Raw genomic sequence first — 143,506 nt, 5'->3', positions numbered from 1 at the left:
TCGTGGCTGCAATCCGAGCAGGGGTTCCTTGCTGTCGCACCAGGGAAAAGGAGGAAGGGGCGAGCAGGGGAGGGAGCTGAGTTGAGCTTCCTGCTGCTGCGCGTGGAAGAAAACAGGGAGCGCCCATGAAGGAGCAGGACGCCGGGCTGGGGGCAGCACGCCATGGGATCAGCTGTTGGCGTCCATGGAGGCTAGGAAAAAAAATAGGGGAACAGGGGCGCTGCGCAGAGGAGGGCGCAAGGATTGGCGGCCGTGGACAGGGAGGTTCGCAGGAACACCATGGACCACGGCGAAGAGGAGGTCGCTGGGGAATGGGAGCTGCTGTGTAAGGGAGAACGAGCAGGGGAGAAGAAGGGAGAGGGGCGCGACCTCCATGGAGGTCGTCCATGGGCGACGGCGGGCCACTGCTCGAGTTCGGACCCGGAGAAACTGCTCTGCGCGGTGGAGCCATGGGGGGATCGCTGTGCAGGGCCGGACGGCCATGGGGATCGCAGAGAGGGATGAGGCGGGGTGGGAGATGGAGGCACTTGTTGGAGGAGCACGGCGTCACGCCATGGGAGAGAGGGCGACGTCCATGGAAGAGGAGGAGCCGAGCTCCTTGCTGCAGTCGTGGGAAGAAGGGCTGCTGCCGTGAGGGAGGAGGCAGGGAAGAAGAAAGGTGGCGGCTAGGGGAAAATAGAGGGGTGGGAATGGAAAATTTCCAACTGAGCACCCCTATTTATAGAAGCGGCCCTAGGGTTAGGGTTTCCTTAGCGAGCTGGGCTGGGCTAGAATGGGCTTGGCCCAAAATACCCAAACGGGCTGCGCTAATTTATTTTCTGGAATAAAAATGCTCCCGCGGAAATTCGTCTCTACGGAGAACAGAGCGAAAAAGATTTCGGAAGATCGGGCGATTAACTCGACCGAGAGTCTACTTTGATTTCGCTCGAAAATAATTACCTACTCGTGATTCGAAAATAAATCGTCCTGAGATTTGATCGGTTTTGGATTTTTAGTCGGAGAAGGTGAATCGTGATATTTAAAAAGCACTGTCGAAGCGGGTTTTGAGTTTGGTTCGGACACAGAGATATTTGGCCAAGTCGGATAATAATTAACTAGATATCGACACATTGAGTATTTCGTTTGCGAGTATGGATCCGGATAAAATAGTCGGACATCGATCGAGGTTCGAGGAATCAGACTCGGGCTCAGATCAAATAGCAGCCGTCGAGAGTTTGATTAAATGAGCTTCATATGAGATTTATAATTCGAGAATGAATTTTGAGTTCGCATTTGTGCCGAGGATAAAAGTTTTAACAGGCTCCAAAATTGGCCTTCTGTGAGACTGAGTAACTCCAAATTCGGTGAAACGTGAATGAATAATCTGAATAATTAGGGACATAGGCGAGCGAGAAATAGAAAATTTTTTACTGAGCATCCGAGATTAGGACAAATCTCGCGACGTAACACGAAACTGACACCTGGGGTGTCACAATGGAATGATGAATTCTTGAAACCGTTTGATAATTGCTAGTTGAAGCATTAGGAGGAACCGAATGTCTTGAAGTAACTTGATCATGAGTATCCATAGTTTCATCATGTTGTTGGCTTTGGTGATCTTCCTCATTTTGAGTTGAGGATGAAGGAATGACAACCACACTATTTTCATCATCATCTTCCTTTGGTTTTATTTCATCAATGGCCATTGTTTTCATTGCATTTGTCAATTGAGTTCCCCCAACATCATCGAGATTATCACTCTCATCTTGAGACCCATTTGTTTCATCGAATTCAACATCATATGCTTCTTCAATAATACCATGAGATTTATTGAAGACTCTATAAGCTTTACTATTTGATGAATATCCAAGAAGAAAACCCTCATCACATTTCTTCTCAAATTTAGAAAGTCGGCTTCCCTTTCTTAAAATATAACATTTGCAACCGAATACCCTAAAATATGAGATATTTGGCTTTCTACCAATGAGCAATTCATATGGAGTTTTCTTCAAAAGTTTGTGACAATATAGTCTATTTGATGAATGACAAGCGGTATTTATTGCCTCGACCCAATAAGAATCCGATATATTATATTCCGCTAACATAGACCTAGCCATATCAATGAGAGTTCTATTCTTTCTTTCAACAATACCGTTTTGTTCCGGGGTATATTTGGAAGAGAATTCATGTTTAATACCCTTGTCATCACAATATTCATCAATTCTCGCATTTTTGAATTTCGACCCATTATCACTTCTAACCTTTTTGATGTCGAAATCAAATTGATTTTGAGCCAACATAGCAAATGACTTGAATGTTTCAAACACATTAGATTTGTCTCGAAGAAAATAAACCCAAGTAAATCTTGAATAATCATCCACAATCACAAGACAATAAGAATTACCACCAATACTTACAAAAGATGTGGGCCCAAATAAATCCATGTGAAGTAATTCCAAAGGTCGATGAGTGGACATTTGACTTTTATTTGGATGAGTGTTTGCCACTTGCTTACCGGCTTGACAAGATCTACATAATTTGTTCTTCTCAAACTTCACATCTTTTAAGTCACGAACTAAGTCATGCTTGGTTAACCGATTGAGTTGCTTCATTCCAACATGACCAAGTCTTATATGCCATAACCAACCTAGTGAAGCTTTTGAGAATAGGCAAGTTGTGAGCTTTGCCTCATTAGATGAGAAATCAACAAGATAAAGATTTTCATGTCTAAAACCTTTAAACTTAAGATTGCTACCATCAACACTAGAGATAATAACATCTTCAACCGTGAAATTGCAACAAAATCCTAAATCACATAATTGAGCTACGGAAAGTAAATTAAAATTCAAAGACTCAACCAAGAGCACATTTGATATAGAATGATCATTTGAAATAGCAATTTTACCCAAACCTTTAACCTTTCCTTTGCGATTATCTCCAAATGTGATACTATCATAATTTGAGCAATCTTCCTCACTCATTTGGGTAAACATTTTCATATCTCCGGTCATGTGTTGAGTGCATCCACTATCTAACACCCAATGATTCCCTCCCGCCTTGTAGTTTACCTACAAAAGGAAATCAATCTCTTTTAGGTACCCAAACTTGCTTGGGTCCTTGGATGTTAGTGACCAAGGTCTTTGGCACCCAAATAGCTTTCTTTTTGTTTCCAACAATTGAAGTACCAACAAATTTAGCATGAACACCTTTTGCATTATGAGAAAGAACATAACAATGCTCAAAACAAGTGGAGGATACATTTTTGAACTTGGGACAATTTTTCTTAACATGTCCCTTTTTGTGACACTTGTGACACACTTTGTCACATTCTTTCACAAACAATGTCTTTTGCTTTACAAAAGCATTCTTTCCTTTCTTGGGAACATATCCAAGACCTTCACGGTTAAGAGAGCACCGTTGACTTCCCAATATGAAATCCAATTTAGCCTTACCACCATATGCCTTTTCTAGGTCATGAGTTAGAGTGTTTACTCTATCTACTAATACTTCATTCTCAACAATAATTTTTGATTCATCAAGAGCAATGTTATCATTGAGAGAAATTTTGCATTTATCACAAATAGAGTTAGTAGGTAGTGGTTCACTTGTAAGACTATCAAGTAAGTCACAAGTGACTCCAACATCCTTACTGACCACCTTAACTTCATGCACAATAGATGATTTTTGAGCATCCGCAAGCTTCTCACAATTTTCTTTTAGGTCATTGTGAGAGGTCTTGAGCTCCTCAAAAGACACTTGGAGGTTTTTATAAAATTCCTTCAAGGTCTTAAATTTTTCTTTTTCTTTGTGCATGTAGTCATCGACCTCACCTAACATTCTAACAAGATCATCATATGAATAGCCATCATCAACATCATCGATATCATCATCATCTTCTATATCATTTAAATCGGTGATGATTTTTACCTTAGCATCTCCTTTTGCCATGAGACAATGGGGAGATGAGAAGACTGAGGGAGCTTCCTTGATGGCGATTCCGGCATTAAGCTTGGATGAGGTGTCATCATCATCATCATCCGAGCTATCATCCGAGTCCCATTCAACTAAGTAGGCTTTGCCATCTTTCTTCTTGTTATAGTATTTCTTTTTCTTCTTGTCACTTTCATCTTTGCCCTTCTTCTTCTTGCTTGGGCAATTCATGGCAATGTGACCGGGTTCCCCACACTCAAAACACTTTCTATCATTGAAAGCATTTCTTCTAGATGTTTGACCTCTTCTAGGTTGACCTCTCTTCATCTTCATGAATTTATTGAATTTCCTTACAAATAGAGCCATGTAACTATCACTCTCACTTTCATTTTCTTCATCATTACTATCTTCCTTTTCAATTGCCTTTGAGGCCTTAGCTTTGAGAGCAATTGATTCATTTTTCACCTTCTTTGCCAAACTTAAAGCATCGGCTTGTGACTTCTTAAATATATCTTGAGTGAGAATTTCTCCCAATACTTCGGTTGGAGAAGTTGTAGATAGATCACTCCTTACTAACATTGTCACAATGGTCTCATATTTCTCCGGAAGTGATCTAAGGAACTTGTGAGTGAAATCCACATCCGGTACATTGAAACCAAGTCCCTTGAGTTCATTTACTATCTCATTTAACCGATTGAACATATCGGATACACTCTCATCTTCTTTCATAATAAATTGCTCAAACTTCCCTTTGCACACATATAGTTTGGCACTCTTCACAATTGTAGTTCCTTCATGAATTTCCATTAGCTTAATCCAAATCTCATGAGCGGTTGTGAGATTCTTGATACGATTGAACTCATTTATATCAAGAGCATCATAAAAGACATTCATGGCTTGATCATTTGTGAGGATATTCTCATTATCACTAACTGATGGTTCATCTTCTTTCAACACAACAAATCCATCCCTGACAATTGGCCAAATTTTTCCACCCATTGCTCTAAGATGCATTGACATTCTTATTTTCCGATAGTCATAATTATTCCCATCAAAATGCGGTGGCTTCCAAATGTGCACATTGTTGTTACTAGCCATTTTGTCCCACTCCGGGATGATTAGATCCACAACCAATGGAGTCCTCGGCTCCGATACCACTTGTAGGATCTAGGACACCGGCTAGAGGGGGGGTGAATAGGCGGTTTCGACTAAAATCAAAAAAACACTAGGTAAATTTAATCAATATAACAAGAGGAATAAATTCTCTAGTGACAATAAGTAAACAATGTATGAGAAACAACTACGGTGATTGAATACTTGAGGAACAATATGCAAAACACTAATCACTTGCAAGGCAATAAGTAATGCAAGAAGGTAGAGACACCGAAATTTATCCCGTGGTATCGGTGATTTGCCGATCACCCCTAATCCACGTTGAGGTGGACTTCAAGCTCTCACTTGCTCCTCTATCAAGACACGGCTTGATCTTTGAGCCAAGTGGACAAGAAATCACTCAATACCTTGATTCCACTAATGTCACCTTTGCCGCTCCAGCGAGGTAGGCGCGAACCCCTCACAATCAATACCGCGGCTTCTCCACAATCTTCTTGGAGAGCTCGACGGAGACAATCACCCGAGCCATCTAGGAGGCGGCAACCTCCAAGAGTAACAAGCCAATGACGCTTGCTCGGTGTACCACCTAGTGCCTCAAGAATCACCAAATGATGCAAATGCACTAGGAACCCTCAATCTCTCACTAGAATGCAATCTCAAGCAAAGAGTGTGAGAGAGTGAGTTGGAGGATCACAAATAAGCTCAATGTGTGCAAGGAATGGCCAAGGGAGCACTCTCACACGAGCTACCCTTCTATTTATAGCCCCCCATCAAAATCCAACCGTTATGTGCAAAAAGCACATGTTCTGCGCATACGCGGACGGTCCGCGCCCTAGGGCCGGACGGTCCGCCGTACATATAACGGCTATAAATTTCGTTTGAAATCTGTCAGAGGTGTCAGAAAAGGTAGGTCCGGACAGTCCGCCCACCATGGCCGGACCGTCCGCGACCTGGCAACTTGAAGCACCTGGACCTCGGACCAAAAACAGTTAACACAGGCGGACCGTCCGCCTACAAAGCCGGACGGTCCGAGACCTGGATACAGTACTGTCCGGACTTGCCCCCCGGACAGTTCGTAGTACAAAACCAAGAAATCACACAGTCCCTGACCAAAAACATTTTTGACACCTGCGGACTGTCCCCCCTTCACGGCCGGACGGTCCGCACTATAATTCAGGGACTGACCCGAAACCAGCCTTCTCTGGTCAGGACTGCGGACGGTCCAGCCCTAAGGCCCGGACGGTCCGCAGTGCAAAGTAACAAGGTGGCCCCCGAAGTGGTCAGTCTTCGGACCCCTCTGGTGGATCGCGGACGGTCCGCCCTCAAGGCCCGGACGGTCCGCGCATCCAAGACTTTGCAATTTTTCAAACTTACTTTTGAAAGAACTTTTAACTCACGAGTTTTGAAGCACTGTTAGTCCTCATGCAAATGCAACTACTTGATGCTCTATGAGGCACTAAGTTTCACACAGATCAAAGTCATTGACCCCTCTTAATAGTACGGCTATCTAGCCTACTAATCCGGTCAGGTATCTTCTCTAAACTCCTCAAGACCGGCAAAAAACGAAACATATATTATACCTTTGCCTTCATCTGATCCACAACCAATGTTTATGATTCTCCAACATTTCCTGTTCTATGTGGTCCAACCCTGCATTCTTATTTCTCGAAGAATCGTTAGTCCACAAGCAGTTGTCATTAATTACCAAAACATCACCAAAAGGGGCCTAGATGATTCACACTCAGGCCTAGTTCGTAGGCCATAAGTGCGCCACAGGCTGAGGGGTGTGCGAGCCATTAATGTGCGGCGGTCCAAAAGTCTGTAGATCATGAGTGCTATGCGACCCGAGGGGTCTATAGGTCATGAGTGGGAAGCGGACCGGCGCCCACGCAGTGGCTCGGTGCCAGTCGTGGTTAATGCGGTCAGTCATTTATGGTGGGTCAGTTTGGAACCATGTGCGGGATCCACTCGATGGTTCCATTTCGACACACCTGTCCTCCCTTGTTAGGCTCTGCCACGCCCGACCTCGGGCTAGGTGCCGCGGGGTTAGACCGGGGGCGGGTCCTTCCAGGGTTGGTAGACCTGCCTCTTCCGACTGACTAACGGGCCCCAACAATTGACCGGTGGGTCCAGGGACCGGGGATAATTTCCTAGACAAGAGCAACCAAAAAAGGTGGTCAATGGATTTTGTCTAATTACAAAAACAACTAGTACTATCACCTTTCCATTTTCTCTTTGACATATTCTGTTTAGATAGGAGCACCCCATTTTCAAGAAACAACACAAACATTTTAATCTTGGGAGGAATTTTTGCTCTCCAAATGTGTTTCATACCAAGGCCCTAGATTTGGTTTGTCAAACGAAGGTGTGGGAAACCTTGTGTAACACCCCGTCCACTCCCAGACCGGCGGTACTTACTCCTGTAAGCCCTCTCGAACCATAGACCATCCCCACAGACCAACACGAATCTTTTGTACGCACTTTGTCCTCACTCATGCGCACCTAAGAAAACTTTCTGGTCAGTCACCCATCCCAAATTGTTTCAAGCCAAGAACGCTTAACTTGGAGGTTCTTTCAAGACAGACTTCCAAAAAAGAAGATACACCTTGTTGGTATGAGTACAATATTAATTCTATTAAGCCTTGGGCTAGGATATCACCGTCCACCAGGGCCAGGATATCACACCCTAGCCCTAACTAGGGTTGGGAGTTGAATTTATAAACACAGGTTGTTGGGCCTGGCCCATTACATAGGGGTATAATCGTAATTACAAGGGGCTAACCCCAAAACCCTAAATGGGTACTCTAACACCTCCCGCAGCCTCTACTCTATCCTATACAGATGTTGAGACTGGATTGAAATCGGTGAATACACTTGATGGTAACCCCTTGGTGAAGATGTCGGCGAACTACAGCATGGTGGGGACGCTAAGAACTCAAACGTCATCGGCAGCGACATGTTCACATATAAAATGCAGGTCGATCTCCACGTGCTTCGGGCGCCGATATTGTACGAGATTGTTAGAGAGGTAGACCGCGCTAACGTTGTCGCAGTAGACGAGGATGGCACGCTGAAGGGGGTTGTGGAGCTCCAGGAGAAGCTAGCGCAGCCAGGAGGCCTATGCCACGTCGTTGGACACAGCACGGTACTCGACCTCTATGCTGGAGCGGGAGACGACGGGCTGTCGTTTAGTGGCCCAAGAGACGAGGTTGGCATCCAAGAACGCGACATAACCTGAGGTGATCCCTCCGGTAGGGTTGGCAGCTAGGCGAGGCCGTTATTTTACAATCCCTGGACCAGGACCACTCCATGTGACCGATTAGGCCCAAAGTGTCTCCCGTCCACCGTCGCCAGCCCTCCTAATAGTGCATCCCTACGGCGTGCCTCCGATGCCCCCTACGACGTGCCACCGACAACTCTAGCTCCACCCTAGGTCCCGCTGGCTGGAGGATGGGACTCTGCCTCCCTCGTTGTCGCCTTCAGCACCACGGCGATGACCTCACCCCCTCCGAATGGGTGGTCAACTCTGGTGCCTCCTACCGCACCACTCCCACAACAAGCATGCTCTCTCGCTCCCATCCCTCCTCGATCCTCATTAGAAATGGTTCCACTCTGTCGGTCACCTAAGTAGGTACCTCGGTTCTACCTGGGTCGTTCTATCTCAACAACGTTCTCGTAGCCCCTCATATCACTCATAATCTTCTTTATGTTCGTCGGTTCACTACCGATAACTCTTGTTCCATTGAGTTTGACCCATCTGGTTTTTCTTCGAAGGATCTAGCCATGAGGACCCCTCTCACCCGCTGTCACAGTTCGGGGCTCCTCTACACGCTTCGGTCTTCCTCCACTAGCGCATCTCCACCACCTCCTCCACCACTTGGCATTGTCGTCTCGGCCACTCAGGACCCGACGTCATGACCAACCTTACCAATAGTTTAGATCTTTCATGTAGTAGGAGATATTTTGAGGGTCTCTGTCATGCTTGTCAGCTAGGCCGACATGCTCGTCTCTCATTTGCTACTCCTTCTCGGGTTGAGCGGGCTTTTGATCTGGTTCGTTGTGATATCTAGACCTCCCCTATACTCAGTCTATCTAGATATAAATATTATATGGTGATTTTGGATGATTTTCCCATTTTTGGACTTTTCCTCTTTGGCTAAAGTTCGACACGTTCACCACCCTCACACACTTCTTCGCCTGGCATCCACCTAGTTTCATCATCTGGTTCGTGCGCTGCAGTGTGATAATGGTCGCGAGTTCGACAAACGCGCCTCCTGCTCTTTCTTCCTCATGGCGTCCAGTTGCATCTCTCGTGTCCCTACACCTCTCTCTAGAACGACCGGACCAAACGCATAATTCACACCACCACCAATATGATCTGATGCCTTCTCTTCCAGGCGTCTTTCTGTGCCAGCTACTGGATAGAGGCCCTACACACCGCCACACGCCTCCTCAACTGCCTTCCCTCGAAGGTGGTGAACCACCCCATTCCCCACTTCTCCATGTACGACACAACCCCCTCTTCTGATCACTTTCGCGTGTTCGGCTGTGCTTTGTAGCATCCCAAAAATTTCAAATCTTGATTTTTTTTCAAACTCGCTCTAAATTCAAAATGAATTTCAAATTTTGTTTCAAAATGTTTTTTTGCGAGTTGATATCAACAAATAAATTATAGTGGTCTATATTCTCTCCAAAATCCTCCTCAATATCCTACAAATATTTCCCCAGAGATCCCCTCTGATTCTTTCCAGAAATACTGTCCAAATATTCCACCGATAATTCTCCAAATACTTTCCTCTTGAGAAATACCTTCAAAATCATTTTTCAAGTCCCTACAAATATTTTCTCCATAACTTTCCTCATGCTCATACGTATATGTATGCCTCCGGTGTCATACGGTGAGCTCTACAAGCTAATTACACTTATACATGTCAAATACATGCTAATCTCCCACTAATCCTCTCATCCTCCCACTAATCCTCTCATCCTCTCCCCTAATCCCCCATCATGGCTATAAATAGAGGGGCAAGGGCCTCCTCTCAAGCCACCCCGAGCCATTTCATGGCAACTCTCTTCCCCCCCCCCCCCCCCCCACACACACGCCCACTCCAAGTTCCACACAAGCACACACTAGCACAAGGATCATTCGGTCGTTCTTCGATCGTTTATCCACTTGTTCTTAGTTTGTTCGTTCGTTCGTTCAATCGTTCGATCGTTCGTCCGATCGTTCATGGTTCGTTCGTCCATTCATCCGTTCGTTCGTCCAAATAATCTTTGTTCAGCCGTTATGCTGCCGAAATTCTGATCGTTCGTTCGTTCGATCATTCGATCGTTCATCGTTCGTTCATAGTTCCTATTCATCGTTCATTCATAGTCCCTATTCATCGTCCGTCCAGATAATCTTTGTCCTGCCATTATGCTGCCGAAATTCCGATCGTTCGTTCGTCCGATCATTCGATCGTTCGTCCGTTCGTTCGTCCAAATAATCTTTGTTCAGTCGTTACGCTGCCGAAATTCCGATCGTTCGTTCGTTCGATCATTCGATCGTTCATCGTTCGTTCATAGTTCCTATTCATCGTTCATCGTTCGTTCATAGTCCTTATTCATCGTTCGTCCAGATAATCTTTGTCCTGCCGTTATGCTGCCGAAATTCCGATCTTTCGTTTGTCTGATCATTCGATCATTCGTCCGTTTGTTCATAGTTCCTATTCATCGTTCATCGTTCGATCATCGTCACTATTCATCGTTCATCGTTCGTTCATACGAACTATTCACCATCACTATTCACCATTACTGTTCATCGATCATCCGATCACCCCAAATTTCAACTACTCGTCTGTCATGCTGTCCAGTCCACCTAAGACCAGCCAGACCCATATTCCAGTCATACGAACTCTTGTGACTATGATTTTCCTTCCAGTGGGAACCTCCCATCTGGTCGCCCATCCCAGGTTTCTCCAAGTTGAGCACGCTTAACTTTGAGATTCCTTCGAACCAGGCTTCCAAACTCCGATTCCAATAATTCTTGTTTCTAAATTCTTATCAAACTATTCCTTATCCAACCATGTCATCCCATAAGCATGGTTCATGTTCCAGAAAACTCCCAAAATACTCTTGTCCCATATTTTGCCTATAACTCTCATGTTCATACTAAGTCAGACGATTCATTCATCACTATTCTCACCAACAGTGAACTTCATTGTGCTACACCACATACACCCAGCTACCCTCTCCCTCTCCACACACACTCAACACACTCAGCCAAAGCAAACACCCCACCCACTCAGTTACTCCGCTCTGCCGGCTACACGCAGTGTCGCTTCGCCTCCAGTCCACCCTCCTGGTAAGCACCTCCGCTCCACCACTAGTAGTATCTCAACACCACATGACACAGATTCTACTCAAGACTCTACCCATCCATATTCTTACCGCTATACTAAATATCTGTTGATATACTTGCTGGTTTATATGTTTGCTTATTCATGTTGCTTAGTTATCGGAGCGTTCGTGCCGTCTCGTGGAGGCCAGATCTGCAAGTCTACGCAAGGCAGTGGAGCTAGAAGCCAGTTCTGCGAGCTCCCCTTCCCCCTTCACCGGATAAGCACGACAAGCTCACTGGATCCCTTTGATGCATAAATTACCTATGATTTTTCAACCACAACCCTCAGCCTATTATTTTATGCATGATATGATTTTGAGACAAGTTATTATGGCCACCCAGCCGCTTGCCGCAATCAATCCTTGACATATTTATTACAAATGATTTGAGAAAAGGTGTGAGTTTTCAAAAGAAAATGCTTTTCAAAATGGGTATGATGAAGGGTTTTCACCCTTATCACCTTTTGAGTAGGTATGATCAGGGACTCCCTGGTTTAGGGGAGGGCCTCAAGTGTTGGCTCAGCCGGGTTAGGTGTGAGCAGAAGGATTGTCCCCTCATATAAGGACCGGTTTGTCATACTTCACTACCTGTACTCATAACAAGTACAACCACTTTAGACTATATGGGCAGTCTCTCAATTTGAACTCGTACGGTCCAAACCCCAGGGTTATGATGGCTGGGGAGCACTGGGAGGATAAGGAGGGGGAATGTTTTGTCCGGTTTGGACATGGCGGTGGCCTGACTCCTTCCGGTATAACCGTTAAGGTAAGGACGTGTGAGGAAAGAAAGAGATTCGGATTCGGGTCTCATTGGCCATGAGATCGCAGAGCCGGATTAGTGGGTAAAGTGTACCCCTCTGCGTAGAGTTCAAACCTATTCGAATAGTCCGCGTCCACGGATATGGATGAGTCTGGTGTGGTATGACAATTAGTGTTTTGTTTTCAAAAAAAGTGCTTTTGAAAAGTGGTTTTAAAAGGTCTGGTGGTTGAGCCGTGAGCTATGGTGGACGGGAAGTCCAGTAGCTGTTTTTGAAAATGAAAACTAGTGGGAAACTGCTGAGATACCTAGATGGTTTAGTCCAGGGGATTTTGTTCTATATTGAAAAACTTCCTGCTCCTTGGGAGAGGGTGCGCTTTGAAAAATACAATATGTTTTACAAAATAACCCTGCATCAAATATTGTTATTTCTGCAAAATATCCTGAGCTCCACATATTCCATGCATTATATCTGATTTCCACATTCCATGGGTGAAGGTGGGTTGTTGAGTACGTAAGTACTCACCCTTGCTTATTTGTTGTTTTTCATAAAAGGAGATCGTTGATCGGGTAAGAGTTACGCCTGTTCCCAACCTTGCATGTGGCTGTTGGACCGCTGATTTGATTCGCTGCGTATATCGGGCTGCTTCAGCCCCACTCTAATGATATGCCCCAAGTTGTGGACCAACTCTTAAAGTTGATCGCCACCTTTATAGGTTTGTCTCGTTTAAGCAGATCTAAAACAATCTTATGTATAAATGTGTTTACTAGCCTCCTGGGACTAGTAATTGTATCACAATTGAGTCCTAGAGGATTGGGGCGCTTCATGCTTGCTACCCAACACCTCTGCCACCTCTCCCTATAAGCTATCTCCTCGCTCCACTCGCTACCTCTTACCCCCAACACCTCCACCACCGCTCCCTATAAGTTATCTTCTTGCTCCAGTCGCTGCCTCTTCCTTGGCTACTCCCTGATAACAAGGGGTATCGTTGTATTGACCTCGTCTCCCACCGCATCCTCATCTCTCGTCATATTGTTTTCGATGAAGATGTGTTTCCCCTGTTGGCTCCTCCCCACAACTGATCTCGACTCTCTTCTCGAGTCTGATCTGATTCCACCTCCACCCCAGTCGTCCGCCTTGCGCCATTGCCCGCGCAACGCGTGACCCCGTCGCCTCCGCTCGCACCCTTAACCGCGCCACGCTTGGCCTCGACGCCTCTGCTCGTACCTCTTCCCGCGTGTCACACCCGGTTTTAGAAGGCAAACCGAATGCGAACCATGTACGTGCCAGGATCAACAATTCACGTACACAGCAGTTACATAACTGGACATCATCACACAGTGCTCAAATAATAACATAAAAGGGTAATAATAGTCGATTGCATCATATGTCTGAGACATCCACATAGTCTTTACAATAATCAAAGTGCAGAAAAGAAATGTAGAAACATGCGGCCTTCACAGGCAGCCGACTGGGAGTTGCAACGAGATTCTTGCATTAATCATAGATAAACGTTAGGCGTTGCACGACGAAACGCACGACGGCTTACGTCAACAGAACTACATTTAAAAACGAATCGTCGCGCGACGAAGCGTGCGACGCAGCACTGTAATAAATATAAATTAAAAGAATCATCGTGCGACGAAGCGCGCGACGCAACACATTAATAAATATGAAACTAGAATGAACCAGCGCGCGGCGAAACGCGCGATGCAGCACATCGACTAAACAACAATTAAAATGGATTAAAACGAGGGTTAAACGCAGCATGACTACGGCCGCACGCGCGAGAGCACGCTGCGCGTGCCGAGGACACGCGAACCGTGCAGGCGCGCGTGGCGCAAAGCTGCCGGGGCATGGGCTCGAGCAGGGGCGCGCGAGGGCACAGCCGAGGGCACGGCCGGGGCACGGCCAAGGCGCAGGGCGCGCGGGGCATGGGGCACGGGGTCGGGAAGGTCTCGCTGGGGCGGTGAGGGCGCGGTGCGGCCGAGCCGCCGCCGGGGCAGGGCGCGCACGGGGAGGGGCTCGCCGGGCGCGGGAGCGCGCGGGGAGGGGCTCGCCGGGCGCGGGACCGGGCGCGGCCGAGCCGCCGCCGGGGCACGGGATAGGAAGGGGAGGGGCGCGCGCGACCGAGCGTGGGGCCGAGCGGCTCGCTGGGGCAGGGACGCGCGGACAGGGCGGGCACGCGAGCATGCCGCAGCGTGCGAGCGGGGGAGGGACGCGCGCGTGGCCAGGGGAAGAAGGAAGAGAGGGGGAGGGAGGGAGAGAGAGAGAAGGGAAGGGGAGGGGAAAAACTCACCTCCGAGGATCCAAACTCCAGCGATCACATCTCCAAACCCTAGGGCACCACGGGGAGAGAGAGAGGTGGAAGAGGGAGAGGGAGGTTACTGCGCAGGAGAAAATCAAATGAGACAAAGGGATTAGGGGGAGGGGGCGCGCGCATGGGGAGGGCAGGGGGCGCCAGGGGCGCGCGGGCCGGATCGGGACGGGCTGGGCCAGACTGTGACACATCGCGGATCGAAACCCATGACACGCACAACCACTAAACGGAATCCGATCGTGAACCAAAAATCTGAAACGGGACGAGACGAACACGCGACATCAGACAAAGAAATGGGCTTCGGCATGATGCAACACCCATGACACTTAGGTTTTGTTTATACATGACACGGACACCTGTCACTATACTGGTTTGAAATTGGGAAGAAGGAGCGAAACGGGAAGAGAAAAGAGAGTAACGCCCGAATTTGGTGAGTGAAAAGAAGAAAAAATTCTACCCCCAAATTCAGGGCGTTACAAACCTATCCCCCTTAAAAGAATCTCGCCCTCGAGATTCAAGGTTGGCTAGCAAAGAGCTCAGGGTATTTAGCCATCAGATCATCTTCACGCTCCCAGGTTGCTTCTTCCTCAGAGTGGTGACACTATCTGGCTTTGCACATTCTGATAGTTTTCCTCCGGGTGACTCTGTCTGTAGTCTCAAGAATCTGCGCTGGCTTCTCTATGTAGGTCAAGTCCTCCTGGACCTCCAGACCTTCCACTGGCAACTGCTCTTCTGGCACACGCAAACACTTCTTCAACTGGAAGACATGAAAGACATCATGCACTGCGGACAAGCCTTCTGGCAAACTGAGTTGATAGACCACTTCTCCACGCCTTGCGAGAATCTAATACGGACCAACATAGCGGGGCACTAGCTTGCCTTTGACTCCGAATCTTCTGACTCCTCTGATCGGTGACACTTTCAGATAGACAAAATCTCCAACTTCAAAACTTAGATCTCTTCTTCTTGTGTCTGCATAGCTTCGCTGCCTTGATTGCGCTATCTTCAGATTCTCCCGAACCATCTTGATGTTCTCTTCAGCTTCAAGAAAAATGTTTGGCCTGAACACTTGCTTAACTTTGCATACAGTTGGTGCTATCGCAATCTCTGCAATACCATCCTCAAATGATCTGCATGCTCTTCTTCGCTTTGAGAATATATCAGAATATCATCAATAAATACCACCACAAACTTATCAAGATAATCCATGAATACACTGTTCATCAGATTCATGAAGAAGGCTAGTGCATTTGTCAGACCAAAGGACATCACAGTGAACTCATACAACCCATACTTGGTAATGAATGTCGTCTTCGGAATGTCTGAAGGTCGAATCCTGAGCTGGTGATAACCTGACCTCATATCTATCTTTGAGAACACGCTGGCTCCTCTCAACTGGTCGAACAGATCTTCTATTCTGGGCAAGGGGTACTTGTTCTTAATCGTGACCTCGTTTAGAGCTCGATAATCTATACACATCCTCCTAGTGCCATCTTTCTTCTCCACGAATAAGACAGGGGCGGCCCAAGGCGAGGTGCTTGGCCGGATGTAACCTTTCTCTGACAGCTCATCAATCTGCTTCTTAAGCTCAACAACTCTGGTCCAGATACTCTGTAAGCTCTCTTTAAGATGGGGGCGGTTCCAGGAAGAAGCTCTATAGGAAACTCAACTTTTCGCTCAGGTGGCATACTTGGTAAGTCCTTTGGAAACACATCTGGGAACTCGGACACAACCTTGATGATCTCTAGTGGGTCTGCTTCACTGCTATCAACAGCCATCTGATAACAACTTCCTTTCTTTGGCTCAGGCGGGACTAACTCGGTCACCACTTCCTCTCCTAGTGGGGACACCAACTTGATTGTCCTCTTATAACAACTGATAACTGCCTGATACTTATCTAGTCAGTTCATCCCTAGGATGACATCTATTCCCTGAGTACCCATTACTATGAGATTAGCGGGAAACGCTATCCCCCTTATTTCCACACTTACATTCAAGCAAATGCTATCGGCTCGAATTCTACCATCGGCTGAGTCAATTTGAATGGGGGTTGACATGGTAGTAATTGGAAGATTATGTGTTTCTGCCCATGATGCAGTAATGAAAGAATGTGTTGCTCCAGTATCAAATAACACTTCTACAATATGGGAGTCGACTGGAAACATACCTACTATCATGTCGGGGGTTTCCTGAACTGCTTCAGCCTCTAAGTGGTTCAGTCTCCCATGATTATAGCGTGGCTGAGAGCGGTTGCCTGCTCCAGGTGAGACACATTCTGCTTTGCTGGGGCATTGGGACCTGACTGCTGCTGGGCTGCCTTCTTCGGACATTGCATCACCCAATGGCCTTGCTCTCTACAGTGGAAACATGTCCTGCTTCCACCCTGAGCTGGTGCTGCTTGACTGCCCTGCTGGGTCGCTGGGGCAGGAAGACGAGGTGCCTGCTGATTCTGCCTCTGGAACTGACCTCCTCCTGACTGATTGCTCTGGCGATTCTGATGCTGATGCTGAGGATACTGCCTTTGAAACTGCTGCTGCTGAGGTGGACGCTGGTTCTGCCTGAACTGCTGAGGTGGATTGCCCGAGAAACGAGAGCGATTGTTGCTTCCAGACTGAGGTCCACTGATCTTGCGCTTGCGATCCTCCATTTCCTTGCGCTTCCTCTCTGTCATGATTGCTCTGTCAATCAGGTGTTGGAACGTCGGAAAGGTATGATTCATCAGCTGATACTGCAGAGGGTCAACCAAGCCTCTCAAGAAACGATACTGTCGCTTGGCGTTAGTGTTAACATCTTCAAGAGCATAGCGAGACAACTGCAGAAACCTGTCCCGATACTCACTGACAGACAATGACCCTTGCTTGAGGGCCAGGAACTCCTCCTTCTTCACTGTCATCAGACCAGCAGGAACATGGTACTGACGGAAGCTACCTCTGAATTCTTCCCAGGTGATGGTGTCGGGGTTGGCATGAGTGGTGAGATAAGACTCCCACCAAGACTAGGTTGCTCCTCTCAACAGACGGGGACCATACAGAACTTTCTCCCTGTCATCACACTGAGCGGTATGCAACTCCCGCTCCACTATGCGCAGCCAGTCTTCAGCATCCATGGGGTCAGAAGAGTGAGCGAACGTTGGGGGATGACCTCTCATGAATTCAGCACGCTTGTCCCTGGGCATCTGAGGCATGTGAGGCTGAGGTGGTGGCTGCTGCTGAATGGCGGCCAGAGTCTGATCGATGGCTTGAACTGTCTGAGTCTGCATCATGAACATCTGCTCGATGGACATCGGGGGCGGGGGTGGCAGCTGCTGCGGCTAGTGTGCCTCATCCTGCTGAGCTGGCCGCTCCGGCTGAGCACGCCTTCCTCCTCTGTGCCTGTTTTCTGACATCTGCAGAATGCAACCACACATCAGAACTGATCTGGCAAATCTTGCAGCATGAGAAAAGAGTATAGAATTCTCCACAACACTGAACAGATGAACATCTTCACTGATCTCCAACACAGACCAACACAGCTTCTCAGATAAAGAGGAAAGTGGAATAAAAGACTTCCCAACTAGATAGCTAACTTCATTAACATAACAAGTAAACCAAAATGCAGGGGATACCCACACTCTGGTGACAGTCATTACAAAGATCCAAATTCAACATAGTTCATCATGACAAACATAAATGCACAGGATAAGCAAACTACCCTGTCTAACTAAGACTAACTAAAAGCAAGACTAACGCTAAGACTATAGCTTCTATGTATATATTTTCGTATTAATTACAAGATCCGACACTGACGATCTATGGTTCTAAATTTATCTTGGTCTTGCAGTCAGGGTTGCCATAAGACTGGTGTCCATGCCGAGGTGAGAGGTACGGGTGCTGAGTCACGACGGGAGCGGGGGAGCCATCATCCAGGTGACGACGCTCCACGCGCTCAGCCCGCAGCTGGGCGATCTCAGCACGAGCCCTACTCAGCTCGTCTAGCGCATGGTCCAGCTCCGTGTTTAGCACGGCGGCTAGGTTGACTGTGCTGCTCAACCTAGGATTATCCTCACCAACAGATGAGACAATCACGCCTCCTGTGCTGCCAGATGGACGGCGTGGGTAATACTTCAGGTTGAGACCGTCGGCTACCCCACCAAGCACTAAGCAGTAGTGCGAAAACGCACGCCGTGCGGCATCTTGCATGGTCGCCTCAGCTGAGTCCCGCTCAGAGATGGAATAGTGCTCTGAGCAGATCTCCGCACCCCAGAGACTGTTCTCCGGACGGCGCACCAAGCAGGTCGCCTCCCAGCGGTCCGGGTAGACCCCGCGACTGTGCTGGAAGACCACACAGCGATACTCGATAGACCAAGTATGTCGGTCAAGTGCCCGACGTAGCAGGGTGTTGAGTGCATCATGGAAGTGACACCCGCGAGTAGCGTCGCGAGTGATGGGTCGAGCAACTCATCCTTCCCGCTCCTGGTCAGCAGAAAAGTCGGTGTCGTGGCTCGAGCTGCTGTCGCCACCTCCGTCATCTGGGTCTCCTCCTGTAGCTACTCCAGGGGCTGGGGCGCTCAGTGGTGGTGCAGGGGGCGCCTCCAGGGGGAGCACAGGGGAGCGGCTCCTCACAGACTCTATCTCCTGCTGGAGCAAGAAAGAAGAGCCCTGCTGCTCCTGCTCCTGTCGTCGATGCTCCTGCTCCTCATGCAGGCGGTGGTGCAGCCTCTCCAAGTGGCTAGATTGACCAGTCACTGGACGGCGAAGGGGACGCTCCGCGAGATGAGAGGGTAAGAAGGGGATGACAGACTTCCGTGCAGTGTGTCTAAGACGAGCCATCTACAGAAGACACCGCAAGCATAAGAGTGAGAACAGAACTAATATGACCAGCAAGTAGACCATAAATAAATGAGGAATTAGAATAAACAAAAAGATTTTTAGCAAGGTATAATATATAGTAGAACATACGTTTGGTCGATATGACCAACTTTTGAAGGGATACCAATGTTAAGGTAAGAATAGGGGTCTATAATCCTTAGAACGACCATTCTACTCTAGGTTAGCGGTCCTACAGTCAGCACGGCTTTGATACCACCTATGTCACACCCAGTTTTAGAAGGCAAACCGAATGTGAACCATGTACGTGCCAGGATCAGCAATTCACGTACACAGCAGTTACATAACTGGACATCATCACACAGTGCTCAAATAATAACATAAAAGGGTAATAATAGTTAATTACATCATATGTCTGAGACATCCACATAGTCTTTACAATAATCAAAGTGCGGAAAAGAAACGTAGAAACACGCGGCCTTCACAGGCAGCCGACTGGGGGTTGCTGCTAACCCACACCTAGAACTCATCATAATCTTGGAACTCCTGGTGGTCTCCTTCCACGACTTCATCTTCTCCTGAGCAGTGGTTGCAATGCTGACAACCTGGGGATGGGGGGGTTTGGTGTGTAGAGCAAGGGTGAGTACACATCAACATACTCAACAAGTGTCATGTTTGGCTGTAGTGGACTAGCTTTATATGGGGGTAAGTCAAGAAGTTGCTTTTAGTTGGTCAGATTATTATTACTAGTAGAGAAAGCCAAGTTTTAGAATTAATCCACGTTATTAACCCAAACGTACTTCTCTCCAAACGGAAAGAGTACCACTTACCATTACCAGAGTCAATACCAAAAACCATCAATCTCATTGCCACCTGTAATCCGAACATCTCTGATCAAGTACCGCTAATCAATGGAGCTCCCTTGGCCGCTCATAACTGTGAGCACGACTGATATATCAGTTTTCAAACACTCTGCAGAGGTTGCGCACTTTACCCACAAGCCGTGATTCCCTTTCTGCCTGGAGATCATGACTCTCCATTGATCACTACCAAGGTGACCCAGCAGGGTATCACTATGTAGCCTTTACAAAGATTCCCCGAGGATGTAGCCGCCCGTTAGGTTTTCTAAATGCACCACACTCCTCCCTAAGGGGCGAACCAAACTTGGCGGAGCTAGCCGCATACACCGAGCCCCATTAACGGCACGACGGCTAAGCGAACTACACCCCGTTTCCTCTAATTATTCAGCTAAGGGCATCCCATTCCACCCTCATGGTTGCACTGTTTTCCCGGGCGGTCATCCAACGAACAGGTCCTTACAGAGAGGCACTCGAGAAACCGCTCGAGCCCCCTTGAATGCCACAAGTATAACATCATAATAAAGAGGGGAAACATCGTATCATTGATAAATCTCATCATGTTCATTGATTAGTGTTGAGCAATAGTATAAAGCTAAAAATAATAATCCAACCCAAATAGGTAAACAAGGACATGGATAACAAAAGCTAGTCAATCCTTAAGTATAACTGTGTAAATGCGGGAAGTGAATTAAGAATGTATAGGACAAAGATAGGTCAAGGGACACTTGCCTCCACCAACCAGCTGCTGTTCATGGGCTTCTCCTGTGAGTTCCTCGGGCTCTTCAACCAGATCGTTCTCTATACGAGTTCACACATACATTCCACACATTTAATACAAAAGAACAGTACACCATACAATAGAATGCAATAAATAAACAGACGTTCAACGCGGGGCTCGCAATTATGGTTAAGAGAGAGAGGAAATGACAGTCGAGTCTACGGTCGAGAAGCGATTACGTTACATAATTATAAATTAAACCACTCGCTTAACAGAAGGGCATTAATTTGGACACTGCGTTTAGCATAAAGTAAAGTCATGTTCCACATTTAATCATTATAAATAGATAAAGATGAATGAAAGGGAGTGGTCGCACGGCGAGACATACGGCACAGCATTTAGATTGAATTAAGAAGTAAACGACTCGCCACGCGACAGAGCGCGCAACGAGATTCTTGCATTAATCATAGATAAACGTTAGGCGTTGCGCGATGAAACGCACGACAGCTTACGTCAAAAGAACTACATTTAAAAACGAATCGTCGCGCGACGAAGCGCGCGACACAGCACTGTAATAAATATAAATTAAAAGAATCATCGCGTGACGAAGCGTGCGACGCAACACATTAATAAATATGAAATTAGAATGAACCGTTGCGCGGCGAAGCGCGCGATGCAGCACATCGACTAAACAACAATTAAAATGGATTAAAACGAGGGTTAAACGCAGCGCGACTACGGTCGCACGCGCGAGAGCACGCTGCGCGTGCCGAGGGCACGTGAACCGTGCTGGCGCGCGTGGCGCGAAGCTGCCGGGGCACGGGCTCGGGCAGGGGGGCGCGAGGGCACAGCCGAGGGCATGGCCGGGGCACGCGACCGAGGGCATGAGGGCGGGGGCCGGGTCATGGGGCGCGCGACCAGGGCGCGAGGCCAGGCGCGGCCACCGGCGAGCAGCCAGGGCGCGGGGTCGGGAAGGGCTCGTCGGGGCAGGGAGGGCACGACGCGGTCGAGCCGCCACCGGGGTAGGGCGCGCACGGGGAGGGGCTCGCCGGGGCCGATGAGGGCGCGGCGCGGCCAGGGAGGGGGCTCGCCGGGCGCGGGACCGGGCGCGGTCGAGCCGTCGCTGGGGCGCGGGACGGGGAGGGGAGGGGCGCGCGCGGCCGAGCGCGGGCCGAGCGGCTCGCCGGGGCAGGGGCGCGCGGCCAGGGCGGGCGCGCGAGCGGGGGAGGGACGCGCGCGTGGCCAGGGGAAGAAGAAAGGGAGGGGGAGGGAGAGAGAGAGAAGGGAAGGGGAGGGGGAAAACTCACCTCCGGGGATCCAAACTCCGGCGATCACGTCTCCAAACCCTAGGGCACCACGGGGAGAGAGAGAGGTGGAAGAGGGAGAGGGAGATTACTGCGCGGGAGAAAATCAAATGAGACAAAGGGATTAGGGGGAGGGGCGTGCATGGGGAGGGCAGGGGCGCGCGGGCCGGACCGGGCCGGGCTGGGCCGGGCTGGGCCAGGCTGTGACACATCGCGAATCGAAACCCACGACACGCACGACCACTAAACGGAATCTGATCGCGAACCAAAAATCCGAAACGGGACAAGACGAAACACCCGACATCAGACAAAGAAATGTGCTTCGGCATGATGCAACACCCATGACACTTAGGTTTTGTTTATACATGACACGGACACCCGTCACTATACTGGTTTGAAATTGGGAAGAAGGAGCGAAACGGGAAGCGAAGATTGAATCGTGTGCTAGATGCCTTGAATTTTGATTACCCTGATTATGAGCAACTGGGCGGAGATGCCGAAGGCCCAAAGAGAAAGAGGATTGCTAGCGCCCTGGACAAAGAAAGCACCAAATTGGCTAAAAAGGAAAAAGAAACTTCTGAAAAACTGATCCCTGAGCCGAAGGTAGCTGCTCCAAGGAAAAGAAAAGCTGCATCTCCAAAACCTGCATCTCCAAAACCAAAGACATCAGCCCGAGAGGAGGAAGCTCCTGCAACACCTTCTGCTGCCGAAGTGGAAGAGATTCTGAAAGTAATGACTGAACCTTTGCTTGTCAAGCTAAGTCCGCTGGCGCCAGAACTGATGAAGTTTTTTCAGAAGGACAAAGAAGCTTCGGCAGCAGAAAGTCCCGCAAAGCCAAAAAAACGAAGAATTATCCAAGTGGCAGATGTCATTCATCAGACACCGCCACCGATATCGGCGTCAAAAATTGTCATTGCTGAAACCACTGGAGTCGAAACCGCCGGAGCCGAAACCACCGAAGCCGAAGCCACCGGAGCCGAAGCTACCGGAGCGACCACTGAAGCTGAAGCCACCGGAGCCGAAACCGGGACTGCCGAAGATCCTAACCTGGAAACCACGCTTGATGATATTGACAATATACTTCTGAGAATGGCTAAAGAAGAAGCTGTTGTGGCTGCGGTGAACACGGCAACTGAAAAAGGAAAAGAGCAGATTGAAGACATTTTGGAAGAAGGAAATTTTAATTTTCAAGATATACTTGGACAAGAGTTAACAGACACTGAAAAAGAAGAGCTAAAGAAATATGCTATATCCTGTGGATACAAACCAGGGTCTCTGCTATTTGGTGGAGTCAATGAAGGGAAGCTAAGGTGCCTTCGGAATCGAACTGAGGCCAAGGTTGTTAGGACCTTCTCCAAAAGTGTTGGCCTGCCGAAGATAGAAGCGGACCTCTGCAGGTATCAACGACAGCATATTGTCGGTAGCTTGCTCTATGCTAATTTCAAGGTACAATCTCGACTTTTTATTTCAAGGTAAAATTAAGATGGTTTCTGACGAAGGTTGTTTTGGCAGAGTATACTTCTAAGTAAAGTGCTAAGAATGCAACAAGATCTTGAAGATGAGAAAAACGAAGCTACCATCAAAGATCTAGACAACAAAGTCAGAAATTACGAAGCTGCTCTGAAGGAAAAAGACACTGTTATTCAAGATCTTGAAATCAAAGTTAAAGATCACAAAGCTGCCTTGGAAAAGAAAGACTTCATCATTCATTCTCTGGAAGGTTCACTGGCTGAAGCCCAAGTCGAAAACAACAAATTAAGCAATGAATTACTTATAAAATCAGAAAAGTCTAAGCAGGAAAAGAAGAGTCTCAAAACAAATCTCAAGACCGAAATCGAGAAGAATTCAAATTTGCAAAAATCATTGAAGGAGCTTCAGGAGAAATGCTTAGATTTCGGGAGTCGATGTGTGCAGCAGTTCAAGGATGTGTTTCACTCAATTGGAGCCAGCTCTGATAAGTTTACACCTTCAGCTGAAAATCTGTCAAGCACCTTGGAATACATTGAGGGTGAAGTTGATGCACTTGACGAAGTTATTGCTGGGCATGCTGATTTCTGCGCCCTGCTAGCTTCTCGAGGCACAGCTACCGCTTTCCTGAAGCCTGGCTGCACGCACGGAAAAATTGTAAATAGGCCAAACTACAGCTTGTCACCGACAGATTTGGTTGACATCCCAAGCCTAGCCCGAAGCATAGGAAACAGATTTATGACCCAGATTTGGATAAACGGCGGGCGAAAAATGGCTGGTGACGAAGCTCGGAGCCACCTTAAGCCGGTGAGAAATTTATACTTGTTACTTTTACCTTCTCCTTGAATTCTGCACCTTTCTCATTCTGTTTTAATATGTACAGGATGATGAAGCTGAAGAATAACGAGCCGAAGCTTAACAGTTGCTACAAAAGACTTTTCTGCAAAAAATTCTGGAGAAATCTTTGTAATATAATTGTAGAAAAACTTATGTAAATTTGTGCATACCTTGTAATATATCTTTTCCCCTTTATTCGTGTACGATCTGCTTTGTTGTGGATGAAATTTCATTTTTGAGCCGAAGGCGAAAAACACCTTCCCTTCTTTTTGTACACAACGAAGCATGAAAATTTCCTCTTTCTCCGAAGTTTTTCCTCATAGCCGAAGCATCTGCCTTTTCTGTATGGTATGATGATAATGATCCTATATATGTCTAAATGAATGTTTATGAATACAAATGTCATGGTGTAATGTATCGTGCAAATGAATATCCGAATGTATATTCTGAACCATAATCATAGCCTTCATTCCCTTGGGAATGACTCGAATCTTTTTGCCGTTTATTTTTCGGCTTCACCGTTTACTTTTCGGTGTATCAGCGCTGACTTTTCGCTATAAGCCTCCCTTAGGAGCTTCTTCGCCTTTTACTTTCGGCGGAATCAGCGTTTATTTTTCGCTGTAAGCCTCCCTTAGGAGCTTCTTCGTCTTTTACTTTCGGCGGAATCAACGTTTATTTTTCGTTGTAAGCTCTGCATTTCCTTAGGAACGACTTTTGAGCTTCTCCATGTTTTCTTTTCTTTTTCCTTTGCACTCGATGGTGCGTTCTCAGCTTTTACATTTACATCTTTGGGGGATATCGCTCTTATAGAATTGAAATAAGGAAAAGAAAAATTACATGTTGTGGCCCCATTAAAAACCTTTCTCCCCTTTTGGAAAGGAAAAGGGTGCCATAAGAAAGAATAGAAAAAATTACATCAAGCTAAACATAATATCGTCGAAGCTCGTCCGCGTTCCATGATCTAGGAATGTCGTTGTCGTCCATATCCTTCAATCTGTAGGAACCGAGTCTTGACGAAGATACTACCAAAAAAGGTCCTTCCCACTTCAGCTGTAATTTGCCTACTGTCTCTGGGTTGGCTACTCTTCGAAGCACCAAATGTCCTGGTTCAATGTTCTTTAGCTTAACCTTTCTATCACGCCATTTTATTGTTTCAGCTTGGTATTTGTTGATGTTTTCCACAGCTTGAAGCCTGATCCCCTCTATAGCATCTTTTTCCACAAAGTAGTCAGCTTCAGCTTCGTCTTCTGCCGAAGCTACTATTCTTATTGATCCTGCTTTGGCTTCTTCCGGAGTTATTGCTTCGTCACCAAACAATAGTTTGAATGATGTGAAGCCTGTTGATCTTGATATTGTTGTGTTGTGGCTCCACACCACTTTGATTAATTCGTCTGGCCACTTTCCCCTGGGCTGATTGAAGATTAACTTCATTATTCCTGTCATTATGATGCCATTAGCTCTTTCAACAAGTCCATTTGACTCCGGATGTCGAACTCATGCGAAATGGATCTTCGTGCCAATTTGATCACAAAATTCTCTGAAGGCTTCGGAATCAAACTGCGTCCCATTATCCACAGTAATAGCCTTCGGCACTCCGAAGAGACAAACAATATTTTGCCAGAAAAACTTTTGAATAGTGACCGAAGTTATTGTGGCTAAAGGCTTTGCCTCAATCCATTTAGAAAAATATTCCACTGCCACTACAACATATCTTAAGTTCCCTTGTGCTGGTGGTAACGGACCTAACAAATCAAGGCCCCACCTTTGCAATGGCCAAGTGGGTTGTATTAACTGAGTTAGAGACGAAGGTTGTTTTTTATCTCTTGCACATTTCTGACAACCTTCGCACTTTTGGACTAATTCCGCTGCATCCGAAGCTGCCTTTGGCCAATAAAATCCTTGACGAAAAACTTTTCCAAGCAAAGGCCTAGATCCAATGTGAGATCCACACAGGCCTGCGTGTATTTCCTTTATCAATTCTATACCTTCGGCTCTGGATAAACACTTGAGTAACGGAGAACAGACCTCACGCTTGTATAGTTCCCCTTCTATTATAACATATGGTCGAGCTCTTGCCTCTATCCTCCTGTTATAAGCTTCGTCATCTGAAAGAAAGTTACCCTGAAGGAAAGAGATGATCTCAGTTCTCCAGTCTTCACTATAGACAGGGGATATGTTGAGGACTGCTCTTTCAAGAAGCTCAACCGAAGGTGCTTTTATTGTTTCGAAAAATACTTCCGAAGGTAAGGGCAGCCCCTGTGCTGCTGACTTGGCTAATAAATCAGCATATTCATTTTCTCCACGAGGAATATTTTTAACAGAAAACCCTTCAAAGGAAGCCTCAATCCTTCAGACCGTGTCTAAATATTTTTCAAGCTTCGGATCTCTTGCTTTATAACTTTTGTCAATATGACCAGAAATAACCTGGGAATCAGTTTTAAGAACCGCCCTTCTGATTCCCATTGCCTTTAACTTCCGAAGACCCAAGAGCAAAGCTTCGTACTCAGCAATGTTATTTGTGCAACTGAAATCAAGTCTTGTTGCATAACAAGTTTTAACTTTGGAAGGTGCGACCAACACAGCAGCTGCTCCTGCTCCGAAGGTTCCCCAAGATCCATCGCAAAATACTGTCCAAACTTCGGCATCTTTACTCGTTTCTCCTTCCTGAGCCCCTGGTGTCCAGTCAGCAATGAAGTCTGCCAACGCTTGGGACTGAATCGAAGATCTATGCACATAATCAATACAAAATTCATTGAGTTCCGCAGCCCATTTTCCAACCCTTCCAGTAGCTTCTCTATTTCTCATAATATCCTTCAACGGTTGTGAAGAAGGAACAACTATATTGTATGCTTGAAAATAGTGTCGAAGCTTCCAGGAGGCCATCAAAACAACATACAGCACCTTCTCCAATTCTGTATAATTTTTCTTTGATAAACTAAGAACTTCGGATACAAAGTATATTGGGGCTTGCTTTTTGACTTGGCCTTCAAGCTTCTCTTGGACAAGTGCTGCACTTACCGCTGAGTGCGAAGCTGCCACATATAACAACAGAGGAGCCACTGGCGTTGGTGGAGTTAGTGTTGTTAAGTCTATCAAATATTGCTTCAGCTCTTCGAAGGCTCTCTGCTGGACTGGTCCCCATTGAAAAACTTCGGCCGACTTCAGCACTTCGAAAAATGGTAAATTTCTCTCTGCTGATCTAGATATGAATCTGTTGAGAGATGCCAGTCTTCCTGTCAATCTTTGAGCCCCCTTCTTTGTACTTGGTGGTTCCATTCGAATGATAGCTTCGATTTTATTTGGATTAGCCTTAATTCCTTTTGTTGAAACTAGGCAACCAAGAAATTTCCCTTTCTTCACTCCGAAGACACATTTCTTTGGATTCAACTTTAAACCAGCCTGTCTAAAATTAGCGAAGGTCTCCTGCAGATCAGCAATGTGATTTTCTTGCTTCGTACTTTTTACAATGATATCATCAACATAAGTTAGCACATTTTTGCCTATCTGAGAATGAAGAACCTTCGCTGTCATTCTGCTGAAGCTTCCTCCAGCATTCTTGAGTCCCTCAGGCATCCGAAGGTAACAATATGTTCCACTGGGGTTATGAAGCTGGTTTTTGGCTCATCCTCCTTCTTCATCCAAATTTGATGATAGCCTGAATAACAATCCAGCAGACTCATAAGCTCTGATGAAGCTGCTGCATCAACTAGGGAATCTATCCTTGGCAATGGAAACTCGTCCTTCAGACAGGCCTTGTTGAGATCAGTAAAATCAATACACATCCTCCATTTGCCATTGGCCTTTTTTACCATAACTGTGTTAGCCAGCCATTCTGGGTATTTTATCTCTCTGATAACTCCGACACTGAGGAGTCTTTTCACTTCATTCCGAGCACCTTCGGCCTTATCATCAGACATCTTCCGAAGCCTCTGTTTTCTGGGTTTGAAGGATGGATCAACATTGAGCGAGTGTTCAATAACATCCCTGTTGACTCCGCAAAGATCATTAGCTGACCATGCAAAAACATCTTTGTTGTTGAACAGAAACCTTATCAAGGTTTTCTCCTGTTCTTCGGACAATTGAGATCCCAATAGCACCTTTTGCTCTGCTATGTCATCGCATAAGAGCATGGGCTTCGGCTGATCGGCCGAAGCAGCTTTCTCCCTTCTGAACTTGTATTGCTCACAAGCTTCAGCTCCATCTATGTTATGGATTGCTTTTGAGTCTGTCCAGTTTCCTTCGGCCCTTCTGGCAGCTTCCTGACTTCCATGAATAGCAATGGGTCCTTGGTCCGAAGGTATCTTCATGCAAAGATATGCTGGATGAAGAATTGCTTTGAAGGCATTGAGAGTACCACGACCAATGATTGCATTGTAAGGGTATTCCATGTCAACAATATCGAACACAACTTGTTCAGTCCTTGTGTTGTTGATAAATCCGAAGGTTACTGACATTGTGATTTTTCCGAGTGCTACAATCTGCCTTCCTCCGAAGCCACAAAGGGGATGTGTGGCATCATGGATCTTGTCTTCGGGCTCTTGCATCTGTCTGAAGGCCTTAGCAAATATGATATCAGCTGCACTGCCTGTATCAACCAAAACATTATGGACCAGAAATCCTTTGATCACACAAGAGATAACCATAGCATCATTGTGTGGGTAATCCTTGAGCTGAAGATCCTCTTGAGAAAAGGTGATTGGGATGTGAGACCATCTTGATTTGATGAAGGGTCCTTGTACCCCTACGTGTTGTACTCTTCTCTGTGCCTCCTTCTTCTGTTTCTTGTTGGCCGGCTCTGAGCATGAACCGCCTGTTATCGGAAGAATCATCTTCGGAGTCGAAGCAGTTCCAGCTTGATTCTTGATCGAAGCCATCAGCTCAAAAAAGTGGAAGTGAGTTCACCGGAGGTGGGCGCCAATGTTGGGGACTTGTTCTCAAATGCTTTGAATCAAGAACAAGGCAACATAAAATGTTAAATATTAATGCTCTTCGTCCGCTGAAGCATTATTTCCCCAAGGGTTGAATGAACTTCGGACGAAGACCATGAACAAAATATCACGAAGGTCATACCTTCGTGATCAAACTTATAAAACAATATGAAATGAAATATAAAACATGGAGTATTAGAGAGAGATATGTCATAGATAGATAATATTATTCACATATTTTATTATATGAATTTAAATACCAAAACATAATGTTTAGGCATATTTATACCTTAGCCTTGGCAGGAAACAATAATTCCAGAGCAATGCGTTTACGATTACATGATAGCGTGAACAGTAAAGGAATATTGTTCACTATTTATAGGCACAGGACACAGCCTGTAAGGAATTACAATCATACCCCTTATAAAAGTTTACAACAATGACTCAGACCCTTATGGACTAAAAGGTCATTCTATCTTTAAGTCGGTTCGATCCTTCATCTTCGGATACGCTATAACGCCGAAGCTTCATGAGTGGTAGCTTCGGCATCACGTATAAGCAGCTTCTTCCTGCAGGACCTTCGGCGACGAAGCATGGTCCCAACAGATGGGTACCTGCGGCTGCTCGAGGTGAGGAGGAAAGGGAAAAAACCTAGCTCTATACCTTGTGTGAAATCCTACCCTAACTAGGGTTAGGAGTTATATTTATATATGACACATTACACAGGGATATAATCGTAATTATAAGAGGCTAACCCCAAAACCCTAAATGGATACTCTAACAGAAGGTATAACGACCTTAATCTCCTTTTCAACGACATCAACTAAAAGAAACATAACAAGCAGTTTGAATTTGAAGACAATCTAGCTATATATTTGTTAGATAGGGGACCACTGTATTCTATTTGATCTTCTGGGGTTCCATGAGAAGTCAACTTATGTTACCACGACTGGCGAGGCTACGGGCAGCACTGCTGATACAGGCTCCCTCATATTGTCCAGTTCTGTTGTTTTTTTCCTCGGCTGTTTCAGCACATATTTTTGAGCTAAAGGAGGCATTCTGAATTTCTGGTATCTCATTTGCCTCCTTACTCCTCACTGATTTCATTGAGCTACAGCCATTTTGGCATGGGATGGGGCATCCGTTTTTCTTTTCTACGCATCTTGCATGACTCTAATTTCGCGTTGGAAACAGAATTAATTGGACATATACCTACTTTCTTGGATAATCAATTCCACGTTATGCTTGTTCTTTGGAGCCACGAGGATCTTGACTATGTACCTGCCCTTAAGTGCCTTAAGCTCTGAACTGTTCTAAGTAGTACTCCCTCCGTGCTTTTTTATTTGTCTTCATTTGTCGCCGTTTAGTTTAAAAATGAACTAGCGGTAAGATGACACGATAGCTTGGTGTATTTGGCTTGGGGCACGTTTCTGTTTGAAGACATTGCCAAAGTCGACATTGACTCTGATCTATGTTTTTCAGGGCTTCAAAGGTGGCGAGGCGATACATGTCTATGAAGTTCAATTGGCTGCTGGGGTTACCTGCCTTGCTCAAGAATGGAGAAAAATAATGCATCAGGTCCTCCATACGCTGACATTTTTAAGCAGATGTTGAACAGTGCCACCTCTGCTGAGCACGCATGGCCCATCTGACGCAACTGGTGGCCTAAGATGTAAAAATTGTGCATTTTTGCTGTGTTATATCATCTCTAATAATTGCGAACTAAAAAAAACAAATTCTGAAATCAGAGGATCGAGTGGTCTGAGCAATACTAACAATACACCCTAGTACCATACAATCCACTTCGCTAACTAAAGCCCGTCACCATGACCACCATCAACACAATCATTTTTGCACTGGAATGATGAAATCCACAGATTCTGACTAACCCTCAAACGATGAAGTTGATTAAGTGCACAGAAACACTTAACTTGCAAGGCATCTGAACATCTTGAAGTTGCAAAGGCATCTGAACATCATCCAGTCACTCGTCCAGAAATGTATGTTTTAAGAACATGGTTTTGCTATGGAAAGCATACCTGTCAACTTCAATAAGGCACACATAAACATTCAATTGGACAACAATATAATGAACTATCTAAGGAATATCAGTCCAAACCCAAACTAATAGGCACAAATGAACTTCACAAAGTGAAACCCAAGTATGAGTCTCTGAAAATTCATTTTAATTTGGCATAGAGCACACCAACATCATTCTACTTGAACTTTTAGTATATGGTAACACTAACACATACTAGCTCCCCAAAAAAGATACTAACTAACCAGACACTCAGCCCAAATTTAACAGCCTAACCATGCTACTCCCAGTCTCATTACAGAATACAGATCACCAATGCAAACCTAGCGACAGGTGATACTAACTCATTCATCTTGTTTTCAGTGGAGCTAACCATGCTACTCCCAGTCTCACTACAGAATACAGACCAGTTCAAACATAGCAACAGGCACATACTAACCCATTCATCTTGTTTCTAGTAGAAAAGATTAACATTATATGGGCGATTACAAAAGCACGAAAGGAACAAGCATTGTAGCACATTAAGCACATATATATTCAATTGACCGAATAACAACACAGAGTAATTAGCAACACTGGATGAAACACAGCACAGTGCTACCAGTTTGTTCCCTCTGATTACTCTTCATCATACAAAGAGGCTTCAGAGGCAATACTCTGGCCGCTCAGTCGGTGGAGCCAGGGCCGGGCGTCTTGGACCCTATTCCGTACTTCTCCTGGAGCCTAGTGATCTCGTCCTCCTTCTTCTTGACATCCGACTTCTTGGACATCTTGGCGGGCTGGTAGTAGAGCACGATGAGATAGCGGTTGGCGACGTTGAAGCCGGAGAGGTGGTCGACGGCGTTCTTGGCGTCGTATATGTCCTCGTAGACGACGTAGGCGGTGCCGCGCGTGTCCTTGGCGTTGCCCAGCCGGATCTGCCGAATCGCGCCGTACTTGCCGAAGATGTCGTACATCTCCTCGCTCGAGATGTTGAACGGCAGATTCCGCACGTACAGCACCCGGTTCACCTCGGGTGGGAGGCGCGCGTTCCCCTTCCGCAGGCCCGCCGCTGCCATCGCCGCCGTGCCGAGTTCGCCTAGGGTTTGGAGATTTTGGGGTATGCTTTGCTAATGCTTGGCCTGGCCGCCTCTTCTGCGGTTCGTTCGAGGACCCAAAACCCTGTCTTTTTTTAAAACTTATCTAGTGCAGAATTTTAGTGCACATGATGCATATATTAAATCATCATCACTCATTTTAGATCTAACGTATATAGTTATTTTGTATATTTACTAAGTACACCCTCCGACGTCGTGGGCTGTAGTGGTGAAAGGTGTTATTTATAAATTACAATGATCAAACAGAGACGTTAGATTTGAGATGGATATTGATGATTTAATATGTGCACAAAGTTTTCATATGCACTACATATATCTTTTTTTACAATTCGGCCTTTTTGTATTTTTTTCATAAATATGCCCTTATGGTTTAAATTCGAAATATGTACTCTTAGCTCGACGCTATTATTATTGGCGTCGGGGTTACACGACTTGGCGTCAAGAATGGTGGCGTTCAGATCTCAACCACGAGAGTCGGACTGGTGTCGGTGCCATAGATCTTGGCATCGACCTCGATGTCATAAATCTTGGTGACAATCCTTTGCATTATGGGCCCGATCTGTTTCCCTTCCACACATGCAGTCATACCACGCTCGCTTCATTTCGATCGTGAACTCGTCGTCATCACAGCTCGCCAACGCCCGCCTAAGCATGCCGCCGACCAAGGTCGCCACCGTCGCAACTCTCGTCATGGGTAGTTTAGGAGGCATTGACGGTCCCTCATTTACTTCTGTGGATTTCATATACTTGTACGGACTTTCTGGACTTGTAATGATATGGACATTATGGATATGAACTTGTATTGATATGGACATTAAGGGTATGGACATTATGGATATGGACTTTATGGACTTGAATGGATATGGATTTTATGGACTTGTATGAACTTGTATTGACTTGTGTGATTATGGACTTGTATGGACATGGACTTTTTGTACTTGTATGTATATTTTTGTTGATATATCATATTCATGTGAAATATTTATGTTGACAGCATAAAAAATAGGGAAAACTCTACCGAAATTTGGTGCAAATCGTGTCTTTTACAGTGTCTTTGTGATTAGGGGTGAAAACGGGTCGGGTATACCTGCCGGGTACCGGATAGTTCAAATACCCGTTTTTCGGATACGGATTCAGGTATTTTTATATTCGGGGCGGATACGGATAGTACCCGGATAGTGCAGCTTCGGATACGGAGCGAGTACTACCCAATAAATACCCGGATATTCGGGTCAGATACGGGTACCCAGAATTCGAGTACTACCCGGTAAATACCCGGAATTCAGTAATAATATAGTTATAAAATCATACCTTTTACATATGAAATCAGATGAAGATAAAGTTTATATGAAAATTGTAGAGCTAGATTTGATCTATAGCTTTGTAATACATCACATTTTTGTTTAAATATCTTTAGGCCAAAATCATTAAAATAATGTCTAAATTTATATTAAAATAATAGACTTTATCATTTTCATGTGGGGACTTAAGATTATCTCCATGTGGGAACTTAAGATTATCTTTTTATAAACTATTTATTAATATTGGTAACTTATTTGCAATTTTCGGTCGACGCTACAATATTTTTATGAATTTAATTGTATTTGATGATTTTCTACAACAAGAAATTAATAATACACAAAATAGCCTAAAAATCATGAATTTTTACGGAGACACAACATATATCCACATATAGTTATCAAAAACATTTGGACTATAAAATCCACAAGATGTTGGTGTTTCTTCCATTCCACTCCCACTTATTGCGTGAGTTACACATGAAATCATTTTATGTATCGAAGTTTCAACATAATCAATATTTCACTTATCATTTTCATGTGGGGACTTGAGGTTATATTTAAATAGAATGTTTATTTGTTTTTGTAAGCTTTTTGCAATTTTGGGTCAAAACTAGTGTATTTTGTAAATTTTAATTATATTTTGATGATTTTTATGTAGAAAAAATTAATAATGTACAAATAACCTCATAAATCCATGAAATTATACGAAGGTACAACATATGGCCACATATAGTCTTCTATTTTATTTCCACTTATTGCGTGAGTTACACGTGAAATCACTCTAAGTATCCAAGTTTCAACATAATCAATACTTCACTTTACCATTTTTTATGTGGGAACTTGAGATTATCTTCTATTAACTGTTTATTAGTATTGATAATTTACTTGCAATTTTGTGGCCGAACAAGAATATTTTATGATAACCAATTAATGCATTATCCGACAAGTATCCGATATTCGATCAAATAATATCCATATCTGTCACTTATCCGCCCGGATAAATATCCGTGAAAGGGAAATAGGCTTACACCTTTTCCTATATGATTTTGGTGGTTGAATTGCCCAACACAAACAATTGGACTAATTAGTTTGTTCTAGATTATAAGTTCTACAGGTGTCAAAGGTTCACAATAAACCAATACAAAGTTCAAAGAAAGAGTTCAAAAAGAAAGGAGCAAAGCAACCGAAGACTGCCCTGGTCTGGCGCACAGGACAGTCCGGTACACCACCAGACAGTGTCCGGTGCACCACCGGACAGTGTCCGGTGCACCAGGGAGCTCAACTCCAAACTTGCCACCTTCGAGAATTCGAGGAGGCCGCTCCGCTATAATTCACCGAACTGTCCGGTGTGCCAAGCGGAGCAACGGCTACAAGCGCCAACGGTCGTCTACAACGCTATAGTGAACAGTGCCGACTGCGCGCGCAGAGTCAGAGCAGGCGTCAGATGGCGCACCGGACAGTGAATAGGACCTGTGCGGTGCACCACCGGACTGTCCGGTGGCCCCGTTGTCAGAAGCTCCAACGGTCGGAACCCAACGGCCTGGTGACGTGGCTGGCGCACCGGACTGTCCGGTGCGCCATACGACAGAAGCCTTCACCAACGGTCATTTTGGTGGTTGGGGCTATAAATACCCCCCAACCACCACACTTCAATGTATCCAAGTTTTCAGCCATCAAACCTCATACAAGAGCTATAGACTTCATTCCAAGACACAAACAAAGAGATCAAATCCTCTCCCAAGTCCGGAATCACACCAAACAAATTAGTGACTAGAGAGAGACTTTTGTGTTCTTTTGAGCTCTTGCGCTTGGATCGCTTTTCTTCTTCCCCATTTCTTGTTCCCAAGATCATTGTAATCAAAGCAAGAGACACCAATTGTGTGGTGGTCCTTGTGGGGACTTAGTGTCCCGTTTGATTGAGAAGAGAAGCTCACTCGGTCTAGGTGACCGTTTGAGAGGGGGAAAGGGTTGAAAGAGACCCGGTCTTTGTGACCACCTCAACGGGGAGTAGGTTTGCAAGAACCGAACCTCGGTAAAACAAATCACTGTGTCATCTTTTCTTATTCGCTCGTGATTTATTTTCGCCCTCTCTTTTGGACTCGATTATATTTCTAACGCTAACCTCGGCTTGTAGTTGAAAGGGAAATGAGCCCTTGGGCCATTTCTAAGTATTTTGGTGATTGATTGCAAACACAAGTGCTTAAATGTGAATCTATGCCCATGGATGAACAAAGTGCAAATCTTGAGTAAAGGTATGTTTCTAAGCCTTAGTACATTGGTTTTGTGTACTAATATACTTGTCTAAGTGTTAGAAACAGAAAGAAGAAGAGTTGGCTGTGTACAGCCAAAAGGCTGTTTCGGTCTGGGGCACCGGTACAGCCAAAAGGCTGTTTCGGTCTGGGGCACCGGACTGTCCGGTGGTGCACCGGACAGTGTCCGGTGCGCCAGGCTGCCTCGGGCGAAGAGGCCGCTCTCGGGAAATTGCCGACGGCGTACGGCTAAAATTCACCGGACTGTCCGGTGTGCACCGGACTGTCCGGTGAGCCAACGGTCGGCCGAGCCAACAGTCGGCCGCGGAATCTGCGCGCGACACGTGGCCTGGCCAACGGTCGGAAGGGGGCACCGGACTGTCCGGTGTGCACCGGACATGTCCGGTGCGCCATTGGCTCCCAGATCTCCAACGGTCGGCTGCGCTGTTTTTGGAAATAAATCGGGCACCGGACAGTGTCCGGTGTGCACCGGACTGTCCGGTGCGCCCGACGACAGAAGGCAAGGATGGCCTTCCAGATTTGTTCTCAACGGCTCCTAGCTGCCTTGGGGCTATAAAAGGGACCCCTAGGCGCATGGAGGAGAATACCAAGCATTCTTACAACATTCCTAAGCACCAAGACATTGATCTCACGCATTCGTTTCATTGTGATAGCATATAGAGCTCTTGTGGAGTTGTGAACTCTTTGAGTTGCGTTGCGAGCTCTTGTCGCTGCTTGTGTGCGTGTTGTTGCTCTGATCTTTTGAAGTCTTGTGTGCGTTGCTCATTCCCTCCCTTACTCCGTATTTCTTTGTGAATCTCAAGTGTAAGGGCGAGAGACTCCAAGTTGTGGAGATTCCTCGCAAACGGGATATTGAAAGGCAAAGCAAAACACCGTGATATTCAAGTTGGTCTTTGGACCGCTTGAGAGGGGTTGATTGCAACCCTCGTCCGTTGGGACGCCACAACGTGGAGTAGGCAAGCGTTGGTCTTGGCCGAACCACGGGATAAACCACTGTGTCATCTCTGTGTTTGATCTCTTGTGGTATTGTGTTTTGTTGAGACTTCTCTCTAGCCACTTGGCAATAATTGTGCTAACACTTAACAAGTTTTTGTGGCTATAAGTTTAAGTTTTACAGGATCACCTATTCACCCCCCCCCCCTCTAGGTGCTCTCAATTGGTATTAGAGTCGTTCTCTTCAAGAAGGGACTAATCGCCCGAAGAGATGGATCCTAAGGGGAAGGGAATCGTGATCAACGACAAGGAGAAGGAGTCCTTCGTCAACGAGCCAAAGGATGACAAGCCTAACGACTCTGGCTCGGGTCATAGACGGAAGGAAGGGAAGAAGAAGAAGACAAGGCGCATCAAGGAGATCGTCTACTACGACGACAGCGACGAATCTTCCTCTTCCCAAAAGGACAACGACGACAACGACTATGACAAACAAAAGACGGTTAACTCAAACTTTTCTTTTGATTATTCGTGCATTCCGCATAGCTCAAATGCTCATTTGCTCCCCATTCCACTTGGCAAGCCTCCTCACTTTGATGGAGAGGACTACGGATTTTGGAGTCACAAAATGCGTACTCACCTATTTTCTCTCCATCCAAGCATTTGGGAGATTGTGGAAAGTGGAATGAAATTTGATAGCTCGGATAGCCCTTCGTTTATTAATGAACAGATCCATAAAAATGCACAAGCTACTACTGTGTTGCTAGCCTCTTTGTGCAGGGACGAGTATCACAAGGTGAGCGGCTTGGACAATGCCAAGCAGATTTGGGACACCCTCAAGATCTCTCATGAAGGGAATGATGTCACCTTACTCACCAAGATGGAGTTGGTGGAAGGCGAGCTCGGATGATTCGCGATGATAAGGGGAGAGGAGCCGACACAAACATACAACCGGCTCAAGATCCTCATCAACAAAATAAGGAGCTACGGAAGCACGCGATGGACGGATCACAACGTTGTCCGCCTAATGCTAAGGTCATTTACAGTTCTTGATCCTCACTTGGTGAACAATATTCGTGAAAATCCTAGGTACATCAAGATGTCGCCCGAAGAAATTCTTGGAAAATTTGTAAGCGGGCGAATGATGATCAAGGAGGCGAGGTACGTGGACGACGCGTTGAATGGCCCAATCCATGAGCCTCAACCCATTGCTCTCAAGGCAACAAGGAGCAAGGAGACGCTACCCAGCAAGGTTGCGCAAATTGAGGCGGCCGGTCTTAATGATGAAGAGATGGCCCTCATCATCAAAAGATTCAAGACGGCACTAAAGGGTCGCAAGGGACAGCCAAGCAAGACTAAGACCAAGGGAAAGCGATCATGCTTCAAATGCGGTAAGCTTGGTCATTTTATTGCTAACTGTCCCGACAATGATAGTGACCAGGAACACGGGAGCAAGAGGGAAAAGAAGAAGCATTACAAGAAGGCCAAGGGCGAGGCACATATTGGAAAGGAGTGGAATTCGGATTGCTCCTCCTCCGACTCTGACAATGAAGGACTCGCCGCCACTGCCTTCAACAAGTCATCCCTCTTCCCCAACGAGCGTCACACATGCCTTATGGCAAGGGAGAAGAAGGTATGTAATCAAAACAATATCACTTATGATTCTTCCAGTGATGATGAGTCTAGTGATGATGAAATAGATTACTCTAGTTTGTTCAAGGGATTGGATAGAACTAAAGTAGATAAAATTAATGAATTGATTGATGCCTTGAATGAAAAAGATAGACTCTTAGAAAAACAAGAGGACCTTTTGTATGAAGAGCATGACAAATTTGTAGAGGCACAAAAATCTTATGCTTTAGAAGTTAAAAGAAATGAAGTGCTTTCTAGTGAACTATCTTCTTGTCATGAAACCATTGCTACTTTAAAGAGTGTTAATGATGACTTAAATGCTAAACTAGAAGTAGCTAGTAAATCTAATTCTTGTGTAGAACATGTTGAGATTTGCACTAGGTGTAAAGATTTCAATGTTAATGCTTGTAGTGATCATTTAGTTTCAATTTCTAAATTAACTGAGGAATTGGCTAGTCTTAATGCCCAACTTAAGACTAGCAAGAATGAATTTGATAAACTAAAATTTGCAAGGGATGCCTACACGATCGGTAGACACCCCTCAATTAAGGATGGACTTGACTTCAAGAGGGAAGCCAAGAACTTAACAAGCCATAAGGCTCCCATTCCCGCTAAGGAAAAAGGGAAGGCCCCTATGGCTACTAATGCTAAAAAGAACCATGCCTTTTTGTATCATGATAGGAGACAAACTAGAAATGCTTATAGGAGTTATAATGCGTATGATGATTTTTCTCATGCTATGTTTGCTTCTAGTTCTTCATATGTGCATGATAGAAATGTTGGTAGAAGGGATGTTGTTCATAATATGCCTAGGAGAAATGTTGTTAATATTCCTAGGAAAGTTAATGAGCCCTCTACAATATATCATGCTTTGAATGCTTCCTTTGCAATTTGTAGAAAGGATAGAAAGGTAATTGCTAGGAAGTTAGGGGCAAGATGCAAGGGAGACAAAACTTGCATTTGGGTCCCTAAGAATATTTGTGCTAACCTTGTAGGACCCAACATGAGTTGGGTACCTAAAACCCAAGCCTAAATTTGCCTTGCAGGTTTATGCATCCGGGGGTTCAAGCTGGATTATTGACAGCGGATGCACAAACCATATGACGGGGGAGAAGAAGATGTTCACCTCCTACGTCAAGAATAAGAACTCCCAAGATTCAATCATATTCGGTGATGGGAATCAAGGCAAGGTAAAAGGGTTAGGTAAAATTGCAATCTCAAATGAGCACTCAATTTCTAATGTGTTTTTAGTTGAGTCTCTGGGATATAATTTACTATCTGTTAGTCAATTATGCAATATGGGATATAACTGTCTATTTACAAATGTAGATGTGTCTGTCTTTAGAAGAAGTGATGGTTCACTAGCTTTTAAGGGTGTATTAGACGGCAAACTTTATTTAGTTGATTTTGCAAAAGAAGAGGCCGGTCTAGATGCATGCTTAATAGCTAAGACTAGCATGGGTTGGCTGTGGCATTGCCGCTTAGCACATGTGGGGATGAAGAACCTTCACAAGCTTCTAAAGGGAGAACACGTGATAGGTTTGACTAACGTGCAATTCGAAAAAGATAGACCTTGTGCAGCTTGTCAAGCAGGTAAACAAGTGGGAGGAGCACATCACAACAAGAATGTGATGACCACCTCAAGACCTCTGGAGCTGCTACATATGGACCTCTTCGGACCCGTCGCCTATCTAAGCATAGGAGGGAGTAAGTATGGTCTAGTTATTGTTGATGACTTTTCCCGCTTCACTTGGGTGTTCTTTTTGCAGGATAAGTCTGAAACACAAGGGACCCTCAAGCGCTTCCTCAGGAGAGCTCAAAATGAGTTTGAGCTCAAGGTGAAGAAGATAAGGAGCGACAACGGGTCCGAGTTCAAGAACCTTCAAGTGGAGGAGTTTCTTGAAGAGGAAGGGATCAAGCACGAGTTCTCCGCTCCCTACACACCACAGCAAAATGGTGTGGTAGAGAGGAAGAACAGGACGCTTATCGATATGGCGAGGACGATGCTAGGAGAGTTCGAGACCCCCGAGTGCTTTTGGACGGAAGCCGTGAACACGGCTTGCCACGCCATCAACAGGGTCTACCTTCATCGCCTTCTCAAGAAGACGTCGTATGAGCTACTAACCGGTAACAAACCCAACGTATCTTACTTTCGTGTATTTGGGAGCAAGTGCTACATTCTAGTGAAGAAGGGTAGAAATTCTAAGTTTGCTCCCAAAGCTGTAGAAGGGTTTTTGTTAGGTTATGACTCAAATACAAAGGCGTATAGAGTCTTCAACAAATCATCGGGTTTGGTTGAAGTCTCTAGCAACGTTGTATTTGATGAGACTAATGGCTCTCCAAGAGAGCAAGTTGTTGATCTTGATGATGTAGATGAAGAAGATGTTCCAACGGCCGCTATGCGCACCATGGCGATTGGTGATGTGCGACCACAAGAACACTTGGAGCAAGATCAACCTTCTTCCTCAACAACGGTGCATCCCCCAACTCAAGACGATGAACAGGTTCATCAACAGGAGGCGTGTGATCAAGGGGGAGCACAAGATGATCATGTGATGGAGGATGAAGCGGAACCGGCACCTCCAACCCAAGTTCGAGCGATGATTCAAAGGGATCATCCTGTCGACCAAATTCTGGGTGACATTAGCAAGGGAGTAACTACTCGGTCTCGATTAGTTAATTTTTGTGAACATTACTCCTTTGTCTCTTCTATTGAGCCTTTCAGGATAGAAGAGGCCTTGCTAGATCCGGACTGGGTGTTGGCCATGCAAGAGGAGCTCAACAACTTCAAGAGGAATGAAGTTTGGACGCTGGTGCCTCGTCCCAAGCAAAATATTGTGGGAACCAAGTGGGTGTTCCACAACAAACAGGACGAGCACGGGGTGGTGACAAGGAACAAGGCTCGACTTGTGGCAAAAGGTTATGCCCAAGTCGCAGGTTTGGACTTTGAGGAGACTTTTGCTCCTGTGGCTAGGCTAGAGTCCATTCGAATCTTGCTAGCATATGCCGCTCACCATTCTTTCAGGTTGTACCAAATGGATGTGAAGAGCGCTTTCCTCAACGGGCCAATCAAGGAGGAGGTGTACGTGGAGCAACCCCCTGGCTTCGAGGATGAACGGTACCCTGACCACGTGTGTAAGCTCTCTAAGGCGCTCTATGGACTTAAGCAAGCCCCAAGAGCATGGTATGAATGCCTTAGAGATTTCTTAATTGCAAATGCTTTCAAGGTTGGGAAAGCCGATCCAACTCTTTTCACTAAAACATGTGATGGTGATTTGTTTGTGTGCCAAATTTATGTCGATGACATAATATTTGGTTCTACTAATAAAAAGTCTTGTGAAGAGTTTAGCAGGGTGATGACGCAGAAATTCGAGATGTCAATGATGGGCGAGTTGAACTACTTCCTTGGGTTCCAAGTGAAGCAACTCAAGGACGGCACCTTCATCTCTCAAACGAAGTACACGCAAGATCTGCTGAAGCGGTTTGGGATGAAGGACGCCAAGCCCGCAAAGACTCCGATGGGAACCGACGGACACACCGACCTCAACAAAGGAGGTAAGTCCGTGGATCAAAAAGCATATCGGTCAATGATAGGTTCATTACTTTATCTATGTGCTAGTAGACCGGATATTATGCTTAGCGTATGCATGTGTGCTAGATTTCAATCCGATCCTAAGGAGTGTCACCTAGTGGCGGTGAAGCGAATCCTTAGATATTTAGTTGCTACGCCTTGCTTCGGGCTCTGGTATCCAAAGGGGTCTACCTTTGACTTGATTGGGTATTCAGACTCCGACTATGCTGGATGCAAGGTCGATAGGAAGAGTACATCAGGGACGTGCCAATTCTTAGGAAGGTCCCTGGTGTCGTGGAATTCTAAGAAACAAACCTCCGTTGCCCTATCCACCGCTGAGGCTGAGTATGTTGCCGCAGGACAGTGTTGCGCGCAACTACTTTGGATGAGGCAAACCCTCAGGGACTTTGGCTACAATCTGAGCAAAGTCCCACTCCTATGTGACAATGAGAGTGCTATCCGCATGGCGGAAAATCCTGTTGAGCACAGCCGCACAAAGCACATAGACATCCGGCATCACTTTTTGAGAGACCACCAGCAAAAGGGAGATATCGAAGTGTTTCATGTTAACACCGAGAACCAGCTAGCCGATATCTTTACCAAGCCTCTAGATGAGAAGACCTTTTGCAGGCTGCATAGTGAGCTAAATGTCTTAGATTCGCGGAACTTGGATTGAATTATAGCATACATGTGTTTATGCCTTTGATCATGTTCATTCTGCATTTTGTTGCTTTTTTTGGTGCTCAAGTTGTACAAACACTCCCTGGACCTCACAAGTCCGTTGCAAAGTGATGCACATGTTTAGGGGGAGATGTGTTACAACTTGACCCTTTGAGACTAACCATATGCTTGAGTTTGCTTGATTTAGTCTCGAAGGATAATTGAAAGGGAAAAGGTGGACTTGGACCATGAAAGACTTCCACTGCACTCCGATGAGAGGGTAACTTATTCCAAGTCCATCTCATGAACTCTTATTGCCATTTGATCTTAATTGAAGATTTTGGTGAGGCAATGGGGTTAAAGGGCCAAGATTAATCCCGTTTTTGGTGCTTGATGCCAAAGGGGGAGAAAATAAAGGCCAAAGCAATAAATGGATCAGCTACCACTTGAGAAATTTTGAAAATAGTAAAATAGAGCTTTTTGTTTTGTCAAAACTCTTGCATTGTCTCTTTTGTCAAAAGTTGGCCTCTTGTGGGGAGAAATGTTGATTATGGGAAAAAGGGGGAGTTTTTGAAATCTTTGATCAAATCTCTTTGAATGACTCTCTTTATGCTTCAACATGTGTGTTTGACTTAGAGATAGAGATTTGAGTTTGATTTGCAAAAACAAACCAAGTGGTGGCAAAGGATGATCCATATATGCCAAAATTGAATAAAACTCAAATTTATTTTATTTGAAGTGATTTTGCACTTGTTATAGTTGCTTTATGTTGTGTTGGCATAAATCACCAAAAAGGGGGAGATTGAAAGGGAAATGAGCCCTTGGGCCATTTCTAAGTATTTTGGTGATTGATTGCAAACACAAGTGCTTAAATGTGAATCTATGCCCATGGATGAACAAAGTGCAAATCTTGAGTAAAGGTATGTTTCTAAGCCTTAGTACATTGGTTTTGTGTACTAATATACTTGTCTAAGTGTTAGAAACAGAAAGAAGAAGAGTTGGCTGTGTACAGCCAAAAGGCTGTTTCGGTCTGGGGCACCGGACTGTCCGGTGGTGCACCGGACAGTGTCCGGTGCGCCAGGCTGCCTCGGGCGAAGAGGCCGCTCTCGGGAAATTGCCGACGGCGTACGGCTAAAATTCACCGGACTGTCCGGTGTGCACCGGACTGTCCGGTGAGCCAACGGTCGGCCGAGCCAACGGTCGGCCGCGGAATCTGCGCGCGACACGTGGCCTGGCCAACGGTCGGAAGGGGGCACCGGACTGTCCGGTGTGCACCGGACATGTCCGGTGCGCCATTGGCTCCCAGATCTCCAACGGTCGGCTGCGCTGTTTTTGGAAATAAATCGGGCACCGGACAGTGTCCGGTGTGCACCGGACTGTCCGGTGCGCCCGACGACAGAAGGCAAGGATGGCCTTCCAGATTTGTTCTCAACGGCTCCTAGCTGCCTTGGGGCTATAAAAGGGACCCCTAGGCGCATGGAGGAGAATACCAAGCATTCTTACAACATTCCTAAGCACCAAGACATTGATCTCACGCATTCGTTTCATTGTGATAGCATATAGAGCTCTTGTGGAGTTGTGAACTCTTTGAGTTGCGTTGCGAGCTCTTGTCGCTGCTTGTGTGCGTGTTGTTGCTCTGATCTTTTGAAGTCTTGTGTGCGTTGCTCATTCCCTCCCTTACTCCGTATTTCTTTGTGAATCTCAAGTGTAAGGGCGAGAGACTCCAAGTTGTGGAGATTCCTCGCAAACGGGATATTGAAAGGCAAAGCAAAACACCGTGGTATTCAAGTTGGTCTTTGGACCGCTTGAGAGGGGTTGATTGCAACCCTCGTCCGTTGGGACGCCACAACGTGGAGTAGGCAAGCGTTGGTCTTGGCCGAACCACGGGATAAACCACTGTGTCATCTCTGTGTTTGATCTCTTGTGGTATTGTGTTTTGTTGAGACTTCTCTCTAGCCACTTGGCAATAATTGTGCTAACACTTAACAAGTTTTTGTGGCTATAAGTTTAAGTTTTACAGGATCACCTATTCACCCCCCCTCTAGGTGCTCTCAGTAGTGCGTGCTAAAGATTGTAAATTTCAGATTTGCCTATTCACCCCCCTCTAGGTGACTTTCAATTGGTATCGGAGCCAGTTACTTCATTAGAGCCTAACCGCTCGAAGTAATGTCGGAAGATCACGCCAAGAAGGAGATGGTGACCGGCGAGAAGCCCGCCACAAGCCACGGGAAGGCTCCATCGGGAGAGTCCGGCAATAAGGTGAAGGGATCCCCTTCACACACCAAGTCGCATCGGAGCGGCGAGAAGAAAAAGAAAATGAAGAAGGTGGTCTACTACGAGACCGATTCTTCATCACCTTCTACATCCGGCTCCGACGCGCCATCCGTCACTTCTAAGCGCCATGAGCGCAAGAAGTTTAGTAAGATTCCCCTACGCTATCCTCGCATTCCTAAACATACTCTGTTACTCTCCGTTCCATTAGGCAAACCACCTGTCTTTGAGGGTGAAGATTATTCTATGTGGAGTGCTAGAATGAAAGGTCATCTAACCTCACTCCACAAAAGCATATGGGAAGTTGTTGAGTATGGAGCGCAGGTACCACATGTGGGGGATAAAGACTATGACTCGGATGAGGACGACCAAATACGGCACTTTAACTCCCAAGCAACAACTATATTCCTCGCCTCTTTAAGTCGAGAGGAGTATAACAAAGTGCATGGGTTAGAGTCCGCCAAAGATATTTGGGACGTGCTCAAGACCACGCACGAAGGAGATGAGGTGACAAGGATCACCAAGAGAGAGACGATCGAGGGGGAGCTCGGTTGATTCATGCTTCAACAAGGGGAGGAGCCACAAGCGATGTACAACCGGCTCAAGACCTTGGTGAACCAAGTGCGCAACCTCGGGAGCACCAAATGGGACGACCATGAAATGGTCAAGGTTATTCTAAGATCACTTGTATTTCTTAATCCTACTCAAGTTCAATTAATTCGCGGTGATCCTAGATATAAACTAATGTCTCCCGAGGAAGTAATAGGAAAATTTGTGAGCTTTGAATTGATGATCAAAGGCTCCAAGAAAATCATCGAGCAAGGTGTCTCCTCCACACCCGAGATGCAACCTGTCGCATTCAAGGCGACGAAGGAGAAGAAAGAAGAGTCTACATCAAGTAGACTCCCCATTGACGCCTCCAAGCTCGACAACGAGGAGATGACGCTCATCATCAAGAGCTTCCGCCAAATCCTCAAGCAAAGGAAGGGGAAAGACTACAAACCCCGTTCCAAGAAGGTTAGCTACAAGTGTGGTAAGCCCGGTCACTTTATAGCAAAATGTCCTATTTCTAGTGACAGTGACAGGGGCGACGACAAGAGAGGGAAGAAGAAGGAGAAGAAGATGTACTACAAGAAGAAGGGCGGCGATGCCCGTGTTTGCCGGGAGTGGGACTCCAACGAGAGCTCCACCGACTCCTCCTTCGACGAGGACGCCGCCAACATCGCCGTCAACAAGGGTCTCCTCTTCCCCAACGTCGGCCACAAGTGCCTCATGGCAAAGAACGGCAAGAAGAAGAAGGTAAAATCTAGATTCTCCACTAAGTATGCAACTTCTAGTGATGAGAAAAATTCTAGTGATGATGAGGAGAACTTGCTCACCCTTTTTGCCAACTTAAACATGCAACAAAAGGAAAAACTAAATGAATTGATTAGTGCCATTCATGAGAAGGATGAACTCTTGGATAGCCAAGAGGACTTTCTTATTAAAGAAAATAAGAAGCATGTTAAAGTTAAAAATGCTTATGCTCAAGAAGTAGAAAAATGTGAAAAATTAACTAGTGAGCTAAGTTCTTGCCATGATACTATTGCCAACCTTAGGAATGAGAATGCTAAATTAATTGCTGAGGTTGAAAGTTCAAATGTTTGTGATGATTCAATTGTTAATCTTAAAAATGATAATGCTAATTTGATTGCTAAGATTGACAAGTTGAATGCATCACTCTCTAGCCTTAAAATTGAAAATGAAAAATTAATTGCTAAGGCTAAAGATCTAAATGTTTGCAATGTTTCTATTTCCAATCTTAAGAATGAAAATGCTATTTTACATGCTAAGATTGATGAATAAAATGCATGCAAACCCTCTACATCTACCGTTGAGCATGTTACTATTTTTACTAGATGTAGAGATATTAATGTTGATGCTATTCATGATCACCTAGCTTTAATTAAACAACAAAATGATCACATAGCTCAACTTAGTGCCAAAATTAATGAGTGTGACTTAGAAAATGAAAATTTTAAATTTGCTAGAAGCATGCTCTATAGTGGGAGACGCACATGCATTAAGGATGGCATTGGCTTCCAACAGGGAGACAATGTCAAGCTTAATGCTCCTATAAGATTGTCTAACTTTGTTAAGGGCAAGGCTCCCATGACTCAGGATAACGAGAGTTACATTTTATACCCTGTCGGATATCCCGAGCACAAAATTAGGATAATTCATTCTAGGAAGTCTCACTCTGGCTCTCATCATGCTTTTATGTATAAGAGTGAGGCATCTAGTTCTAGGCAATCCACTCATGCTAAATTGCCTAAAAAGAAATCTTCTATAGCATCAAATGAACCTAATATTCTATTTAAGACTTTTGATGCTTCTTATGTGCTCACTAACAAATCAGGCAAAGTAGTTACCAAATATGTTGGGACTAAACACAAGGGGTCAAAGACTTGTGTTTGGATACCCAAGGTGCTTGTTTCTAATGTGAAAGGACCCAAGACCGTTTGGGTACCTAAGAACAAGGCCTAAATTTGTTTTGTAGGTTTATGCATCCATGGGCTCAAGTTGGATCATTGATAACGGATGCACAAACCACATGACTGGGGAGAAAAGGATGTTCTCCTCCTATGAGAAAAACCATGATCCCCAAAGAACTATCACATTCGGGGATGGAAATCAAGGTTTGGTCAAAGGACTTGGTAAAATTGCTATATCTACTGACCATTCTATTTCCAATGTTTTTCTTGTAGATTCTTTAGATTACAACTTGCTTTCTGTCTCTCAATTATGCAAAATGGGTTACAACTGTCTTTTTACGGATATAGGTGTTACTGTCTTTAGAAGAAGTGATGATTCAGTAGCATTTAAAGGAGTGTTAAAGGGTCAGCTATACTTAGTTGATTTTAATTAATAGAGCTGAACTCGACACTTGCTTAATTACTAAGACTAACATGGGTTGGCTCTGGCATCGCCGACTAGCCCACGCTGGGATGAAGAATCTTCACAAGCTTCTAAAGGGAGAGCATATTTTAGGACTAACAAATGTTCATTTTGAGAAAGACAGGATTTGTAGCGCATGCCAAGCAGGGAAGCAAGTTGGTGTTCATCATCCACACAAGAACATCATGACGACGGACAGGCCGCTTGAACTACTCCACATGGATCTATTCGGCCCGATCGCTTACATAAGCATCGGCGGGAGTAAGTATTGTCTTGTAATTGTGGATGATTATTCTCGCTTCACTTGGGTGTTCTTTTTACAGGATAAATCCCAAACCCAAGATATTTTAGACGGGCTCAAAATGAGTTCGGCTTAAGGATCAAAAAGATTAGAAGCGATAATGGGACGGAGTTCAAGAACTCACAAATAGAAGGCTTCCTTGAGGAGGAGGGCATCAAGCATGAGTTCTCTTCTGCCTACACTCCACAACAAAATGGTGTAGTGGAGAGGAAGAATAGAACTCTACTTGACATGGCGAGGACCATGCTTGATGAGTACAAGACTTCGGACCAGTTTTGGGCGGAAGTAATCAACACCGCTTGCTACGCCATCAACCGTCTCTACCTTCACCGAATCCTCAAGAAGACATCATATGAACTCCTCATCGGTAAAAAGCCCAATGTTTCATATTTTAGAGTCTTTGGTAGCAAATGCTTTATTCTTGTTAAAAGAGGTAGGAAATCTAAATTTGCTCCTAAGGTTGTAGAAGGCTTTTTACTTGGTTATGATTCAAACACAAGGGCATATAGAGTCTTTAACAAGTCCACTGGACTAGTTGAAGTTTCTTGTGACATTATGTTTGATGAGACTAACGGCTCTCAAGTATAGCAAGTTGATCTTGATGAGCTAGATGATGAAGAGGCTCCATGCGTCGCGCTAAGGAACATGTCCATTGGGGATGTGTGTCCTAAGGAACCAATTTCAAAAATTGTAGTCTTTCAAATTTGTATTTAAAGAAGTTTTTTCAATTGGTATCTTATTTTTGATAGAATATTCAAATTAGTATAACCCCTTTTAAAAATTATTATCCAAAACCCTCTTGAACACTAAGAGGAGAATTTCATTAAGGTGGGGTTTTGTTTAGTCAAAGGAAAAGCATTTGAAACAGGGGGAGAAAATTTCAAATCTTGAAAATGCTTCTCAAAATCTTATTCATTTACCTTTGACTATTTGCAAAAGGACTTTGAAAAGAATTTCCAAAAGAATTTGCAAAAACAAAACAAGTGGTGCAAGCGTGGTCCAAAATGTTAAATATGAAGAAAGCATCCATGCATATCTTATGAAATGTATATTGGTTTAATTCTAAGTAACCTTTGCACTTACATTATGCAAACTAGTTCAATTCTGTACTTATATATTTGCTTTAGTTTGTGTTGGTATCAATCACCAAAAAGGGGGAGATTGAAAGGGAAATAGGCTTACACATTTTCCTATATGATTTTGGTGGTTGAATTGCCCAACACAAATAATTGGACTAACTAGTTTGCTCTAGATTATAAGTTCTACAGGTGCCAAAGGTTCACAATAAACCAATACAAAGTTCAAAGAAAGGGTTCAAAAAGAAAGGAGCAAAGCAACCGAAGACTGCCCTGGTCTGGCGCACCGGACAGTCCGGTGTGCCACCGGACAGTGTCCGGTGCACTCAACTCTAAACTTGCCACCTTCGGAATTCGGGGAGGCCGCTCCGCTATAATTCACCAGACTTTCCGGTGTGCCAAGCAGAGCAACGACTACAAGCGCCAACGGTCGTCTGCAACGCTACAGTGAACAGTGAACAGTGCCGACTGCGCGCGCAGAGTCAGAGCAGGCGTCAGATGGCGCACCGAACAGTGAATAGGACCTGTCCGGTGGCCCCGTTGTCAGAAGCTCCAACGGTCGAAATCCAACGGCCTGGTGACATGGCTGGCGCACCGGACTGTCCGGTGCGCCATACAACAGAAGCCTTCACCAACGGTCATTTTGGTGGTTGGGGCTATAAATACCCCCCAACCACCACACTTCAATGCATCCAAGTTTTCAGCCATCAAACCTCATACAAGAGCTCTAGACTTCATTCCAAGACACAAACAAAGAGATCAAATCCTCTCCCAAGTCCGGAATCACTCCAAACAAATTAGTGACGAGAGAGAGAGACTTTTGTGTTCTTTTGAGCTCTTGCGCTTGGATCGCTTTTCTTCTTCCCCATTTCTTGTTCCCAAGATCATTGTAATCAAAGCAAGAGACACCAATTGTGTGGTGGTCCTTGTGGAGACTTAGTGTCCCGTTTGATTGAGAAGAGAAGCTCACTCGGTCTAGGTGACCGTTTGAGAGAGGGAAAGGGTTGAAAGAGACACGATCTTTGTGACCACCTCAACGGGAGTAGGTTTGCAAGAACCGAACCTTGGTAAAAACAAATCACCGTGACATCCGTTCTTATTCGCTCGTGATTTGTTTTCGCCCTCTCTTTTGGACTCGATTATATTTCTAACGCTAACCCCGACTTGTAGTGTGTGTGCTAAAGATTGTAAATTTCAGATTTGCCTATTCCCCCCCCCCCCTAGGCGACTTTCAGGTCCCTATATCCGTATCCGTCCCGTTTCTAACTATCCATATCCGATCCCGAATCCGTTTTAAATACATCAGGGTAGGATACAGGATGAGCTAATATCCGTCAGTATCCGCCCGTTTTCACCCCTATTTGTGATAGGTATCTATTGAATCTAGCCTTTTCGTATGGCATCTAGTTTTTTCAGAAGCATCGATGGCATCTATAATTTTTAGAAGCATCTAGCCTTTTTAGAAGCGCTAATGGCATCTAGCCATTTTGAAAGTCGCCTAGAGGGGGTGAATAAGTGAAACCTGAAATTTATAAATTTAAACACGCGCTAAGGTCGGGGGTTAGAGGTAGAGTTAAACTCAAGTCACGAAGAGAGGGAAAACAAATCAACCAAGAAACAAGGCGAGTGAACACGGCGATTTGTTTTACTGAGGTTTGGTTCCAAAGAACCTAGTCCCCGTTGAGAAGGTCATAAAGACCGAGTCTGTTTCAACCCTTTCCCTCTCTCAAATGGTCACTTAGATCGAGTGAGCCTTCTTCCTTAATCTCACGGGTCACTAAAACCCCGCAAGGACCACCACACACTTAGTGTCTCTTGCCTCTCTTACAAAGCACTTGAGAATAAGAGAAAGAAAAGAAGAAAGGCAATCCAAGCGACAAGAACTCAAATGAACACAAAAATCTCTCTCACACAAGCCACTAAGTGTTTGGAGTGAATTTGGGACTCGGAAAGGATTTGAACTTTTTGTATTGTGTCTTGGAGTGAATGCTAGAGCTCTTGTATTGAATGTGATATTCAGGAAACTTGGATGCTTGAAGTTGTGGTGGTTGGGGGTATTTATAGCCGCCAACCACCAAGGTAGCCGTTGGGGAGGCTGTTGGCGATGGGCGCACCAGACAGGCATTGTGCGCTATCCGATGCGCCACCACGTCACCCAACTGTTAGGGTTTTGGAGCAGTTGACCGTTGGCGCCTTTGTCTTCTTGTGGCACCGGACAGTCTGGTGGTGCACCGGACAGTACGGTGCCCCTCTGACTCGCTGCTCCGACTTCTACTGCGGTATTGTGCTGCAATGTTTCGTTGTCAGAGTCGACTGTTGCGCGCTGGAGAGCCGTTGCCCGCTGACTCACCGGACAGTTCGGTGTCACACTGGACAGTCCGATGAATTATAGCAGAGCGCGCCTGTGTTTTCCCAAGAGTGGCTACATGGCTCCTATATGGCCCTGGTGCACCAGACACTATCCGGTGGCACACCGGACAGTCCGGTGCACCAGACCACAGCACACTCAAGTTCTTTGCTCCGGTTCAATTTAGTCTCTAACTTGAATCTTTTATTGATTTGTGTTGAACCTTATGCACCTGTAATACATGAGTTCTAGAGCAAACTAGTTAGTCCATTTGTTTCTGTTTGACATTCAACCACCAAAATTAATTGTAGGAAAAGGTTAACCCTATTTCCCTTTCAATCTCCCCCTTTTTTGTGATTGATGCCAACACAACCCAAAGCAAAAATATAAAATGCAGAAATGAACTAGTTTGCATATGGTAAGTGCATAGGTTACTTGGAATTAAACCAATTGATAATCTTACTAGATATGAATGGATTGCTTTTATTTTATTTAATATTTTGGACCACCTTTGCACCACTTGTTTTGTTTTTGCAAATTCTTTTAGAAGAATCTTTTCAAAGTCTTTTGCAAATAGTCAAAGGTATATAAATAAGATTGCAAGAAGCATTTTCAAGATTTGAAATTTCTCCCCCTGTTTCAAATGCTTTTCCTTTGACTAAATAAAACTCCCCCTGAATGAAATTCTCCTTTTAGCTTTCAAGAGGTTTTTTTAAATAGATTCCAATTTTGAATATTGAAAAGATACCGATTGCAAGATTAATTGTAAATTAGATATCAATTGAAATTTTATTTTCACAACTTAAGTGAAGCATAAATACTAATTAAGAAATACCAATTAAAACTTCATTTCGAAAATTTTGAAAATTTGGTGGTGCGGTGGTGTGGTCCTTTTGCTTTGGGCTTAATATTTTCTCCCCCTTTGGCATTAATCGCCAAAAACGGAGACGTTCATAGCCCTATTTATATTTTCTCCCCCCCCCCATTGGTAAAGGAAATATGAGTGAAGGATTATACCAATTTGAGAGTGTGGAAGAACAACGACAAAGGGTAAGTGATACCGTCAGAGATGGAGTGGAAACCTTGTCTTTGCCGAAGACTCTATTTCCCTTTCAATCTACGACTTATCATAGAAAGACACTTGAAAACACATTAGTCGTAGCCTTGGTACAAGATTAATAAGAAATATGCATTTGTACCAAATGAAAGAGATATGATCAAAGGTATAAAAGAGCTATGTGTGCAATGTTTTAATCAAAGTTCCGAGAATCAAGTATATTTAGCTCATTCCTAAGTTTGCTAAAGGTTTTCTCATCTAATGGCTTGGTAAAGATATCGACTAATTGATTCTTGGTGTTTACATAAACTATTTCGATATCCCACTTTTGTTGGTGATCCCTCAGAAAGTGATATTGAATGTCTGTGTGCTTAGTGCGGCTGTGTTCAATGGGATTATCCGCCATGCGGATTGCACTCTCATTATCACATAGGAGAGGGACTTTGCTCAATTTGTAGCCATAGTCCCAGAGGGTTTGTCTCATCCAAAGTAATTGCGTGCAACAATGGTCTGCGACAATATATTCGGCTTCGGCATTGGAAAGAGCCACTGAGTTTTGTTTCTTTGAAGCCCATGACACCAGGGATCTCCCCAGAAACTGACAAGTCCCTAATGTGCTCTTTCTATCAATTTTACACCCTGCCCAATCGGCATCGGAATAACCTATTAAATCAAAAGTGGATCCCTCGGGGTACCAAAGCCCAAACTTAGGAGTGTAAACTAAATACCTCATGATTCTCTTCACGGCACTAAGGTGAAATTTCTTAGGATCGGCCTGGAACCTTGCACACATGCATACAGAAAGCATAATATCCGGTCGAGATGCACATAAATAGAGTAAATATCCTATCATTGACCGATATACCTTTTGATCTATGGATTTACCTCCCGCGTTGAGGTCGATATGCCCATTGGTTCCCATGGGTTTCTTGATGGGTTTGCCATCCTTCATCCCAAACTTCTTAAGTATGTCTTGAATGTACTTTGTTTGGTTGATGAAGGTGCCATCTTGGAGTTGCTTGATTTGAATTCCTAGGAAATACTTCAACTCCCCATCATTGACATCTCGAATTTTCTTATCATGATCCTACTAAACTCTTCACAAGTTGATTTGTTAGTAGACCCAAATATAATATCATCAACATAAATTTGGCATACGAATAAATCTTTTAACAGTTTTAGTAAAAGGAGTAGGATCAGCTTTACTGACTTTGAAGCCATTAGTGATAAGAAAATCTCTTAGGCATTCATACCATGCTCTTGGGGCTTGCTTGAGCCCATAAAGCGCCTTTGAGAGCTTATACACATGGTTAGGGTACTCGCTATCTTCAAAGCCGGGAGGTTGCTCAACATAGACCTCTTCCTTGATGGGTCCATTGAGGAAGGCACTTTTCACATTTTTCTATGACAAGAGTTTCTTTTCTTTATCTAACGATGATTTAGAAATTTAGAATGGAGAAAGAGGTACTTAGATTCATGGTTATAATATGATCAATGTTGAATTTAAATTCATGCAAGTACTATTTTATTTTTAGAAATTTTAAGGCGAGATGTTTGGCACATATAGTGGAGTCTTTTAGCTTTATGTTTATCATGAAGATGTTGTTGCAAATCCTTTGTATTACAAATGAGTTGTCTTTCATCTTGCATAGGAAGGTTCAAAATATTATTCAAGTTATGTCTTTGGTTGTTGTGAAGACATGTTTGATTAATTTGAGAATGAATGTTGGGGGCATTTTTTGAAGAAACCAAAATATTTGTTTAGAAAATGACATCCCAATACCAAATATGGAGGATGTGGTGCTACGATTTGGTCGATCAAGAAAAAGTGAGAGAAACAACATCCCCCAAGAACATTATTTTCATGTTGTTTTATGCTGCTATAAATGCTATTACCATTGAGTTTGATCATCGCTTCAATGAACATCCTCAGAGTTGTTGGTTTGTTTTGCTTGTCTTGACCCAAGAGACTCGTTCTCTTAGTTTGATGTGGATAAGCTTTCTCGGCTTGAGAGTATCTATTGCAAGTACTTCTCTTTTGATGTTCGTAAAACAATAAAGGATCAATTACATACTAATACACCCAGACCAGGTGGGGTTGCCTGAGGCCCAAAATATTAGGGTTGCCTGGAGCCCAACAGGTTCATTAAGCACACCCAACTCAGTGAAAGGTCCAATCACCCCAAAAGAACAGTATGATGGGGAAGGGTGACTCTCCCTTTTAAGGTGGCTTCCTCCTCCCAAGTTAAGCAAGGTGGAATAATTCTGAGGCTCACATAGTCGCCCCCGATTATAATTGGTCCAACTAGGCCAATTGCATCTTTGCCAACAGGTAATAGTGGAGATGTCTTCATCATACACACCTTCGTAAAATGGATCCTAGCTCTGATACCAGATGATACACCCAGCCCAGGTGGGGTTAGCCGAGGCCCAACAAATTAGGGTTGTCTGGAGCCCAATAGTTCATTAAGCACACCCAACTCAGGAAAAGACTCAATCGCCCCAAAAGACTAGTCTGATAGGGTAAGGGTGGCTCTCCTTTTAAGGTGGATTCCTCCTTCCAAGTTAAGCAAGGTGAGATAATTCTAAGGCTCACACGGTCACCGCGAGACTAGACAACTACAATTGGGCCAACTGGGTCAATTGTGTCTTTGCCAATAGGTAATAATGGAGGATGTCCTCATCACGTACTTTCATTATTCATGTGCAAAGACTTGAGGAGTTCAAAGTTTGTTATGATCTTGTGAGCCTATCAAAAAATAATGGTTTGACTTGAAAGGCATGTATTTTTTCCATTGGTTCATCGCCTTATTGAGTTGGCATTACTATTATCGGTGGCGACGACAACAATTGAATGGGCCTTCTTAGCAATGAAGATTATCAAAACTGAGTTGTGCAATAAGATGTCCAGTGATTAGTTAAATGATTTTATGCTTTGTTGTAATTTGTTGTATTGAGAGAGAATATTCAAAGGACCTGATATTCAGAAAATCTAAAAGACATTTCAAAAGAAGAAAGATAGACAAATGCAATTGCCCCGGCCTTCTAGAGGTAGTAAGGTATATCTCTTGATTACTCTTATGTTGATGTAGTTACTTTATCTAAATGTCATTACTAATATATGTTTATTTTTATTTAGCATATTTTTTGGTGCACTACCAATGGTTTTTCGTAACTTATGTAAATTATTATTATCAATGGTGAATTCATCTTCTCTTATTAAGGTATCTCTCAATGTCCTTTAAGTTACTACAAAATACTTTAAATTATTACTTTATTTTAAATTGTTTGCTGGGATCTAGAATGTGTGTGTATATATACACGATTTGTACATGTGGTTATATACAAATTCCGCTATACCTTAATTTTATGTGCCCTTCGCCAATGCTTCATGACAATGTCAGTGAGGAGTGGCCCACTAAATCTATGGTGAGGCCAGGTAGACACAAAAGGGTGCAGGGTGTTATGAATTTGAACTTGTATTTGGTATACATAAGAAGATGTTATGACATGGTTTTAGGCTGTCTTTAATAATTTATCGATCCTATTTGCTATTTTAAGCTTCACTATGTGAAAGATTTAGATTTCGTGTTTAAGCGCCAACCCCAACATCCTCCTTGATATGAGGTTCGAGAATTCATGCACACCCGAAGGACGTCAACGCAAAACGCCACGGAAAGAACCGAAGCTGGGGGGAGGGGGCGCCATCGAGGCAGCGAAAGGGAGAGGAGGGAGAAGGCAACGGGAAAGGATAGCCTGTGTGTGCCGGGGCGCGTGGGCGTTGGTGGGCAAAGCAAGCGGGGGGCGAGCAGAGCGTGCAGAGAGAGGGGGAGATGGGAGAAATTACGCGTCGCCCAGCAGCAGCCAGCAGCCCGCGCACCCCCACCCGCGCGCTCCTCCCCTTCCCCGACCTCACCCGCGTCATCCACCCGGCACCCCCCTCCCCTCCACCTCGTCACGCTCACGCCGCACGGGCCCGGCCCAAATACCCTCGCACTCGCGCCCCCACCTCTCGCCACAAACCCTAACCTGACCTCCCCACCGGCTCGACGCCGCCGTCGCCGGTCCGTCTTCGTCGTCGGCCCACTCTGTGCGAGGTAAAGCTCTCCTTCTTCGTTTTTGATATAACAGCTCTCCTTCTTCGTTCGTTGTGCCCCATAGTCGGTCCTCCTAGGGTTCGTGCTCGTCATCGCGGGTCGAGGTTTTCGTTTACTCTCCTGCACTTCAGTACTCTGCTCGATTTCTCTCGGTGTGTGGTGGTGGTGGTGGGGGTGGGGGGGGGGGGGGGGGGGGAGGGGCGCTCGACGGATTTGGGGGGTTCGAGGTTTTTCGCGCGCGGATCGAAGCTGCCCGTCGGCGTTTGCTGCGGCTCCCGTGCCGCGCTCTCGCTCTCTATCTGCGAGGTACCCCGTTTTGATATTTTTTGGTGGGTTCTCTCGGTCGGTGCTCTCGCTTTCATGGTCGGCTGGCAAGTTGTTGGGCGTATATTTATCTCGGTTCATTCGTGAGGGATTTGATTATCTACATACAGTTGCTCTGTTAGAGGCTCTATTTGGCTTATCGTATGTCTGGTGGCTGCAACTTGATTCAGTGACATATATTAGATTTTTTCCCATAAGGAATGGCATATATATAATAGCTATAATGCTGGCATGCTGCATTGGTTACATGCAGGTAGCAGAGTTGCTTGCGTGCGAAGGCCGCTTGGTCTGGAGTTAAGCGCGTGTTGTAATGGAGGGGCGTGGGAACCCTCCGCACACCACCACTGATGCTGTGATCAAGAAGCCAAGGAGCGTCGCATCCAGGAAGCCAAGGTCCACGGAGCAGCTCACGTATGAGTACAATGGCATTTGCCCGCCATCTTGGAGCGCTCCCCATGACGATGACACTGGCGTTGGAGCTGGTGGACATCGGAGGAAAGAGCTACACCTAAATAGCCCTGAAATGAAGGGCTCCATGGCTCATAGGAGCGACGTGCCCAGGAAGATAAGGAGGGATGATAGATCTGGAGGCGACCATGATGGCCATGGTCGGAGCAGCAAAGCAAAGGATGCTGCCAAGCATGGAAGTGAAAATGTTCTTGCCCTAGAGTGCACAGCAAGAAACAATGGATCCCCTGATAACCCACAGTTGGTCCCCAGAGATGACTCTATGCCTTGTGAAAATAGGTCGAGAAAAGTAAAGCTCAAAGTTGTTAGTCGAACCCTACATGCCAAAAATGGCCAGGATGCTGGTGGCAGTGGTATTCCTGCCACGTTGGATGGCTCTATTCATCAGTACAAGCAAAAGGTTTGTTCTATGTGTTTGAGATCATAATGTACTTCCTCATCTTTATTTCTCACCTAGTTTCGTCAAGCATTTCATTTACTTTACGATTCTGACTGGATAGGCATTTTACGATATGCTTAGATACTTAAGAGAATGTGTGCACCCCTCGTCAATATTGGCATTATTATGAAGATTGCATACATACCAGAATGCCAACAAAACTTTCCAGGTTTTCTACATGTACGCCAAAATTTGCTGGCTCAGTTTAATGCCGTTAAACTTTCCCAAACTTCTTCGATACACTTCCTCCCCTGATTTCCTTGTCAAAACAGTAAACAGCCCCTGTCCGTTTTCATAATAGATAACATCTCTATCACTGCAGCAATTCCTCATTCCTCTCGTGCGCCACAAAGCCTATATCCTTTCTCTGGCTTGCTCCATACCTGGTCCCGTGCTAGTTAAATCTGCATAGGGTCCTTGCTGCGCCCCTTCTAGGGTTCGCTTGCAAGTTTGCTGTGGCCTCCGCCCTGCCGCCACCACCCCCGCGAGAGATGCCACGAGGCTCGTCGAGCAGGGGCGCAAGAAGGGGCCGCGGAAGAAATCAGGGAAGGGGTGGCGCTAGGGGAAAGGTGCACAGGGCAACCCTGGTTTGGTCAGATCTGGTACTCCACCCCCCCCCCCCCCCCCCCCCACCTAGAAAGGTTGATTATTGATAGCAATCTATGGTGACTCATATTGAGGATCTGAAACTTAGGTTGTCAGATGTGGCCAACACGGCTTCTGTGTTTCAAATTTTAGTTATCTTTGCTCAGTATGTATTGTCTGCAGGAGTCAATCTAATTTAAATTTTGGTTCCATACTCATCATGGCTTTGCAAGTGAGTGATTTTGTATGGGACCAATCCCCTTATCTTTTCTTCTTAATATAATGATACACAACTATCTTGCATGTTTGATATAAAAAATTCTTTGTTTGCAATGTTTGCTTACTGTTCATACTACGATCTTGCTGACTTAAATGGTAACTGTAAGTTGATATTCTTATTTCAACCATTAATCGAATATATATGTTCATTATTTTGCTGTGTATGTTTTCTTTTGTCATCACATAAGTGTTCATTACTTGCTCCATTTTTTAAAGGATTCTGGTGGCCACACAAACAAAGAGACCCATGGTAATCGTGTTGAAGGAAAACATGGCAACGGGCATGAAATTTTTCCATCTTCTGACCTTGTTCGCAAGAGCAAAAGGATTCCCAAGAAGAAAACACTTGACGGAGATTCTGATGATGAAGATGGTGAATTACGCTATCTGGAAAAACTCAAAGGGGCTAAAGTTGCACCAGATCCTGTGAACACTAGCCATAAAGGTTATGATTTTGGTGATGATGCTCTCAAGAAAAAGAAGCTATCCAAGCTTTCTAGAAACAAGAGCACCCCATATGAAGTGGACGACGACTTCAGAATGTCTCGATCTGGCAGGGATGGTAGGAAGAAGTTGAATTTAGGGGATGACAATGAGTTTATAGAAGAGGAGGAATCTGAGATGGATGAAACGAATGGGCTAAAGGAACCTGATTCACCTCAAGGTGTGAAGATTGAAACCCCTGGTCTTACAACAAGACAGCGAGCCCTTCAAGGCAGGGGTGGCAATGGTGAAAGCTTTATTGAGTTTCCTGATGGATTACCAGCAGCTTCATCAAGAAGTAAATTCTTAGCTTATGTTTTGAGCTTTTTTTGCATTTAACATTTCTGCTTCTGACAAAATTCCATCCCTAATTATGTTGCAGAGCAAAAGGAGAAGCTCTCAGATATGGAGATACAAGCCAAAAAGGCAGAAGCTGCGCTGAGGCGCAAGATGCAAGTTGAGAAGGCAGAGAAAGAACAGCAGGTTTGCATCTGTGCTTCTGGTTCAGAGCTTTATATGGAAGTTCTTTTCTTTTGGCTGAGTGTGATGCAATTTTACAACCTCGAACTACAAACTGTACAGGCTGAAGCGATGAGGAAGATACTGGGAATAGATTCTGAGAAGAAAAAGGAAGAGAAGAAGCTGAAAGAACGAGAAGAGAGGGTACAACTTCCTGAAGCAATATAGTTGCTGCATTGTCCTATTTGCTATTGTCTATCATGGACTTATCTTTGCACTGTCTCTTCTCCAGGAAAAACAGGCAAGATTGGAAGAATACAGGAAAAACTGCGTCCAGACTGTCATGGGCCCAACTGGGACTGTGATTACATTCCCTGAGAGCATGGGGCTTCCGAGTATATTTAACTCCAAACCTGTCAGGTTACGTTGAGCACTAGTACTCATCTCTGTTCATTTGATCATTTCGACTGCAGCTCTGCAGGCTTATTCCCCTCTTGCAGCCTTACTGTTACTTGTGATTGACTCCCCACTACCTGCTTGATTTCATTTCATCAGCTATCCGCCTCCGAGGGAGAAGTGTGCAGGCCCATCGTGCACAAACCCGTACAAGTACCGCCACTCCAAGACTCTGGTCCCTCTCTGCAGCCTTGCTTGCTATAAGGCCGTCGAGGACCGTCCTCCTGCCCAGGGGAGTGAAGGTGGTGGTGGCCAGGGAAGCGATGCTGGGCAGGGAACTGATGCCGCCCAGGAGAGTGCTGGGAAGCAAGCATGATGAATCTAGCTGCCTGACGCGATTCAACCGTGACCGTCAGTTGGCTGGAGAAGTGTAATGTCGACATGGCCAGCTCGCTGGTGTGTTGTTTTCTTGGTCTCTCCTCTGGTAGTGTGTCGTCTAACAACCAATCAACCTGACAAAAGATAGGTGTGTGACTGCCGGTTTCCTTCTGCCCGTCGTGAACCAAGCCGGGCTTCGTAATGGTGGATTGGATCGAGTTTAAAACCTATGGTGTGGTCGGTTCGATGTATGAGACTACTCTAGTCGAGAAATATGAAGGGAAACAAGGTCGTGGGAGACCTCGGGCTGTGGGCGTCTTTTTCGGGTTCCTCTCCTGGTTCAGATTGGTTTTGCTTCGTAGGCCTGTGATGTTGATCTGATTGCAAGGTCGCGTTGCCTGCGTTTCGTCCAATGTTCCTTTCGCGTCGAGAGCCAACGGGAGCTCCACGCTGTTCATGGTCGTCAGAGGAGGAACCGCTATCCTGCCCAGTGCCAGGTAAACCTAGCTGTTTCAGTTAGTACGACATGGGCCGGTTGTTATGGGCTAGTATTTTTGGCATGGGCTTCTTGGAGAGATGGGCCATAAGAATAACATGGGCCGAGCAAAGAGCAGGAAGCAAACAAACTCATAGCCGCGTTTTTGCCCTTTTTCATAAGGTGGGCTGTGTACAGTTCGTCTGCAGGCGACGGCGTGGGGGGAATGGCCATGGCAGAAGGGAACAGCACAGCAGTTATATTGCCTGACGCTCGGCTACTCGATGAACTGATGATGGCGCGTCACGCTCGGCTGCCGCTGACCCACACCACCGGGGACTGTCTGTCCTCCGATCAACAGCGTGGACCAGCGACCGATCCATACGCAAACAGGATTCGGACCGGGGGCCTGCCTGTACGCAGACGTGTACGTACGTGTTGACCTCGAAAGCGCTCCTCTCCTCTGACCTACGCTGCCGCGTGCAGTAGCAATCAATGGCACGACCACGACCAAAAGCGAGCGGTGGCCGGCCGGATGGACGCCGGCCGGCCGCTGCTCGCCGGGCAGGCGCCGGCCGGCCACCACCATGAGTGCCTGCCGGCGCACACGCGCGCGACGACGCAGCGCAGCTTTGCTTTCTGCGAAAGCTGTGGCACTTGCTGCTGCTGGGCTGTGCTGCTGAAAAGATCGGAACGGCATCTCTGTCTCTGTCTCTGCGAGCTGCGACGACGGATGCCTCGTCGGGACTGGGACTGGGAGAGGACGACAAGCTATGAACTGAACGGTCGCCATCGTCGTCTTTTTTTCTCGCCCCCATTCATTTCACTCATAACTGAATGTCTCTCTGAATCTGAATCCCCCGCGGGACAAGCTAGTGCCCGTAACTGTGCCACGGTATGCGCGCGACCGTATGCGACTGCCGCTGCTACTAGCATATATTGTAGCTGCCGGCCTGTACATATATGCACAAAAGCTGCTCTCACATTTCAGATACTGTACCTGGTCAGGATCAGGTCGGGCCCGGGCCGTGCCATGACATGACACACAGGCATACAGCACCAGCTAGCTACATGCTTGCACCGTTCAGCTCAGCATCCTTATCAGGAGGGAGAAAACTACCTGCGTTGTTCATGTTCATCCATCATCATGCGTGCATTCAGCTAAACCAAACAGTCTGTGAGAGCTGCACGCATCCGTGCGACCGTGCCTAAGCTGAGCTCGAAGCTGGAGAGAAGACACACACAGTCCATGCATGCATGTACTTGGCTTCCATCGTCGCGCGCGTCGTCCGTCCCAGCAGAGAAAGGAAGCTGTAGATCGCGTCGTCCGTCCTGTGGCCTGTGGGAAGGGAAAGTAGCTTTTGGGGGGGCCGGGGCCAGGCCAGGCCAGGCCTTTTCGCTTTTTTCATTTCCATGCCTGCCCTGCCCTGCATCGCAGTCGCAGCAACATGCGTGCTGCTTCCCACTGGCGACAGATCGAGAGACGGTGCATACAGCACAGTAACACAAGTCACAAGGGATGGGTGCACTGCACACTCACACACACACACACACACACACACACACACACACACACGGGCATGCTTGGCGAGGCCGCGCGCTCACACGATCTCATCACTTGGATGGACGACGACGACCTCACTTCTCTCAGGACCAGCGGCAGCTGCTGCTGCTGCTTTATGGGTTTTGGACATTTTCGTCCACATTCACTCGCTCGTCGCAAAGATCCCTAGCTTTTGCCTCTGCTTGCAGAGATCAGACTTGCAGCTGCATGCGTTGCCTCCTTGCCCCAGACGCGCACCCAGTTCTTTTTATCTCGCTGTCTCGCTCTATGTGTATATATGCAATGCCACGGTGGTACTTGGTACGGCACTGTTGCATTGTTGTTGTGGTTGTTTTTACTACTGGTATGGTTGGTCTACTCTCTGCATCGATCTGCATGGTGCTGCGTGCGTGGGAGAGAGAGAGAGAGAGAGACTGCTAGCCTGGGCGACAGACAGACAGGAGACATGGAGACATCGCACAGGCGGACTCTCTCTGAATCCATCTCGTCTTTTCATTCGATTCCTTTCCTCCTCCTCCTCCTCCTCCTCCTGAGCGAGCGCAAGGAGAGAGCAAGAGCATTCCCTGACTGACTGCATGCACTCCGCTGCTGGTTTGCCCCGTCTTTTGCCGCCCGCCCTCATGATCGCCCAAGCATGCATGCATCTGACTGACTCCACACCACACACACGGTTAATCATGGCCTCTCGAGCGCGCATGTCAAAAGCCCTGCTTATTATTGCCTCGCTAGCTCTCTCGCCTTTTCACTTTCATCTCCCGGAGTAATCGAGTGGCGCGCGCGGTGTGTGTGTGCATGTATACTGCTGCCTGTGCATGTGGGTAAATAAAAGAGGAGATCGATGCGCAAGGGATGGATTAATGGAGGAGTCATGTTAGCTGCTAACTAATGCCTGATGGCGATAGATGCTGCTGCGTCGTTTGGAAAGCTAGATGCCTTTGCGCCGTATAGATCATGTGTATATACATGCATGCATGGCTGTGCCTAGCTAGAACGGAAGTCGTCGTGGCCGCGCCGTGGCGCGTGAAAGGCAAACATGAATGCATGGCCAAAAGGAATGGAAGGAAGGAAAGAAAGCGGTAAAGTGGTTAATTGGATGGTGGCTAGCTAGGCTTGGCCGTGATTACTTACTAGCTGGTGATTAGAGAGACAAGTAAAGTTTGAGAGAGAGAGAGAGAGAGAGAGAGAGAGAGAGAGAGAGAGAGAGAGAGAGAGAGAGAGAGAGAGAGAGGTATGCAGCAATACTACTCCGTTTCTCCACATGTCGGGTTTGATTTGTTCAAAGTTAAATGGTTTTAATTTTGCCCATCGTTTTTTAGAACACATATATATTTTTTATAGTAAATCTGGAAAAAAGGAATCTTCTTCTTGTGTTGGCTATATATACAAAAAATTTAAATTGATGGTCAAACTAGAATAAAACGAAGTTTGCAGGATTAAAAAAAAAACTGTATAGGTACCAAATGGCATGCAAGAAATGTACTGGTATGATATTGTGTCGACGAAAGGAGATGGTAAAAAAAAACTAGAGTACAAGCAGAGAGAGCTTCTTTTCCGAAAACTGAAAGCTGGGATATGAAATCTCGGCTGACGTGCACCGACGGACAGGTTTTTACCGGGGCATGACGGCATGAGCGTCACGTGCATGCGTGTGCCTTGGGCGGCGGCCATGAATGAGTTACTTGTGCGCTAGCTAGCTGCTGCAGGGCAGGGCAGGCCACGCACGCACAGCGCCAGAGGCGGCCGGGCGGCCTATGGCCTATGGGGTTGGGACGGGGTTGAAGACGACGGCCGGGGAGAGAGTGAAAGCGACGTGGGGAGGAAAGAGAAAGAGACAGAGCGGCGTTCCGTTTGTTGGTTGGGCAAAGGGAATGATTGCCAGCGGGGGGGCCCTCTCGTCCCTCCTCCTCCTAGCGTTATTGCTGACACTGCCCGCAGCACGCGTGCCCCGGATCCTCTGTGTCTTTGCTTGCTGGTTGCTGCATGCTGCCGTGCCACCCCGCTCGCTCGCTTTCACGCCACGCCGGGTCTGCACTCTGCAGATGGGAGCGCAGGAACACGGCCTGCAATGCAGGTGGCTGGTACATTCCATGCTACAACGGGCACATGAAATGAGACGAGGGGCGTAGTATGTCGCCGTCGCCATCGGTAGGCGTGCATGCGCGTACTTACGTACGTAGGAGTAGTAGCTGGTATAGGGATCACCACCCGATCGAACTGCAGATCATCGATCGATCAGAGAGCACGGTGAACGACGTAACAACGACCGCGCACGGGAGAGGAGGAATTAGGAGCTAGAGAGAGAGAGACGCATGCTGGGCATGGCGGCCATGCATGGTCCCCGGCGTGGGGTGGGGTTGCCGACGAGAGCTAGAGAGGGTGAGGACGACCCTCGGCGCCATCGATCCATGGTAGTAGGCGTAGGCCTGTCCACACCACCACTCCATCTCCTCCCCCGCACGCTTCCTTTGTACCTACGCGCGCGCGGGGCCGCCCAACCATATTTGTTGCTCCCTCGATCGATCGGTCCCCAAAATCAACCAACTTTTATTTTAGAGTCACGCACGGCGGTATGCATGCCAAAGTCAAATTATTTTACGTCGGACTCAATTTATGCTCCTTTCAAATTCTAAGTTGTAAAGTAATCGCGTGGCCTTTCTTTAGACACGTTATATTCAGATGTATAATAAAAAAATGTATATAGAAAAGTCAAAACGACAAGAAGAGTACGACTAGCAGGCCGGTTCGTCCTCCGCCGTCGATATAATTCATCTTGGCCTTTGCATGCAATATTACCGATCTAAACGAACTCAACATTATATTCATTTGCTAATAGATACTCCCTCCGTTTCAAATAATAGGACGTTTGAACCTTTTTTTACATACATAGATCTTGCTATATGTACTTAGATGGTGACACAATCCATCTGATTAGTTTGCCCGCATCGCTTTGTCTAAAATCAATACTACTACATACATTGACTTAAATTTGTCTAAGCGTACGTATGTTCATTTGGTTGCTTCCAATGCCCGTAGAGAAGGCGCGTATCACGCGAGTGGATGCAAAACAAGCCAATTGCCTGCATCCGCTCGTACCCAAAATGTCCGTATCCGAATAGCCAGCCTCACGGGAACGTGGCTATACAGGTACAGGGAACCAATCAGCCGTAATAGATACCTTCACATGCATGCAATTGCATGCTTGCCAGCAAAGGGATTGTTTGCAAGTTCAAGGTGTAGCTTGGTTTAGAGTGGTTACCTCGACTCCTCTCCTCAAGTACTATCTATATACGTGGTCCATGGCTCCATGCATATAATTAACTAGCGACGACGACGACGACGACGACGACGACGACGACGACGACGACGACGGCACACAAATATGGCCACACGACACCCAGTGAGGATAGGACGAGTAGTGGTCACTTGTTGCATACGTCCTGTTCGTTCCTAACAAGCAACCTCTCTCGCCTATGGATCGCCTGCAGGGGCCAAGCTAGACATGTCGTACGTACGTAGCAAATAAAGGGCCGAGAGCATGCCACAAACAGACACACACTGACGTGGCTCTCGAGTGGCTTCTAGGCCATATGGTTTCCAGGCCTGCTGCACAAGGGAACACATTCAGACGTACGCAAGTGACTGATGACCAATATATATATACACCCACCAAATGCACATGCATGCTGTTGTAGTCCAGACCACACACTACAATTAATACATAGGGACTACGTACATACGCTTAGCACAATCCAGATCATAGTATATATATGGAACTAATACTTGTTATACATGCATGTGGGGGAAATACATCTCCCGATGATAATATCTTCTTGCCCACGAAAACATATACAACGTGATTGGTTGCCCTAACGAGTGCATCCAGGTCCATTGCATCCCGTTGACCATGCTGCAGCCGTTGATTGGTTTCCTGTATACAGGGAGGATATATAGCTTGTACGCGCAGATACAACTCAGGCAAAAAAAACACATATCGGCTGCATGCGTAGAGATACGGAGACAGAGCTTCGCTAGCCGTGCAGGGCGACGCGAGCCGGGCTCCCTCCAGCCAAGAAACCAATCATGCGGATACTGCATGTATAATACTAAGGGAATGTTTGGTTATTATGGACTAATTTTTAGTCCCTCCATTTTATTTCACTTTAGTCCCTAAATTGCTAAATACGGAAACTATAACTCTATTTTAGTTTCCGTATTTAACAATTTAGAGACTAAAGTGCAATAAAATGGAGGGACTAAAAATTAGTCCCTAAAACCAAACACCATCTAACTCCGTTCTTGAATATATTAATTTGTCGTCTACTAGTTTATTTTTTGAATTAAAACCGTGACAAATAAATGAGAAAATAAATGACCCGTACGTAGCTACTACGGTTGTGGTCCCTGGAGCGAAACACAAAATAAGGCCCTTAGGATTATTTAGCGAATAAATAAATTAAAAATATATTTAGACTCCATTTTATCACGACATGCAGTTTTCATTCAGAAGAGCTACTACAGTAGGTAGGTATTTAACCTTCTTCTCAGCCATTCACTAAACCACTACACCAGAGCACGCGATATTGTTGAGCTTGTAGTTGTAGGGTATATATTTATGTAAGTTTAGCGAGCACCAATCACTACTAGTAATCAACAATAGCCATGCTACATGCATGCATGCATGTAAAGCTAATCTATCTATACTAGGTCAAATGCGAAGATTTGACTTGACTCTAGAAATGATGCTGTTACCACTTGTTGCCTAGCTAGAGTGCTGGCTTTCTCTCTCTCTCTCTAAATATCTCCAAGTGATGATGTTGTTACCACTTACTCCCTAGCTAGCTAGCTATACTGCTAGGGTGGCTTTTATCTCACTAGTTGTCAGCATGACTAGCTATTCGTTATCCCTCAAGGGAAAAAAATCTCTACAGCCGTCTATATATAGAGAAGTATTTGTGTAGATTTCTTATCATTCGCGACATGTACCCATATACCAATGTGTCTGTGTTTTGAAGCAGCCCCCGACAAGTAAATTTGTGTGCGCATGTTCTGTGGTCCGGATGGTATGCTCGGTGAGTGCAAGATTTATACTGGTTCGAACAGAACGTCTCTACGTACAGTCTTCGACGGCTCGCGCTACCGGTACCTTGTTGCTCAATGCTCGTAGTAGGGGTTACAAGCGTGTGAGAGAGGGAGGAGCTCCCAAGTCTCTTATATGTGGCCAGACCTAAACACTATGGGACTAGAGTTCTATGCTAAACCTTGGACGTCACGGTGACTCGCGCCTTAGCTCCGGCCTCCGAGTCTTTTGGTCTGGTCGTCCGTGTGCGAGTACGTGTGTTCGACCCCCTTGTTCTAGCCGACCCCCCCTCTATTTTAATAGGCCAAGGTGGAAGTCAGCTATCGGTCCTAGGGAAGGAGCTAGCTACTGCGCCGTGGTAAAACAAAGTGTTCTACCTTGGTGAAGGTTTGTTTGTCCGAATGTGCCTCTATCATCTGGACTTCTCTGGTCACGATCTTTATGGTGAGCGCGGCATGGGCGACGAAGAGCCCCGACACCATCATTGTCGTCTCTGTGCCACGCCGACCTCTCGCTGTCGTAGCCTGGGTTTCAGCGTGGAGCCTAAAGGCCTGTAGGTCATGAGTAGAATGTGGACCGACTCCCCCTATGCGGCTCGTTGTCAGACGCAGTTAATACGGCACAACGGGTCTGTCCTGAGCCAGACGTGAAATCCACTCGAGTGACTTCATCTCGATCCGCTCGACCCTTTTGGTTTCTTCTCGCCCGACCCAAGGCTCGGTGCATCAGGACTAACCAGGAGCCACTACCGGAATCACGTTCTTTGCCGAGTGTCTTAGACACTCGGCAAAGACTATTTTACACTCAGCAAAGCCTTTGCCGAGTGTAACACTCGGCAAATAACACTCGACAAATATTTCATCGGCAAAGGGTTCTTTGCCGAGTGCTTTTTTCGGACACTCGGCAAATTAAGAATCGAAAAAATAAAAAAAACAGTAAAACATTTTTTTAAATTCTAGGAACAACTCTCCACAACCCTACCTATATTTTACCTTACCCATTGCCCTATCATTTTTCACTATTATTTTGAATCAAACTTATATGTTTTGTAAATGGTGAGATTCGAACTCGCAACCTCTCTCTCGCGTATACCCTCCTATACCACTACACTACTACATCAATTATGTCTATATTACGTTTTCATTCCCCATGTACTATAACAAATTTAAAGTAATTTGATTATTTAAGGCACTAAATGAGTCCATTTGAAAATGTGACCAACTATAAAGTTGCATAACTTTTTGAGATCTATAAGTTTTATTTTAATAGTTTCTACATCTGAGACTGATAGTCGCCTAGAGGGGGGGGTGAATAGGGCGAAACTGAAATTCACAAATATAAACACAACTACAAGCCGGGTTAGCGTTAGTAATAAAGAAACGAGTCCGCGAGAGAGGGTGGAAAACAAATCGCAAGCAAATGAAGAGTGTGACACGAGGATTTGTTTTACCGAGGTTCGGTTCTTGCAAACCTACTCCCCGTTGAGGAGGCCACAAAGGCCGGGTCTCTTTCAACCCTTCCCTCTCTCAAACGGTCCCTCGGACCGAGTGAGCTTTCTCTTCTCAATCACTTGGAACACAAAGTTCCCACAAGGACCACCACAAGTTTGGTGTCTCTTGCCTCAATTACAAGTGAGTTGATCTCAATGAAAGAATCAAGAATGAAGAAAGCAATCCAAGTGCAAGAGCTCGAAAGAACACAAGCAAATCACTCTCTCTAGTCACTATGGCGTTGTGTGGAATTTGGAGAGGATTTGATCTCTTTGGTGTGTCTAGAATTGAATGCTAGAGCTCTTGTAGTAGTTGGGAAGTGGAAAACTTGGATGCAATGAATGGTGGGGTGGTTGGGGTATTTATAGCCCCAACCACCAAATATGGCCGTTGGGGGTTCTGTCTGTTCGATGGCACACCGGACAGTCCGGTGCACACCGGACAGTCCGGTGCCCCCTGCCACGTCATCACTGCCGTTGGATTCTAGCCGTTGGAGCTGCTGACTTGTGGGCCCGCCTGGGTGTCCGGTGCACACCGGACAGGTACTGTTTGCTGTCCGGTGTGCCAGTATGGGCGCGCCTGACTTCTGCGCGCGCTGCGCGCGCATTTAATGCGCCGCAGGTAGCCGTTGGCGCCGACTAGCCGTTGCTCTGGAGTCGCACCGGACAGTCCGGTGCACACCGGACAGTCCGGTGAATTTTAGCGGACTAGCCGTTGGAGTTTCCCGAAGCTGGCGAGTTCCTGAGGCCGCTCCTTCTTGGCGCACCGGACACTGTCCGGTGTACACCGGACAGTCCGGTGAATTATAGCGCGAGTGCCTCTGGAAATTCCCGAAGGTGGCGAGTTTGAGCTGGAGTTCTCTGGTGCACCGGACACTGTCCGGTGGTGCACCGGACATTGTCCGGTGTACACCGGACAGTCCGGTGCTCCCAGACCAGAGAGCCTTCGGTTGCCACTTTGCTCCTTTGTTGAATCCAAAACTTGGTCTTTTTATTGGCTGAGTGTGAACCTTTTACACCTGTATAATCTATACACTTGGGCAAACTAGTTTGTCCAATTGTTTGTGTTGGGCAATTCAACCACCAAAATTAATTAGAGACTAGGTGTAAGCCTAATTCCCTTTCAATCTCCCCCTTTTTGGTGATTGATGCCAACACAAACCAAAGCAAATATGGAAGTGCATAATTGAACTAGTTTGCATAATGTAAGTGTAAAGGTTGCTTAGAATTTGAGCCAATATGAATACTTACAAGATATGCATGGATTGTTTCTTTCTTATATAACATTTTGGACCACGTTTGCACCACATGATTTGTTTTTGCAAACTCTTTTGTAAATCATTTTCAAAGTTCTTTTGCAAATAGTCAAAGGTAAATGAATAAGATTTTTGCAAAGCATTTTCAAGATTTGAAATTTTCTCCCCCTGTTTCAAATGCTTTTCCTTTGACTAAACAAAAACTCCCCCTAAATGAGATCCTCCTCTTAGTGTTCAAGAGGGTTTTGATATATCATATATCATTTTGAAATACTACTTTCTCCCCCTTTTTAACATAATAGGATACCAATTGAAAATATTCAACACTTATTTGGTGGTGGTGCGGTCCTTTTGCTTTGGGCTCTTACTTTCTCCCCCTTTGGCATGAATCGCCAAAAACGGAATCATTAGAGCCCTCTAAGTGCTATCTTCCCCTTTGGTCATAAATAAATGAGTTAAGATTATACCAAAGACGAAGTCCCTTTGCTTGGTGCTCATGTTTTCTTCCCTTAGAACAGAGAGTAGCTTGGAGCGACGGCGATGGATGAGTTAGGGAGTGGAAGCCTTTTTGTCTTCGCCGAGGACTCCAATTTCCTTTCAATACACCTATGACTTGGTTTGAAATAGACTTGAAAACACATTAGTCATAGCATATGAAAGAGATATGATCAAAAGTATATAAATGAGCTATGTGTGCAATCTAGCAAAAGAAGTTTCTAGAGTCAAGAATATTTAGCTCATGCCTAAGTTTGTTAAAAGATTGTTCATCAAGCAGCTTGGTAAAGATATCAGCTAATTGATCTTTAGTGTTAATGTATGAAATTTCGATATCTCCCTTTTGTTGGTGATCCCTAAGAAAATGATACCGAATGGCTATGTGCTTAGTGCGGCTATGCTCGACGGGATTGTCGGCCATTTTGATTGCACTCTCATTATCACATAGCAAGGGGACTTTGGTCAATTTGTAACCGTAGTCCCGCAGGGTTTGCCTCATCCAAAGCAATTGCGCGCAACAATGGCCTGCGGCAATATACTCGGCTTCGGCGGTGGAAAGAGCGACCGAATTTTGCTTCTTTGAAGCCCAAGACACCAAGGATCTTCCCAAGAACTGGCAAGTCCCCGATGTGCTCTTTCTATTGATTTTGCACCCCGCCCAATCGGCATCGGAATAACCAATTAAATCAAATGTGGATCCCTTAGGATACCAAAGCCCAAACTTAGGAGTATAAGCCAAATATCTCAAGATTCGTTTTACGGCCGTAAGGTGAGCTTCCTTAGGGTCGGCTTGGAATCTTGCACACATGCATACGGAAAGCATAATATCCGGTCGAGATGCACATAAGTAGAGTAAATAACCTATCATCGACCGATATACCTTTTGATCTACGTACTTACCTCCCGTGTCGAGGTCGAGATGCCCATTGGTTCCCATGGGTGTCTTGATGGGTTTGGCATCCTTCATCCCAAACTTGGTTAGAATGTCTTGAGTGTACTTTGTTTGGCTGATGAAGGTGCCCTCTTGGAGTTGCTTTACTTGGAATCCTAAGAAATACTTCAACTCCCCCATCATAGACATCTCGAATTTCTGTGTCATGATCCTACTAAACTCTTCACATGTAGACTCGTTAGTAGACCCAAATATAATATCATCAACATAAATTTGGCATACAAACAAGTCATTTTCAAGAGTTTTAGTAAAGAGTGTAGGATCGGCCTTTCCAACTTTGAAGCCATTAGCAGTAAGGAAATCTCTAAGACATTCATACCATGCTCTTGGGGCTTGCTTGAGCCCATAAAGCGCCTTAGAGAGCTTATAGACATGGTTAGGATACTCACTGTCTTCAAAGCCGGGAGGTTGCTCAACATAGACCTCTTCCTTGATTGGTCCATTGAGGAAGGCACTTTTCACGTCCATTTGATAAAGCTTAAAGCCATGGTAAGTAGCATAGGCCAATAATATGCGAATTGACTCAAGCCTAGCTACGGGTGCATAGGTTTCACCGAAATCCAAACCTTCGACTTGGGAGTATCCCTTGGCTACAAGTCGAGCTTTGTTCCTTGTCACCACACCATGCTCATCTTGCTTGTTGCGGAAGACCCATTTGGTTCCTACAACATTTTGGTTAGGACGTGGAACTAAATGCCATACCTCATTCCTAGTGAAGTTGTTGAGCTCCTCTTGCATTGCCACCACCCAATCCGAATCTTGGAGTGCTTCCTCTACCCTGTGTGGCTCAATAGAGGAAACAAACGAGTAATGTTCACAAAAATGGGCAACACGAGATCGAGTAGTTACCCCCTTATGAATGTCGCCGAGGATGGTGTCGACGGGGTGATCTCGTTGTATTGCTTGGTGGACTCTTGGGTGTGGCGGCCTTTGTTCCTCATCCTCCTTGTCTTCCTCATTTGCATCTCCCCCTTGATCAATGCTATCATCTTGAGGTGACTCATTTGCTTGATCTTCTACTTCATCAACTTGAGCTTCATCCTCAATTTGAGTCGGTGGAGATGCTTGCATTGAGGAGGATGGTTGATCTTGTGCAATTGGAGGCTTTTCGGATTCCTTAGGACACACATCCCCAACGGACATGTTCCTTAGCGCGATGCATGGAGCCTCTTCTTCACCTATCTCATCAAGATCAACTTGCTCTATTTGAGAGCCATTAGTCTCATCAAACACAATGTCACATGAGACTTCAACTAGTCCAGTGGACTTGTTAAAGACCCTATATGCCCTTGTGTTTGAGTCATAACCAAGTAAAAAGCCTTCTACAGTCTTAGGAGCAAATTTAGATTTTCTACCTCTTTTAACAAGTATAAAGCATTTGCTACCAAAGACTCTAAAATATGAAATGTTGGGCTTTTTACCGGTTAGGAGTTCGTATGATGTCTTCTTGAGGATTCGGTGTAGATATAACCGGTTGATGGCGTAGCAGGCGGTGTTGACCGCCTCGGCCCAAAACCGATCCGAAGTCTTGTATTCATCAAGCATGGTTCTTGCCATGTCCAATAGAGTTCTATTCTTCCTCTCCACTACACCATTTTGTTGAGGTGTGTAGGGAGAAGAGAACTCATGCTTGATGCCCTCCTCCTCAAGGAAGCCTTCGATTTGAGAGTTCTTGAACTCCGTTCCGTTGTCGCTTCTTATTTTCTTGATCCTTAAGGCGAACTCATTTTGAGCCCGTCTCAAGAATCCCTTTAAGGTCTCTTGGGTTTGAGATTTTTCCTGTAAAAAGAATACCCAAGTGAAGCGAGAATAATCATCCACAATAACTAGACAGTACTTACTCCCGCCGATGCTTATGTAAGCAATCGGGCCGAATAGATCCATGTGGAGTAGCTCAAGCGGCCTGTCGGTCGTCATGATGTTCTTATGTGGATGATGGGCACCAACCTGCTTTCCTGCTTGGCATGCGCTACAGACCCTGTCTTTCTCAAAATGAACATTTGTTAGTCCTAAAATGTGTTCTCCCTTTAGAAGCTTGTGAAGATTCTTCATCCCAACATGGGCTAGTCGGCGGTGCCAGAGCCAACCCATGTTAGTCTTAGCAATTAAGCAAGTGTCGAGTTCAGCTTTATCAAAATCTACCAAGTATAGCTGACCCTCTAACACTCCCTTAAATGCTATTGAATCATCACTTCTTCTAAAGACAGTGACACCAACATCAGTGAATAGACAGTTGTAGCCCATTTGACATAATTGGGATACAGAAAGCAAGTTGTAATCTAAAGAATCAACAAGAAAAACATTGGAAATGGAATGGTCAGGAGATATAGCAATTTTACCCAAACCTTTGACCAAACCTTGATTTCCATCCCCGAATGTGATCGCTCTTTGGGGATCTTGGTTTTTCTCATATGAGGAGAACATCTTTTTCTCCCCAGTCATGTGGTTTGTGCACCCGCTGTCGAGTATCCAACTTGAGCCACCGGATGCATAAACCTACAAAACAAGTTTAGTTCTTGACTTTAGGTACCCAAATGGTTTTGGGTCCTTTGGCATTAGACACAAGAACTTTGGGTACCCAAACACAAGTCTTTGAACCCTTGTGCTTGCCCCCAACATATTTGGCAACTACCTTGCCGGATTTGTTAGTTAACACATAAGATGCATCAAAAGTTTTAAATGAAAGATTATGTTCATTTGATGCAGTAGGAGTTTTCTTAGGCAACTTAGCACGGGTTGGTTGCCTAGAACTAGATGTCTCACCCTTATACATAAAAGCATGATTAGGGCCAGAGTGAGACTTCCTAGAGTGAATTCTCCTAATCTTGCTCTCGGGATAACCGGCAGGGTATAAAATGTAACCCTCGTTATCCTGAGGCATGGGAGCCTTGCCCTTAACAAAGTTGGACAATCTCTTAGGAGGGGCACTAATTTTGACATTGTCTCCCCTTTGGAAGCCAATGCCATCCTTAATGCCCGGGCGTCTCCCATTATAAAGCATGCTACGAGCAAATTTAAATTTCTCATTTTCTAAGTTGTGCTCGGCAATTTTAGCATCTAGTTTTGCTATATGATCATTTTGTTGTTTGATTAAAGCCATATGATCATGAATAGCATTAACATCAACATCTCTACATCTAGTACAAATAGATACATGCTCAATAATAGATGTAGACGGTTTGCAAGAATTAAGTTCAACAATCTTAGCATGTAGAATATTATTTTTATCTCTAAGATCGGAAATTGTAACTTTGCAAACATCAAAATCTTTAGCCTTAGCAATCAAATTTTCATTTTCTAATCTAAGACTAGCAAGAGAAATGTTTAATTCTTCAATCCTAGCAAGCAAATCATCATTATTATCTCTAGGATTGGGAATTGAAACATTACAAACATGTGAATCAACCTTAGCATTTAAACTAGCATTTTCATGTCTAAGGTTGTCAATCATCTCACGGCAAGTGCTTAGCTCACTAGATAACTTTTCACATTTCTCAATTTCTAGAGCATAAGCCTTTTTAACCTTAACATGTTTCTTGTTTTCTTTAATTAGACAATCCTCTTGGGAATCCAAAAGGTCATCCTTTTCATGAATAGCACTGATCAATTCATTTAATTTATCTTTTTGCTCCATGTTAAGATTGGCAAAGAGAACACGCAAACTATCCTCCTCATCACTATTATTATCATCACTAGAAGACTCATATTTAGTGGAGGAGTTAGATTTAACCTTCTTCCGTTTGCCGTCCTTTGCCATGAGGCACTTGTGGCCGACGTTGGGGAAGAGAAGTCCCTTGGTGACGGCGATGTTGGCGGCGTCCTCGTCGTCGGAGGAGTCGCTTGAGCTTTCGTCGGAATCCCACTCCCGACAAACATGGGCATCGCCGCCCTTCTTCTTGTAGTACTTCTTTTTCTCCTTTCTTCTCCCCTTCTTGTCGTCGCCTCGGTCACTGTCACTTGATATAGGACATTTAGCAATAAAATGACCGGGCTTACCACATTTGTAGCAAACCTTTTTGGAGCGGGGCTTGTAGTCTTTCCCCCTCCTTTGTTTGAGGATTTGGCGGAAGCTCTTGATGACGAGCGCCATTTCCTCATTGTCGAGCTTGGAGGCGTCTATAGGTTGTCGACTCGGTGTAGCCTCCTCCTTCTTCTCCTCCGTCGCCTTGAATGCGACGGGTTGAGCTTCGGATGTGGATGGATCATCAAGCTCGTTGATCTTCCTTGAGCCTTCGATCATGCACTCAAAACTTACAAAATTCCCGATAACTTCCTCGGGGGTCATTTTAGTATATCTAGGATTACCACGAATTAATTGAACTTGAGTGGGGTTAAGGAAAATGAGAGATCTTAGAATAACCTTAACCATTTCGTGGTCGTCCCACTTGACGCTCCCGAGGTTGCGCACTTGGTTCACCAAAGTCTTGAGCCGGTTGTACATGTGTTGTGGCTCTTCCCCTTTGCGAAGCCGGAACCGACCGAGCTCCCCCTCGATCGTTTCCCGCTTGGTGATCTTGGTGAGCTCATCTCCTTCGTGCGCGGTTTTGAGCACATCCCAAACCTCCTTGGCGCTCTTCAACCCTTGAACTTTGTTATACTCCTCTCTACTTAAAGAGGCGAGGAGTATTGTTGTCGCTTGGGAGTTGAAGTGCTCGATTTGGGCCACCTCATCCTCATCATAGTCTTTATCCCCTACGGATGGTACCTGTGCACCAAACTCAACAACATCCCATATACTTTTGTGGAGTGAGGTTAGATGAAATCGCATTAAATCACTCCACCTAGCATAATCTTCACCATCGAAAGTTGGTGGTTTGCCTAATGGGACGGAAAGTAAAGGTGCATTTTTAGAAATGCGAGGGTAATGTAGGGGGATCTTACTAAACTTCTTACGCTCTTGGCGTTTAGAAGTTACGGACGGCGCATCGGAGTCGGAGGTCGATGTTGATGAAGTGTCGGTCTCATAGTAGACCACTTTCCTCATCCTTTTGTGCTTGTCCCCTCTCCGATGTGGCTTGTGGGAGGAAGATCTCTCCTTCTTCTCTTTGTGGTGCGAAGAAGATTTCTTCTCCTTTCCTTTGTTGGAGGAGCTCTTCTTCTTCTCCTTCCTCTTGGTGCGGGACTCTTCCGATGAAGTGCTCCCGTGGCTTGTAGTGGGCTTTTCGCCGGTCTCCATCCCCTTCTTGGCGTGATCTTCCGACATCACTTCGAGCGGTTAGGCTCTAATGAAGAACCGGGCTCTGATACCAATTGATAGTCGCCTAGAGGGGGGGGGGTGAATAGGGCGAAACTGAAATTCACAAATATAAACACAACTACAAGCCGGGTTAGCGTTAGTAATAAAGAAACGAGTCCGCGAGAGAGGGTGGAAAACAAATCGCAAGCAAATGAAGAGTGTGACACGAGGATTTGTTTTACCGAGGTTCGGTTCTTGCAAACCTACTCCCCGTTGAGGAGGCCACAAAGGCCGGGTCTCTTTCAACCCTTCCCTCTCTCAAACGGTCCCTCGGACCGAGTGAGCTTTCTCTTCTCAATCACTTGGAACACAAAGTTCCCACAAGGACCACCACAAGTTTGGTGTCTCTTGCCTCAATTACAAGTGAGTTGATCTCAATGAAAGAATCAAGAATGAAGAAAGCAATCCAAGTGCAAGAGCTCGAAAGAACACAAGCAAATCACTCTCTCTAGTCACTATGGCGTTGTGTGGAATTTGGAGAGGATTTGATCTCTTTGGTGTGTCTAGAATTGAATGCTAGAGCTCTTGTAGTAGTTGGGAAGTGGAAAACTTGGATGCAATGAATGGTGGGGTGGTTGGGGTATTTATAGCCCCAACCACCAAATATGGCCGTTGGGGGTTCTGTCTGTTCGATGGCACACCGGACAGTCCGGTGCACACCGGACAGTCCGGTGCCCCCTGCCACGTCATCACTGCCGTTGGATTCTAGCCGTTGGAGCTGCTGACTTGTGGGCCCGCCTGGGTGTCCGGTGCACACCGGACAGGTACTGTTTGCTGTCCGGTGTGCCAGTATGGGCGCGCCTGACTTCTGCGCGCGCTGCGCGCGCATTTAATGCGCCGCAGGTAGCCGTTGGCGCCGACTAGCCGTTGCTCTGGAGTCGCACCGGACAGTCCGGTGCACACCGGACAGTCCGGTGAATTTTAGCGGACTAGCCGTTGGAGTTTCCCGAAGCTGGCGAGTTCCTGAGGCCGCTCCTTCTTGGCGCACCGGACACTGTCCGGTGTACACCGGACAGTCCGGTGAATTATAGCGCGAGTGCCTCTGGAAATTCCCGAAGGTGGCGAGTTTGAGCTGGAGTTCTCTGGTGCACCGGACACTGTCCGGTGGTGCACCGGACACTGTCCGGTGGTGCACCGGACACTGTCCGGTGTACACCGGACAGTCCGGTGCTCCCAGACCAGAGAGCCTTCGGTTGCCACTTTGCTCCTTTGTTGAATCCAAAACTTGGTCTTTTTATTGGCTGAGTGTGAACCTTTTACACCTGTATAATCTATACACTTGGGCAAACTAGTTAGTCCAATTGTTTGTGTTGGGCAATTCAACCACCAAAATTAATTAGAGACTAGGTGTAAGCCTAATTCCCTTTTAGAGACCGTTTACAAAATTTGAATTTTAAATTTGAAAACTTCACACGAATTTTTCAATGATAAGATGATTTCAAATAAAAAAATGTCAACTACAAAGTTTCATTACATTTCAAGACCTACAACTTTTATTTTGGTGGTTTTTCCATCCGAGACAGTTTGAAAAATTCAAATTTCAAAATTCAAATATAGTTTTGCATAACAAGATGATTTCAAACCAAAATATTGTCAACTACAAAGTTTCATAACTCTTCAATACCTACAACTTTCATGTTGGTGGTTTTTTCTTTCGAAGTCGTTTTCAAAATTCAAATTTTAAATTTTTTAAATTCAGACGTAGTTTTCGTTGACAATATGACTTCAAATGAAAAAGTTGTCAACTATAAACTTCTATAACTTCTCAAGATCTACAAAGTTTATTTTGGTTGTTTGGTCATTTGTTTATCTCACATGATGGTTCTAACAATATGCACAAATTCTATACGTCTCTCTCGTAGTTTCATAAACTACGAGAGAGATATATGTTTTATGAACAAATTTATTTTTATTTTGTCATATGAAAAATGTTCAATATATAAATTGTACATCATGATGAGTTATACAAATTTGTAGTTGAAAACTTTTTTATTTGAATTAATTTACTACTTTAAGATGTGATTTTTAAATTGTCTTTGCCGAGTGTTGTATTTGTGACACTCGGCAAAGAGCCCTTTGCCGAGTGTAAAAAAAGACACTTGGCAAAGAAACTCTTTGCCAAGTGTCAAAAATAAAACACTCGGCAAAGAGCTTCTTCGCCGCCGAGTGTTTTATTTTACCGAGAGTTTTTTGCGTGGCACGCGGCAAAGAGCTTTTTTGCCGAGTGCCCGAAATAAAACACTCGGCAAAAAATATGGCACTCGGCAAAGAGCCAAATTCCGGTAGTGAGCGGGTCCTTCCGAGACAAAACTTTTCCTAGCATTTTACATACTATTGGGCCCTAGGGTCCTGGCGATTATTTCCCCGACACAATGTTTGTGTGGCTTGCTGGTTTCGTCTATTTTTCTCATCTACTTCAATCGTGCTGGAACAGAAAAAAAAAACAACCGTCGATCATTGATATATGGACATGTGTCGCGAATGGGAAGGAGAGCTACTTCTGTCGGCTGTGGAGATTTTTTCCCCCTATCCCTCTAGCTACTTGTTGTGGACTTGTGGGTCACATCATCAACAATAATTTGGATAGTTTCAATTGGGCTAGAGACAAATATACACCGGATCTTAAGATGCACGCACCGTAACCAAACGCTTTCTGGTCCTCAAAAAATAGTCAGAGATTGGGGCGGATCATCACAGACAGCAACATGTAGTCATGTACTACAACCACACAAGCTAAGCCACTCAAAGAAAGACCCACTATATCTGCATGCAGTTGCAATGCAAGACAATTAATGTAATTTTAGGCTCCTTAATTATCCATCTGTTGCAAAACTAGCAACTATAGTAATTATTATATTATAACATTCACTGAGCAAGTGAGCATGCATGCATTCCTTTCGCTGTTGGGACCGAGGTCGGATCAAATCATGAAGTTTTTCTGCCATGCCATGCATGCCCTGACCCCTGACAGTAGTTACATGTAGTAGTGCCGTGTCCAGGCTTTTTTTTTTTTTTTTTTTGCTCGCTGGTAGAATATCTCGATATGATGTAGAAACCTGTGCTTCCTGCTCTGCTCTGAAAAGATTGGAACTACCAACATGCTGGGGTAGTGTACTAGATATTCAGATGAAGCAGCGTTATGTATACATTTTCTTGTGACTTGCCAACTCCAGCAAAGCCGTGTATGGGAGCGTGTGTATAACACTGTTTATTATAGATGCACTATTTACAGAGTTAAGTTTGAAATAGGAAGTTAGATACAGAGTGGAATATGAATGCTGTTGAAGATAGAGCGTGACTGTTGCAGTGTCCTCATGAGTCGACATAAGGATCCATATACGTTAGACATCTCCAACAATTTCATCCATATTTCTCACTCTATTTGTACTTTCTAATACATCCTCTAAAAGATACACCTCATATATCCAACCATTCATCTTATCCAACTCACATATATACACTAAAACTCCATCATTAAACAATTTATATCAGTTTTTGAAGTTTTGAAAATCATATATTGTGTATACTACTATAATACATATATTATTATTATCAAATTACGAAACGTAAAAATGATTAATATCACAAAAAATAAAAAAAACATGAGGATATATATATATATATATATATATATATATATATATATATATATATATATATATATATATATATATATATATATATATATATATATATATATATATAGTGGAGTTGTCTTTCTCTAGGAAGCACAATAGGGAGCTGTTAGAGTGCGAACTCCCCACCGCAGTACACCAGACATGAGATGGGGGCCAGAGGTGTGTGGGAAGCCATTCAAGATGGCCGTATGCACCATCAAAGCCAATTTAGGATGTGTTTGATTTAATGTTAAAATAGAATGAGGTAGAGGTGACACCAAATGTTTGATTTTTTGGACTATGACACCACCAAAAATTGTGAAAACTCGTGTTGGTGGTGGCGCTGGCAGGGGCGATTCTAGGGGAAGGCAGAGGGGCAATTTCCCCCCTAATCTTCCCCAAATTCTATAGGAACTACTATTTTTTTAGCTAATCACCATATAAATAATGTAAAATATTTTTTAATAGCCTAACTCAATCTAATTTGTTCTTCTCAATCTCAAATCCTGGGTTCGCCCGTGGGTGCTGGTCTCGGCGGCGGTACTTGGGCATGGAGGAGGACAGCGTGTAGGACTAGATCGGAATGTGTGTAAGGATGAGGAGGTATTGGTCAACGTTAGTTTGTGTGCTGTCCTTGTTTTTTTAATTATTGTATACGGTGTGAATTGAAGGGGTCGCAACAAAAGGTTAATAGTGTGTTACCCAATTAGGGTGCAAGGTGGACTCAAAATTGGTCCTCTGACTAAGTTTAACGTGAGATCAATGCAGCAATTCATACATGTGTGTTTGTGACATGTAAGACCTTATTCGGTTATTCCTATTACACATGAATTGAATAGATTAGAAAAAAATAAGAATAAGTTTGACTTGCATGAGATTTAAACTCATCAATCTCACCCAATCCACGTGGATTTAGAGCTAACCGAACAAGGCATTGTATCCTATGCACAAGACATCTACTGTGTTCAAATACATAAATACAATTTGAACCCTTCGTTCAATAACCAACGACGACTGACGTGTTTTATGAGAAAACCTTATATGATGTTGTTTGTTGTCATCCCCGCGCTTAGCTGCGTATTTGCAAGAAAAACCTCACGCTGAGACGTTGGTTAATTAGTAGATGAAGGGTCTAAATTGAATTTATGCATGTATACACGAATCGGGTCTTGTGCATAGGATACATTCTCCATTGAAGGAGCTTGGAAACCAAAATTGCCATTGCAAGCCACAGCAACCAGCTAGTGTGGGCAGAAAGCAAGCAGTGCCCTCTTGTTCAAAGATGATCAGTTACACCCGCTCCTTTTGTCCCCACCAAGTGCCATCCTGGCTTTTGCTTTTGCCTCCGAGAGAGGCAAGACGACGACGATGACCATATGCATGAGAGGGCATGGATCACAGCACAGTTCTATAGCCTGACATGGAGATCTCCTCCATCTCCAAAAGCAACAAGGCAATGCGATGCAATATGCAGGGTTTGAAAAGGGAACCCAACAAGAAACAAAAGCTCATCACCTTCAATTCTCCACTTTCCCCAGACATGCATGTACACACAGTGGCAGCACATATACACACAACCCACAGCATACATCATATCTCTCCTAGCATTAGCAAGCAAGTCTCCATATGCACTCATGTATGTGTGTCATGAGAGATACCTCACTGTGTGCTCTGCACCCACACAAGCAATCATTGGCTGTTCCTGGCTCCTCCCATCTTCCCCATTCAGACATGCTTGCATTTCCCAGATCATTCACTCCAAGTTCCAGTCAACTCACAGGTCACAAGCTAGCTAGTCTCGAGAGCAGTACTACATATAGTATTACAGGGCATGAAACTATCTGAGCTTGTACTATGCATTTGGTACTAACATCTAGAATGATGAATAGGACTTGCCATTCTTATAATCTTATTGCATGCGTATATATATGTACAATCTGAATGGAAAAACGGACAGGCTTTGCTTCTTGCTGATGAACTTGATTATCAGAGAGAGAGAGAAACTTCGTATCTTATCCAAATATATATTGCTTAGAATATATATTGCTTATTAACTAGTTGGGTAACAAGTCCGCAACCTTTGCTTGACTCTTTTTTGTTATTATAGCTCAAAGGGAGATTTGCATTGGCTTTGGAACAACATTTGGTTCAAGCTCAAGCAAACCCTAATAGCAATACCATACTATCCCTAATAATGGTATGGCATCTCAAGAAGAAAGCCATGCATGAGAATGGGAGATGAAGACATCTAGCTAGCATCATGAAGACATCTAACTAAACATGGAGATGATGGAGGTAGTACCATTTTTATATATTCGACATGAGCATGCATGCAATTAGGTATTTGAGCTACGACGACCAATCGAGCGAGATGATCTGCCCGCCTCCTGCGGCGGCGTGCTAGCTATGCTGCCGCTTGCATGTTCATGTCCGAGACCCGTCGCCTCTTGGGCCGGTCTCCGGCGGCGCCTGGCCTCTCTACCAGAGCCCGCAGGGCTTCCTTGAGGAAGTCGCCGCCGCCGCCGTCCGTGGCGCCGCCCGCCGAGTCAGCAGCGCGTCCACCGTATCCGTCATCACCTCCCGCGACGGCACCGCCGCCGCCGTCGACGACGTCGCGCGCCAGGACGAGCACGTTGCGGACGCGGCCGCCGAGGGTGGCCATCTCGGAGCGGAGCGTGCGGAGGCGGAGCGCGCGCAGCGTCTCGATGAGGTCCGGGAGGAGGTCGGAGCGGTCGTCGCAGCAGACGGAGGCCTCGAAGACGGCGCCGCTGCCCGACGCGAGCACAACGATCTCGTCGTGCTCCGTCGGGAACAGGTGCGCCGGCGCTGCCTCCCCGACGCCCGCCGCCCGCTGCTTCAGGTCCCGCACCCTCTCCACCGCCTTCGCCAGCAGCGAAGCCTTGTCTATCTGCACGCAGCAAGGCGCCCAAACAGACAGCATCAGAAAAACCAACCTGTTTTTGCCACACTTGAGCACAAACCCTAGAATTGCATTGGGGGTAGCCATGGATCACCAGATATAATCATATGCAAGCAGTGTAATATAGGAAGGCATGGCACTATATATGCTTGGTAATAAATTACAAACAAGAAGCATGCTCCAATCAAAATCATGAGAGGAACTGTCAAGCAAAAGAGACAAGAGCCCTAGCCTACTGCCTAGCTAGCTATGCCTCGTGCGAATGTGATAGGAATAGGAAAGCCTCCATTCTACTTTCCCAAACCCATCAGCTTTAATCACACCATTAGCTGCTCATGTACTGGCTATGGCTAGCCTCTCTAGCCTCTAGTAGCTACTACAAGCTAGATGCCAATTCGATCGATTCTGCAGAACAGCAGAAGTCGATCATGAGACATATATAAACCTCATGCGGAAATTAAAGATATATAATATGCAGAGTAAAGGGCCGGTTTTCTTTTTTCAGTTTCAGTAAATAAGCAACTGGCAGATTCGAGGAGCTAGATCGTTGTATGTATGCCTTGGGGTCGCAGGCGAGGACGTTGCGGAGGCGGTCGAGGTGCGACTTGATGCGCTCGCGACGGCGCTTCTCGGCCTCGCGGTGGTTGCGCGACGCGGCGAGCGCGCGGTCGTGGGCGGCGGCGGCGGCCGCCGCCTCGTCCTCCTCGGAGCCAGCGGCGCCAGCGGTCGCGGGCCAGATGGAGCCCATGAAAAAGGGCGGCAGCATCGTCCCGGCGGCGTCGCCGGCAGCCTGACGCCCCGCTCCCGCACCGCCCGCCGCGAGCGCCGACACTTCGACCGGGAACATGTGCGAGCTAGCTACTAGCAGCTGGTCGATCCTCTTGTCGCCCTTGCAGCTGGGACGGTTGCTCCTCGAGTGAGTGGCAGGGAGAGGCGCAGCGCAGCGCAGCACGCACTGCTGGTGTCCCAGCCGCCCCCGCCCGGCGAAGCTAGCACTGAGGCGTGCAGCTGGTATGGTAGCTAGCTACTGCGCGGCGGTGGTGGTGCGAGTTGTTGCGCCGTGGTGTTATTCCTAGGACTTGGTTGGACTGCAAGCGAGATGACGAAGCGGATTTGATGGATGGGGAGAGAGAGAGCGACACGGACAGTGAGGAGAGATGGGATGCGATGGATGGATGGGCTGGGAGAAGGAATAAATAAGCAAAGGCGAAGAGAGAGAAAGTGAGTGCTCCATCTCCATCCATCCAGTGAAGAGAGAGGCAGAGAGTGAGGCTGAGTGTTCCAGAGAGAGAAAGGGAGCCATTTGTTGTTGGTAGGCTAGTGGTGGCCCGCGCGCTTACGTGTTGACCCGTCACGCGGGAGCGGAGAGAGAGAAGACGAGTCCTGCGAGACAGGGATGCTCGTCGCAGCTAGCCGTCCGTGGCAGCGGCGGACGGTCGCGATGGTGGTGCCGACCTGGTGCGGGGTCGCCGTCGGGGGAGATGCGGTGGTGGCGGTGCTGGACCGATCGGGACTGCTTCCTTGTTGACTCCCGTTGCAACTTCGGGGGCGTTCACTCCATATCTCTTCTGCGTGCGTGCCTTGGGTTGCACATCACCTAATTTTAGCATAATGGTGCAAAGCAAAAAAAAATGCATTAAGAAAATAGAAAATACTCACGCCGCGTAATACTCCTCCGTCGTAAATTATAATTTATTTGACTTTTTTATGCCACGTTTGATCAGCTCGTCCTATTCATTTTTTTTGAAAAAATAAAAAATTCAAAACCACATTTAAAATATATTATATGCTAAAAAATATCACAGCAAAAACTAACAATAATTATAATTTTTTTTGAATAAAACGAGGCAGTCAAACTTAGGATAAAAAGTCAAACAAATTATAAATTAGAACATAGAAAGTATAGCATAGTGTATCTTATGATTTTCCTGGCAAAAAATATAGAATAAATTAGTTAAGGGAATATAGTGCAAAATACATATATCCGGTTAGAGCATATTCAACCGTCTTTCTAAATTCTCTCTAAATTATCTTCCTAAAGGGCACATATCTAGTGCAACCAAGCCAATTGATGCAACCTTGCAACCAAGACATAGGAATAGAGGTAGGAGAGAGAGGTGGAGGATTGTTTTGAAAAAAAAAGATGTTTTTAAAAGGTCCTCCTACCTCCATTCCTATATCTTGGTTGTATGGTTGCACCAATTAGTTTGGTTGCGCCACTAAAATTTAGAAGGTGAAAACTAAACACCCCTTAGATAACGAAAAATCTGAATTCCAGAATGTCCATATAACTATATCTACAAATTTAGCTGAAGATAAGGTTGGAGATTTTTTCCCACCCAAATATCTTCTCTACTACTTTTAGTCACCCAAGTTACGGATCGAGATATGTGTATATGGAACATTGAAAACTGTTAGAGTGAGTTGACAGTGGTGAGTGTTCAGCTCTTGTTTACACGACACGTGGCACAGGTCCATGAAGCACTAATTAAACGCTTTTTGGGGGACATACCTTTTGATGGGTAACTATTGCTTGATGTAAACAAGGGTCATGCTGATGGCATGTGTGTTCCTTTTTTTTCCTTTTTATTTCCACTTCCACAGAACAAGCCAAGCCTGCAAATGTTACTGGAAAATAAAAAGAAACTTCAAAAGAAGATGTATATTCCCTTTTTTCATTCCTATTTCACAGAACAAGGCAACAAGCCAGGCCTGCAAATATAATTGGGAAAAAAAGAATCTGCAAAAGAAGATATCCTTTCCAAAGACCTGAATGGCCATAGAGTTGGGCAACTAAATGGAACTGGGACCACAGCACTGGGAACCAAAACATTGCATTATTTTATTCCGTATACAACGTTGTGCATGCAAAAGAGCAGAAACAACACATTCCCTCGAAACAGGTGGTACAGTGGGAAAACAAGAGAGATAGAGAGAGAGAGAGTGACAGAACAGAACAGACCTCTGAACAAAATGCAGAGATGGAAGAGGGGATAAACTATTGAGGAAAAATCAGGGGTAAAAGCTGCTGCCCCGTAAGGTAGTGATTAAGCTACTATCATGCCGTGGGGGTGTGAGTAATCATTGTAGAAGACACGAGTGCTCTACTTGGTAGCCTGTGCAATTATGTTCCTCAACGAGCCTGCCTCCTCCTTTGCGGCTTCCACCAAAGCGTCCTGCAAGAACACACGCTTATTCCACAATGCCATGATAGGCCATCACTCCCAATCCTTAGCTGCACCAAGTAGTGCATTTCACATGAGCACATGAACATGCTGCTGGCTTATCCTTTCCATCGTACAGTCCAACCGGTATGTTAAGGGCTAATAACACAGTACACCTTTTTTTCTTAAAAGTTTGTCTCTTGTGGATCCACATGGTTATGTCAACGAAGGCAAGGCAGAGAGCACTCATGTGTGCAGTTAGAGATGGAATGCTCATAGTTTTCTACCACTCAGATAGCTTCTAAATTCAAGGTGAATTAAAATAGGTGAGCTACCTGTGTAGTTACTAGACGTAGCACCGATTTCTTGTTTGATTCTTGAAGCTCACCAGCAATCAAAATTTCGTCCAATATAAAGTACGCCTGCAGATCCAAAAAGAAAGAAGTCGAAACGTTTCGGTATTGTTATCTTCACATATTATACCCAAGTGCATTTGCAAAGTTATGTACTATAAAAACTGTATTTTAAAACTGATAGAGTAGCAGATATTGTCGGAAGAAACATTTTCGCACCTTATGAAAATTGAATATCAGATCAAGCTCACAGACCTGCATGCAGTATGACAAAGTCAGAGAGCCATCAGGAAAATGGGCCTTAGAACTGGGGAGTTTATGCAAAGGAATCTGGAGGTCTCACATTGCCAAAGTAGCGGTCCAATATCTCAACATAGTGATGGATGATCTGAAGGGTTTCCAGTTCATTGTCAGCGGGGTCAATGCACATGCAGAAGTAAAGGCTAGCATACCTGCAGGATGGTGCATTATGTGTAGGAACAGATTATATCTGCCATCGGTGTGTATAATATAATCGGTGTTACGTTCCAGCTGATTAGTAATTTGCAAGCGCTTCGCCTTTTACTGGTTACTAGTAACAATCAGGAATGGAAATTTTTCATTCATCAGGCACTACAACTCACCTCTTGTACACAACTCTGTAACCTTGCCAGTCGACAAAATTGCACAGCTTGGGGCCTCTTGTCAGGACGAGCGTACTAATCTCTTTGATGATCTTGTGAACGAAAAGCAAGTGAGAAACCATGGGATGCAATTGCATGCAGACTAATGTAGGCCCCAACCAAAACAATGGTAAAACTGCTGATGTATTAGGAGTACCTTGGATCTCTGCTTCTGTGGGTATGGAGTGTACCATTTCGTCAGCCTCACCTTCCCCTGCCTGCTGATAAGGAGCACAAAATGTATCTGGCACCAAGAGAAAAAAAAGGGTTATGTTTCTACATGAAAATGAGGTTCTCCTCTATTCTCTTCAGCCTGAAAAATACAACAAAACTAAAGGTGTGTTTGGTTTCTAGTGACTTTATTGTTTATTCTATTTTAGTCTCTAAATTATCAAATACAGAAACTAAAACTCTATTTTAGTTTCCGTTTTAGCAATTTAAAAACTAAAATATAATAAAACGAATGGACTAAAAATTAGTCAATAGAAACCAAACACCCCTAAGATAACGAGCACCCTCGAAATCTGGCTTTGGCCTTTGGACGTTATGACGAGCTCAATTTGTTTCCCAGGCTCGTTCTGTAGCTGATCATGTTCAGAAAAACCGTGTGGTTTCGTTCCCTGGCATACGGGCCAGTTCCCTAGCCTCCCTCCCTCCGGCTCGCGGTCCCGGAGGAAATGGTGGTACGGGGACTCGCGATCCCGGCGGGGCGATTTTGCATCGGGTCCGAACCAGGCAAACAAGGGTTCACGCCCGAGAAACCCTACGCAAGCCAAGCCGGAAACGGCTGATGCTCCCTCGCTCTGAATTTGCGCTGGAAATACGTGTCGAGAGCAACAGGTTCAGCAGCTGCAAGCGGTTACAGATCTCGAGCGACATTTTGGGGGAGATTAAAGAGCCGTTAACGAATAACGACACCTTCATGCATTTCGAGCGTGGGAATGTGGGATTGATGATTGATCGAGGGCGACGGATTACCATGATTCGCGCTTCGAAGGAGAATCGTGGGCCGTAGTCGTCGACGTTGATCGCCGCCGCCGCCGCAGGAGAGAGTCGATCGCCCACGAGAGGAAAGGAGAGTTGAGGCCTTCACGAATCACGAACGGTTTGATTTCTCGCTTGAATCGCTCATCCGACTACGCGGCTATACCATCGCAGTTCTACGCATGTAGGCCCTATGGGGTGGCATGTATCCGCGCGAACGGGGCCACATGGCCACGCCTCGACCACTACGCGAATTGATCAAATAATATTCAAATGCCTGGTTAAAAAGACAAAAGAAAAGGAACAATGTGCTGTGTCTCGTCGCTAAAAAATTGCTATGCCCTTATGACGACTGTAATGTACTAAAATTTATTTTGAATAAAGAAAACACAAAATTACAATCAATCCCGTTCTCCATATTCAAGAATTTAAAATTGAAACTCTCTTTTGTAGTCCCTGTTTAGAATCTCTCCACTAGATTTTATAGCTCTAAATGATTTAGAGCATTCTATCTTTTGAGCTCTAAAACTCTAATATGAGGTGAGATAAAGTTTAGAACTAATTTTAAATCATTTATCTAGAGTCTTAGTTTTAAAATTATCCAAACAGTCCTCAGACAACAATGGGGTAAAGATACCAAACTAAAGTTGGCATAAGCATGACGTGTATTTTTGAGAATGGACGAAAATAGGAAGGTGGCCCAACCGCCCAAACATGACGGGCCAAGTTTTGAGGAAAATGTGAGGGTTAGGCTGAAAAAAAAAGATCGAGCTCGACAAGTTGGCTTGAAAAAAAGATCGAGCTCGATAAGTTGGCTTGACGTTTAGAACAAGCTCGAACTGAGCTTGCTTTGTGGCTCGTGAAAGCCAACTCGACTCGACTCGTGAGTTGGTTCGTGGCTCGATCTAACAACAATTTGTTATATAAAATTTTAATTAACAAATAATATTAGTAGGAAATAGACAATTAATTTTTGTTGTTTGAGATTACTATACAAAATTAATATGTTTTATATATTATATTAGTAATATATTTATTTTTACTAATTTTAAATATGTTATTTAAATTATTTTTAAGATTTTATATTATAATTTGGAAGACAAGTTCACACTTATGGTGAAGCTTGTTAGCTCGGCGAGCTGGCTCATGAGCCGACTTTTTCGGCTCGTTAGTGGAGCGAACTAAGCCTCGTTACATGACCAAGCTATAGCTAGCCGGCTTGGCTCGTTTTCGCCCCTAGTGAGGGTAGTAAGAAGGGCTTACATTATCAACTACCAATGGGCCTATTTGATATAGCTTTAGATAGGAGTTTCTTAATGCTAGTGCCTACTTAGAGCATTTCCAAGAGTTTATCTAAATTTCAATCTCTAAATAATTATTTGGAGAGTCATTTGCATAAAATCAATTTCTATATTTTTTCAATCTCCAACAATCTTTCTATGTGTTGTTTGCACTCTATAGAGTCATTCATGTTTTCTATATTTAGCTAGCGAGAAACTCGGAATAGAAGATAGCTATATTTAAATAGCCATTTAGATAAGTTGTTGTAGGGTTTTTTTAAAAAATCCCTATTTATATAGATTAAAAATATAGAGACTCTTGGAGTTGCTCTTAGTATGGCTATAGAAGGATTTCCTTGTGGCGGAGTCGTGTTAAATAATACTAGTTAGATGTTCTTGTATTGTTATGGTTTCTATGTATCACATAGGTAGACTTTATGTTGTATTGTGATTGCATATAGTTAGATGTTTGTGCATTGTTATTGTTTCTATATACCTTCATGGCTCGATCTGTCATCCCTTTGACTGGATCGCGTCTTTCTGGTTGGATCCGTCGTTGTCGTGGCCTTGACGCCCGGATCCCTCGTTACCCCTTCCGTTCTGTCGCGGACGCGGCCACCATGACCGGCGTAGATGCGTGTGCTGTCGGCTGCCTCCCTAGCGGGACTCAACGTCCGGACGACCGAAGAAGCAAGGTCGACCTGCTGGTGCTCTTTGGTTGTGTCACCCTCGCCGATCGTTGACGCTCGAACGTCGACCCCTTCCGAAGAACAGGCTACTGTTGTGTTTCTCTCGACCACGACCACCTCAACTTTGGCTAACTCGACATCCAGGGGCTATTGCCTCCGATCTCTACTCCAGCCGCAACATGCGCACCCTCACAACGCGACGCTGTGACTATGAAGGGATTTCAACCAATTGGTTCCTACCTTCGACTTCTACTTCAGTCTCATCGTCTGTGGTGACTCTGTTGCGACTGTGAGGGAATGTTAAATTGAGTATGAGTGATCTGGCACCACTGTTGGACTACCGACCCATTAGGGTTATGGTCCTGTGAATCTATATATTATACCCCATCTCCTATCAATAGATCAAACACTTTACATTCCTTCATGTATGGCTCCAATCCGAGTTGAGGGGATGAAAATGCATAGAATGGTCTGGTTTCATTCAGGATTGGGTCTACGCGAACAGCATTCTGGGTTGCTTCCAGTTTTAATCCAGGTGGAATAATTTCAGATGGAGCAAGCAATCTTCCAGGCCGTTCCAGGCCAAACCGAACCAGGCCTTAATCCCATTCGATTTCCATGAAACCGAACAAGGGCTTAATAGTCAGCGCATCGCAGGTTAGTGATTACAAACTGGGTGAGGAGGGGGATTACATCTGGTATTTCTATTTACGATTTACATGCTACAATCTACAACATATAAGGAACTGCTTACAGTTGATTCTGGACTGCAAAATTGTGTTATGATGCCATGATTAGAGCTGATTTGGTGACCAGCGATCACGGAAAATTAGAGGGAATTGAGGAGGAAATTAGTTCATTTCCCCCTCAATCCCCTTCAAACCTTCCGTGATCCACTTGTCATGTTGTTGGATCACTTGTCATGTTGTTGAGAAACCAAGTTTCCAGAATGATGTAGCTGGAAGATGAATACTTTGCTCACCTCGAGCAGTAACTAACCCTTTCTCAGCTGTAGCCTGATAGGGCGCCGTAAATCCATGATTGAAGAATGCTCTATTTCCTAGCTTCCCCTTCAATTGTGAAGTGACAAAAGAATACGACCTTGGTGCTGAACAGAGGGATTTCTGAGTGACAAAAAAATGCTGTGACAAACTCTTCTTTTAAAAGAGGTTCATCAGAGTGAATGCATAGCAGTCATGTTTCAGTGAGAAGTATTTGAGATTCCCATGGTATTGTAGCTATGTGATGCAGCAGAGATCATATCTCTTGACTCATGTAAAATACATGTTGCTTTTGTTGGAACAATGGCATCTTGATTCGGCGAAATGAAGCACAGCGATCTTTCTTCAATGGAATCAATTTACCAGAAAATAAACTAGCGATGATCCAGCTTGCTGTCTGCAAGGAAAAAAATGAGGATTTAATTCATCAAAAAGGATAAATTGTGTATTAAAAACATTAAGGTAAAATTAATGTTCATCTGCTTTGTAGTGTGTAGAGCCTTTGTTTCTTTTTTTGAGTAAAATACATTTTCGGTCCTTAAACTTGTCTCCTTGTGTCACTCCGGTCCACAAAATTTTAAAGTGTGTCAATCTGGTCCTTAATCGTTGTTCGGGTGACTACGGTTTCACGGTAGAGCCTAAGACTGACATATGGACCCCATATGTCAGCGTAAGTATCTCTCTTCTCTCTCTTTCCCGTGGAGCGGCGACAGCAGAGCCTGCGCGAGCGCTTGCCTGCTCGCGGCGGCAGCCGCAGTGTTGAGTCACGCTCTGTTCGTGTTTGACGCTGGCCATCAATCGATCCTGTTATGACAAATATGCAAAGGTATACGCATAGCAATTACTGAATATGTAGACGAACGTGAAGCTGCTGCTGCAACCGTGGGGTCAACCATGGCATCGGCTCAGTGAAGAAGGGAGATGAGCAGCACGACGACGGTGGCCACGAGCAGCACGCCGAGCGTTCGTGCATGTGGTGGGTACAAGAAACGCTCCTGGCATCTAGGGCCCACGTGCAAGAGAGAGAATGAGGGTGAGAGGGAGATATCAGTCTTTTTTTTGAAGGATCAGGAGGGGGAACCCTACTGCGCATTTTATTAGAAAGCGAAAAGAAAAGGTTAGAACTTGGAACTTTTACGATCAATAAAAGAAAGAGAAAAATAAAGCACTAATACTATGTTTGCCACAGGCTTAGCCAATTCGGGATAGAGGTGTCAAATTTCCCCCGCGCTCTGTGAATGATCAATCGCATTTCTCTACTAAATTCCTGTGTACAGCGGAGCACCGAGGGATCTTTGTTTGAAAACAGCCACTCGTTTCGGCTTTTCCAGATGCTCCATGTCATGAGAATAATGATCTCCATAGAGAAGGGAACGTTGAGCTGGTGTTTGAGGTTCGCTGATGCCTCTTCAGGATTAGAAATTCTGGGCGGAGTAATGCCAATTGAGTTCCAGCAGGCTTTCGCGAAGTTGCATCCTCTCTTTGCCAAAGGCAGTTTTAGGGAGATATCAGTCTTAGGCTCTACGGTGAAACCATGGTTCGTTTAGACTTAACTGAGACCCGAACAGTGATTAAGAACCGAACTAACATACTTTAAAAATTTGTGAACCTAGATGATACAGGAAAACAAGTTTAAGGACCAGATATGTATTTTACTCTTTCTTTTTTTCCCACAGTAGTATATCAACGCCTTCCAGATTATGACTACTGAATTTTTCTTCATAAAATGCCAAGAACAATGCGAATGACTAACAGATTAAGATGTCTGTGATATAAGTCACGGAAAAGTCAAGTTTAGGCATTCAAGCGACAGTTGTTCTATGTTCAATTCTAACAGATATACTGTGTTAATCAACTAACCGCTGTATTTATGTCATGCTCCAAACCACAATGGGTTAGATGACGAGACGCACTAGCCGCGTTTGCAATAAGAATGATTCCACGCGATGTACTTCCATCCTTCAAGCTTTGAACTAATCCCTGAAGAGATATAAAAACTTGGCCCCCTCCATGCTGTGAGAAAAAAAAATGATATTAGACAAGGAAACAAGCTGGACCTCCATGCCGTGGAAAAGAAATGGTACATAAGGAAACAGGCTTCGAGCTATACCAGCCAAACGTTCACTGGAACAGAAATTAGGTTGCACTAATCCAAGTAAAATTCCCAAAAAAAGGAGTGAAATATAACAAGTCTAATAAGATGGTGTACAACATCTCACACAATAACCTATGGGGATATTGTTGGACTGCCAGGCCTTCCATAATCACTAATTGATCTACAGCAGTTCATACCAGTACACCACAACAAGATGTAGCAAAGGGTGCCCATGCAGCTCTAGTAGGGTTTCAATTCGCTGTTAACATAGCAGCAATTCGTTGCATGGTGGCTTTAGAAAGACTATAATAGGTGCCTATTTGAAGGGCATTTTCACGTGTGCAGGTGTGGGTGTAGGCAGTAATTCGTTTGCCTTTATCTTCTTTAATAAATATAATAGCACACAGCTCTCATACATGTTCAAGAAATAAACATATACTCCCTCCATTCCAAAATAGTAGTCGCTTTAGCTCTAAATTTTTATGTCCATATTCATATGGATGATTATGAACCTAGACATATATATACAACACATACATTAATTATTGCATGAATCTAGTAAAAATGTAAAACGAATTTTAATTTGGAATGGAGGGAGTACTTTTCATTTTTCAGTTTTTATTATGAATGCAACATACCTTGACAATGTTGGAAAATTTTGAACAGAAGCTGATTTTGCCGTGGATCAAGAATCCTACTCCATCAAATATCAATGTATTACATTTTGGGTGAAGTGGGCGGTCGAATGATGAATTATGCTTCTGGGCATTCCTTTGTCGAATTAAATACCTAGCAAAAGGATATAACAAAATAATGATGAGCATCAAGGATGGACATTCTTACTTTATAAACATGGGCAGCATAGTAAAAAAAATCCTGCCAATGTATCAAATTCTCAAAATAAGATCAACACAATAGCCTAGTGTCATTGCCATGTTTTAGAAGAAAATGATCAGCTTTCAGTATACTGGCCTAAAAGCTTGTCATAACAAAATTAGTGTTAGTATATAGTTAATTATCATTTTTAATAATATAAATACAATTAGCCAAGTATTCTCATCCCATCTATTTCATCCATCTAACCAAGCAGAAAATTAGCTCGTCCCATCCATCCAACTAGACAGGCGACATGGATATTCATTCATATCCCTAAATCCATGGATGGTCATATGCCCATATCCCATCAACTCTTGTCCTCGAACCAAACACACACACAGTGATGCTAGGAGCTTGCCTTACTTTCCAGGTGGCAGCATGATGCCGGCTTGAAGAGAATCGAAGAGCCAAATGGGATTCAATATCCAGGCATCTATAGCACAGCCATATAAGAACTTAGCTGTTGACACCTGATACAACAAAAATCTTGAATCATTAATACAATACAGTACAAACATAAATTGACAAATTTCAATTGAGACTCATGATTCCTACAGCATGTAATTACGAAAAACAGAAGATAACAAATAGATTGACCAAAAGACAGAAAGGAAATAAAATAGCAAACCTTTTTAGGCGAAAGTACTATGGGAGGATTCCAGCTTGGAAACTCAGCCATGTTCTTTCTTTTATCAAGTGGAAAGGGTGACACTTTAGAAAGTACATAGCCACCAGATTTTCGTATTAGGGACTCAATTTCTTTTTCCTTCTGTTTAGGAAATCCAGTCAACAGAAACTCTACTCCTTGAAATGTGTCTTCTTTGTTATCAGTGTACTCTCTGGTCTCAAGCATCTCTCCTGTTCTGCTATCTGATCCTGCAAGAATTCACAAGTGAGGATTACCAGAAGAAACTAATATTTTTTGCGGATATATCAGAGTATATCCTTCAAAATACTGAGCACTAACAAAGAAAAACTTACGACTGAATCTTGATTTAGTCAGGATCCTTCTATTGTTCTTGGTTCTTCTGCTACTACGCTTTGCTTCTGAAAATTGGACCCTTTTTCTTTTAAGGTGCTGTTTAACAACCAAATTCTCTGTTGGCGGAAAGACTTCCCGTGGGACCTGTAGCTCCCTGATTTGATCCTCACTGCCATCCTGAGGATAATATGTCTGCTTCCGAACTGCAGAGAAATCTTCCAAATTTTCAGCCCCAGCACTATTTTCTATGAATTCCTTGGCAGCTTGCACACGCTGTACATTCTTATTTAGAACAATGGGTGTGAATCTCTCAAGCTGACAAACTGGAACATCAGCATTAGAATTTGATGTACTTCCAAATATGTTTGACTTAGTTGCTATTGTGCTAAATGGCCTTAGTGAACTGTATTTCCTTCGCCGGAATGGAACATTAGAATCTGCTGGCTTAACTAAAGGCACACAAGATGGACCAGCCTCCTCATCCAGGTATTGCATCATAGGAAATTCTTTGGTATGCATAAATTCTTCCTCCTTTTTTTTACTATGTTCGCGTTCAGGTGTCAGGCAAGTGGGACCTTCATTGCCTTCGTTCTTTTTGCACGAAGGAGCCTGGTTACTGGGACCTTCATGGCCTTCACTCTGTTTGCACACAGGAGCCTGGCTACTGGGACCTTCATCGCAAGATATGCTACATGGAACAATGGAACATAAAGGATCCACTTGTGACAAGCTAGAACATACTACTTGGCAACACAACTCTTCAGTTCCAGGATGATGATTTTCTTCAAGTAAACCTTCAGCTTTGCAATACAAAGATGCCCTTGAAGAGGCGACAATTTCCATGGATGATGCTCTAGAAGTAGGACAGCGCCTATCTGTGCTAATTGAATCAGAAATGTAGCTATTTTCTTCCTCAAACAAACCTTTTACACGCTTCTTCATACCAACATTCGTCTGTGCAGCAACTCCTGCAACTTTCTGAAAAGAAATATTGTAGTAATGAGAATACAAATGCAGATGGGAAAGGTACAAGAGTTGACAGTTTATTATGATATTTTGCATTCATACCACATGACACCAAAAAAAGAAATGATTGGTCACAAAGTTACCTTATGAACATTTTGGTATGTTGCAAGAGCTCCCAAGGTTCCATGAAAAGCAGCATTGTTTTGAGTTGACGCCTGGAGGACAGTTTTCTTATTTCTTGAACATGAAATTGTTTTACATAGAGCTGCTTGCTTTACAGAGGCAGAGCATGGAGTTGGTTCATTTGGTGGCACACCTGCTGACTGATTGTTTGGAAAAGAATCAGATACATGGTCATCACTATCAGCATTTTGGCTGTTCCATTTTTTATTTTGCCTCTCAGAAGAAGAATCCCATAAGATGTGTGTGTCTGCATCACATGGGGGACAAGTAGGATGGGAATTTTGTTGCTTCAAATCACCTGTGTTATGATCTTGAGATGAGCAAGCAATGTGGATGAGGGACAGAGCAACATCTTGGTATGCGTCAACCATTTCAGACTCATCCAATTCTGCAAGCCAATCAATCTCATCAAGACCACCTTCTGAGGATCCACAAGCATGTTGTGGCTCCTCAAAGTAGAATTGCTTCCGGGCTTCTTTCACGTGTAGAGCAGCTTCTATAGCAGCTGCAGCCGATTTATCAGGCTGAGAATCATCAAGTATCATCTCTGCAATAACCATGGCCTCAGATGCAGCAATCGATAGTTCAATCGCATCATTTACATCAACATTACGAAGCTTTCGAACATCAACCTTTCCACCATTGAAACCATGTCTTCTATGTCTGATTGTATCAGGTTGTATACTGATCTCCTTGCGAGCCACTTTTGTCGGCATATCAACCTGAGGATCGTTAGCCTCAAACTGATTCTGGGAGACAGCATTGACCTCTTGTTCTTCACCATCTGCACAGAGGCTCTCGGATAGACCATTGCACGTACCAGAGTTTGGTATCTGAGGATTGCCACTGCCTTCAGCTAGGGAAGGTTGTGCGGCACTTTCTGAAGACACACGCAAAGAGAAAGGTAGCACCTGTACAGGGGAAACAACTAAGACATTAGTCAGCATAATTCGGCTACAACACGGGACCTGCTATATGCGGGATGGGGATTGAAGGCTACGTGTAACATTAAAGCAGCAGTACCAAGGCTGAATTTGACCAAAGTAAAGGACAAAGGCATCTTATTCTTACATTGCTGCTGACCGGTGAACTAACCACCGTGTCCTCATCTCCTGACAAGTGCAAGATGAAGCCGCTATAACCATCAGTGGCGTTCTGACAATCCTGATGCTCCTGCGAAGGGTGCCCGACAAACGCACAATTCTGCAACTCGATGAAGAGACCAAGATATCAGATCATAAATGGCAGTGGTATTCAGTCTGGATTTCGGTATGTTATTTCCGATCAAATGAAACACCTACGGCTTTGATTAGGATATTTAGTAATCAAAATAATAACTCGGAGTCAAGAGATTCCGAGCCTACAAGTGCAAGAGAAAAAAAAAATAAGAAGAGCACCTGGCAAGAAAGCGATGAAACGGCGGTACTGTTGTTCCGGTGCTCGCCAACCACCGGCGTGCTATACGGCTGAAGCCATTGCGGGAGCCAAGTAATATCCTGAAGAACTCAGTACGGAAAATGTATTAGAAACGGAAGCCTTCCCCGGTTCCCATCTTGCTCGAGAGGGAAAACTACAAGCACTCAACCGTTCGGCCGAACGAGAGTGAAGGGAAGCAGGGAGTGAGGGAGCGAGGGAGGGAGGGGCGTTTACCTCGGAGAAGCGTGGGGAGTGGTACCCGCAGATCGACATGGCGGCCGGGCGGGCGGGTCGAGCAGCCGCCGCCGCCGCCACGGGAGTACGGGACTCGGGAGGAAGCAAGGGGCAGGCAGGAGGGCCTTCTCGTTTCCTCCGTTTTTTCTGAATTGGTATCCACAGGTCTGTCTCCCCGGCTCCCCGCCACCTGATGTATCTATATTTCGCGCCAGAAATCCAAGATGGGCGCGGGCCCAAGTACTAGCGCGTGCGCTGCGCGGGAGGGAGGGGAGCGCGGGCGCTTTGATGATGTTTCGCCGCAGATACGCATGGTGTACAAAGTTACAGACTAAACTTTATCTGATATATTTCTGATAAAGTAACGACTTTTAATTCTGTTTACATTGCTATATTGGTTATAACAAGATCCATAAAAATAATTTTATATTGGATATATTTCGAAACAATTTACGTGATTACAAAGTTTTGTGTCTAGGAATATAGAGTTTTAAATGTAATAGTACAAAGTCCCAATTTAAAATAAGATAGTATAAAGTTTCTGAATTTAGTTGCAGAGTTTTGAACTTTACAGTACAAAGTTTAGAATGTGCTAGTTTAAAGTTTTAAACCTAGCAGTGTAAAATTTATAGCATGATAATATAACATTTTAAGTCTAACAATATAAAGTTTGTAATATAGTAGTTCAAAGTTTATAAGTTCTGCACTTGAAGTTTTGAACCTAGCAATATAAAGTCTGTATTATGGTAGTTCAAAAATTTTAAGCCTAGCGGTACGGAGTTTGTAGTGTGATGTTGGATGTGTATAAAGATATTTCAAGTAATACCGGTTGGGGGGGGAACTTGTATTAGTACGTACACAAAGTGTTTTTATCACGTTTTTTCCTAAAAAAACAAAAAAAATAACACGTAGGAAAGAAGATAAAGACTCCTCAACGATGTAGAATGTATACACAGCTGTTGCGAAGCATACGTATAAAGTTTCTCGTCCAACTGGTATTACACATAACATCAAATTTAATATAAGCCGAAGTATTTAAAAAGGACAATAACTCAACTTGTCGATATGACTAGCAATATGAATAATGTCTATTTTTAGCACACAGATGTTGATTTCAACGCATGTATATCATGGTCATTCGTTAATAGTTGCATGAGTAAAACATAAATACCATCAGGCATGCAAAGTAGGGTGATGAATCACTGCAGTATGTTGCTTATCAATGTGTTGAATAAACTTTGGAGCAACACGAGTGAATAGAGTGAAGACCACCTTAGGAGAACATATGGAGTAGAGAAGAGAAGAGATCGCAACTAACAATCAAACACAAAAGACACGTCGATCTGTTTACCGAAGTTTGGGCTCCAAACGAAACACGTCTCTGTTGAGGTGTCCTAAAGGACTAGACTTTTTCAATCCTCTTAAGTGATTCCAAATGTCAAATTTGAACACTCTCTCTTTCTCAACTCAATGGAGAGTCCAAAGTCTCTGCAAGACGCTCCACAAGGTTCTAGGCTTTTGCTAGTCTCTGTAGTCTCGATGGGAGTAACAACTCCAAGCTCAAAAAATACAAGACCAACACACTCTTTGATATAGCCCTCTCTTTTTCTCAAGGTACTGTCTCAAATCAACGCACACAAGGTAATCTATTTGCTTGAGTCACATTTCGGTGTCACTTGGGAGGCTTTAGTCACTTGGTAGTGTTGTCCGAGTGTTTTGGAGTTATTGCTCGGCTCTTGTGTATTTAATGGACTGTTTGGAGATGCATTTATAGCCCCTAACTACCAAATAGTCGTTAGGGTCAAATCCCAAAAACATGGTCTAAACTCGGGTGCACCTGACCTCCTACAGTATAGGTTCGGTGCACACTGCACCTTGCGTCATGTTGTTGCTCTAGTGACCGTTTTGATCGAGTTGTCAGATGTTAGTGGACACCAAACCGGTCTGGTGCGCCATTGAACTTTGCCACGTGTACCACTATGTCATCTAGCTGTTGAAACATAAAAGCCAATTGTTGAGTACTAACAGGTTTGGTGCACACCAAACCAAACCGATGCGCCGATAACCTCTCCCTCTATGAAACAACTCTTCATGCGTAAGTGGTCTGGTGCTTCATCATTGTAAATCGAATGGGGCCGATGCACCAAGTCACAGTATCCCAGAAAAGTACTATCTACATAACTAGTGCGGTGCGTCATCGGATTAGCCTGGTGTTTGTATCGCTGAGCATAGTCTGTAAGTCCCTTTTGTCCTTTTCTTTCTCTGTCTCTATTTGGTTGCCTTCTTGAGCACTTATGTGACTTAGACAAAATATATATAGTCAATCCAGCTGGCAAAGTCATAGTTCAATATGTTTTTTTATCGGTCCAACTTATTTCCTCATTCTAGCTCAAACTTAGCATCAATTCACCAATTTTAATATCTAGTCTTCCCAACGTCTCTTAGGTGGCCAAAAATGTTTCTAGGGCCATTTATAACTTACCCAATTACTCTAACTACTAGTTCATCTTTTTCCAAATTATATCTTATATATCTGATTTAAGTTATGATTCATATTAAATCTTTTAAATTCATTCTCATGAACATGCAATCATTCATTTAGCAAACTAGATAGTTCATAATGTTGTGATGGTCATAAACACTAATACCGATATAGAGATGGCTTAAAGTCTATTTATGTTTCACCCTCTTAGTCAGTACCAGCCCTCTGGGTCGTCAGTCGTCACACCAGTGACTGGTACCTACTCGTACATTGGATTTGGCCTTGGAGCATCTCCAACAAAAAGTCGTATATTTTAGCCCTAAAAACTAAATATGACCTGACTTAAAATGTTTATGCCACAAAACATTTTCAGCGTTAACAATTGAGTCCTATATCAAGTTATTAAGAAATAGAACATGTTTTTTAGAAAATAAAATGTCAAAAATAGTGTACAAAATGAGGATAGACCTTCGGCATATGAGGCCCTATATTTAGAATATGATAGGTTGAGTTATATCATTATTTGATGATTGTCTGTGAAATACGATATATGTTGAAGCATATTTTTCGTGTTAGAATTATATATTTCAAAGTACAACTACATTTAAAATTGTCGCTGGAGATGCGCTGAACATAATGCCCCGTTGGAGATGCTCTAAGCATGGCATTATGTGATACTGAAGCTACACTACGAAGTACATTGCCGCCGCGACCAGCTAGAGCTAGAGACAGGAGAACGTACGTTCGACCTCTACTCTCTTTCTCTCTCGGCAGAAACCTGCAACAAAAATGGTCAAACGAGTCAAGACGCTCACCTCTACAACAAGTCATGAACACACACATAAATATCAGACAAACGTAAGTCCACCGTCCATACCAGAAGGAACACAGAACGTGCATGTGTCACACTGTAACTGCTCCAAAATCACTTCACACCCCCCCCCCTCACGCCATCATGTGTGGGCGGCAAAAGTGCTTGCGCTTTTGGGCTGTTTGGTTTGCTGTCTAAAGCACACAACGTGCCTAACTTTTTCGTCTAACCTGAGGTTAGACTGATTTTAGCGCCTTAGTTAGGAAATCAAACAGACCTTGAGTTTATCGATTCACTCTACGCCATCAACAGTACTAGCGCGTGCAACAGTAACTCGCCACAGTTGAGGCTACGATAGTCAGCACTCTGTACTTGTGTTCCATCCGTAGCATTTTTTTGTTAGAAAAGGTAATATATGATGAATAGGTATGGAAATTGGTATTTTATGTCTGAAGTGGGGTATAGATAGATAATTTAGAGGGAATCGTTGTGGAGAGTAGAAATATAGGGGGAGATAGGTTACTGATGTGGTGCATGGGCGGGATATAGAGGGAGAAATATAGAGTGAACTGCTAAAAGCGGTCTTGGTGGCAATAGAAATGACAACACCTAAAGCAGGGGTGGACCAAGACCTATGGGCGCCTGGGCCACGGCCCGGGGCGCAGGCTCAAAATTTTTTTTAGAAGAGCTCGTGTCTGAGTCTAGTTGGACTGTGCTGAAGAGCCATAAGCCTGCATCTGCTGCCACGTCGTCTTTGCCGGTTTGCCCTCTAGCCTCCGCTGGTTTGCCCTTTAGCCTCGCTGAGTCATAGTTATATGTATGTATATCTATCCGGCACAGTGCAAGCTTCGCAAGCACAGGATAACACACTTGCAAGCAAGAGCAGGCTACGACCACCTACATGTGCCCTGCAAATTTACATACTAGGCTAGTAGCAAGGCCTCAGACAACACATGCTAGGCTCATGCTAGTCTAGAGAGACGGAGGGAGGGAGGGACTAGAGAGCAAACCATCGGGCTAGGATAAGCAAAAATTTCCCAAACTAGCAAATGGTTCTAAACCGAAGAGACAAAAAATTACGAGCCACAGGGCTTAGAAGCTACTACATCCATTTTCTTTTATTTGACGCATGATAGTTCAATTTTACACTGGCAAACGTCAAATAAAAAAGATCGGAGAGAGTACGAAACAAGGTATTCCATACAGCCATCTAATATCATAATCACCAAATAAAAGATCAAAAAGTTGTGACCAAATAAACAAGATCATATGGCTAGAAATTAAGTTTGAGATTGAGCCTCTGTGGAAGAAGCTTTCTCATCTATAAATATCACTAAAATTGAGTTGCGGGATAAGACAACAGACGAATGACTTAACCATCGTATGGTGTGTTATATTGAGAATGATATATTTACAAGCATTGAGAACGTAAAGATATTGAATTATTTTCAAGACATGAGAATCCTCAGGAATCTACCTCGTACTAGTGGTATGTACCAATTTACTAATATTATTAAATTTATTCAACATTACCTTTCAAGTCGCGTTCTTAATATGATTTCCTTCAAGGTTATAAAGCAAGAAGCACTGATGTTGATGTTGACATGATACATCTGGAAGGAACTACATCATAACTTGTATGTCATCTTTAACATATATGACAACGTTATTTCGCCGTACAATTTTTCTTTATATGTTACTATTAGAGTTTATGGTCGCTTTGGCCCGGGCCTTGGCCAATTTCTGGGTCCGCCACTGACCTAAAGCATTAGGCATGTAATAATACTTCCCTGTGGGAGCCATTGGCAATTTTACCATTATTATCTGTGGATCTCATCAGTATCCATCGGACTCACAAATCATAGACATAAATGGTTCCATCAGTTATAAATACGGGATGTCATAATAACATACAACAAAAATTGAGAGTGACAAAATAGCAACTTTCTCTCACAATGCAGAGCAAGACAAAAAAAAAATGCATACAGGACATCTTAACGTGGAAAACTGAATTGTGGTATTTTTCTAAAGTGTCAAAAGCATTATATTCATTCGCCATTACAGGCGTACGCGTACCTTGCGCAACCCTTACAATTCCCGTTGGCAAATCCTATATTCCTATGGATACATACTTGTTATCAGTGTCGATGACAAGAATGGGGACACCCATGCCTCGTGTATTTTGCCAGCCACCTCAAGTATCTCGTCCTTGGAAAAGACGATTAAATCACATCAACCAACATAGTTTTCTCAGTACGGTGTGTCTGCTTCATCTGCCAACATAGGCGTAGTTTTCGTCGGCGTCGGCGTCGCCCTCCCGTCCACGTGCGCGTACGTCCCCTACCTCTCCGTGTCTCCCCACCACGTACATCTGCAACCTACCACTGTCTCTTCTCTATGTACCGTCTCCATCCACTCTGTGCATACTTGCTCCCCGAACCTCCCTCCCCATCAGGCGCTGCCTCCATCCACCCATGGCGTGCGTGCTCGTCGTCCGCAGAGAAGGAGGTGGCTGTGTCCCCGGACCCCGGTGATACGCTGGCCGGCGTTGACGCAGTCGCGCAGAGAGAAGCGTGAAGGCATGAAGCCCTCGCATGTACGATGGCTGTGCGCCGACGAGAACGCAGGGTAAAAGAATACGTTGTGAACACGGTGTCAGTGGGAACGTTCACAGCTGGCGACGGGACGTCAGTGTCCTAGACGGCTTTGCGCCGACGAGAACGCAGGGCAAAAGAATGCGTCTGCGACAAAAATATTCAACACAGTAGATTTAGCAGGGGCCGCGCGAACGCGTACCCCCTCTACAACAAATTACGACGTCCACTCTCCCGTTGGGAGATGGTAAGCCAGCACACCCTCGGAGTGCAATAAGGGCCACTGACCTAGGCCACGGGCCATCTTGACGGCTCGTCGACCCCGTCCAGGTAAGTATGGAGGAACGGCACACGGGGCACTCATCTTATAGCGCTAGCTCGCGGCGCGTCTGCCTTCACCAGCCGATGTGGTGCTAACCGCTCGCTCACACCGAACGAGCGTCCTCGCCCTCTGCCGCTGACTTCTCGTGGGCTACCGAAACATGGGCCTTTAAAGCTCGGGCCGAGAGCCGTCTCGTCGAGAAGGAAAAGAATGTTCGGGCCACAACCGCGCGCCGCAATGGATCCGTTAGGTGTGAAATTTGTTTTCGTGGTATTGAGAAAAAGAACTACTAAAAGAACGGCAAACAATTGCACATGACAGATGCTGAGTCATCTCATCTGCAAGAGAGGTCCCAACGAACTAACAGCAGCAAGGGCTTGATCTTGCCGAGCATAGACTTTGCGATAAAGGTAGTCACTCCAGGTATGTGTATTATTATTATGCGTCAAGCACTGCAAAACACCCATCAGAGCTTGTTTGGGACAAAGGGTAATGGAGGGGATTGAGGGGGCTATAATCTCTCACTATTCAAAATTAAGTAGTAGGGGATTCTAGCCCCCTCAATCCACTCCATTACATTTGATCCCAAACAAGCCCTCAGGGAAAGTCTAACCCGTCTCACTATTTTATTACTATACGAAAAAATTAACTTGTGCAATGAGCTGTCACGAGTGTTCGTAGACTATATATCAGGTGTTTTTATAAACGTGAACCAGTGTGCATACACAAAGCATTGCTCTTATATGTGTTAGTTTGAAGGTGTGGTTTTTTTTAAACCGTAGCGAAGTACGTTCATGGATCTAGTTCCAATATTATAAACATGAACGCTATTTTGGTACCACGTTAATTGCAACACACGAAAGCTTCTCTCGTGGATGATGGTGATGCATTGCGTGCTCCATAAAATAAATGTTGCTAGTACTATTTTCCATGTGGAAGAATCTTCTTCGGTTATAAGGGGATTATAATAGATTAAATCTCTCTCTAATCAAAATTAAATAGAAAAGTATTTAATCTCTATCAATCATCTTCGATTCTCATGCAACTGAACATGGTCTTAGTGCTTGGTGGGTTAGAGATAGATTAAGAGAGACTACAGAAAATTAAATCGTTTGCTATTCAATGTTCAATATAAAAGAATTTATTAATTCAACTCAATCCCATGCAACTAAACAAGGTTGTTTGGATGGATGGGTATTGAGGAATATTTAATCCTGCCCGATATCTATGCATCCAAAGAAGCCCTTAAGGCTTACGTAGTCGTAGCTTCAGCTCATGACTTGGAGCATTTGGAAGTGTCGTAGTGCCTGACTTTTTCAGGACAAGGACCCAACGGTGCAACAATGTAAAAATGAGTTCATAAAAAAATTACATCTAGTCACTCATAGAGCTAAAGGCAGATTCGATTCGGCCATCCCTGAATGGCTTCAACATTGGCAGTAGAAACCACCACTTATAACCTTCTGCAATATATCTTCATGTATGCTCTTAACTCTGTCGTTTTAAAGTTTTAATAAAATTCCAGTAGGGGCTCGCCCCTCCTGTTCTATCAAAAAAACATTTTTATTAACTATGGCCACATGAACGATTTTATCAATAGATTTACAATTGCTTTGACGCATTATTTAACAATACTGTTCAGCATAACGGTAAAAAATAGTGAAGTGACTATTTTTTTCCTTTCCTAATTTTCCTCACCCATTCATCTTCTTGTTCGTTCCCGTTCGAGAACCATATTTCTCCAGGGATTTCTATTTTTCTAGGAATTTTTTATAAGGGAGTTCTATTTTACCAATCGCTACCAAAGCTTTAGCTCTTAATCAGGAGTAAAGTATTTTTACAATTTCTAGCCAATATCATGGTATATAGTACCATAGTTTTTTATGTCATAAGTTGTTTGGTTATATTCCTAAAAATCATGTCTTCAAAATCGTTGTATTATAGATTCTATAATTATTTTGAAGTTTTGGGAACTCCATTCCAATCTAAAGTTTTAGTGACATGACTAGCTTTTGCCTGATATCGTGTTCACAATATTGTATCCAATTCATATTTCTCAAACTATGGTGTTTTTGGAGTTATCTAAAACTGTGATATTACTATAACAATTACAAAGTATATTATTGTGAACTTATAATTTTGAGAAATATTACTGTCACCCTAACTTATTTCATCCTCTACTAGGTCAGTGCCCGTGCGTTGCAACGGAAACATATAAATTAGTCAGAAACCATCTTAGAAGATTTTGCCAACACCTATTCACACAAATAGTAAATTAGTCAGCATTATATTCATTTACCAGAAATTGTTATACAATCACATGGAAAACAACTAATTGTGATTCCTCTTTTCAAGTATTGCTCTAGCTAAATTAGGAACTTGATTCCACACAAGAGGACACATTAAAGAATTTGGTATTCAGAAAGGAAAATATAGGAGCACATCGTCGTTAAAGTATGAACGCCTTCCAGAGATGGTCTCAAGCAGTACAAAGCAAACTTATACACTGTGTTGTACTCATCAGGAGCATTGTACTCGTCATCTTGTTTCTTGTTAACGCCAAAGTTGATGTCTGAAACCTTTGCAACATCGTCTTCGGTCAAGGATATGCATGAACTGTTTAGTGTTACATGAGTGTTTTGCTGGTGTGTATATTGCAGACGTGACTGCTAGTTCAGGTGCTCCGCTTCGTTAACTGCAGCAGTGTTTTGACGACAATTAGTAAAAGCTAAAATGAGTGTTATTCTATCAACAACTACTAATACCATGTGCCTTAGTATGGCGAGTACATACACTTACATGTATTACATGTATTCTTTAGATGGATAATAATAGATAACCATTTTACTCATTTTTCATATCTGAAGACATCTTAGAGGTTAAACTCTTTGCTACTCTCATGTATTATAGGTGAGTATGAATAATGTATCATACAAACATGCTAAATTGAGCAGCGAGGAGATACCGTTGTGTTGTCAGCGGACCATAGGGTTAAGTTGTCCCTCAGGAGCTGCATGATTAAGGTGCTATCTTTGTATGAATCCTCGCCAAGCGTATCCAACTGAGAAATAGCCTCATCAAACGCCTGCAAAGAATAGTTGATCAGAAATAAAATTCACATGTGCCATAAAAAAATCGCTCCTCAGATTGTACGCATCATGCATTCGTGTTGTCTAGCATATGATCATCAGCTTTCTCAATCAACAACAAATACCATGTGATTCTTCTAGATCAACATACCAACACAACAATAATATTAATAAGAAAGGTATGGCGATGAATTACTGCTGCCACTGCTAGATAAGGTATTGGTTCGTGCGGCAAAAGTGCCAAAAATGCTCATTACCAAAGCATGAAGAGAGGCACATATCGTAGCCAACAATGCAATTATGCCCAGATGTCCAACAGTGAACTGAAACAAAAGAAATCTGCAATCCACTTGAAACTAAAGCCCATATGAGTAATCATATAGAACCAGCAGAGTCATCCAGTTGCTCTGATGAACAAGCAACAGAAGGATCTAATAATACTTGCAGTGAAACAGTAAAATTTCTGTGTTTTAGTTTTGGAAGACCAATTCACATTCAATTTTGCACCTTTTCTTTCAGCCCAGATTCAAACAAGCAACACAAAAGACAGTTACAACTCAGAAAGCTACAACAGCAAATAGAAAGACAAATGTGATACCTACCTGCCTGGCAAGGTTGCAAGCTTTGTCTGGAGAGTTCAGAATCTCGTAATAGAAAACTGAGAAGTTAAGTGCAAGTCCAAGTCTTATGGGATGAGTAGATGCCAGTTCCGCCAACGCAATATCCTACAAGTATAAGGCAGACATTTTTTAAAAGATATTGAATTGCAGTGCTTAAGGGAAAATATATCCACTATTGACTAAAAGTAGTTAAGCAATAATCAAATACAAGGTTGTTATGACCAATGATAACATGAACCAACCTGAGCTGCGTTATAAGCTATCATTGTACTCTCTGCAGCTTCCTTCCTCTCAGCACCAGTCTTAAACTCAGCAAGGTACCTTCCAATCGAAAAACAAAAAATAAAAAAGTGCACCAAATTAGAAATATTATTATAGACTATATATGGATTAACCTAACAATATAATGTTCCACTTCCTAACCTGTGATAATCTCCCTTCATCTTGAGGTAAAACACCTTCGACTCTGCAGCAGTGGAGGAAGGCACAAGGTGAGAGTCGATCAACTTCAGGATACCATCACAAATGTTGCTCAATTCAGCCTCAATCTTGCCACGGTACTCCTTGATCTGAATAACATGTTCCTCATTCTTGCGGGACTCCTCCTTATGCTCAATGGAGGAGATAATGCGCCATGAGGCACGGCGGGCCCCAATTACGTTCTTGTAGGCAACAGATAAGAGGTTCCGCTCCACAAATATGAACGCCTTCTAGAGATGGTCTCAAGCAGTACAAAGCAAACTTATACATTGTGTTGTACTCATCAGGAGCATTGTACTCGTCATCTTGTTTCTTGTCTCAACGCCAAAGCTGATGTCTGAAACCTTTGCAACATCGTCTTCGGTCAAGGATATGCATGAACTGTTTAGTGTTACATGAGTGTTTTGCTGGTGTGTATATTGCAGACGTGACTGCTAGTTCAGGTGCTCCGCTTCGTTAACTACAGCAGTGTTTTGACGACAATTAGTAAAAGCTAAAATGAGTGTTATCCTATCAACAACTACTAATACCATGTGCCTTAGTATGACAAGTACATACACTTACATGTATTACATGTATTCTTTAGATGGATAATAATAGATAACCATTTTACTCATTTTTCATATCTGAAGACATCTTAGAGGTTAAACTCTTTGCTACTCTCATGTATTATTAAATACTTACAGAAGAATGCGCCAGGAATTGCATGTTCAAGTACACACGAGCAAGCACTCCTGTTGACCGAAGGTTGTTCAGTGAACTGGCATATTCAAGTGGCCACAGTAGCAAGTGTACCACATTGGTGATTGGTGGATGAGAAGTTGAATGAACACAAATATGAGAACTTATTGATATTTGCGCTAAACCAACTGATATGTTCCAATATTGCAAGTGCGTACAAGTTATTAATTATTGTAGTCATTTCACAAAGTAATGTTCATGCACGGTGTTTGTGAATGCACAAAAGGAAGCATCTGGCATCTGTTTAGCGATGTAACAAGTGTATAGAATCATTAAGGAAGTGAAAAGCATCACCTGACCATCAGGACCAGTCTGTGTCCATCATATCTGGGTTTGGCTTATACTTAAGGAGGTCTTCCTCATCCGAATGCCCATCCTTCCAGTATATAAATTTGGTCAAACATTAGATAGTTTGACTTAGGACCAAGTTTTTTTGGAACAAAAGGAGTACAAAGTATTTGACAATATGTATACATGTAACAAGTAGATGGATGATAGTGATTGGAGCGTCAGTATACTAATCAGTATGTTCAATTTTTCACCATTGATGAGATACAGGAGAATTTGATTATTCTATCTTTAATCATGGATGAGAAAACATAAAAATGACTTCAACTTTCCTTTTGTGTGAAACCTCAGCGACACAATAATATAAAGGAAATCTGTTTATAAGAATGATGTTGGCCACTTACCCATCCAAATGAAAAGGGGAGGTTATTTCCGGTTCCTAGAGGCACAGTTGCCACTGGAGGTGGGTGGGAAAGCTTAAGGTCACTGACTACCCCAAGCAACCAGCTAGCTGTACCATCACCGCCTGCAACCTAATTGAAATCTGTTAAGTCAAAATAAGTACAATGGGAAAGCAAAAGAGATAGATACCACAGTATAACAATAATCTAAATTCTGAAAGTGTTATGACTCACAATTAGCCTCAGTGTCCTCCAAATTTGAACTGCAAGAAAGTGTCCTTCCATCTTCAGCCTTTCAAGGTTGGCATATAAACGATGCAATACCTTATCTGGAGCCTCTTTTGAGAGATCAAAAACCTGAAAGTAACTGAGCAGCTCCCACAAAAATTACAGATTCAAAATGCAATTAAGACCAGAAGCATATTTCCATGGTCTAGCATTTCCAGAAAGACAAAAGGTACATGTGCTTCATTGAGAAGCTCACGATATGTTTTGATTAAACTACTTCAAGTTGGCCTCCAGATCTTGAGTTGATGAAAACACTACAATGGGGTAGGGTGCCGCATGATCAACAAGTACTTGTTGGGCACCTGGCTTTAGAATGTAATATGGAATGTAGTAGTCCTCCAGAGGCCCACATGGTTTAGAACAAGAACCAACCACGGTCTCTGCCTCACCTTCCATCCTGCAAAATCGTTCTCATAATTTTAATGGGATAACTCACTGGTGCTACAAATGTTTGCTCCCTCCATTCATGAATACAAGGCATATTTAGATTGGGTGGTCCTGAATTATTTTATCTTTACAACAGAATCAACACCATCCTAAAAGCGCTTTGGATATGAACCTATTGGTGCAACATATGTGCATGAAGCATGAATAATTCCACTAATTGTTGGTCAAGTTGGATATGAATCTTTTGATGCAACACTTGTGCACGAAGCATGAATAATAATGTGACCAATTGTTGGTCAAAACTTGAAAAGTTTGAGTTTTGCAAATCAAATACTCCCACAAATAGATGATGGATCTGCTATTTTAGCATCATCAACATAAAATAACCGTGAATAATTTTTTGAGCACATCAGATTACAGGAAATGGAGAAGGAAAAGAGTAAGAAGCGGGCAGAGTTTATTGTTTATTGTGCAAAATTAGCAAACATGTAGTTGTTATTAAGTCCAGTCCAAACAAAGGGGAGAAGGCATTGTTCGTTAGAGTCTGAGCTGCCATCAAAACAACTAAGCCACTTAGTATCAATCTGCACCCATGAATCTCACAGATCTAGCAAAACAAAATGGAACCAAAACACACATGAGGCTTAACAGCGAGTTGGAAAATCTGCGACAGAATTCACCTTCCAGTCAAGGAGCAGGAGGAAGGCCTCAAGGCCCTAGGCACCGCAGTCGATGTAGTCGTGGTTAACATGCGAGAACATCACTACATCTGTCAGCCAACACGTAACAAAACTCAACCTTTAAGAAAAGCAAACTGGTTATAAGTAACAATATATTGACATACATAAGTTTACAACATTTTAGTAAAGAGTTTGAACTGAAAGTTATACCAGCCAACTTTAAAGAAAGTACAAAGCTCTAACTTTTACATGTATTAATATGTAGCACAAACTTCATTTTGCTTCAAAGAAAGTAAGTAGCTGCAGGTTATTAAGTTAGCAGTCAACATGAGGCAATATAATTTCTTTAAGAAATTGCATATACATGAAAAACAACAATCTCAAACTGTAGCTATGAACAAAATTCGATGAACAGTAAAAAAGAAGTGAAAATTATTATATCAATCATAGAGGTTATAAAGCATGAGATTAATAGGTATACCTATATAATTGTACCATGAGTCATGTATGCATAACTTTCAGAGTGCAATAATGAAAGCACATCTTTCAGCATTCCCAGCTGATCTTGGTATGGACATTGTAATCTGCACTACTGAGAGGAAAAGGAGCACCAATTAGACTCTGCACCTGGAGCTCTACAAGAAAAGGCTAAATAACATGTAAAACTGTGACAAATATGCATCTCCCTCGTTAACGGGCATGCAAACAAGCGAAAATACAATGCTTTCTTCCTGGAGAGCTTTGTAGAATACATATATCTCACATTTCTGTGTGCTGTTATGCAGAGTAATGATGGCAGATACTGGTGTAGCAGGAGCTTGGCCTGAAGCCCGTGCCTGATTCTTCTCTGTGTGAGGACTTGGTTCTTGGTTTGGCTGTGGGGAACAAATTTGGAACTGTCGTCAACTGCATGACTTCAGTTCAGGTTTAAAACCTTATCTAGCTTATTGTGATTGTCTTGATTATGCCATTAAAGAACTTTTAAGATTTGTGTATTATGCCACTAAGACATATTACCTTCTCTGTGTTAAAAAGGCATGTTCTGCTTAAACGACTCGGCCAACTACGGCTCTCAGTTGTAGTCTTCATGGTTTTGTTCCTCCATTCTTGGCACGTCCTTATCTGCAAATGAATGTCAACATAGTTTTTTAAGCACAGTAAAGAAGTTAAGAAGCAATCACAAAATATTCTAGTTTTGCTCACCAACTAATCTAGCTTGGAATGACAAAGATAGTACCTTGACAGTTATCTTCAAGCCACTGTAATCAGTACAAAACAATTTAAAACGAGATTAATTAATAAGCATTGATCACCAGAAGAAGGGGTGGGGAGAGAGAAATGATGGATGCATTGGTTTAGTTTGTGGGCTGAAGCAACCTGTTGCTTATTGCTGGTATACTTTCTGGCACCCTTTGGCCAAATATCAAAGACCTCTCGTTCTCCCAATCAAATGCAGGCTCATATGCTGGCAGTGGTGACAGACTACAGTGCTGAGAAAAACACAGATGATAAAGATATGTTAATGTTCAACACCAAGATGAGAATTGATAATGATTGTAATAACTTGGAGGAAAAATTGTCACATGAGAGCTTTAAAGAATAAAAACACATGGTATGTTATTTCGAAAGGCTTAAAATGATTTTACCAGTCTTCAAATTTAACCAAAACCAGTGGCAAGGTATAAGATTTGTTGTCGTGGATCGACAACATATTTCGAACAGGCCAAACCAATGAACCTACCAAAAGGCAACTCACCAGCACCTTTTGCGTCATCCAGACTACAAGTAATGTAAAACTATTGTTGCTATCTTCAACCTTAAACACAGGCCAAACCAAACCTACTAACTTCAGCACAATTTGGTTGACCAAGAAGGTTTTAGCACCTTCTTCTAATTCAGATAAACAGAGTAGTATGATTTTAGCGTGGGAACCTATCTTTTTGTAGAATTTAACCAACCAATAGGGGACAATGTTGGTCACTGTATGTAGCACATATAGAGTTTTTCTGAATATCACATGAAGTCAATACCCTTAGTAAGTAACCTTTTATCTATCATCGAATGGCCAACTACCAACCAAATTTGACCAGAACCACATGAGTTATCAGTCCACGCTTGACACGTGTATGTCACAGAAACAAGAAAATAAGACCTATAGTAATAACTGCACCATTGTCCATCACCCCACAGCCAATCGCGACGGTAGTAAATAGAAGCTTGTGACTTGTTAGCTACATTACCTGAAGGAATGACGCTAAAAATATACTCAACTTACCAATGAGATGTTTCATAGGGATTCTAGCAAATGCAAGGGCAGCACAGGAAGCATTAATTGCACATGGCAGGAGCTAAGCACTGTCAAGGAAACAAGGGCTAGCTTCGATTGAAAAAAATGAAGCTACTCATATTTTGGGTTTACAGGTCTTGGAGTGCACATGATGTTCATAGGGACAAAGATTCAACTCCCTTAAATTCCACACCTAGTTGATGTGATCGATTTACTCATGCCTTCATGCATTATTCCCTATAAGTTACTACCTAATTGATCCTAGCGAATTTATCCAAAAAATCAATGGCAAAGAGTCAACAACCTAAAAATTGAACTTTTAATATTGAATGCAGGACAACAAATGCAATAAACATAAAGCAGCCAAACTATATTACTGCTACATCATGTGGAAAGATATAGAGCCATCATCACCCACAACCTGTAATAGCGAGATTAACAATGGAAAAGTGATGTTTAGTGTATGAGCATGGACAACGATAGCCAACATAAGAGGATGTACAATGGATGTGCTTAGAGATGATGACTGGCCAAAAACCTTTTGGAAGTGGGCATCCTATCCTAGTAATTATTGTACCTCCCATCAATACTATAAGTTGTTCATTAGTTCACATAAGCACATCAAGTCTGCACCCTTGGGGATGCACTGAGAAAGCTAGTTATTAAGGTTAAAATAAGAGAACTAAGAGGTGCATTTTACTTTGTTTATGGCATTTCCAGTGCAATTGATATAATTGGCTCTAATAAGAGTAAAAAATATGTCCACTGATTTTCCATCGGTTCGCCAAAATCAGTACTATATATGATTTACTATATAATGCACCTAACTACATTGTACCAAACAAAGCCACCAACAATGGTGGAACTGTATATAGAACAACAGAAGTAAATCAAGAGTAGCATGGTAGCTACCAGCCAGGCGAACATTACCTGAAGCACGACAGAGGTGGTGGTGTTAGGATGAACTGTGAGCAAGCAAATACTCTGCAACGTCCTCTTGAGTGTCATCTCATACTCCCTCTCTTGCCTTCCTGCAAAAACAACTCACCATTTCAGTGACCCAGTAACACGCACAACCGTGGGACAAAACGAACTCGAGGGGAAGAGTTCATTTTGAGATTGCGAAATGATAGAAGTAGAACAAGATAAGTAACTCCTTGATGGTTCAACCTCTCTAAACTCATGTCATTAAAAAAAAGGGTCAAACAAGTATCCTAATCTGCGCAAGTATCCACGCAATGGTTGAATCTCCCTCAACATCTCAAGGATGTTGCACGCGAAACCCCCATGAATTGGTTTCAAAACTAATTGGACCTCTGGTGTTTGGCTGCCATTGTTCTGGGGCCATGTAATTTGGACTTCCAAATTTTCTCTAGATGAGGTCTAGATTAGGTAATGAAAGGCCAAACTGCAAGCCTAGGAAGAAGAGCTCGCAGTAAAGGCGACATGAGGTAGCAGGCGCAACAGGGATACTGGTTTAGGGATGAAAACGGGACGGGTACCGGATACAGGTATGAAAACGGGACGAAATTTCGGATATAGATATTGGTTCGACTTTCCATAGTAGTGAATTTCAGACTGGGGTAAAAAATCCCCTCGCCTGCCACCACACCAAAGCATGGGTCGAAGACCCAAACCATAGTCACAAGAAACGGGTACAGTGGTAGCGACCCTCGACCCAGGTACGCAGGGTCATTTTTGTTCCCACCATGTAAAAATCTCTCACAGGTAGCATACCATGTTCCTCAACCTTATCGATCCACTAACTTTGTGACTATGACCCGGACGAGGTCGCGGTCGCTCACGCGGACAAGGTTATTTTGGCATGTATGAGAGGTCTTCTCTATCACACAATGCTCGGAGGTTGTCTTAGCCCCGCAAGTCAAGTTTTTATAAGTGCCCGATCATAATCAAATGTATTTTCATTTCATTAATAAACATTCACGTAAGTGACAGTACCAATTTACTGTCTCTCTCTACCAAAGAAGCATGTTATGGATTCTGCTTGTTAGACTACCAGTCACGACAGACATCTTGTATGTGCTGGTAAGAAGAAGTGAAATTGGCATAAAATTGTCTTAACAAAGATGACAGCAATATTGGGGAATAGGCAACAGGTGAAGCTTTAGGCATCTATCATCAGGTTCCGTATGAAATATTTACCTTCTTGCTTAGATTCACTCACAAAATGGAAGCTTGAACCCCCAGTGTGTTCTCGGAGTTTATAGATGCACACTACAAAAAATGGTATAAAAAACAGATTCTAAAATGATACAAATGACCACCCTTTCGACCAATTCGTAAGATTGACAAGATCTAACCAGACCACTTGTTGTCCCAACAGCCAAAGTCATGCTTAATGAACAAAAGGCTAGAGATGATACAGAAGCATTAGATGCATTGCTTCATTACATTGTAATATTTTAAATGTATTTTAAATCATTTTGTCTCGACAGACATTCACGTAAGTGACCGTTATGTTGGGATCAAGGGTATGAATTGCGACTGGAAATTTTTGTGCTTCAGGAAGAGGAGTTCCCTCTTTTGAGTTTTGCACAGAAAATAGAGAGCCACCATCATAAAAATTTAGCTGTCCAGGATTTGTCAAAATAAAAAGTGTAGAAGTTCTGCTTTTATCAGGAACCCCAGTATCAGGAATAAGAATCATATCAGCAAATGATCCATCAAGTTTGAGATCAGTTCGTGACATCTCACTGATTCTAATCCAGCAGTTGATTCCAGGCTAAGAACCTGCAAGAGAATGAGCAATTTTGTCATTGATGGAGGCTGAGTTTTCTGCAGTGCAATATTTGGGAAACAATTATGTTCTTCCATGTTCAGGGAAGTGATTCCGATAGGTATGTATACATTATTTGGCTGCTGAGACCTGAACTAAAAAATATCTTCAGAATTGTTTGGGTCTACAAGATGGGTTCTGCCTGAGGAAACAATTCTTATACTTGCAGGAAACTCTCATGGTTGGTCATGTTTCATGCAAACTCGTGTTGCCCTATCGCCATGCCAAGCTAGTACTGTGTCTCTACACTAAACACATGTCACAGGCTCACAGCCAGGTGACCATGATTTCAGTTCAGGAAGCTAGGAATTCACTTTACCAAATTTGTAAAGCAGCAAACCTAAGAAGACATAGCGTGTGCACAACAGCCTTTAAGATGGCAAGCAAAAGAAATTGTAATAATGAGTAAAAAAAATAGGCAAACCGTGAGAACTTCTTCAGATCCCATATCATCGCCGCCATAAACAAAAAGATGCCCTCCTTTATTAGAATGTACTGCTGACCCAGCAGACCAATGCAAGACAATAACAAGAAGCCTACGACTCCCTGAGGCCAGCTGTAGCTTAACAACATTAGATGAAACATCACTTTGCTTCTCTTGTCTGGAGGATTTTGTAGTCATATCCCATAGAAGTATGTCACCTGTTATATAGCCCACCGCAACAGTTGAGCCCTCTCTTGAAGCCCAACAAAGAGAGCAAATTTCTCTTTCTTCTTCACTGTCATCAATAGTAGTATTTAGTTGATCTTCACCAGAATCCCCCTGAGCACCATTGATTTGACCCTTCATGCGTAAATCCCCATAGCCTCTGACAGAAACTGCACGGTCCTCAGATACATCCCAAAGAACCAACAACCCTCTCTCATATGCAATTAGCAACCTGCATAAAGGCTATAATTCTTCAGTGCCTATGAATGAGAATTACGGGTGAAAACAAAGCTATCGTTCTTCTTTCAAACTTTCTTGCATAAAAACCTTATTTACGGTATTCTAGGACATGTTATGGATCCCTTAATTTCTTGTATTGGTCTATTTTGGACCCTCCTTTTCTTCTTAATATAATGATGCACAGCTCTCCTTCGCGTTCGAGAAAAAAAGGATAGTACCATAATTTCCATATATCTATTTTGAGATGTGAAGTCTGACCATCCTAATATTCTATACTAACACCTATCGATAAATCTGTTGGTAAATGTCTCAATAATAACTAATGGATATCAACCAAAGTTCTACAAGTTACATAGACCTTACCTTGTCCCAAAAGTGTCAGGCTGGATCAGTATTCCAACAATAGGTTGAGGATCCTGTAACGAAACACCAGATCTTTCTGTGGAAAACAACAGGGATACTGCAAGCCTAGGAAGAAGAGATCACGCTTAGGATGGGGAATCAAATGCTAGCTCCTCCTCATGATCTCCACGAGCGCGACGAACTGGAACAACAAGTACAAGAAACCAGTGTACCTGCGCAGGCAACAGAACGGATGGCTGACGCGCAGTGAACGGAGTCGCCAACCCAACTAACATAGTAACATGCGAATGAAGGCCATAGGAACCAAGGGGATTTCGTGTGCACGAGCGTACCGGAACTGGGCGTAGTTGTTGTAGTAGTCGCGGGCCCAGCACCTGTGGGTGTCGATGTTGAGCACGACGAGGTAGAGCCTCGCGACGACAGCCCTGGTCAGCAGCGCTCCACGCTGCATCGCCGTGGCCCGGCGCTTGCAAGATAGGATGGCGGGCACGAGCCGGTCGATCGGCAGACCTGACCTATGCGTGAGGAGGCGAGGTCCTTGCCTCCTTGGAAGCGGAGCTAGTGCGGGAGCCGGAGGCAAAGCTAGGGGCAACGAGGGCATCTCTGCGGGCTACCGCCGCCACGGCGTGAGCGGATCGAGGCGAGCGTGATGGCCACCGTTCCACGAGTACCCCACCATCGCAGCGGGCAGGATTCGGGTCGGCGGTGTGCGACGTGACTCGCGGCGGCACGTACCTAGCGGCGGCGGCGTGGTGCGTGGAGGCGACGACGACGAGGTCCACGTCGTCCGAGGACGCGGCGGTGTCGGGGAGCTTCTGTGTCGGCCGGACACTCGCCGCTGCCCGCTCTGTCACGCGTCGGCGACGGGGTGGCCCACTGCTGCGCCTGGATCGCCATGGTGCTCGGATCGACGATGGAGATTGAGTAGGTGCGAAGGCGGCTGCCGTCGCTGCGTCAAAGATTCGCGAGCATCAGAGTTCAGGGTGGAGATTGTCTGAAGCGCGGGGGTGGGGGGGGGGACGCGAGAACCGCGGAGGTGGGGGGACGGTGGCGCCGGGGTGGGTGAGGGGACGGTTGCTGCGCACGCGGGCGCCGCCGAAGGTGGTAGGGTGAGGGAGGGGTGACGTATGGCGCGGTCGACATATGATCCTACGGCCACGGAGCCACAGAACAAGATCCGACGGCCAAGGAGAGGCAGAACAAAAAAAGTCAGGCTACTCTTACAGCCTTAATAGATAGTAGAGATATGCTCACTTCCCTCTCAGCTGATATCGCGCGCGGCTGACGGTTGGAGCGGACACGGGAGCGTTTGGCAAACGAAGCTGAAAAAAGCAGCTCGTGAAGCTGGCCGTGTGGCAGTTGGAGCTAGTAGGAGTGTCCGTACACACAAACGGCTCCCCGCCTCTCACTCTTTTCCCCGATGACCAGTTCTCACAAAAGGCAGGACGCAAGCAGCAGCCATATCCTCCAGGTTTCATGATTCTTCTCTTCATCCTCTGCTTCCATCTTCCTCCTTTGGAACTGGAGAAAGGAGAGGAGACAAAACCATCCAAGCGATCCGTTTCTCCCACTTGTCTCGCGCCACCATTATTGCCCGCCCAATGGGACGCCGCCGTATCCTCGCCGCGCCATAGTTTTAACCTTGCGTCCACGCCTGCCCAAGTGCCCATCCCACTTTTCTTCCACGCAAAGGATTTTCTCTCTCTCTCCTTTTCCATTTTAATACTGCACGATCTCTGATCGATTGATTCGGCCGAGATAACTGGAGCCTTGTGTTTTATTTCGGGGGTCTTGTACCAAAATAGCGTCGATTTTATCTACTTGACCCCTGACCCATTCTCTCTCTCTCTCTCCCTTTTCAATTTCGGGGGCTTTATTTCTCTCCTCCCACGCCTTGCATCTTCTTGATGCGTTGCGTCCCGACTCGAGGCAGACATCGGAGGCGCGCCACTGACTTAGCTCGCGATTTCTAGATCCGCAACCCTGCGCTGCTCAACTCCGATTCTTTTAGTTCGGATTCGGGTAGCAGCAGGGCTTCGGTGGCGATGACTTGATTGATACGAATTGGGGATTTCTTGCTGTTTGCGCCTCTCTTCGTATCGGCGCTGAAGGGCTCAGCTCGAGATTAGAACAATTTGGGTTTTGGGGTCTTTTCTTCTTCTACTACTGCTGGTCAAGTTCACAGAAATCGCTGGCTCCGTGGTCCAATGGACGAGTCCGGGGAAGCGAGCGTCGGCTCCTTCAGGATCGGGCCGTCGACGCTGCTGGGCCGCGGGGTGGCGTTCCGCGTGCTCCTCTTCAGCTCGCTGTGGCGCCTGCGGGCGCGCGCGTACGCGGCCATCTCGCGCGTGCGCAGCGCGGCGCTGCCGGTGGCGGCGTCCTGGCTGCACCTCAGGAACAGCCACGGCGTCCTCCTCATGGCCGTGCTCCTCGCCCTCTTCCTGAGGAAACTCTCGGCCGCGCGGTCGCGGGCGGCGCTCGCGCGCCGGCGCAGGCAGCACGAGAAGGCCATGCTGCATGCCGGGACGTACGAGGTCTGGGCGCGCGCCGCCAAGGTGCTCGACAAGATGTCTGAGCAGGTCCACGAGGCGGATTTCTACGACGAGGAGCTCATCAGGAATAGGCTCGAGGAACTCCGGAGACGGAGGGAGGACGGGTCGCTCCGGGACGTGGTGTTCTGTATGCGCGGCGATCTTGTTAGGAACTTGGGGAACATGTGCAACCCTGAACTTCACAAGGGCAGGCTAGAGGTAATTGACAAAGTAACCGTAGCTTCTACTAATTTACGCTGCTGATTTATAGTGATATATCTGTTTGTCCATGTTTTGTAAATTGTGATGGTCTTGAAAAATTCAAAATCACCTCTTAACTGCAACAAGAGATTCAGCAATACTAAAGATCGCTGAACTCTGAACTCAGCATCACTGTCATTCCAGTAACCATGGCTGATCTGTCGCAATGCAGGTTCCTAAGCTTATAAAGGAGTACATTGAAGAGGTTTCTACTCAACTAAGAATGGTGTGCGAATCTGACACTGACGAGTTGCTGTTGGAAGAGAAACTTGCCTTTGTTCAGGAGACCAGGCATGCCTTTGGGAGGACAGCGCTACTCTTAAGTGGGGGTGCTTCACTCGGGTCTTTCCATGTAGGTGTAGTGAAAACATTGGTTGAGCATAAGCTTCTGCCTCGGATTATAGCAGGATCAAGCGTTGGTTCCATCATATGTTCGATCGTTGCTACCCGTACATGGCCTGAGATTGAGAGCTTCTTCACAGACTCATTACAGACCTTGCAGTTTTTCGACAGGATGGGCGGAATTTTTGCAGTGATGAGGCGTGTCACCACTTATGGTGCACTGCATGACATTAGCCAGATGCAAAGGCTTTTGAGGGATCTCACAAGTAACTTAACATTTCAAGAGGCTTATGACATGACCGGCCGTGTTCTTGGGATCACCGTTTGCTCTCCTAGAAAAAATGAGCCACCCCGCTGCCTCAACTACCTGACGGCACCACATGTTGTTATTTGGAGTGCAGTAACCGCCTCTTGTGCATTTCCTGGGCTCTTTGAAGCTCAGGAACTGATGGCAAAGGATAGGTTCGGCAACATCGTTCCCTTCCATGCACCCTTTGCCACAGATCCTGAACAAGGTCCTGGAGCATCGAAGCGCAGGTGGAGAGACGGGAGCTTGGAGATGGATTTACCCATGATGAGACTTAAGGAGTTGTTTAATGTAAACCATTTCATTGTGAGCCAAACTAACCCTCACATTTCTCCACTCCTCCGGATGAAAGAGCTTGTTAGAGCCTATGGAGGGCGCTTTGCTGGAAAGGTATGTCTGTGGCCATATTGAGTAGGGCTAGGGACCTTTAGTTATGCTAGCTTCATAGCTTATGATTGTGATTTATCTTAGAATGCAGGCATGTAGTTCACGTTGCAGATAGTTATTTTATTTTCTTCAATAGTAGTTCATCTTCAGCGATTCCGCACATGCTGCTAGATTATCCATGATTATCATCTCCTGCACATGGCAGTATCCGGTGTGATTTAAGAGTTTATCCTGTGCTGTGATAGGACTTAGTGAAAAATAGTTAATGGTGGATATCCAACCAATATTCCATATTTCTATTGAAAACACTTTTGCATGTATTTTGTTTAACGCTGCTGGTTTTGCATCTTTCTTAAACATTGTTAGAGTGCTCTCTTTTAAAACTCAATTGCTATATGTATTTTTACCAGGCATAACTGTGATCTGATCTGTGTAGCTTGCTCGTCTTGCTGAAATGGAGGTTAAGTATCGATGCAACCAAATCCTAGAGATCGGTCTTCCAATGGGAGGACTTGCAAAATTGTTTGCCCAGGATTGGGAGGGTGATGTGACCATGGTTATGCCAGCAACACTTGCTCAGGTATCACTCTGCATTATGAGTAAGTTATTTAGGTGAAATTCAAACACTTTGAGTTAAAGATTTCCCCTCTAACATCTCTCCAACTTGCAGTACTTGAAGATCATTCAGAATCCAACATACGCGGAGCTCCAAATGGCTGCCAACCAAGGCCGCAGGTGCACATGGGAGAAGCTCTCCGCAATCAGAGCGAACTGCGCCATTGAACTTGCACTTGACGAATCCATAGCGGTTCTAAACCACAAACGGAGGCTAAAACGAAGCATGGAGAGGACGGCGGCGGCTTCGCAGGGTCACTCTAACTATGTCCGACCCAAGACTCCGAGGAGGATACCGTCATGGAGCCGCATCAGTCGAGAGAACTCTTTGGAGTCTCTCTCGGAAGAGATCTCTGCGGTTGCTGCTTCGTCCATGCAGCAAGGCGCTGCTCTTGTTGTCGGCGCACCACCAACGACTCTTTCTCAGCATGTTCGGCGCAGTTCTCATGACGGAAGTGAGAGTGAGTCAGAAACCATTGACCTTAATTCCTGGACCAGGAGTGGAGGGCCTCTAATGAGGACAGCGTCCGCCGACAGGTTCATCAGTTTCATCCATAACATTGAGATTGACACAGAATTAAGTAGGCCCTGTGCTGTGGAAGGTGATGCTGCAGGTATTTTGTCAGAATCTACCTTCCCAAACGGTCCACGACCGAACAATAGCTCAAGTGTTAGTATGCCAGGTAGATGCACAGAAAATTCTGGGACCGAGTCGTGCAACACTGTCAACACCAGAGCTTCTACTCCCACAAGCATGGCTGTTCGTGAAGGAGATTTGCTGCCGCCTGAAAGCACTACTGATAATGTCCTACTTAACATTGTGAAAAGAGACGCCCTGCAGGATGGTGTAACTGAATTGGCGGAAAGCTCCTGCGCTGAAGGATATGCGGCAAACTGTGACACCGTCTCAGGGCTAGACTGCTGAAGGTAACAAGACGCTCGCTGCTGACTTGAGCAATCAACAATTAGCTGATGATTAGATTCTTCTTGATTTTGATGATGAAAGGTCATTTATATGTAGCTCACTACAGCAACGCAGTGTAGGAAAATTGTACCTGCTCGATTTAAACTTTAAAGAGCATGCCATGAGTAGCTTTGTTAATGTTAATATTCACATCCATTGTGGAATTGTTGGTTGATGCATTTCTTAGCACGTCGAGCAACCATATCACAGCATGCCATGAGTTCGGCACTGGTACTTGGAATGTCCAAATCATCTGTTCGCTACATGTAACATGCAGTGGTTTATTAGTCTTGCAGACACTTCATACTACATCTTGTTCCTTAAAACCTCAACCCGGTTGCCTTCACGCCCTCGTTTCACGCACCTTGTGTGCCTTCGCGACATGACGCATGGCGTCAAGCAGCCCGTGGGCAACGCCCCGTTTATCTCCCCCACGTGACACTCGCGTGAGCACACGGGCCGTCGCCTACTCGCTCACCCCGAACACGCACATCTTGGCTCCCCGGGACATCCGAACATGTGTCTCCTCGTCCCGTTCGTCGCTGCCTAGAGTATGTATGGACGTCAGGACGTGCTCGCCCCTTCGGCCCCTTCGGTGAGGCCGGTCGTCGTAGTCCGTAGACGGGCCCAGCGTCACGTTCACTTCGACCCAATGCCCTTCGCCCACCGCACGGGAGACGCTCTACCGCTGCTATGGAGCGTCCCACACACAACTGCAGCGAGCAGAGGACACGGTTCGTTGCGTGACCGTCGTCGTTGTACCCGCCACCCGATGGCTGCGCATGGGATCCAGGTTTGAACAGTGCGGCGACATGGCCACCGTTCGCGGACACTGTTGTCCTACTCCGACCCAATCGCGCTTCGTCCACCGCACGGGACCGCTCCAACCTTCTTTGTCCACACGAGAGCCAATCTACCACAGCTATGGTGGGCTCTGGCTCCATGCGGACCCACACGCAGCTGCAGCGAGCAAAGGGTGCGACTCGTTGCGCGATCCTTGTCGCCGAGCCCGGCACCTGCGGCTGTGTACAATCTCTAGATCTTAGCACTGCATTGACATAGTCGTCGACGTTGTTGTCCTCTCCACAGACACCTTTCTCCAATTTATTATGTGTCTCCCCCAAACACCCGTCCCCTCTTGCATTTTAGAAACCTACATCTATCGTCGTCCTCAGTCCTGCTTTCTTTGTTGTGGGGTTCTCGCCAAACACCATTCTCAAGACTCCCTCGCTTTGCCGCTGATGGCGTTCGTGTTCTAAACCCCTCTGTGTGACTAGGTTAGTTCGCCTATTGACATCTACTTGTGCATCTTGTTGATCTGGTTGTTGGAAACCTCATTACTTGTAATCCAGAATTTTTTATTTGAATGCCTGGTATCAGGTTCGTGCTCTTCACCCATCCAGATGTTCATACTAGAGTTCTGCATATTCTAGTATCGATATTTGGGTCCAACGCTTGTTAGTTAGACATCATGGTTTTCTGTGTTCCTATTTCACGCTTACACCTGTATCTGCTCCTGATTAAAGTTTTCTCCATTTGATGTTATTGATGGGTTATCCTGAGGACCTCTAGGGCTCATGTCAATATTACTAGCTAATCAGGGACTAGATTCCTAGTTGGAATGTGAACTCATTGTATTTCATAAAGGCGGTGGTTACATATATAGACACAAAACCCTAACCCTAATGGGCTAGCAGCCCAACAATGGTGCCCCCAACACAGTCTAACATCCCCTACAGTCGCAATGGGGGCACCGCACACGATGAGACTGGAGTAGAAGTCAAAGGTAGGAGCCGACGAGTTGATATCCCCCGCAGTCCCAGCGTCATGAGGGTGCGAATGTTGTGGCTGGAGTAGAGACCTATGTGGACTCCGAGAAGACGATAGCCCCTGGATGCCGAGAAAGCCGAAGTCGAGGTGGCCGTTGTTGGGAGACACGCAACAATAGCATGTTCTTCGGGAGGGGGCGACGTTCGAGCGTCAATGGTCGGCAGAGTGACACAACAAAAGAGCACTGGCAGACCGACCTTCTTGCTTCTTCGATTGTCCGGACGTCGAGGAGCCCCACCAGGGAGGCCGACGGCAGCGCACACGTCTGCGCCGGTCATGGTGAAAGGGAAATGTGCCTTTGGGCAATTTCTATTATGTTTTAATGATTAAGTGTCCAACACATTTAAATAAGCTCTCATATGCTAAACAAAGAGAGAAGTGATAATCAAGGCAAAAGTATGGTTCTAGACTTAGTACATTGGTTTTTGTGTGTACTAATATATTTGTCTAAGTGCTAGAATCAGAGAAAAGAGAAGAAGAAAAGGACTTGGCTGGAGCAGCCAAGGCTCAGCTCGGTCTGGCACACCAGACTGTCCGGTGGTGCACCGGACAGTGTTCGGTGCGCCAGGCTGGCTTCCGGCGAACTGGCCGCTCTCGGGAGAACTTGGCGGCGTACGGCTATAATTCACTGGACTGTCCGGTGAGCCAACGGCCGCCAGAGCAACGGTCGGCCGCGCAATCCGCGGGCGACACGTGGCCCGCACCAACGGTCGGATGGGGGCACCGGACTGTCCGGTGTGCACCGGACTGTGTACGGTGCGCCAACCAGCCCGGAGTTGCAACGGTCGGCTGCGCCAATTTAGGAAGGAGATCTGCACCGGACATGCTACAGTGACTGTCCGGTGCGCCACCCGACAGAAGGCAAGAATTGCCTTCCTTGTTGGCTTCCAACGACTCCTAGCTGCCTTGGGGCTATAAAAGGGACCCCTAGGCGCATGAAGGAGGAATCCAAGCATTCACTAAACAATTCTAAGTCTCCACTCTCCGTTTCCACGCACTTGATTGATCGTGTTAGTGATTTGAGCTCCGTTCTAGCTGTGAACTCTCTGTGCTTCATTTGAGCTCAAGTCTTGGCTTGTGTGCGTGTGTTGTCTTGCGAATTTGTGTGTGTTGCTCCCAACCTTACTCTTGTGTTTTTATTGCGATCTTTATTGTAAGGGCGAGAGGCTCCAACTTGTGGAGATTCCTCGCAAACGGGAAAATATATAAGCAAGAAAAGCTGTGGTATTCAAGTTGATCATTGGATCACTTGAAAGGGGTTGAGTGCAACCCTCGTCCATTGGGACGCCACAATGTGGAGGTAGGCAAGTGTTATACTTAGCTGAACCACGGGATAAATCACTGTGTCTCTTGTGTTGTCTTTCTTAGTGATTATTGTGATTCGCAAGAGCTCACTCTATAGCCATTTAGTTCTTTTGAGCACTAACATCCTTAACCAAGTTTTGTGGCTATTAGTTGTTGAATTTTACAGGATCACCTATTCACCCCCTCCCCCCTCTAGGTGCTCTCAATTGGTATCAGAGTCGTTCTTCACGCAAGGGACTAATCACCCGAAGAGATGGATCCTAAGGGAAAGGGGATGGTGGTCAACGACAAGGAGAAGGAGTCCTTCCTCAATGAGCCTAGAGATGACAATCCCACTAACGCTGGCTCGAGTCACGAGAAGAAGGACGGGAAGAAGAAGAGGCGCATCAAGAAGATCGTCTACTACGACACAACGAGTCTTCTTCTCCACCAAGAGACGACGACAACGAGAAAAAGAAACCGGTTAATTCAAATTATTCATTTGATTATTCTCGTATTCCTTTTAACTCAAATGCTCATTTGCTTTCAATTCCTCTTGGTAAACCTCCACACTTTGATGGAGATGACTACTCTTTTTGGAGTCACAAAATGCGTAGTCATTTATTCTCTCTCCATCCTAGTATTTGGGAGATAGTCGAAAATGGAATGCAATTTGATAGTACGGATAATCCTGTACTTATTAACGAGCAAATTCATAAGAATGCACAAGCTACCACTGTTTTGCTAGCTTCGCTGTGCAGGGATGAATACAACAAGGTGAGTGGCTTGGATAACGCCAATCAAATTTGGGATACCCTCAAGATCTCTCATGAGGGTAATGATGCCACCATGATCACCAAGATGGAGTTGGTGGAAGGCGAGCTGGGAAGGTTCGCAATGATCAGGGGAGAAGAGCCAACACAAACATATAATACGCTCAAGACCCTGGTCAACAAGATTAGGAGTTATGGGAGCACAAGATAGACGGACCACGACGTCGTCCGACTTATGCTAAGGTCGTTCACGGTAATTGACCCCCATCTTGTTAATCTAATTTGTGAGAATCCCAGGTACACCAAGATGACGCCCGAAGAGATTCTTGGAAAGTTTGTGAGTGGGCGCATGATGGTGAAGGAGGCCCGATATGTGGACGACGCTCTAAATGGTCCACTCCCCGTCCACGAGCCTCAAACTATTGCCCTCAAGGCAACAAGCAGCAGGGAGGCGCTACCAAGCAAGGTGACACAAGTTGAGGCGGTCGGGCTAAACGAAGATGAGATGGCTCTCATCATCAAGCGTTTCAAGACCGCATTAAAGGGACGCAAGGAGTACCAAACAAAAATAGAGCAAAGGGAAAGCGCTCCTGCTTCAAATGTGGTAAGACATGTCATTTTATTGCTCAATGTCCCCATAATGAAAATGACCAGGGAGAAGAAAGACATGGGAAGGAGAAGAAAAAAAGCTATAGGAAGGCTAAAGGCGAGGCGCATCTTGGCAACGAATGGGACTCGGACTGCTCGTCATCCGACTCTGGTGATGAAGGATTGGCAGCCTCGACCTTCAACAAATCTTCTCTCTTCACCAACGAACGCCACACTTGCTTCGTGGCAAAGGAGAAAAAGGTAAGCGTTCGAGAAACCCCCTAAGTATTCTACTTCTAGTGATGAGGATTCCAGTGATGATGAAGTAGATTATACTAGCTTGTTCAAAGGATTAGATAGAGCTAAAGTAGAAAAGATTAAATGAATTGATTGATGCTTTAAATGAAAAAGATAGGCTACTAGAGAGGCAAGAGGACATTTTGTATGAAGAACATGACAAATTTGTTAGTGTTCAAAAATCTCTTGCCTTAGAAATTAAGAGGAATGAATTACTATCTTCTGAGTTATCTAATTGCAATGAATCTATCTCTAGTTTAAAATCTTTGAATGATGATTTAAGTGCTAAGATAAAAGTAGCTAATGAATTAAGTTCAGGTGTTGAACATGTTGTTATTTGCAATAGATGCAAGGATTTTGATATCAATGCTTGTGATGAACATCTTGTTTCTATTGCTAAATTAAATGATGAGGTGGCAAGTCTTAATGCTCAACTTAAGACTTGCAAGGTTGATTTTGATAAACTAAAATTTGCTAGGGATGCCTACACTATTGGTAGACACCCCTCTATTAAGGATGGACTTGGATTTCGAAAAGAAGCCAAGAACTTAACAAGCCAAAGGGCTCCCATTTCCAACAAGGAGAAAGGGAAGGCCCCTATGGCTAGTAGTGTTCAAAAGAATCATGCTTTCATGTTGTCGGCGTTTCGACCCCGGGGGGTCCCTGGACCGACGAGTAAAATTGTCGATGCGTGTCCCAGCCCAGATGGGTTGGCGCGAGATGGAACACAAGGGGGAAAACGCGGCTCGTGTTATCCTGCGCTAAGGGGATGCGCTTGCAGTAGGGGGTTACAAGCGTTCACGAGGGAGAGAGAGCGAGCCTGTTCGTCAGCCCGTCCTCCCGCGCGACCCTCCCACATGAGGGCCCTAGACCTTCCTTTTATAGATGCAAGGAGAGGGTCCAGGTGTACAATGGGGGTGTAGCTATGTGCTAACGTGTCCGGCAGAGAGGTGCCTGAGCCCTATGTACATGCCAACGTGGCTGTCGGAGAGGTGCTAGAGCCCTGTGTACGCGGTATCGTGGCCGTCGGAGGAGCGCCCGAGTCCTGTAGAATCATAGCTGTCGGGGCTGCTGGGATGTTGTTGACGTCTCCTTGCTTCCGTAGGGGGCTGAGAACCACCATCGTCATGGACGCACGCGGGGAGCCATCATTACCTGCTACCAGGGTGAGCTTGGATGGGATGCCTGTCTTGTTCCCCCGTAGCCTGAGCTAGCTAGGGGTAGGGTAATGATGTATCCCCCGCGGCGCGGTCGGTCCGAGCCCAAGGTCGGGCGAGGCGGAGACTCCTCCTGAGGCCGAGGCCGGGGTCGGGCGAGGACGCGATTCCTCCCGAGGTCGAGGTTGAGGTCGAGCCCCGGGGTTGGGCGAGGCGGAGACCGCCTTCCGAGGCCGAGGCGGGGGCCGAGCCCTGGGGTCGGGCGAGGCGGAGACCACCTCCTGAGGCCGAGGCCCAAGGTCGGGCGAGGCAGAGCTTCCTGTTGCGCCTGAGGCTGAACTTAGCTGTTGTCAGCCTCACCCTGGCGGGTGGCACAGCAGTCGGAGAGGGGCGAGCGACGCTGTTTTCCTGTCAGGTCGGCCAGTGGAAGGGCGAAGTGACTGCGGTCACTTCGACCTTGCCGACTGAGGCACGTGTGTCAGGATAGGGTGTCAGGCGATCCTTGCATTGAATGCGCCTGCGATACGGTTGGTTGGTGAGGCGATCTGGCCAAGGTTGCTTCACTATGAAGCCTGCCCGAGCCGGGCTTCGGGCGAGTCGAGGGTGCGCCCGTTGCTTGAGGAGACCCTCGGGCGAGGCGTGAATTCGTCTAGGACTACTGTTCTCACCCGAGGCTGGGCTCGGACGAGGCGAGATCGCGTCCCTTGAGTAGACGAAGCCTTGACCTGAATCGTGCCCATCAGTCTCTGCAGCTTGTGCTGATGGTGGTTACCAGTCGTGTTTAGGAGTGTTGGGGGTACCCCTAATTACGGTACCCGACAGTAGCCCCCGAGCCTCAAAGGGAGTGTTGGTACTCGCTTGGAGGCTTTGCCGCACTTCTTTGCGAGGGGACCGGCCTTTCTTGGTTACACTTTGTTCCAGTGGGTGCGCGCGAGCGCACCCGCCGGGTGTAGCCCCCGAGGCCTCGGAGGAGTGGTTTGACTCCTCCGAGGTCTTAATGCCTTTCATGACGCCTCGGTCGGTATGGTTGTTCCCTCATGCGACCTGATTGTAGCCCGGGTGCGTGGTCAGGTTCCGAGTTTTCAGGCTGGTTTGTTGATGCTGTCAACGGTTTGGCCGTAGCCGGGTTTTGCGAGAGCAGCCCCCGAGCCTCTGCACGGAGCGAGAGGACGATCAAGGACTGTCTCGGCTTTTATCATACGCCCCTTCGTCGCCTTTCCGCTAGGAGGAAGGGGGGAAAGCGCCATGTTGCCCTCGGAGGGCGCCGAACATGGTGTCTCTAGTGAGTTGCTATCGGGTGATCCGAGTGGACGCCCGTGCCCCGTTCGATAAGGGTCGGCTAGTGGCCCAGAGGCGCGCTCCAAAAGTACCTGCAGGTGATTTGCCGGACCCGGTCCCGTTCGATAGGGTCCGAGGGCTCGATGCCTCCCTCTGGTGGGATTCCGTTACAAAATCGCTCCTGCTGGTCTCGGAAATGTCCTAGGGTACCTCGGGAGCGTAGCCCGAGCCTCGGCCATGTATCAGACGTACCCAGAGTCATCCCTCACTCTACATGCTCTGGGGCGGCTGTCGAACCCTTCCGAGGGGCCAGCCTTCGAACCCCTGATCAGTAGTGGGCGCGGAGCCCGAGTGCTCTGAGGCGGCTGTCGAACCCTTCCGAGGGGCCAGCCTTCGAACCTTTGATCAGTAATGAGCCTGAAGCCCGAGCGCTTTGGGGCGGCTGTCGAAACCCTCCGAGGGGCCAGCCTTCGAACCCCTGATCAGTAGGAGGGCTCGGGGCCCGCTTCCTTCGCGGAGAAGGATCCCTTTCGAAATATCCCCTTTCCCGGTCCCTGTAGCAAGAGAGAGAAAGGGGAAGAGGAAAAGGATATGGATTTAAACGGTGTGGCACACCTTTTTTGACGCGGTCATCATGGCGGAGGTGAAACGACGCCCGCTTCGCCTGCCAAAGGTGTCGCTTGTCCTGCCGCGGAGTTAATGCGACGGGACGGGTGGTTCGCGGGGCGGCCGCGTGCGCGAGCCGTTCGAGGAACGGAACACGGGCGCGTCGTCTTCACGTCGTGGGAGAAGGCTCCCCTGCTACTCCAGGAGGGGACGTGAGCTGCAAACGATTTGACCGCCGCTTCCGCTCGTCTGCTGCCGCCATTACTGCTGGTCCACTTTTGGCCATATCAACCGTCGCGCCTCCTCCTGCGGTTGACTGACCCGTGATCGATGTGCTCGATTGGCACTGTTGGGCCATGCACAGGGTTGCCTCGAGTCGCAGCACCGGTTCCGCAGTCGAGGAGGTGCGACATTGGCGCAAGTGGCGGTGCAGTTGCTTGCACGTAGTAACTGGCGCCGGTTACATGACGTGTGGGCCTGGGCCTCCACGCTGAATGTGACGAAGCCGAAGGGGTGCGCCCCCGCAGTGCGGTTGCATGCCACCTGTATGGCGGTCCGCCCCTTTGACCACTGGTTTCGGCGAGGATGGAGGAGTGCTTGTAACCGCGAGGTGGTTACACGCTCCACGTGTGGCGGTTTGGCTTCTTCCGTTCTGGGCCAGCTTGCATGACGTGTGGGACCCAGCCCCCGTGTCGTAGGGGGAGGGATCTGGAGTACGTTGGTGAAGACTTTGTTCGTGACGCCTGAGGACGCGAGTGGGGAGAGCCGCCTTTAAAAGGGGGTTGATCCCCCGGGCGGTAGCCATGTCTTCGCACTCCCCTCATGCATCGCGCCCTTCCACCTTCCGAGCCCCTGGATGGGGAGCACCCGCGTTGCCTCCGTCTTGCTGCCATTGGAGGAGCGCAACCTCGCGGGGGTTGGCACCCTTCAGCCATCGCTCGGCTTCAAGGATTTTCATCAGGCAGTCCGGCTGCATTTCCTCACCAATGGTCACCCAGGATGGTGACCACCAGTTCGATGGTGGGGAGAAGCAAGCCGGGCTGCGGCCTCTGCCCCGCCCTCAGCTTCAAGGATCTTCATCATCCTTGCTGGGGAGGAGGGCGGGGTAAGTCGGGGCCTGCCCGTCCGCGAGGACTTGAGTGGGGATCTGCCGATGCAGGCTGGGGCGGCCGCCATTCGTTGGCGTAGCGCCGGCGCGCAGGTGGCCGCTGTCGTCGATGCTGAGGTGGTGGTCGCCAGAGGAGGTTTCTTCGCCGACGAGACCGTCGGCGCCACCCGCGGACAGACCTCCGGCTCTTTGGCTTTAATGGTTTGTCCTCGCCCCTCGCGTGGAGACGTGGGCGAGGGCCTTCCTACAGCAGCATTTGCCCTGAGGTCATCGCTGCTGCTGTTTAGCCGTCCGAGACGGAGGTCGTTGCCGCGCTGTTGGTGTCGCGGTCGCTCGCGAGCCACCCGGAGTTTGTCATCCCGCGGGCCCTCCGATGTGGAGGTTGTTCATACCTGCGGGAGTGGAACCGAAGTTCTGTTTGTAATGGCACCCTGAGTGTGGGTGTATGTTCATTGTGGCTGTCGGGGCCTAAACATCTGGGAATTTTGGCGTGAAGCCGTGTTTCTTCCTCATTTCGAGCACCAGGACTCGCCTGTCGGCTATGAAGCGTCCCAATCCTCTGAGACTCAAATGTGATACAATTACTAGTCCCAGGAGGCTAGTAAACACATTTATACATCGGATGATTCTAGATCTGCTTAAACGAGACAAACCTATAAAGGTGGTGATCAACTTTAAGAGTTGGTCCACAACTCGGGACATATCATCAGAGTGGGGCTGAAGCAGCCCGATATACGCAGCGAAGCAAATCAGCGGTCCAACAGCCACAGGCAAGGTTGGGAACAGTCGTAACTCTTACCCGATCTCCTTTTTCTGAAAAACAACAAATAAGCAAGGGTGAGTACAAACGTACTCAGCAGCCCACCTTCACCTGCGGAATGGGGAAATCAGATATAATGCATGGAATATGTGGAGCTCAGGATATTTGCAGAAACAACAATATTTTATGCAGGGTTATTTTTGAAAAACATTTTGTATTTTGCAAAGCGCATCCTCTCCAAAAGGAGCAGGAAGTTTTTCAGTATTATAACAAAATCCCCTGGACTAAACCATCCAGGTATCTCAGCAGTTTCCCACTGGTTTTCATTTCCAAAAACAGCTACTGGACTTCCCGTCCACCATAGCTCACGGTTCAACAGCCAGACCTTTTAAAAACCACTTTTCAAAAGCATCTCTTTTTTTGGAAAACAAAACATTAATTGCCATACCATACCAGACTCATCCATTCCTGTGGACACAGACTATTCGAATAGGTTTTCAAACTCTGCGCAGAGGTGTACACTTTACCCACTAGTCCGGCTCTGCGATCTCATAGCTAGTGAGACCCGAATCCGAATCTCTTTCTTTCCTCGCACGTCCCAACCTTAACGGTTATACCAGAAGGAGTCAGGCCACCGCCATGCCCAAACCGAACAAAACATTCCCCCTCCTTATCCTCCCGGTGCTCCCCAGCCTTCATAACCCTGGGGTTTGAACCGTACGAGTTCAGATTGAGTGACTGCCCACACAGTCTCGAGTGGTTGTACTTATCATGAGTACAGGTAGTGAAGGATGACAAACCGGTCCTTATATGAGGGGACAATCCTTCTGCTCATGCCTAAACCAGCTGAGCCATCACCTTAGGCCCTCCCCTAAACCAGAGAGTCCCTGATCATCCCTACTCAAAGGTGATAAGGGTGAAAACCCTTCATCAAACACATTTTGAAAAGCATTTTCTTTTGAAAACTCACACCTTTCCTCAAATCATTTGTAACAATTATATCAGGGATTGATTGCGGCAAGCGGCTGGGTGGCCATAATAACTTGTCTCAAAATCATATGATGCATAAAATAACATGCTGAGGGTTGTGGTTGTAAAAGCATAGGTAATTTATGCATCAAAGGGATCCAGTGAGCTTGTCGTGCTTATTTGGCGAAGGGGGAAGGAGAGCTCGCGGAACTGGCTTCTGGCTCCACTGCCTGGCGTAGACTTGCAGATCTGGCTTCCACGAGACGACACGAATGCTCCGATAACTATGCAACATGAACAAGCAAACATACAAACCAACAAGTATACCAACAAATATTTAGTATAGTGGTCAGAATAGTGATATATGGATGGGTAGAGTCTTGAGTAGAATCTGTGTCATGTGGTGTTGTGATATTACTGATGGTGGAGTGGAGGTGCTTACCAGGAGGGTGGACTGGAGGCGAAACAACACTATGCGTGTAGCCGACAGAGCGGAGTAACTGAGTGGGTGGGGTGTTTGCCTTGGCTGAGGGTGTTGAGTGTGTGTGGAGAGGGAGAGGGTAGCTGGGTGTATTTATAGCTGGGTGTCTGTGGTGTAGCACAGTGAAGTTCACTGTTGGTGAGAATAGTGACGAATGAATCGTCTGACTTAGTATGAACATAGAGTTATAGGCAGAATATGGGACAAGAGTATTTTGGGAGTTTTCTGGAATATGAACCATGCTTAAGGGATGACATGGTTGGATAGGGAATAATTCGATAAGAATTTAGAAACAAGAATTATTGGAATCTGAGTTTGGAAGCCTGGTTCAAAGGAATCTCAAAGTCAAGCATGCTCAACTTGGAGAAACCTGGGATGGGTGACCAGATGGGAAGTTCCCTACTGGAAGGAAAATCACAGTCACCGGAGTTTGTATGACTGAAATATTGGTCTGGCTGGTCTTAGGTGGACTGGACAGCATGATGGATGAGTAGTTGAAATTTGGGATAACTAGATGACCGATGGATAGTAAAGATGATTAGTAACGATGAATAGTGGCGACAGAAAAGTAATTATAGATATCATCGATAAATAGTAACGATGATGAATAGTAATGGTAAATAGTAACAATGACGAATAGTGTATGTGAATAGTAATGATGAATAGTAATGGTGAATAGTGAATAGTGAATAGTTCGCATGAACGAACGATGAACGATGAATAGGAACTATGAACGAACGGACGAACGATCGAATGATCGGACGAACGAACGATCGGAATTTCGGCAGCATAACGGCAAGACAAAGATTATCTGGAAGAACGATGAATAGGAACTATGAACGAACGATGAACGATGAATAGGAACTATGAACGAACGAATGATCGAACGAACGAACGATCGAAATTTCGACAGCATAATGGCAGGAAAAAGATTATTTGGACGAACGAACGGACGATCGGACGAACGAACCATGAACGATCGGACGAACGATCGAACGATCGGACGAACGAACGAACAAACTAAGAACAGGGGACGAACGATCGAACGATCCTTGTGCTAGTGTGTGCTTGTGTGGAACATGGAGTGGGTGTGTGTGGGGGGGAAGAGAGTTGCCATGAAATGGCTTGGGGTGGGATGAGAGGAGGCCCTTGCCCTCTATTTATAGCCATGGTGGGGGATTAGAGGGAGGGATGAGAGGATTAGTGGGAGGATGAGAGGATTAGTGGGAGGTTAGCATGTATTTGTCTTGTATAAGTGAGATTAGCTTGTAGAGCTCACCGTATGACACTGGAGGCATACGTATACGTATGAGCATGAGGAAAGTTATGAAGAAAATATTTATACGGACTTGAAAAATGATTCTGAAGGTATTTCTCAAGAGGAAAATACTTGGAGATATATCGGTGGAATATTTGGACAATATTTCTGGAAAGAACTTGAAGGGGATCACTAGGGAAATATCTGGGCAGTATTTCTGGAAAGAATTTGAGGGGGATCACTGGAGAAATATCTGGGCAGTATTTCTGAAAAGAAATTGAAGGTGATCACTGGGGAAATATTTGTAGGATATTTTGAGGAGGATTTTAGAGAGAATATAGACCACTATACTTTATTTGTTGATATCAACTCGCAAACAAACATTTTGAAATGAAATTTGAAATTCATTTTGAATTTAGAGCAAGTTTGAGAAAAATTCAGGATTTGAATTTTTGGGATGCTACAAATCTACCCCACTTAAAAGGAATCTCGTCCTCGAGATTCGGCTTAGAAGGGTTGTGGGTATAGCTTTACTTCAGCTACATATCTTTACTTTGCAGACTCTTCGAGGAGATGGAACTTCAACAAAATCTGGCCTTGAGGAGCATCTGGTTGCCGATTGCAAACACTGATTCTGGCTACTCAAAGATCATCTTCAGGCTTCTAGGTTTCGCTTGGCAGCTAGCTTATTGAAGAAGCATTGATGCCAACATGCAAACCTTTCTCTTACGAACTTCCACATGGATTTCTTCCTTGATTAGTCTTCTGGTGCTTTATCAACGGAACTTGGGTGACCACTTCTCATCCAGAAACTTATATGCTTTGATGATCTGGTTCTCCACAAGCTTGCTACAGGCCTTCTTCTTTTTCTCCATAGCAGGAACCTTGCTGGAACACTACCCCCACTTAAAAAGAATGAGGGTAGAACTCTTGAATCTTGGGGATTTGAACTCCTTGAAGTACCACATAACAAGGGTGTTACGAGACCTTCTTCTGCTGTTGCTGCTTGAGCAGGATGCGGAGAAATGACTAACACAGGGTTGATTCTGGGAGAACCTTCTTCTTATCTTCTCTTCACTATCTTCTTTTCTCTTCTCACTTTTCACTTTTCACTGCCTCTTTCTTTCTCTTTGCTCTTCCCACTGGAGGAGTCTATCGATGAGTATTACCATCATAAGAGGAGGAAACCAAAGACTATGAACCATGTACAACAGTCTTCAACCCAAGAATCACCAAGCATTGTGATCTTAGGGGCGAGGGAGTGGAAAATGGAGTTGCTTGCTATTTGGCAGGGGGGTCTATCTAGAGTGTGCTTTGCTTTGAGTGAGATGGGAGTTGAGGGAGCTGGTGGGGGGGTTTCATAGGCGAGCGGGGGTGCTAGGGGGGGGGGGGTGTGGAGTGGTAGTGATGGAGCAGGTGACACAAGACAGCAGGTGCGACAAGGGGAAGGGGGGGCTGTTGCCGGCGACGATGGCGGTAGTGGGTGCGCTACAAAGGGGGTGGGCGGCGGTAGTGCGCTGCAAAGGGGGGCGGCGGTAGTGCGCATGGAGGCGGCACGCGTGCGGGGGCACAGGTGAGTGGTGGGGTCGATGACCCTGATGTTTGTGGTCTCTGGTTCCAAGAATCTTTGCCTCTCTGTATGGTAATAACTCCTTCTGTCCTCTTTTCCTGTTTACTTTGACTCAGGGGCAGTGCTTTGATTCCCACGGTAAGTCCTTTTGACTGAGCGGCTGGACTGGTTTCTTTTGTAGCTTGTTCCAGGCTTCAAGGGTAAGCTTTCCGGTATCTTCTTGGGTAAGGCACTTTTCTCTTCAGATGGGTTAAGATGAGAATGGAAGCATAAGGTAAGGATTAGCTCTAATTTGTGATCTATGTTTTTAGAGAAAACCTTTTTAAGAAAAACGAAAAGAAAACACACAAGCTCAGCAATGATAAGCACAAACAAATCAAATGTTTTGAATAAGGGAAGAATAGAGTTTTTCCAAAGCACGGACTACTCAGATTCGGGGGCTAAGCATAACTACTATTGCTTGGCTCATGAATTGAGAACTATGCTAAATGCAACTTATGAGCACTAACGTTAAAGCATCACATATGCACTCAAAAAGAGGAGAAAACATCAAGCGAAATTCATTTTGAAATGCCCTAGGGGGCCACACAATTAGAGTTTTTCAAAACACGCGGCTACCCGGTTACCACTCATACATGCAGGGCTCTAGCCAAAGTGAAGAAAAACTTCACTACCTAATGCATGCAGAGGACTGGGCATAACTAACTCAGATCTGGCAGCTTCTCTTCTGGCGAGCCTGACACACAACTTCAATCTGAGACATCTCCTGGATGGGTCAACAGGGAGCTAATGTTGATGACTTATTTTGGCGGCGACTGAGATGGCAAGACGCGGTCGAACTCTTCTTCAAGCTGGACTGGCTCTTGTAGCTCCTCAGAGGGCGACGGTGCTGGCGGGGTGCTTGCAGCTTCTTCCTTGACTTCAAGGGATGGTGCTGGAATCTTCTTCATGGTGAGGGGCTCAAACAACTCCGGTGGGGGATCTTGGGAGGACTCGGGGTGCTCTTGCTTATTCATAGCCTGAGGGAAGACTGGAATTCCTTCCAAGACTATGGCTCCTTCCGGTAGTTCCCAAGCCTTCTTCTCTCCTCTGATAGAGACCGGGTGACCTTCAAGAATCTGGGGGTCTTCAGCTTTGATGGGTTGAAGAGGGTTGGATGGAGCAGGCTCTTGGATCCGCAGGGCTCTACGTTGGTTAAGGGTTACCAAGTAGGCCTCCATCAACTTCTGGACGTGCTCATCCTTGGCTTGCTTCAGGGCTTCAACAGCAATGACTTCACGACTCTCCAAGGCAGTTGCACGGGCTTGAGCTGTGGTGAGATCCACATGCAGCTGACGGTTGCGCTTCTCTGCATCTTCTGCTCGGGCAATCATCTGACGGTGGTGCCGAGCCAAGAAATCATACTGGGCATCCAGGGTGAGCAGGTATGCAGTGAGGTACACAACTGTGGGGTCGTCCTCAAGCAGCTGCTGCTCTTCCAATGCACGCATCCTGGCCATCCAAACGGGACGGTCTCTCTGAAAGGGCGGAAAGAATCTGAGCGGTGTGTCGGCCACTTCTTCTTCATAGATCTGACACAGGGTCCTCAATGCCTTGCGGGCGACGACTTGGCAGGTGTCTTTGAATCTGTGCCCAGCAGCAGTGACACTCTATTCCACATGGTGCGGACTGGATCCAATGTATACAGTCACGACACACTTCTCTGTGCCATGCTCGACGAATTCACGACCATCATACTCTGGCTGGCTCCTTATTCCGAGGCGGACTGTGCATGCTCTCAGCAACTTGGGGACACCATCTTCATTCTGGCAAAAGCTGGTTTGGCAACGAACCTCCATCTGACTTCTGAGAGAAGGAAAGGGGAAAACATTTTTGAAATGAAGGGATGAGAGCAAGAATTTTTTTTAAGAAAATAGTTTTGACTCAAAAACTTTTGATCAGGCTAAGGGTTACGTCCTACGGCCAACCTAACAGCTCCGATACCACCTGAAGCGTCCCAATCCTCTGGGACTCAAATGTGATACAATTACTAGTCCCAGGAGGCTAGTAAACACATTTATACATCAAATGATTCTAGATCTGCTTAAACGAGACAAACCTATAAAGGTGGCGATCAACTTTAAGAGTTGGTCCACAACTCGGGACATATCATCAGAGTGGGGCTGAAGCAGCCCGATATACGCAGCGAAGCAAATCAGCGGTCCAACAGCCACAGACAAGGTTGGGAACAGTCGTAACTCTTACCCGATCTCCTTTTTCTGAAAAACAACAAATAAGCAAGGGTGAGTACAAACGTACTCAGCAGCCCACCTTCACCTGCGGAATGGGGAAATCAGATATAATGCATGGAATATGTGGAGCTCAGGATATTTGCAGAAACAACAATATTTTATGTAGGGTTATTTTTGAAAAACATTTTGTATTTTGCAAAGCGCATCCTCTCCAAAAGGAGCAGGAAGTTTTTTAGTATTATAACAAAATCCCCTGGACTAAACCATCCAGGTATCTCAGCAGTTTCCCACTGGTTTTCATTTCCAAAAACAGCTACTGGACTTCCCGTCCACCATAGCTCACGGTTCAATAGCCAGACCTTTTAAAAACCACTTTTCTAAAGCATCTCTTTTTTTGGAAAACAAAACATTAATTGCCATACCATACCAGACTCATCCATTCCTGTGGACACAGACTATTCGAATAGGTTTTCAAACACTGCGCAGAGGTGTACACTTTACCCACTAGTCCGGCTCTGCGATCTCATAGCTAGTGAGACCCGAATCCGAATCTCTTTCTTTCCTCGCACGTCCCAACCTTAACGGTTATACCGGAAGGAGTCAGGCCACCGCCATGCCCAAACCGGACAAAACATTCCCCCTCCTTATCCTCTCGGTGCTCCCTAGCCTTCATAACCCTGGGGTTTGAACCGTACGAGTTCAGATTGAGTGACTGCCCACACAGTCTCGAGTGGTTGTACTTATCATGAGTACAGGTAGTGAAGGATGACAAACCGGTCCTTATATGAGGGGACAATCCTTCTGCTCATGCCTAAACCAGCTGAGCCATCACCTTAGGCCCTCCCCTAAACCAGGGAGTCCCTGATCATCCCTACTCAAAGGTGATAAGGGTGAAAACCCTTCATAAAACACATTTTGAAAAGCATTTTCTTTTGAAAACTCACACCTTTCCTCAAATCATTTGTAACAATTATATCAGGGATTGATTGCGGCAAGCGGCTGGGTGGCCATAATAACTTGTCTCAAAATCATATGATGCATAAAATAACAGGCTGAGGGTTGTGGTTGTAAAAGCATAGGTAATTTATGCATCAAAGGGATCCAGTGAGCTTGTCGTGCTTATTTGGCGAAGGGGGAAGGAGAGCTCGCGGAACTGGCTTCTGGCTCCACTGCCTGGCGTAGACTTGCAGATCTGGCCTCCACGAGACGACACGAACGCTCCGATAACTATGCAACATGAACAAGCAAACATACAAACCAACAAGTATACCAACAAATATTTAGTATAGTGGTCAGAATAGTGATATATGGATGGGTAGAGTCTTGAGTAGAATCTGTGTCATGTGGTGTTGTGATATTACTGATGGTGGAGTGGAGGTGCTTACCAGGAGGGTGGACTGGAGGCGAAACAACACTATGCGTGTAGCCGACAGAGCGGAGTAACTGAGTGGGTGGGGTGTTTGCCTTGGCTGAGGGTGTTGAGTGTGTGTGGAGAGGGAGAGGGTAGCTGGGTGTATTTATAGCTGGGTGTCTGTGGTGTAGCACAGTGAAGTTCATTGTTGGTGAGAATAGTGACGAATGAATCGTCTGACTTAGTATGAACATGAGAGTTATAGGCAGAATATGAGACAAGAGTATTTTGAGAGTTTTCTGAAATATGAACCATGCTTAAGGGATGACATGGTTGGATAGGGAATAATTCGATAAGAATTTAGAAACAAGAATTATTGGAATCTGAGTTTGGAAGCCTGGTTCAAAGGAATCTCAAAGTCAAGCATGCTCAACTTGGAGAAACCTGGGATGGGTGACCAGATGGGAAGTTCCCTACTGGAAGGAAAATCACAGTCACCGGAGTTCGTATGACTGAAATATTGGTCTGGCTGGTCTTAGGTGGACTGGACAGCATGATGGATGAGTAGTTGAAATTTGGGATAACTAGATGACCGATGAATAGTAACGATGATTAGTAACGATGAATAGTGGCGACGGAAAAGTAATTATAGATAGCATCGATGAATAGTAACGATGACGAATAGTAATAGTAAATAGTAACGATGATGAATAGTGTATGTGAATAGTAACGATGAATAGTAATGGTGAATAGTGCTAGTGAATAGTTCGTATGAACGAACGATGAACGATGAATAGGAACTATGAACGAACGGACGAACGATCGAATGATCGGACGAACGAACGATCGGAATTTCGGCAGCATAACGGCAGGACAAAGATTATCTGGAAGAACGATGAATAGGGACTATGAACGAACGATGAACGATGAATAGGAACTATGAACGATCGAATGATCGAACGATCGAACGATCGGAATTTCGGCAGCATAACGGCAGGAAAAAGATTATTTGGACGAACGAACGGACGAACGATCGAACGATCGGACGAACGGACGAACGAACCATGAACGATCGGACGAACGATCGAACGATCGGACGAACGAACAAACAAACTAAGAACATGGGACGAACGATCGAACGATCCTTGTGCTAGTGTGTGCTTGTGTGGAACATGGAGTGGGTGTGTGTGGGGGGGGGGAAGAGAGTTGCCTTGAAATGGCTTGGGGTGGGATGAGAGGAGGCCCTTGCCCCTCTATTTATAGCCATGGTGGGGGATTAGAGGGAGGGATGAGAGGATTAGTGGGAGGATGAGAGGATTAGTGGGAGGTTAGCATGTATTTGTCTTGTATAAGTGAGATTAGCTTGTAGAGCTCACCGTATGACACTGTAGGCATACGTATACGTATGAGCATGAGGAAAGTTATGAAGAAAATATTTATACGGACTTGAAAAATGATTCTGAAGGTATTTCTCAAGAGGAAAATACTTGGAGATATATCGGTGGAATATTTGGACAATATTTCTGGAAAGAACTTGAAGGGGATCACTAGGGAAATATCTGGGCAGTATTTCTGGAAAGAATTTGAGGGGGATCACTGGAGAAATATCTGGGTAGTATTTCTGAAAAGAAATTGAAGGTGATCACTGGGGAAATATTTGTAGGATATTTTGAGGAGGATTTTAGAGAGAATATAGACCACTATACTTTATTTGTTGATATCAACTCGCAAACAAACATTTTGAAATGAAATTTGAAATTCATTTTGAATTTAGAGCAAGTTTGAGAAAATTTCAGGATTTGAATTTTTGGGATGCTACAGGCTAGCTGAACCGCTTAATCGAGTGTGAGTTGCTTTGCGCGGAAGGTGACGAGTGAGGTATCCGTATCCCGGAGGCGTAGGAGTCCCTCGGCTCGGTCGGCCTTGCCACTCAAGGCTTCTCTTGCTCAGTTACAGAACTCTCGGTCGCTCTGCGATGAGCTGGAGCCGGAGGCAACGGTGTCGGCGTGGACAGAGGCGGAGTCGGCTCGAGAAGAGGCTTCGTCGGCCCAGGAGCGGGTGACCTCCTAGGCCGAGGGGGTGCTGCAGCGGCGGCTGGAGCTTGGCTAGATCGTCCGCTAGCGGGACCAACCTAGGAGTCACGCTGCCGAGGCCGTGAGCCGGGCTGATGTCCTCGGGGGACAGCTGGCTGGGGCCACGGAGCGGCCGGTCGAGGTGTCTGCTCGGGCCGGGACCCTTGCGGAGACCCTGGCTGTGATGGCCCAAGCGCGGTGTTGGCGT

At 45.3% G+C, this 143,506-nt stretch overlaps 7 protein-coding genes, 1 long non-coding RNA gene, 1 other non-coding gene and 1 pseudogene across 10 annotated transcripts; 3 read left to right on the top strand and 7 right to left on the bottom strand.

The window, feature by feature from the left end:
* Window positions 1–31,886: 31,886 nt before the first annotated feature.
* On the bottom strand, window positions 31,887–32,540 carry LOC100281981 (uncharacterized). The gene has a single exon (NM_001366181.1). The coding sequence runs from the start codon at window positions 32,491–32,493 to the stop codon at window positions 32,101–32,103; it is 393 nt and encodes a 130-aa protein (NP_001353110.1). The 5' UTR covers window positions 32,494–32,540; the 3' UTR covers window positions 31,887–32,100.
* Window positions 32,541–56,754: 24,214 nt separating this feature from the next.
* On the top strand, window positions 56,755–61,101 carry LOC100281422 (uncharacterized). The gene is made up of 7 exons (NM_001154340.2): window positions 56,755–56,982; window positions 57,560–58,174; window positions 59,294–59,858; window positions 59,943–60,043; window positions 60,143–60,223; window positions 60,312–60,439; window positions 60,575–61,101. Exons 2-7 carry the CDS (start codon window positions 57,617–57,619, stop codon window positions 60,789–60,791), a joined length of 1,650 nt encoding a protein of 549 aa, NP_001147812.2. The 5' UTR covers window positions 56,755–56,982; window positions 57,560–57,616; the 3' UTR covers window positions 60,792–61,101.
* Window positions 61,102–82,969: 21,868 nt separating this feature from the next.
* LOC100285058 (uncharacterized) lies at window positions 82,970–85,038 on the bottom strand. Its single transcript, NM_001367200.1, has 2 exons — window positions 84,434–85,038; window positions 82,970–83,862 (listed from the first exon to the last, which is right to left on the bottom strand). The coding sequence occupies exons 1-2, from the start codon at window positions 84,719–84,721 to the stop codon at window positions 83,359–83,361; spliced, it is 792 nt and encodes a 263-aa protein (NP_001354129.1). The 5' UTR covers window positions 84,722–85,038; the 3' UTR covers window positions 82,970–83,358.
* Window positions 85,039–86,692: 1,654 nt separating this feature from the next.
* On the bottom strand, window positions 86,693–89,174 carry LOC100285461 (uncharacterized). Its single transcript, NM_001367222.1, has 7 exons — window positions 89,032–89,174; window positions 88,211–88,297; window positions 88,015–88,106; window positions 87,735–87,843; window positions 87,611–87,646; window positions 87,374–87,460; window positions 86,693–87,050 (listed from the first exon to the last, which is right to left on the bottom strand). Exons 1-7 carry the CDS (start codon window positions 89,032–89,034, stop codon window positions 86,979–86,981), a joined length of 486 nt encoding a protein of 161 aa, NP_001354151.1. The 5' UTR covers window positions 89,035–89,174; the 3' UTR covers window positions 86,693–86,978.
* A 2,385-nt stretch (window positions 89,175–91,559) lies between these two features.
* Window positions 91,560–99,066, bottom strand: LOC103644241 (BRCA1 C Terminus domain containing protein expressed). Of its 2 annotated transcripts, none has more exons than XM_008667438.3 (10): window positions 98,760–99,066; window positions 98,507–98,605; window positions 98,181–98,312; window positions 97,070–98,020; window positions 95,960–96,938; window positions 95,607–95,854; window positions 95,342–95,448; window positions 94,741–94,891; window positions 93,868–94,020; window positions 91,560–92,404 (listed from the first exon to the last, which is right to left on the bottom strand). In XM_008667438.3, the coding sequence occupies exons 1-10, from the start codon at window positions 98,796–98,798 to the stop codon at window positions 92,264–92,266; spliced, it is 3,000 nt and encodes a 999-aa protein (XP_008665660.1). In that variant the 5' UTR covers window positions 98,799–99,066; the 3' UTR covers window positions 91,560–92,263. The 2 variants fall into 2 exon arrangements, 1 of the variants encoding a protein (XP_008665660.1); XR_002266593.2 differs by having other exon boundaries at window positions 91,576–92,404; window positions 95,337–95,448; window positions 98,760–99,056.
* Window positions 99,067–104,825: 5,759 nt separating this feature from the next.
* Window positions 104,826–104,984, bottom strand: LOC111590639 (U1 spliceosomal RNA). Its single transcript, XR_004855701.1, has one exon. It is a non-coding gene; the product is annotated as a U1 spliceosomal RNA (small nuclear RNA).
* Window positions 104,985–107,642: 2,658 nt separating this feature from the next.
* LOC103644240 (14-3-3-like protein GF14-C) lies at window positions 107,643–109,387 on the bottom strand (the record flags this gene model as incomplete). Its single annotated transcript, XM_008667437.2, has 5 exons — window positions 107,643–107,663; window positions 107,934–108,053; window positions 108,660–108,782; window positions 108,920–108,998; window positions 109,101–109,387. Coding segments are annotated over 5 exons (630 nt in total), but the record flags the coding sequence as incomplete, so codon positions are not given.
* A 3,340-nt stretch (window positions 109,388–112,727) lies between these two features.
* Window positions 112,728–113,071, top strand: LOC103644238 (uncharacterized). The gene is made up of 2 exons (XR_561550.2): window positions 112,728–112,867; window positions 112,978–113,071. It is a non-coding gene; the product is annotated as an uncharacterized lncRNA (long non-coding RNA).
* A 4,521-nt stretch (window positions 113,072–117,592) lies between these two features.
* Window positions 117,593–119,175, bottom strand: LOC103645707 (CASP-like protein 4A2; annotated as a pseudogene).
* Window positions 119,176–120,112: 937 nt separating this feature from the next.
* LOC100382466 (uncharacterized) lies at window positions 120,113–123,834 on the top strand. Its single transcript, NM_001175206.1, has 4 exons — window positions 120,113–121,028; window positions 121,243–122,109; window positions 122,543–122,686; window positions 122,777–123,834. The coding sequence occupies exons 1-4, from the start codon at window positions 120,486–120,488 to the stop codon at window positions 123,644–123,646; spliced, it is 2,424 nt and encodes an 807-aa protein (NP_001168677.1). The 5' UTR covers window positions 120,113–120,485; the 3' UTR covers window positions 123,647–123,834.
* Window positions 123,835–143,506: the final 19,672 nt, after the last annotated feature.

This window comes from Zea mays, chromosome 1 (assembly GCF_902167145.1).
Source record: "Zea mays cultivar B73 chromosome 1, Zm-B73-REFERENCE-NAM-5.0, whole genome shotgun sequence".
Classification (NCBI taxonomy): Eukaryota; Viridiplantae; Streptophyta; class Magnoliopsida; order Poales; family Poaceae; genus Zea; species Zea mays.
Note: the sequence above shows the minus strand (reverse complement) of the source record. Positions and strands in the feature narration are given on the sequence as shown.

What these genes read in the sequence shown, in the direction of transcription:
- LOC100281981 (NM_001366181.1), bottom strand. Translation starts at nt 32,493, where the DNA reads ATGGCAGCGGCGGGCCTGCGGAAGGGGAACGCGCGCCTCCCACCCGAG.
- LOC100281422 (NM_001154340.2), top strand. Translation starts at nt 57,617, where the DNA reads ATGGAGGGGCGTGGGAACCCTCCGCACACCACCACTGATGCTGTGATC. An exon ending in AGGCAGAGAAAGAACAGCAG is followed by an intron (nt 60,044 to 60,142) that starts GTTTGCATCTGT and finishes CAAACTGTACAG; the next exon opens with GCTGAAGCGATGAGGAAGAT. An exon ending in TTTAACTCCAAACCTGTCAG is followed by an intron (nt 60,440 to 60,574) that starts GTTACGTTGAGC and finishes TCATTTCATCAG; the next exon opens with CTATCCGCCTCCGAGGGAGA.
- LOC100285058 (NM_001367200.1), bottom strand. Translation starts at nt 84,721, where the DNA reads ATGTTCCCGGTCGAAGTGTCGGCGCTCGCGGCGGGCGGTGCGGGAGCG. An exon ending in TCCTCGCCTGCGACCCCAAG is followed by an intron (nt 83,863 to 84,433) that starts GCATACATACAA and finishes TGCTGCGTGCAG; the next exon opens with ATAGACAAGGCTTCGCTGCT.
- LOC100285461 (NM_001367222.1), bottom strand. An exon ending in TACAGAGTTGTGTACAAGAG is followed by an intron (nt 87,844 to 88,014) that starts GTGAGTTGTAGT and finishes ACCATCCTGCAG; the next exon opens with GTATGCTAGCCTTTACTTCT. An exon ending in TGATATTCAATTTTCATAAG is followed by an intron (nt 87,461 to 87,610) that starts GTGCGAAAATGT and finishes TTGGATCTGCAG; the next exon opens with GCGTACTTTATATTGGACGA.
- LOC103644241 (XM_008667438.3), bottom strand. Translation starts at nt 98,798, where the DNA reads ATGTCGATCTGCGGGTACCACTCCCCACGCTTCTCCGAG. An exon ending in TTTCATCGCTTTCTTGCCAG is followed by an intron (nt 98,313 to 98,506) that starts GTGCTCTTCTTA and finishes ATCGAGTTGCAG; the next exon opens with AATTGTGCGTTTGTCGGGCA. An exon ending in TAGTACTTTCGCCTAAAAAG is followed by an intron (nt 95,449 to 95,606) that starts GTTTGCTATTTT and finishes TTGTTGTATCAG; the next exon opens with GTGTCAACAGCTAAGTTCTT.
- LOC100382466 (NM_001175206.1), top strand. Translation starts at nt 120,486, where the DNA reads ATGGACGAGTCCGGGGAAGCGAGCGTCGGCTCCTTCAGGATCGGGCCG. An exon ending in TTCACAAGGGCAGGCTAGAG is followed by an intron (nt 121,029 to 121,242) that starts GTAATTGACAAA and finishes GTCGCAATGCAG; the next exon opens with GTTCCTAAGCTTATAAAGGA. An exon ending in GAGGGCGCTTTGCTGGAAAG is followed by an intron (nt 122,110 to 122,542) that starts GTATGTCTGTGG and finishes TGATCTGTGTAG; the next exon opens with CTTGCTCGTCTTGCTGAAAT.